The sequence below is a fragment of the Hyaloscypha bicolor genome (assembly GCF_002865645.1).
Source record: "Hyaloscypha bicolor E unplaced genomic scaffold K444scaffold_53, whole genome shotgun sequence".
Classification (NCBI taxonomy): Eukaryota; Fungi; Ascomycota; class Leotiomycetes; order Helotiales; family Hyaloscyphaceae; genus Hyaloscypha; species Hyaloscypha bicolor.
The window spans coordinates 697,256-835,799 of NW_020194555.1; the positions used below are offsets into that span (position 1 = coordinate 697,256).

At 28.7% G+C, this 138,544-nt stretch overlaps 18 protein-coding genes across 18 annotated transcripts; 11 read left to right on the forward strand and 7 right to left on the reverse strand.

The window, feature by feature from the left end:
- Positions 1-31,862: 31,862 nt before the first annotated feature.
- On the forward strand, positions 31,863-32,783 carry K444DRAFT_339152 (uncharacterized protein). Its single transcript, XM_024872008.1, has 3 exons — positions 31,863-32,150; positions 32,242-32,492; positions 32,674-32,783. The coding sequence occupies exons 1-3, from the start codon at positions 31,958-31,960 to the stop codon at positions 32,689-32,691; spliced, it is 462 nt and encodes a 153-aa protein (XP_024739199.1). The 5' UTR covers positions 31,863-31,957; the 3' UTR covers positions 32,692-32,783.
- Positions 32,784-33,227: 444 nt separating this feature from the next.
- On the forward strand, positions 33,228-34,100 carry K444DRAFT_339158 (uncharacterized protein). The gene has a single exon (XM_024872009.1). It carries the CDS (start codon positions 33,467-33,469, stop codon positions 34,016-34,018), a length of 552 nt encoding a protein of 183 aa, XP_024739200.1. The 5' UTR covers positions 33,228-33,466; the 3' UTR covers positions 34,019-34,100.
- Positions 34,101-34,982: 882 nt separating this feature from the next.
- On the forward strand, positions 34,983-35,357 carry K444DRAFT_499369 (ankyrin; the record flags this gene model as incomplete). The annotated part of the gene is made up of 1 exon (XM_024873324.1): positions 34,983-35,357. A coding segment is annotated over one exon (375 nt), but the record flags the coding sequence as incomplete, so codon positions are not given.
- Positions 35,358-35,480: 123 nt separating this feature from the next.
- On the forward strand, positions 35,481-35,705 carry K444DRAFT_487619 (ankyrin; the record flags this gene model as incomplete). The annotated part of the gene is made up of 1 exon (XM_024873145.1): positions 35,481-35,705. A coding segment is annotated over one exon (225 nt), but the record flags the coding sequence as incomplete, so codon positions are not given.
- A 7,727-nt stretch (positions 35,706-43,432) lies between these two features.
- On the forward strand, positions 43,433-43,612 carry K444DRAFT_524900 (uncharacterized protein; the record flags this gene model as incomplete). The annotated part of the gene is made up of 1 exon (XM_024874394.1): positions 43,433-43,612. A coding segment is annotated over one exon (180 nt), but the record flags the coding sequence as incomplete, so codon positions are not given.
- A 12,679-nt stretch (positions 43,613-56,291) lies between these two features.
- On the forward strand, positions 56,292-56,773 carry K444DRAFT_641702 (uncharacterized protein; the record flags this gene model as incomplete). Its single annotated transcript, XM_024884654.1, has 2 exons — positions 56,292-56,536; positions 56,590-56,773. 2 exons carry the CDS (start codon positions 56,292-56,294, stop codon positions 56,771-56,773), a joined length of 429 nt encoding a protein of 142 aa, XP_024739204.1.
- A 241-nt stretch (positions 56,774-57,014) lies between these two features.
- On the reverse strand, positions 57,015-57,293 carry K444DRAFT_512972 (uncharacterized protein; the record flags this gene model as incomplete). Its single annotated transcript, XM_024873501.1, has 1 exon — positions 57,015-57,293. A coding segment is annotated over one exon (279 nt), but the record flags the coding sequence as incomplete, so codon positions are not given.
- Positions 57,294-82,465: 25,172 nt separating this feature from the next.
- K444DRAFT_523891 (HET-domain-containing protein) lies at positions 82,466-84,570 on the reverse strand (the record flags this gene model as incomplete). The annotated part of the gene is made up of 2 exons (XM_024874321.1): positions 82,466-82,804; positions 82,927-84,570. The coding sequence occupies 2 exons, from the start codon at positions 84,568-84,570 to the stop codon at positions 82,466-82,468; spliced, it is 1,983 nt and encodes a 660-aa protein (XP_024739206.1).
- A 1,334-nt stretch (positions 84,571-85,904) lies between these two features.
- On the forward strand, positions 85,905-88,246 carry K444DRAFT_610382 (TPR-like protein). Its single transcript, XM_024879734.1, has 3 exons — positions 85,905-86,162; positions 86,223-86,449; positions 86,506-88,246. The coding sequence occupies exons 1-3, from the start codon at positions 85,966-85,968 to the stop codon at positions 88,224-88,226; spliced, it is 2,145 nt and encodes a 714-aa protein (XP_024739207.1). The 5' UTR covers positions 85,905-85,965; the 3' UTR covers positions 88,227-88,246.
- A 1,297-nt stretch (positions 88,247-89,543) lies between these two features.
- Positions 89,544-90,558, forward strand: K444DRAFT_641703 (uncharacterized protein; the record flags this gene model as incomplete). The annotated part of the gene is made up of 4 exons (XM_024884655.1): positions 89,544-89,772; positions 89,811-89,906; positions 89,972-90,141; positions 90,331-90,558. The coding sequence occupies 4 exons, from the start codon at positions 89,544-89,546 to the stop codon at positions 90,556-90,558; spliced, it is 723 nt and encodes a 240-aa protein (XP_024739208.1).
- On the reverse strand, positions 90,098-92,230 carry K444DRAFT_661509 (uncharacterized protein). The gene is made up of 5 exons (XM_024886600.1): positions 92,094-92,230; positions 91,386-92,045; positions 91,016-91,312; positions 90,674-90,966; positions 90,098-90,615 (listed from the first exon to the last, which is right to left on the reverse strand). Exons 1-5 carry the CDS (start codon positions 92,210-92,212, stop codon positions 90,584-90,586), a joined length of 1,401 nt encoding a protein of 466 aa, XP_024739209.1. The 5' UTR covers positions 92,213-92,230; the 3' UTR covers positions 90,098-90,583.
- Positions 92,231-92,864: 634 nt separating this feature from the next.
- Positions 92,865-94,295, forward strand: K444DRAFT_651472 (putative carbonyl reductase; the record flags this gene model as incomplete). The annotated part of the gene is made up of 3 exons (XM_024885712.1): positions 92,865-93,258; positions 93,336-93,810; positions 93,864-94,295. 3 exons carry the CDS (start codon positions 92,865-92,867, stop codon positions 93,973-93,975), a joined length of 981 nt encoding a protein of 326 aa, XP_024739210.1. The 3' UTR covers positions 93,976-94,295.
- Positions 94,165-96,056, reverse strand: K444DRAFT_585397 (putative pantothenate transporter; the record flags this gene model as incomplete). Its single annotated transcript, XM_024877915.1, has 9 exons — positions 94,165-94,370; positions 94,422-94,527; positions 94,577-94,681; positions 94,736-94,928; positions 94,981-95,335; positions 95,399-95,575; positions 95,634-95,762; positions 95,814-95,866; positions 95,944-96,056. 9 exons carry the CDS (start codon positions 96,054-96,056, stop codon positions 94,165-94,167), a joined length of 1,437 nt encoding a protein of 478 aa, XP_024739211.1.
- A 729-nt stretch (positions 96,057-96,785) lies between these two features.
- Positions 96,786-99,016, reverse strand: K444DRAFT_627262 (cytochrome P450; the record flags this gene model as incomplete). Its single annotated transcript, XM_024882777.1, has 10 exons — positions 96,786-96,834; positions 96,929-97,072; positions 97,123-97,272; position 97,320; positions 97,387-97,443; positions 97,499-97,521; positions 97,571-97,908; positions 97,959-98,077; positions 98,141-98,289; positions 98,343-99,016. 10 exons carry the CDS (start codon positions 99,014-99,016, stop codon positions 96,786-96,788), a joined length of 1,704 nt encoding a protein of 567 aa, XP_024739212.1.
- A 973-nt stretch (positions 99,017-99,989) lies between these two features.
- K444DRAFT_557302 (HET-domain-containing protein) lies at positions 99,990-102,282 on the reverse strand. The gene is made up of 3 exons (XM_024876777.1): positions 101,920-102,282; positions 100,931-101,861; positions 99,990-100,870 (listed from the first exon to the last, which is right to left on the reverse strand). The coding sequence occupies exons 1-3, from the start codon at positions 102,218-102,220 to the stop codon at positions 100,102-100,104; spliced, it is 2,001 nt and encodes a 666-aa protein (XP_024739213.1). The 5' UTR covers positions 102,221-102,282; the 3' UTR covers positions 99,990-100,101.
- A 2,180-nt stretch (positions 102,283-104,462) lies between these two features.
- Positions 104,463-104,615, forward strand: K444DRAFT_472597 (uncharacterized protein; the record flags this gene model as incomplete). Its single annotated transcript, XM_024872894.1, has 1 exon — positions 104,463-104,615. A coding segment is annotated over one exon (153 nt), but the record flags the coding sequence as incomplete, so codon positions are not given.
- Positions 104,616-107,447: 2,832 nt separating this feature from the next.
- On the reverse strand, positions 107,448-109,344 carry K444DRAFT_610387 (uncharacterized protein). Its single transcript, XM_024879735.1, has one exon. It carries the CDS (start codon positions 109,277-109,279, stop codon positions 107,627-107,629), a length of 1,653 nt encoding a protein of 550 aa, XP_024739215.1. The 5' UTR covers positions 109,280-109,344; the 3' UTR covers positions 107,448-107,626.
- Positions 109,345-110,713: 1,369 nt separating this feature from the next.
- On the forward strand, positions 110,714-111,664 carry K444DRAFT_661514 (uncharacterized protein). The gene is made up of 2 exons (XM_024886601.1): positions 110,714-111,578; positions 111,633-111,664. Exon 1 carries the CDS (start codon positions 110,862-110,864, stop codon positions 111,528-111,530), a length of 669 nt encoding a protein of 222 aa, XP_024739216.1. The 5' UTR covers positions 110,714-110,861; the 3' UTR covers positions 111,531-111,578; positions 111,633-111,664.
- The last annotated feature ends 26,880 nt before the right edge of the window (positions 111,665-138,544 follow it).

The window sequence follows — 138,544 nt, forward strand, 5'->3', positions numbered from 1 at the left end:
ACAGAGAGCGGAGGACCGGGTTTCTTGCCTCTTCCATCCGGTGTTTGCAGTTCAGAGGTGACAGCAGATATGGAGGGAGAGCTGGAAAAGAAGATATTCTGCAGAAACAACGCGCGTGCTCGTTATCCTTGTAAATTATTTGAGTAACGAGGTCGGGGTCTAGGTTTCGTGGCTGGCTCCAGGAAGAGCGCTTTTTAACCCTGGACCTCTATTCGCATCTCCCCTGTGTCGTTTCCGTTGATGTTGATGGTTGCTGTAGAGAGTCAGCCACGATCGATCAAGATATATCTATCTACCCTTGGGCAAGGACATCTGCCTCTTGTTTCCAATCCCAGAAGCTCCTCCTTCTAATGCACTTCCTTCTATGCACTCACTGCTTATACCACACTTCTCCTAAAGCAAAACAAACTCCCTGCTCTCGCGAAACGCCTCGAGAGCTTTTCTCGTCCCGGCCCTCGGTAATACAACATCAAAACGGTTACAGAGGGAGAATGCTGAAGGATAACTAGGGAGCAAAGATTTCCTTGACGCGAAATTCCAATGAGCTTATGGATTTAGCGAGTCTTCTCGAAGGGGAGACATTCCCAACAAAGCCCGATACATTCTTTTACACGACATGGGTCGGTGGGAGAGGCGGGCGCGGGGTACTATGGGGATTGACAGCAAAGCTTTTCTTGACAACGAAAGGCCAATGTTATGGGAGATTTCTTATCAAGCAATGTTCATGCTTAAGGTGTCGAACAACTACCTCACGAGACATTCATAGGTGGGCCTTGCAATTGCCAGAGAGCGGTTTCATCACTTTCAATACTAGGGCTCTTATCATTCTCTACTCACGAGCTCGAGCTCACAAAAGTTTAATTCGGAGTTCGATTGCTTGAAGCGATGAGGCTTGGCTGGCTAAGGATATCTATACGGCCTGTGACGGCGCTGGCTGGCATTATGGGGGGTAGGCTATCACCTGACTAGTTTCACCCGTCCAGCTGGCGTTTCAGTGATTTTAGTCGTTTTAGCTAGTACTTCTTCTCCTTTATCCTCCCTCTCCCCTCTCTTCTTCTCTTTAGCTTTGTATTCTACAAGAGTAGGAGATAGAGATCTTTGCGCCTCGTACCATTGCTCTAGCTCCACCGTCACACGGCCTGCCAACCATGCCAACCGCTGTTCCCTTCCTCCAGGCTGTCCGTTCTCCACGTCCTGACATTATCTCAACCTCCCCGTAGATTGAGTGACTGTGCTAGAAGTCTCGGCCTCTTTCCTTCCCTCTCATTAGCCACTTACGTTGATTGGCAGGCCTTGCTAACGGAGACTCCATCGAAGACCTGGCCTATGGCCAACTTCAATCCAGCCATCTATGCAGCCGTAGCCCGGTGAGGGCGGCAATGTTGAATTGGTACACTACCTTAGCTAGCTTACCAGTCCTTCCAGTACCAGGTTCAACCACTAATTTAGGGTTCTCCACTCTCATTTGTCATGCGTCACTCGCTGAGCTTACCAAGCTTACTAGTATATCGTCATTTTGATTACTTTTGATTTATTAGCCGATTTATAATGTATTGGAGAAAGCGGGCTCGGCATTATCGATATCGCCGATAGGTAATGGGGATAAAGACCCTTACTTTGGATACTTTCTCCTCTGTTTCTAGACTTCACTCTCCTGTATTTAGTCATTCTGCAGACTGTCAACCTCCAATATATCGATTTTCCATCAATAAATCGATTACTTTTCAATAGGCAAGAGTGAAATTTTTCTTCTCAACGAGCACACGGAGACCACGGAACAAACCAGTGAACTTGGGGATATGGGGGAGGTGACGGCGAGTGAGTACTTGACAACGGAGCGGAAGTTGACGGAAGTCTCTGGCGGAGAGAAATTCATGCTCAGATCCCTTGCGTGAATTTCAAAACAGTTTAATCTTCCGATAAAACTGTCTTAACTAGATGAGAACAAGTGTTTCGAGATAACAGGCCGACTACTGACTGGTCTGTGTAATTGTCTCGATTGCCTTTCGGACCATATTGAGGACCGCCTTGTTCCAGAGCTTGTTTCCAACATGTCATCTCGACCCATGGATTGGATTTATGACGGACGGCCGTTCCTTGTATACCATGTCATTTAAGCCTTCCGCTATCTCTTCACATGTATGAAATATCGTCACTTGCAAAATCGGCTTCGCCCCTTTTCGCTTAAAAAGAATTTAAAAGATTCTGAGCAGAGACCCACCTCGTCCATTTATGTCGCTGAAACCCCAGATCTTTTGTCATCCCTTGTGCTCTGTAGTACCTAGGTGCCTCCGTTAATGGTTGCTATATACACCAAGCCGCTGGGTCACGTGCACTTAGAATTTGGGGAGCTGACAGGGAGGCAAAACTTCACTAACCTCTCGCATCTCGTATTGCTGACTAACCGACATCCCTGCGAGGCGAGAATCCCTATCATTTTCGACTCTTGGTACTAAATCACAAATATCTCAGCACAAAATAGCACAACTTTATTTACAACGTCACGGTCTCATTTTTAATTATATCTGATTCTCACTTATATATTTTCTTCCAAATAACTTGAGTAGAAGTAAATTAATTATACTTTAATTATTACTTTTCTATATATTATAATTTTAAAGTATATATTTTCTATACTTGTATAATGTTCTTGTAGCGTAAAACTCAAGCATGATTTAGGGAAATAAGTCTAGTAAATTCATAAGATTTCTCTTGAATTTCTATTAAAAGAGAGGAAGCTTTCATGCAAGGGGAGTCGGGCGATCAGTGAGGGTATAAAATACTACTCGGCTATATTTGCTCTTTCAAGATTTAGAGCCTCAGGCATGAAGATTAAGTGTGGCTGGACAGTGAGTACAGACGCAAGCACGTGATGAAGCTGCGAGAACGTGTGCTTTCTGATTATGCTTTTATATGTAATCTAATTACATATATGGAATTATATAAGCTTGTTCGAGCCTATTAAAGGCCCCGAATATACTAGAAATAGAAACATTATATCCTTTTTAACCTTTTCAATTATATATAGTAGTAATGCCTTAAAAAGGCTCAATTTTATTTAAGGCCTTATACTAGAATTCTATTCCGGAATTTCTAGAAAGAGATATTAAACAAGTATTATTAATATACTTCTTATAGCTGTCTTTTATTTTAGAGCAAGCTATTACTGAATTAGAATACTAATTATAATAAAACGAGAATATATTCTAATAAAACGAGAATATATTCTAATAATTATTTTTTTAGAAAAGTTATTTAAGTATTATAGTTATTATAATATATAGTACTAGTAGGAGTTAGACTAGAACCAGAAAGGCATCTGGTATCTAAGTAAGGTATCTGGTATCTGAATATAGTATCTATAGTTACCTAATAGTTATATATAATCCCGAGTTTAAGCTAATATATAAGCCTATATATAGCTTATAATTATTTAGATCCGAGATTCTTTTAAGATTCTTTTCTCTCTTTAGCTTTAAATTATTAAAATAGAAATAGTCTAATTATATCTTCTAAGCCCTAGATCTTATATTTATAATATAATTCAAAGCTTACTTATTTCTTAATCTTATAAAGGATTTAAATAATATTTATTCAATTAGTTTTTAATAAGTATAAATATAATATATTATAGCTATTCCTATACTAGTTAACTAATATAAGAATAAAAGAAAGCTCTAGAATAACTAGGCAAGAAAGCCCTAGACCGGTCAGGTAAATAGATAGGCTAGTAACCTTATTACTAAATAAAGATCTATAAGAAAGCAAGTCCCGGAATAACTAGGCAAATTAGAAGAAGCTATAGTATAAAATATTACTAGTATACTACTAGAAAATAAACCAGAGCCTCTTATTAAGTTTTCTGAGAAATCCGAATATCTTATTAATACTTATAATAAAAGAAATATTTTCTTTTAGAGAGCCAAAAAAGAAAAGAGACCTGCTCTATTAAGAGAAGACTTTTAAGAATTACTCCGGAATTCAGAAGCTTTATATAAAGAAATTATTAAACTAATTCTAAAGATATATAATATTCTTATTTATAATAAGAATTATTATAATTAGCTAAGAGAAACCAAGTAAGTCCTATAAAAAAACGAAGCTATTATTAAAAAACTTATTATATAGCTTATAGAAATAACTAGTTCTTTTACTCTAGAAAATAAATATTTAATTAAATTTCCTAATTTTTCTATCTTTAAAAATATAACTAAAAATAGTATTACCTTTAATAATTAGTTAGTTTAGATTAAGAATAAGCTCTATAGTAATTCTAATATTTACTAAATAGAGAACTTTAAGATTATTTATATTTCCGGCTATAAAGGTAGCTATATTTTTATACTAATCTCTTTTTACCTAAACTAGAATAATTAATATATATATAAAACTATTAGAGAACTATATATCTATCTAGAAAAGCTATATAGTAACCCGAATAAGAAGTATAATACTTAGTAAGCCTTTAAAAAGCTATTTATAAAAAAGGGCTAGATTTTTTAGGAATTCTATATTCTATTCCTGAAATATATAATAAATAGAAATATTAATCTATAAGACCTTAAGAATAACCTAAATAATAAGCTTACCTAGAAGTTCTAAAAGGCTATAGCTATATATTATAATAATTTGGCTATTTATATTCCGGAGTTTATATAATATTATATTATAAATAACTAGTAGATTCGAGCTTACTATAAAAAGAAAAACTAGATATCTAAGAAAACTAATAAAAATATAAATAAGCCAAGCTTAGAAGGCATTCTTTATATAAAGCCTATTCCTAAAACTCTAGTAATAAATAAGCCTATTATCTCGAAGTCCGGATTTTTAGATCTCAAATACTATAACTATAATAGATTTAGTTATATATCTAGAAACTATCTAAAGTTTAAGATAGAATATATAAAACAAGTCTTAGTAGCCAAACTAGTAATACTTATTATAAATAAGCCATTTAAGAATATAAAGTAGGGAAATAAGAACCTCTAAAAGAAGTTTCTTTTTTAGAGCCATATTATATAAATATAATAGAAGTTAATTTGAGCTAGTTATTAGGAAATAAAGTATTTATATTTCCTTATATAATTAGTAATAATAGATTAAATATTAAGACTTCTTCTTTTATTAATACCGGAGTAAATAGATATATTTTTATTAATTCCAAGTTTATAAAAATAATTAAATAATTTCTAGATATTAAGCTTATATTCTTAATTAATAAATGAAAGGTTCTAGTATTTATACTAGTTATAGAATTAAATAAATATAATATAATTTTGGAATAATAATAGTTTATAAATACTAGTATTCTAATTAATTATAAGAATAGAAAATTAATCTAGTTAGATAATTAGCCTAGAAAAAAGAATTAGAATAAGTTTCTAACTATTATATATAAGAATTTGAAATCTGGAAAAAATATAAATAAAAGAAATAAAGCTATAGCTATAAATAAGTTCTAGAAACTTTAGTTTATAAAAAGGAAATTCTCTTATTTTTTTTCTGAGCCGGATTTAGAAAGCTATATATAATAAAAGAATTAAGCTTAATATTATAGAGAAATATAAATAGCTTTAGGAAATATAGAAGTTTTTCTTAAGCCAGAAATAGAAATATTAAAACTATATTATTTAAAGAAAAGCTATAAAATCTAGTTAAGGCCTATAATTAATATTATAAGTATTTTACTAGTTATTTTTTTTAGATAAACCTATAGAAAAAAGAAAATCTTTTCTTTATAATATTATTTTTCGAGATTAATAAAAAGCTAGAATTATAATAAAAAGATAAGTTTATTTCGGGCAAGTAATAGCCAGAAAAGACAGAGCTATAATAGCTAGTAAAAGTCTTACTAGAGGAGTTTAAGAATTTTATAAATATTTTTTTAAAAAAAGTATTAAATATTTTATTTATATATTAATTATATAATTATAAGATTCAGATTAAGAATTTCAAAAGCCTAGAAAGCCTAGAGTATTTCTTACTTTATTAATAATTAATCTATAAGCTATAGGAAGTTAGGTATTTCTTTAAAAAGAACCTCTAATAGGGTTTTATTAAACCAAGCTAGTTTCCTTTTATATCTCTAATTCTTTTTATAAAAAAGACTAATAGAGCTCTTTAATTTTATATTAACTATTATAAGCTAAATAATCTATATAGAAGAATTATTATTTTTCTTTCCTTATTTATAAGACTTTTATATAGCTAGTTTAAGTTAAAGTTTATATAAAACTAGATATTTAATAAGTATTTTATTAAATCCGAATAGATCTAAAATTAGAAGAACTTATAATATTCTATATAAAATATAAGACTTATAAATATAAAGCTCTTTAGAAAGGCCTAACTAATAGCCCTATTATATATTAGAGATATATAAATAATATTCTTTTTAATTATCTTAATATCTTTTATATAGCTTATTTAAATAATATTCTAATTTATTTAAATAATTTCCTAGAATATAAAAACTATATATAAAAGATTCTTTAATAACTATAGAATACTAGCCTCTAAATAAATATTAAGAAATTAGAGTTTAAAATTATTTATATAAAGTATTTAGGCTTTATTATTTTTACTAAAAATATTAAAATAGATTCAAATAAAATAGTAATTATTAAGAACTAGTAATTACTAAAAATAGTTAAAGAAATATAAGGCTTTCTAGATTTTTATAACTTTTATTAGTATTTTATTATAGAATATAGCTATATAATAAAGCCTTTAATAACTCTAATATATAAGAGAGTTTTGTTTAGATAAATAGATTAGTATTAAAAAGGTTTTACTAAGCTAAAATAAGCTATATTTTTAGTACTAATTTTATATTATTATAATTTAATTTTTTTATTATAATTAAAATAGATATATTAAATAGAATTATAACTAGTATTCTTTTATAATAAGAATTTTAAATAGAACTCTAATATCTAGTAATATTCTTTTTTAAGACTATATAATTAATAGAACTAAACTATAATATTTATAATAAAGAAATACTTGCTATTATTTTTTCCTTAACTAAATAATAAGCGAAACTAGAAGATTTATAAAAGGTATTTTTTATAATTTATTTAGATTACTAAACTTTCAAATATTTTATAATTATAAAAAAGCTTTTAGTAAAATAAACTTATTAAATAAAATACTTTTTCTATTACTATTTTAAGCTTATATATTAAATAAATAAGTAAATATCCTAAATAGGAAATATAAAAATATAATTATCTAGAATAAGATAATAATAGTTTATTAAACCCAAATTCTCTTTTTATAATAAAAGATTAATAATAATATTATACGAAATCTTTAATTAGCTCTAATTAAAGTCTTTATAAGCCCGGCTTAGAAAGAAATCTAGTATAATAATATAATATATATAGGGTTATATATAACTTAAGAATATATAATAAATCTCGGATATTATAGGTATTAATTAGGGAAATCAGCGGCTCTTTAATATTATAACTAATTACTATTTATATTATAAGTATTAGGCTTATAAATTACTAATTATATATATATTATCGGGGCCTCCTATTTAGAAGAGGCTTCTCTAAATCTTATAAAAGAAATAAAGATTAGTTCTATACTAAATTTAATACTATAGTTTTATAACTTATTAATTTATTCTAATATCTTATTACTTACTAATAAATATCTTATAAACTAATCTCTTTATCTTTAAAGAAAATAGTTTAATAAGTAATTATATTTCAAAATCTGTAAAATATATAATTTTTTACTAGAGATATTTTTATAAAAGAAATTAACTAGATTAACTCTAATATAGGTAATAATAAAGACTTGTCTAATACTTTTAATAGGGTCTTTTAAAAGCTTTCGAGAGCTAGTAATAATAATAGATATAATTCCGGTAATAATTAAAATACTAAAATTAATACCCAAGTTACTATTATTTAAGCTATAAAATAAAGCTTATATACTAAAATTAAAGCACTTTAATAAAAGCAAGAATTAGTAAATATAATTAACTAATATATTCTATAGTTAGAATAATATAAGAATATTCTTAGGGATATCTTATAGTTTATTATATTTTATAAAAACTCTATTTATAAATCTATTTTATCTTTTTTAGTAATTCTTATTAGAGAACTTTCTAAAATAAAATTAGAACTTATTTCTTTTCCTAATATAATAAGCTTTAAAAGTAATCCTAATACTATTTATTAGGAGCTATTATATAATATTTTAAAGATATATTTAAATTAAGAAAAGCTTTTAAAATTCAAATACCTAATTTATATTATAAAAAATCTTTTAAGAAATAAAGAATATTTATATTATTCTAAAAAGCAGTTTTTAGAACCTAATCTTAGACTTATAATAAATACTTTTTTAAAGTTAACTTTACTATAAATATCTTTAGAAATAAACCTTATAATACTTAGAAGGTTATAATAAAATAAAGCCTACTATTATATAAGATTTATTAGAAATAATTTAAGACTTATTTAGCTAATATATTTCAAGTACTTTAAATTCATTAATAAGATAATTACTAAATTATATACTCGAATAATTAGTCTCAAAGTTAACTAGAACCTATATCCTAAAATAGACCGGATCCGAACTCTTAATACTACTTTATCTAACTATAAGACTTATTAGATATTTGTATTTATTTTCTTAGGAAATAATATAGTATTTATTTCCGAATAGCTTAAAAAAGCTTAGAAAATAAAATATACTACTTATTTTAAATTAAGGAAAGTAAAAGTAAGAAAGTCTAGTAGGAATAATTCTATTTCTAAGAACTCTAACTTAGTAAATTCTAATTTATAAGACTATTAGAAAAAGAAGAATAAGTTCCGAAAATTATATAAGAAACTTTTAAATAGTATTTTGGCTTCTTTAAGGCCTTAATAAAATACTAGTTTTATTTTAGATATAGTTTATTAGACTTATAAATAGAAAGAATACTTCTTAGGAAATATAAAATATTCTAAATATACTAAATAGATTTAGTAAAATTCTAATAAGGCCAAAACTATAAAAGAATTAGGGTATTTAGAGAAGTAGGTTAATACTATTACTATAAAGAAGTATTTTAGGGAAGATCTTTCTAAGAAATAAGGGAGAAAAAAAAGCCAAATTTTAAATATTAATAATTTTAGCTATAATAAAAAAGATATATTATTTTATATAACTATTTAAATAAGATTAATATAGCTAGGAATAAATATTTTAGAAATATATAATAGATTTAATAATACTAGATTAGATTATAACTTCTTTAATAATAATTAGACTTAAAGCTAAGGCTTTATTACTTTAGCTAAATATAACTAAAAATTTATAACTTTTTCTAGAAACCGATTTAAGATTTATTAAGCCTATAATCTTAAGATATTTATTATAAATAATTATAATAAAATATATTCTTTTAAGTTCCGGTTTTATAAATATAAGAATATTAGCTCTTATAGCCTTATTTTTAGTATAGAATTTTATAAAATAACTTTTATATAATATATAAATTATATTAAGAAATAATAAATATATATATCTATATAGCCTAATAATATTAAGATCCTAATACTAAAAAAGTTTAGTAAAGAGCTTAACTAGTATTCTAAACTAGTATTTTAAGTTTTATTCTTAATTAAAAATAAATATAACTATTTTAGATAATAGGCTTTATATATTTATAATAATTACTAGATTTCTATTTTATTATATAGTTCTAGTAATACTAAATAGGAGTTTTTAATATAGTAAATTAATATCTTTTAGAAAAGAACTTTAGAAATATTTATTTATTTCTAAAATAATAAATATAAAAACTTTTTAGAGGTTTTTAATTCTAATAAAGCTTTAGAACTTCCTAATTTTAATAGTATTAAATATTCTATTAATATAGATAATACGGTCCTATATAGGCCTTTATATAATCTATTAGAAATCTAATTAGAAATATTATATTTATATTTATAAAATATATTTTATAAATATTAAATAAGGCCTAATAAAAGCCTAGTAGAAATATTTTTATTTTTTATTTTCAAAAAGAATAAAGAGCTATATCTTTATATTAATTATTATAAACTTAATTAATATTACGAGTATAAGATCTAGGGCCTAAAAGGCATAGTTAGACTATCTCTATTTTAATGATTTAAAGCTAAAGAGAGAAAAGGATCCCGAAAAAGCCTCGGATCTAAATAATTGCAAGCTATATACGGGCTTATATACTAGCTTAAGCTCGGGGTTACGTATAATAATTAGGTAACTATAGATGTCTTACTTAGATACCAGATACCTCTCTAGCTCTAGTCTAATCCCTACTAGTACCGTATATCATAATAATTATAATATTATTTCCTCCTCTCGAAATAAGCTTATTCCCGAGCTTTAAAAGTCCCTATTAAATTTCTAAGTCGCAGGTCACATATTAAAGGCCAGGGCCTTTTATATATAACTTTAAAGGATTTCTGTCCGTATTATATAGTTCTGGTAATATATTATTCTTGGTATAGTCTAACTAATAGAAGAGATTCTGGAGTAGTCCTGGCTATTCAGGGTTCTTATTATGGAAGCTCTAAAAAGCTAGGGTACTATTACTTAATAAGAAAGCGGGATATTACTCCGGATCTGAGTCCTATTCTTTTTACTAGACTCGGTATTTTAGCTTCTTACGAAGTAGTTTTACTACTTATATCTCTTAAACTTCATACTCTATTTCCCTATCTTATAGTTCTAATAGTAGAAGCTCCGGATTTGCTTATCCGGGAAGAAGGTTACCTGGGTCTTTATATAGCTTCTCTATATAAAATACCGGATATATTCTTATTAATTCCGGAAGCTTAAGCCTAAAGAAATATCCTACTTATTCCAGGATTTTATATGGTTCTTCTATTTAGTAAGCTAGCTTATGGCTCGGATAATTATTCTTCTAGTATTTAGTAGTAATTCATACCTTATCTCTTACTCCAAAGTCTACTAGTCGGTAGTACTTATTAGCTTGAGTAATATAGTATTCTTATACTCATATTATATTCTCTTATATCTTTTACTATAATTCATAAAGCCATATTACTAGGGCCTTTGCCTCTTATCTATTTAGCTCTTTCTTTAAAGTACCCGATTATACTTGGGTTTTCTAGTTAAATAATATCTATAGTTTATAGTCTTTTTCTATAAGGAACGGGGATTAGCCTATAGTCTCATAAACTAGAGCTATCTACTAGTAGTTAATTATTATTATTTATTTGTCTTAATTATCCTAGTAATAATTCATATAGGAATATAGCTATTAGTTGAAATACTAGTTAATAATCTTTGTCTGGCTATTAGTTTAGGGATAATTAGTAATTAATAACTTAAGCTTTATACTAATATACTTATAGAATTCGCTCTAGAAATCTGATATAAACTAGGGGCCTTAATTAGATACTATAGTCTCCGGAATACTAACTTGGCGAACTATATAAATAAGAAATAGGGGTACTAATTCTTTAGCTATTACTATATCTCGGACAGGAATTATAATAGGGTACTTGCCTAGGTAATTAATAAAGATTATTACTATATTATATTTATTCTTATTCTCTAGGTATTTTTTGAAATCTACTAATATATATTACTAGGGATAGTTAGGAACTAGTAACGGATATAAGAGCTCTAGCTTCTTGTTTTTAGGAACGTGAAATTATTAGTAAATATAGTAATTATTCCTATATTAATTAATATCTATATCTTGGCCTAGCTAGTAATAGCGGGCCTAAAGAAGCTATTAAAGCTTGGCTTATCCTAGATATCTTATTAGGGGCTATATATATGCCTCCTAAATAAGAGTAATATATAAGGGTATCTCGGGTATTATTATATTATTAGGTATAAATAGTTTACTATATTATAAGAAGAGGCTGTCTTATAGTATTCAAGTACCTTCTTTCTCGTTTCTTGCCTTATCCTATAGCTTTTCTAGCTTTAGTAACTCTCGGTTCTCGCTTAATAGCTTATTTACTAGCTAGATACTATTATACTAGGTTTCTTCCTAAGCCAGGCTTATAAAGGCCTTAATTAGGGCTAACTAGAGATCCCATATAATATTATTATTAATCTTTTATTATAGAAAGAGAATTTGGGTTTAGTAAGCTACTATTACCTTATTCTGGGTAATTATATTCTCGTATTTCTTATTTAGGATATCTATTTATTTATTTAACTTGCCTGCCTAATATATAAGCTTGAAATAGTAATAGGAAAAGTACTTTGCCTAGTAAGCTTGTTTTACTAAGAGCTTTTTTATAGTTATAAAGTACTTAAGGGCTTAATAGTCTAAGTAAATTATAAAAAGTGCCTTTTATAGGCCTTCTAGCTCTGCTTACTATTTAGTTAAAGAGAGAATAATAGTAAGTATCTCTTTATTATAAATATTATAGTTTAGCTCTACTAATTATATAGTCTTAGAAAAGAATACTACCGGGTACTAGAGTCTTATCTGGGGATCTTACTATAAAAAAATACTAGCTATAACTCTATTTAATATATCTGTCTTAATTATAGTAGGAAGATTTAAGTTATAATAGTATAGAATTAGTACCGAGAATATAGCTTGCTTTAGCTTAGTAAAACCTTCTTAATACTAATCTATTTACTTAAATAGAATTCCCTTATATATTAGAGCTATTAGGGGCTTTGCTATATAGCTATATTCTGTAATAAAATACTAATAAAAGTTATAAAAACCTAGAAAGCCTTATATTTCTTTAATTATCTTTAGTAATTACTAGTTCTTAATAACTGCTATCTTATCTGGGTCTACTTTAATATTTTTAGTAAAGATAATAAAGCCTAGGTACTTTATATAAGTAACCTTAAACTCTGATTTCTTAATATTTACTTAAAGGCTAGTATCCTGTAATTACTAAAGGACCTTTTATATATAGTCTTTATATTTTAGGGAATTATTCGAGTAAATTAGGATATTATTTAAGTAAGCTATATAAAAGATATTAAGATAATTAAAGAAAATATTATTTATATACCTTTAATATATAGTAGGGCTATTAGTTAGGCTTTCTTAAAGAACCTTATATTTATAGGCCCTATATCTCGTATGAAATATTGTGAGTTTTTCTAATTCTGGGTTTATTTAAATCTAATAAAATACTTACTAAATATCTAGCTTTATATAGATCTTAGCTTAAGCTAGCTATATAAGGGTCTCGTAAATAAGAGAAAGAGAATAATGGTTTTTTTATATTAAGTTATTTAGCTTGTAATAGTTAATATAGAATTAGAGAGCTCTATTAGTCTTCTTTATAAAGAGAATTAGGGATATAAAAGGAAACTAGCTTGGCTTAATAAAGCCTTATTAGAGGTTCTTTTTAAGGAAACGCTTGATTTCTTATAGCTTATAGGTCGACTATTAATAGAGCAGGAAATACCCTAGGCTTTCTAGGCCTTCGGAATTATTAATCTGAATCTTATAGTTATATAATTAATATGGGAATAAGATATTTAATACTTTTTTTAAGAAGATATTTGCGAAATCCTTAAACTTCTCTAGTAAGACTCTTACTAGCTATTATAACTCTGTCTTTCCTGGCTATTACTTGCCCGGAATAAACTTATTCTCTTACTATAATTCTAGCTCTTTATTAATCTCGAAAAACGATATTATAAAGAAAAGGTTCTTCTTTTTCTATAGATTTATCTGAAAAGCAGCTAGCGAAATACCTATAATATTAACCGAGGGCCTTAACTAGATCTTATGGCTTTTCTTTAGATAATATGGTTTTAATATTTCTATTTCTGACTTAAGAGAAACTTCTATATTTCCTAAGGCTACTTGTATTTCTCCGTAGTATTAAGCTTAATTCTTTTATTATATATGGCTTTCTGAGCCCGGGTTAGGAAAAGAATAAGGGGATTTCCTCTTTATAAGCTAAGGTCTCTAGGACTTATTTATAGCTATAGCTTTATCTCTTCTATTTATATCTTCTTAATACTAGTTGCTTTTTTTAGGTTCCAAGTTCTTATATATAATAATTAGGACCTTATCCTAATTCTTCTTTCTAGGCTAATTATCTGGCTAGATTAATCTTCTATTCTTATAATTAATTAGGATACTAGTATTTATAAATTACTATTATCCCAAAATTATATTATACTTACCTAGTCCTATAACTAATATAAGTACTAGGACTTTCCATTCATTAATTAAGAGTATAAGCTTAATATAGTAAGTAATAGGTATGGTCTACTTACTATTAAACTTCCTTATATTATAGGGTAATACTAATTAAGTAGGCTTAATATCTAGAAATTATTTAATTATTCTTATAAACTTGGAATTAATAAAAGTATATCTATTTACTCTAGTATTAATAAGAAAAGAAGTCTTAATACCTAATTTATTATTACTAATTATATAAGGGAATATAAATACTTTATTTCCTAGTAACTAGCTTAAATTAACTTCTATTATATTTATATAATATGGCCCTAAAAAGAAGACTTCTTTTAGGGGTTCTTATTTCCCTATTCTATATTCTTAAATAGCTTATTTATAGTAAGTACTATTAGCTTGGCCGCCAAAACTTGCTTTATATACTTTATCTTGGGCTCTAGATAATTCCTAGATATATAACTAAATCTATTATAGTTATAGTACTTGAGATCTAAGGATCCGGGCTTTAAAATAATAGGCTTATCTATTACTAGGATCTTGGGAGCAGGCTTTATATAAGGGGCGCCTCCTGGGCTTGGCTTATTTATACCTTTATTAGCTTTCTTAAATATCTATTCTTTCTTTTTATAATAAGCTCGGATCTACTAGTTATTTATAATATAGTATTATATGAATTCCGTAATATAAATAGCCGGGTTATTATAGTATATAACTATAGCCTCTTAGAGCTTCTAGGTAAGCTTATTATTTAGGTTATTTTTAAGGTCTTATAAGTTAATATTTCCGTCTACTATATATTTCAGGAATAGGATATAGAACTCCTAAAAAATCTGGCCCTTCTTTATAGATAGCTTCTTAAATACTTACCAAGTATTATACTTCTTATTTAGGTTATTATATAGCTTCTCTAGATAGATATATAGTTCCCTAATAATCTCATATATATATTAATTATCCTAGTTTAGGTAAAAAGAAATTAGTATAAGGGTATAACTATTTATATAGCCAGATATATAAATAATCTTAAGGTTCTTTATCTAATAAGTATTAGAGTTATTATAGAGCTTATTCTTAATCTAAACTAACTAATTATTAAAAATAATACTATTCTTAGTTATGCCTTCGAAAATAAAAAGGTTAGGGAGTTTAATTAAGTATCTATCTTCTAAAATAGGGAAACCGGTTATTCTAGTAGGCTATATAATAAGCTTCTTAATAATGGCTTTATTCTTTTATAGGGCTTACTTAGTTTCTCTTAGCTAATCCTAATAATTCTTACTATAAGTAAGAATATTATATATCTTTAGAATTAGCTTAATAATCTCTTTATATAAAGCCTCTGGGTTCTAAAGTAATTCTTGGAACTTTGCCTTTAATAAGGCAGGTCTCTCTTCTTTCTTTATTCTCTAGAAAAGAATATCTCTTCTATTATAAATATTAACGGGATACTCGGACTTCTTAGAAGATTTAATAAGAGGCTCTGGTTTACCTTCTAGTAATATACTAGTAATATCTCGTATTATAGCTTCTTCTAACTTGCCTAGTTATTCCGGAACTTGCTTTCTTATAGATCTTTATTTAGTAATAAGGTTACTAGCCTATTTACTTACCTGGCTAGTTTAGGGCTTTCTTGCCTAGTTATTCTAGGGCTTTCTTTTATTCTAATATTAGTTAACTAGTTCGGGAATAATTATAGTATATTATATTTATACTTATTAAAAACTAATTAGATAGGTATTATTTAAATTCTTTATAGGATTAAGAAATAAGTAAGCTTTGAATTATATTACAAATATAAGATCTAGGGCCTAGAAGGCATAGTTAGACTATTTCTATTTTGATGATTTAAAGCTAAAGAGAGAAGAGGATCCCGAAAAAGCCTTAGATCTAAATAATTGCGAGCTATATACGGGCCCATATACTAGCTTAAGCTCGGGGTCACGTATAATAATTAGGTAATTATAAATGCCTTGCTTAGATACCAGATACCTTTCTAGCTCTAGTCTAACTCTTACTAGTACTATATATTATAATAATTATAATAATTAAATTATAATTAAGAATTAATATCTGCTTTCTTTTATTAATAAAACCCTTAACTAGTTTTAAGAAGCTAAGATCTTTATAAAGCTAAATCTTAAAAATATATATTATTAAATAAGAATTTATAAAGAATATAAATAGAAAATGGCTTTTAGGATCTATAATAGCTATTTTAAATATCTTATAATATCTTTTAAGCTAGCTAATATACTAGCTATATTTTAAGTATATATTAATATTATATTTATAAGGCTCCTGAATTATTTTATAGTTATTTATTTAGATAATATTCTTATTTATTCCCGAAATAAAAATAAATACTATAATTATATTTACTAGATATTTACTAGATTATATAAAAATAACCTGTTTTATAAACTTAGTAAATATAAGTTTAATATTAAGGAAATCGAATTTTTAGGCTTTTTTATTAGAATAAAAGATATTTATATAAATCCTAAACAAATCTATAATATTATTAAATAACTAGAACTAGAATTATTTTATAATATTTAAATATTTCTTGAATTTACTAATTTCTATTATAGGTTTATTTACTATTATTTTCAAGTAATTATAGGCTTAATAAACTTCTTAAAAAGAATAGAAAAAAGCCGGAAATTCGGTTTCTTTATATAAATAAATAAAGTAGCTAAAAGCTTTAAGACTTTAAAAAAAGCTTTTATTATAATACCTATCCTAGTCTATTTTAATTCTTCTAAAAAGATTTATATTAAAACTAATATATCGAAATTTATAATTATTAGTACTATTTTATAATAAGTTAATTCTAGTAATAGCCCGAAAAAATACTAGTATTTAGTAATATTCTGGTTCCGGAAACTCTCCGGAACTAAATATAATTATAGTATTTATAATAGAAAGCTATTTATAATTATTAAAGCCTTTAAGTATTAGTATTATTACTTTAAAAAATCCAGGTTTATAATTAAGGTTATTATAAACTATAATAACCTCTAATACTTTATAGAAATAAAATATCTAGAAAGCTATTAAATATATTAAATAATATATTTTATAATATATAATTTTAATATTATTTATTATAGAAGTATCTTAAATCTAATAAATAGATCTAGTAAAAGATCTAATTATAAAGAAAATTTTATTAATATAACTTGGCTTTTAATTTTTTAGAATAAGCTAAAAAGAGCTTTTATAATTATAATTTAAAGGTTCTTATAAATATTTAAAGAGTTCTCTTTTTAAAATAAATATTATTTAATACTTACTATATTTATAATAGCTAAGAAGAAATATATGCTCTAAAATAAATAAATAAATAATTTTATAGATTCCTTAATTATAAAATTAGTTAAAAAGTTAAATATAAAGAAATACCTTAAAGACTCTATTATTATAACTAAAATAATAGAGATATTTATAACTATATTATTTAATAGAACTAAAAACTTTTCGGTTTCCTAAATTTTTGAATTAAATAATTATAAATATCTAATTTCTTATATATAGATATATATAGCTATTAAAAGAGCTATAATACTAGCTTTTCTATCTAAATCTTTTCTGAATATTATCTAAGTAATTTAGAGAAATAATTCTCGATATTAGAATATTATAAAATAGAGACTTAGTAAAAAAGATACTAAAGGAAAAGAAATCTAGAAAAATAATTCGGGCTTATTTAAGTACTATTTAAGAATTATTATATCTAATAATTCTGCTTTATATTAAGAAGTTATAAAACTTTATTATAATAATCTAATAGCCGTATATTATAGAATAGAAAAGACTTTTAAGTTCTTTAAAAGATTCTAGTATTAGAAAAATATAGAAAAAGATATTTATAATTATTATTAAAAATATAATATTTACTAGAGAATTAAGGTAAAGAAATATTTACTATATAGTCTATTTAGTAGTTTATTATAGCCTAAAAAACTCTAAAGTAAGATTTCTATAGATTTTATTATAGGTTTACTATTATATAAGAACTTAATAAAAGGTCCCGATTTTAATATAATTCTTATAATTATTAACTAGTATTCTAAAATAGTAAGATATATTATAAGATTATTAATTTTCCGGAATTTATTAAAATTATATAGAAATATATTTTCTTAATTTTTAGTTCTTCTAATAGAATTATTTCTAATCGAGAAATAGTATTTACTAGCTAGTTCTAGTTTACTTTTTACTTTTATTTAATATATAAATAGTATTTGAATATAGCTTATTATTTTTAGATAAATAATTAAATAGAAAAATAAAACCAGGTCCCAAAATATTATTTAAAATATTATTATAATATTTAAAAGAATAACTAGTTTGAGAAATTATCTTTTATAAAATTTATATATAATAACTTAAAATATTAGGTTTTATAAGATATATTTTTCTATATATATTATAAATACTATTCTTAATTTTTATAGAATTCTAAAAATAGAATTATAGAAAAGATACTAGCTATATATAAAAGACTAGAAACCCTTAAAATAGAATAGAAAAAGCTTAAGAATTTATAATATTATATATAAAATAACTAGAAAACCTATTATAATAGATACTAGTTAGCTAAATACTATTTTAAAGAAATCTAGATAATATTATTAATAAAGAATAGTAAATTTAAAATAGGAAAGCTTAAGCCAAAATTTATAAATCTATTTAGGATTTTTAAATATATTAGTAATTTAGTATATAAATTAGAACTATTAAGTATATATAATTATTTATATCTAACTTTCTATATTTCTTTTTTTAAAGAATATATAGTAAAAAAGAATTAGAAATTATATTTATATTTCTTTAAAGAACTTCCGGAATTAGTAAATAATAATAAAAAATAAAAATAGAAAATAAAGACTATTATTAATTACTAATAAAATAATAGAAATAAGAAGTAATAGTATTTAATTAAATAGAAAGCCTGGCCTAAAGATTATAATATCTAATTATTTATTTTTTCTAATTTTAAAAATTCTAAGAAATTTCTAAAATTATATAACTAAAACTATAGTTTAAAATCCGAAATTATTTTTTAATAATTTCTTAAGATTAAAAAGAATTCTGGACTACTAAAAAAAAGGCTATTTAAAAGAAAGAAAGAACCTAAATAGCTAAGAAAAAGCCCGGAATAATAATAGAAATACTTTTTTTCTAAGTTTTTTTATTTATAAAGATTTTTTAGGATTTTATTAAAGCTTATAAAAATTATATTCAAATTATTAGAAAAAGGTTTAAAATTAAAAAAGGTTTATTATAGGTAAACTAGCTATAGATATCTTAAATAAATAAACTCTAATTCCTATAAATTCCTAAAATAAGAATACTAAATACTAGTTCTATTTAGAACTTAGTAAAGAATTAGCTAATACTTTCCGGAATTCGCTTATTTCTGAATAAGATATAATTATACTATAATAATATTAGTATTAAGAATATTAAGAGAAATAAATAAAGAATTTATAATAGCTATATATATTTTATAGAAAGCCTAAACTTCTGAAATCAGGTTCTAAATAGCTATAAGTATTATATTATTAGTATTTAAAATACTAGTAATAGACTATTTAGTAATCTTAGTAATAAGCTTAGTAATAAGATTAATATTTTAAAAATAAACTTTATAGTATTTTTTTAAGGAATTAGTAAATATCTAAATATATTAGAAAAAACTTACTTTTAAAATACTAATTCAAGTAATATTATTATTTGTCTTATTAAGATAAGAAAAAGAATTCCGAAGTTTATTAGTATTTTTCTAGTTTTTAAAAACCTAATTAATAGTATTATCTTTATTAGTATAATACTATTTAGGATATATTTTAAGAAACTTCTTAAAGATTATAATAATATTTTCCTAGAACTAGTAAGCCTCTAATAAATAGTAAGGAATCTGAAATTATATTAGCTTTAATAAATATTAAAGCTAAAGAACTTACTAATATATAAGACTTAGAACCCTTATTATAATAGTTATAATTCTTTTTACTAGATACTATAATATATAAATAAAAGGTCCCGATTTTAATATAATTCTTATAATTATTAACTAGTATTCTAAAATAGTAAGATATATTATAAGATTATTAATTTTCCGGAATTTATTAAAATTATATAGAAATATATTTTCTTAATTTTTAGTTCTTCTAATAGAATTATTTCTAATCGAGAAATAGTATTTACTAGCTAGTTCTAGTTTACTTTTTACTTTTATTTAATATATAAATAGTATTTGAATATAGCTTATTATTTTTAGATAAATAATTAAATAGAAAAATAAAACCAGGTCCCAAAATATTATTTAAAATATTATTATAATATTTAAAAGAATAACTAGTTTGAGAAATTATCTTTTATAAAATTTATATATAATAACTTAAAATATTAGGTTTTATAAGATATATTTTTCTATATATATTATAAATACTATTCTTAATTTTTATAGAATTCTAAAAATAGAATTATAGAAAAGATACTAGCTATATATAAAAGACTAGAAACCCTTAAAATAGAATAGAAAAAGCTTAAGAATTTATAATATTATATATAAAATAACTAGAAAACCTATTATAATAGATACTAGTTAGCTAAATACTATTTTAAAGAAATCTAGATAATATTATTAATAAAGAATAGTAAATTTAAAATAGGAAAGCTTAAGCCAAAATTTATAAATCTATTTAGGATTTTTAAATATATTAGTAATTTAGTATATAAATTAGAACTATTAAGTATATATAATTATTTATATCTAACTTTCTATATTTCTTTTTTTAAAGAATATATAGTAAAAAAGAATTAGAAATTATATTTATATTTCTTTAAAGAACTTCCGGAATTAGTAAATAATAATAAAAAATAAAAATAGAAAATAAAGACTATTATTAATTACTAATAAAATAATAGAAATAAGAAGTAATAGTATTTAATTAAATAGAAAGCCTGGCCTAAAGATTATAATATCTAATTATTTATTTTTTCTAATTTTAAAAATTCTAAGAAATTTCTAAAATTATATAACTAAAACTATAGTTTAAAATCCGAAATTATTTTTTAATAATTTCTTAAGATTAAAAAGAATTCTGGACTACTAAAAAAAAGGCTATTTAAAAGAAAGAAAGAACCTAAATAGCTAAGAAAAAGCCCGGAATAATAATAGAAATACTTTTTTTCTAAGTTTTTTTATTTATAAAGATTTTTTAGGATTTTATTAAAGCTTATAAAAATTATATTCAAATTATTAGAAAAAGGTTTAAAATTAAAAAAGGTTTATTATAGGTAAACTAGCTATAGATATCTTAAATAAATAAACTCTAATTCCTATAAATTCCTAAAATAAGAATACTAAATACTAGTTCTATTTAGAACTTAGTAAAGAATTAGCTAATACTTTCCGGAATTCGCTTATTTCTGAATAAGATATAATTATACTATAATAATATTAGTATTAAGAATATTAAGAGAAATAAATAAAGAATTTATAATAGCTATATATATTTTATAGAAAGCCTAAACTTCTGAAATCAGGTTCTAAATAGCTATAAGTATTATATTATTAGTATTTAAAATACTAGTAATAGACTATTTAGTAATCTTAGTAATAAGCTTAGTAATAAGATTAATATTTTAAAAATAAACTTTATAGTATTTTTTTAAGGAATTAGTAAATATCTAAATATATTAGAAAAAACTTACTTTTAAAATACTAATTCAAGTAATATTATTATTTGTCTTATTAAGATAAGAAAAAGAATTCCGAAGTTTATTAGTATTTTTCTAGTTTTTAAAAACCTAATTAATAGTATTATCTTTATTAGTATAATACTATTTAGGATATATTTTAAGAAACTTCTTAAAGATTATAATAATATTTTCCTAGAACTAGTAAGCCTCTAATAAATAGTAAGGAATCTGAAATTATATTAGCTTTAATAAATATTAAAGCTAAAGAACTTACTAATATATAAGACTTAGAACCCTTATTATAATAGTTATAATTCTTTTTACTAGATACTATAATATATAAGATAAAGAAATTAATAAGCAAATATTTCAAATATTTCAAATATTTCAAATATTTACTAGTAATAAGAAAGAAAGCTATAAGGTTACTTTTATATTTATTATTATATAAATAAATAATAAAGCTAGAAGAAGATATTATAGAATTAATTAAAAATAATTAAAAAAGATTTAGAAAAGAATAAAAGAAAAAACTAGAAAGTAATAATAGAAAAAGTTATTATATATATAGTTATTAGAAAGAAAAAGAGTATATAGTAATATAAAGAGGTTCTTTTATAGAAATAAAGAACTACCTGAATTAATTACTAGTTTTTATACTAGTTCTAATTAGAAATTAGTATAATTAATTAATATATATTTCCAGAAGTCTATAAATAATCTCTAGAACCTTAGAAATATTTATATAGGTTTCTTATATAAATATTTATTAAATTCTTTTTATATAGCTATTTAGATTATTCTAATATAAAATCTAATAAGTAATATTAATTTTATAGAATAATACTTTAATATTTTAGATTAAGCTAATTAAAATACTTAGATCCTAAACGAAATTATAATTACTAGCTAGTTCCTATATCTGGGATATAATTACTTTTCTTTCTTACTTATTTTGCCCTAATCTAATTAGACGATTTTTATATTTATTATTTAGATTATATTAGTAAAACTATTTCTTAAGATACTAGAAGTTTACTTTAATTAAATAATTAATTAATTAAATATTTACTAGGATAAATTAATAGATCTTGGAAATAAGATTCTAAGAAAGAAATATAATTATAATATATATAGGGTTATATATAACTTAAGAATATATAATAAACCTCGGATATTATAGGTATTAATTAGGGAAATCGGCGGCTCTTTAATATTATAACTAATTACTATTTATATTATAAGTATTAGGCTTATAAATTACTAATTATATATATATTATCGGGGCCTCCTATTTAGAAGAGGCTTCTCTGAATCTTATAAGAAAAATAGAGATTAGTTTTATATTAAATTTAATATTATAGTTTTATAACTTACTAATTTATTCTATTATCTTATTACTTATTAATAAATACCTTATATAAAAAAAGAAATATTAAAAGAAAAAGAAAACCTTATTAGTTTTTATAAATTATAAATTATAATATCTAATTTTATATATAAATATTATAACTTTAAAATTAGTATAATATATTCTTGAAATTTTAGATTATAAAATATATATAATATAAAATATAAGAAATACTAAATTTACTACTATTTTTATAATAATAAAAGAGCCTAAAAATCTAAATAATTAATTATTATATATAAATACTAGTATTATAATTAGTTATTCTTTTATTTATTTAATTTTAGAAAGGCGCTTTTAATATTTTCTAGTAATATATTTTTTAAAAAAGAATAAATAGTTTACTAGATTAGTATTAAAATAAATTATATAATATATATTAAGTAAATAATTATTTATAATCTCTATTATAAATAGTAGCTATATTTTATAATTTATAGACCTATATATAATATATTAGCTATATTTATAAATAATTAGAGCCATATTAATATTATTAAATTCCTCTAATTTAATATACTTTTTTATTAAGGTTTTCTTTTATTATAAATATAAAATCTAGAATCTAAAAAATATAATTAAACTATTTCTATTTTAATAATTCAAAGCTAAAAAGAGAAAAAGATCTCGAAAGAGCCTCGAATCTAAATAATTACAAGCTATATATAGGCCTATATACTAGTTTAAGCTCGGGATTATATATAATTATTAAATAACCCAGATATCTTATTTAGATACTAGATATCTTATTTAGATACTAGATATCTTATTTAGATACTAGATATCTTATTTAGATACTAGATATCTTATTTAGATATTAGATATCTTATTTAGATATTAGATATTTTATTTAGTTCTAGTTTGACTTCTATTAATATTATATATTATAATAATTATAATATTATTCTTTTTCTTAAAATAAGCTTATTTCTGAGCTTTAAAAGTTCTTATTAAATTCTCAAGTTATAGGTTATATATTAAAAACTAGAGGCCTTTTATATATAATTTAAAGAATTTCTATTTATATTATATAGTTCTAATAATCTATTATTCTTAATATAGTCTAACTAATAAAAGAAATTCTAGAATAGTTTTAGTTATTCGAGGTTCTTATTATAGAAGCTCTAAAAAGCTCGGATATTATTATTTAATAAGGATATAGGATATTATTCCGGATCTGAATTCTATTCTTTTTACTAAACTCGGTATTTTAGCTTCCTATAGAATAGCTTTATTACTAGTACTTCTTGAATTTTATATTCTATTTTCTCGTTTTATAGTTCTAATAATAGAAGCTCCGGATTTACTTATCTAAAAAGGAATTACCTGGGTTTTTATATAGCTTTTCTATATAAAATACCGGATATATTCTTATTAATTCTAGTAGCTTAAACCTAAAGAAATACTTTACTTATTTTAGAATCTTATATAGTTCTTTTATTTAGTAGGCTAGCTTATAGCTCGAATAATTATTCTTCTAATATTTAATAATAATTTATATTTTATTTTCTATTCTAAAGTTTATTAGTTAATAGTATTTATTAGTTTAAATAATATAATATTCTTATATTTATATTATATTCTTTTATGTCTTTTATTATAATTTATAGAATTATATTACTAGGGCCTTTACCTCTTATTTATTTAATTCTTTTTTTAGGATATCCGATTATATTTAGGTTTTCTAGTTAAATAATATTTGCGGTTTATAACTCTTTTTTATAAAAAATGGGAACTAGCTTATAGTTTTATAAACTATAATTATTTACTAATAATTAATTATTATTACTTATTTATTTCAATTATTCTAGTAATAATTTATATAAAAATATAGTTATTAGTTAAAATACTAGTTAATAATCTTTATTTAGCTATTAGTTTAGAAATAGTTAGTAATTAATAACTTGAGCTTTATATTAATATATTTATAGAACTTATTCTAGAAATCTAATATAAATTAGAGTTTTTAATTAGATATTATAGTTTCTGGAATACTAATTTAGTAAATTATATAAATAAGAAAAAGAAATATTAATTCTTTAGCTATAATTATATTTCGAACGGAAATTATAATAGAATATTTATTTAGGTAATTAATAAAAATTATTACTATATTATACTTATTTCTATTCTTTAGATATTTTTTAAAATCTACTAATATATATTACTAAAGGCAATTAGAAACTAATAATAGATATAAGAAACCTGGCTTTTTGTTTTTAGAAATATAGAATTATTAATAGATATAATAGTTATTTCTATACTAATTAATATTCGTTTCCTAGTCTAGCTAATAATAGTAGGCCTAAAGAAGCTATTAAAGCTTGGCTCTTTTTGGGTATTTTATTAGAAGCTATATATATATCTTTTAAATAAGAGTAATATATAAGGGTATTTCGGATATTATTATATTATTAGATATAAATAGTTTATTATATTATAAAAAGAGGCTATTTTATAATATTCAAGTACTTTTCTTTTTATTTCTCGCTTTATTTTATAGCTTTTCTAGTTCTAATAACTTTTGGTTTTTATTTAATAGCTTATTTATAAACTAGATACTATTATACTAGATTTCTTTTTAAGCCGGGTTTACTAAAGCCTTAATTAGAGCTAATTAGAGATCTTATATAATAATATTATTAATCTTTTATTATAGAAAGAGAATTTGAGTTTAATAAACTATTATTATTTTATTCTAAATAATTATATTCTTATATTTTCTATTTAGAATATCTATTTATTTATTTAATTTATTTACCTAATATATAAACTTAAAATAGTAATAAAAAAGATATTTTATTTAATAAGCTTATTTTACTAAAAGCTTCTTTATAGTTATAAAGTATTTAAAAGCTTAGTAGTTTAAATAAATTATAAAGAGTATTTTCTATAAGCCTTTTAGCTCCGTTTATTATTTAGTTAAAAAATAATAATAGCAAATATTACTTTATTATAAATATTATAGTTTAGCTTTATTAATTATATAGTTTTAGAAAAGAATATTACCGGATACTAGAGTTTTATCTAAGGATCTTATTATAAGAAAATACCGGCTATAACTCTATTTAATATATTTGTCTTAATTATAATAAAAAGATTTAAGTTATAATAATATAGAATTAGTACCGAAAATATAGTTTATTTTAGCTTAGTAAAGTCTTTTTAATACTAATCTATTTATTTAAACGAAACTCTCTTATATATTAGAGCTATTAGAGGCTTTATTATATAACTATATTCTATAATAAAATACTAATAAAAATTATAAAAGCCTAGAAAGTCTTATATTTCTTTAATTATTATTAATAGATATTAGTTCTTAATAATTACTATCTTATCTGGATCTATTTTAATATCCTTAATAGAAATAATAAAGTCTAGATACTTTATATAAATAATTTTAAACTCTGATTTCTTAATATTTATTTAAAGGCTAGTATTTTATAGCTATTAAAAAATCTTTTATATAGAGTTTTTATATTTCAGGGAATTATTTAAGTAAATTAGAATATTATCTAAATAAGCTATATAAAAAATATTAAGGTAATTAAAAAGAATATTATTTATATATTTCTAATATATAATAGGGCTATTAGTTAGGCTTTTCTAAAGAACTTTATATTTATAAGTTCTATATCTTATATGAAATATTATAAGTTCTTTTAATTCTAGATTTATTTAAATCTAATAAAATACTTATTAAATATCTAGCTTTATATAGATCTTGGCTTAAGCTAGCTATATAAGAGTCTTATAAATAAGAGAAAAAGAATAATAATTGTTTTATATTAAGTTATTTAGCTTATAATAATTAATATAGAATTAGAAAGCTTTATTAGTCTTTTTTATAAAAAGAATTAGGGATATAAAAGAAAACTAGTTTAGCTTAATAAAGCCCTATTAGAAATTCTTTTTAAGGAAATACTTGATTTCTTATAGCTTATAAATTAACTATTAATAAAACAAGAAATACTCTAGGCTTTCCGGGCCTTTAAAATTATTAATCTAAATCTTGTAATTATATAATTAATATAGAAATAAGATATTTAATACTTTTTTTTAAAAAGATATTTATAAAATTCTTAAGCTTTTCTAATAAGACTCTTATTAGCTACTATAGTTCCGTTTCTTCTAGCTATTACTTACCCGAAATAAATTTGTTTTTTTACTATAATTCTAGCTTTTTATTAATCTCGAAAAATAATATTATAAAAAAAGGGTTTTATTTTTCTATAGGTTTATCTAGAAAGCGGCTAGTAAGATATCTATAATATTAATTACAAGCCTTAACTAAATCTTGTAACTTTTCTTTAAATAATATAATTTTAATATTTCTATTTCTAGCTTAAAAAAACTTTTATATTTTTTAAGGCTACTTATATTTCTTTATAAAATCAAGCTTAATTCTTTTACTATATACGGCTTTCTAAGCCTAGTTTAGGAAAAGAATAAAGGAATTTCCTTTTTATAATCTAAGATCTCTAGAACTTATTTATAGCTATAGCTTTATTTCTTTTATTTATATTTTCTTAATATTAGTTACTTTTCCCAGATTTCAAATTCTTATATATAATAATTAGAACCTTATTTTAATTCTGCTTTCTAGGCTAATTATCTAGCTAAATTAATCTTTTATTCTTATAATTAATTAGGTATTATATTAAATGCGGTTGTATTATAATATAATCAGATTCTCAAAGGAAGAGAGGTGTGGTACGGATGGCCAGAGCTAAATACAGTATGTGTAGTCACGTGAGTAACTAGCCTGCAGTTGCTATGCAATATTAGGATACTAGTATTTATAAATTACTATTATCTCAAAATTATATTATATTTACCTAGTTCTATAACTAATATAAATACTAGAATCTTTTATTTATTAATTAAGAATATAAGCTTAATATAATAAATAATAGATATGGCTTATTTATTATTAAATTCTTTTATATTATAGAATAATATTAATTAAATAAGCTTAATATCTAGAAATTATTTAATTATTTTTATAAACTTGGAATTAATAAAAGTATATTTATTTATTTTAATATTAATAAAAAAAATCTTAATACTTAATTTATTATTATTAATTATATAAGGGAATATAAATACTTTATTTTATAGTAATTAGCTCAAATTAACTTCTATTATATTAATATAATATGGCTCTAAAAAGGAAACTTCTTTTAGGAGTTCTCGTTTCTCTATTCTATATTCTTAGACGGCTTATTTATAATAAGTACCGCTAGCTTAGTTATTAAGACTTGCTTTATATATTCTGTTTTAAACTCTAGATAGTTACTAGATATATAACTAAATTAATTATAATTATAATACTTGAAATTAGAAGATCCGGGTTTTAGAATAATTAACTTATTTACTACTAGAGTTTTAGAAGCGGGCTTTATATAAGAAGTATTTCCGGAACTTGGCTTATTTATATTTTTACTAGCTTTCTTAACTACCTGGTTTTTTTATTTATAATAAACTCGAATTTACTAGTTATTTATAATATAATATTATATGAACTTTATAATATAAATAGCAGGATTATTATAGTATATAGCTATAGTTTCTTAGAGCTTCTAGATAAGCTTATTATTTAGGTTATTCTTAAGGTTTTATAAATTAATATTTCTATCTATTATATATTTCAGGAATAGAATATAGAACTGCTAGAAAATCTAATTCTTTTTTATAAATAATTCCTTAAATACTTACCGAGTATTATATTTCTTATTCGGGTTATTATATAGCTTTTCTAGATAGATATATAGTTCTCTAATAGTTTTATATATATATTAACTATTTTAATTCAGGTTAAAAAAGATTAGTATAAGGATATAGCTACTTATATAGCCGGATACATAAATAATTTTAAGGTTTTCTATCTAGTAAATATTAGAGTTACTATAGAGCTTGTTCTTAATCTAAATTAACTAATTATTAAAGGTAATACTATTTTTAGTTATATCTTTAAAAATAGAAGAGTTAGAGAGTTTAATTAAATATCTATTTTCTGAGACAGAAAAACCGGTTATTCTAGTAGGCTATATAATAAGCCTTTTAATAATAGCTTTATTCTTTTATAAGGCTTATTTAGTTTCTCTTAGCTAATTATAATAATTCTCGCTATAGGCAAGAATATTGCGCGTTTTTAGAATTAGTTTAATAACCTTTTTATATAAAACTTCGGGATTCCGGAATAACTTTTAGAACTTTGCTTTTAATAGAGCGGGTTCCTCTTTTTTTTCTATTCTCTAAAAAAGAATATCTCTCTTATTATAAGTATTAACCGGATACTCGGACTCCTTAGGAGACTCAATAAGAGGCTCTAGTTTACCTTCTAGTAGTATACGAGTAGCGTCTTATACTATAGCTTCTTCTCACTTATCTAGTTATTCCGGGACTTGCTTTCTTATATCTTCTTTAGTAGTAGAATTACTAGCCTATTCGCTTGCCTGACCAGTTCAGGGCTTTCTTTCATTCTAATATTAGTTAACTAATACGGAAGTAGCTATAGTATATTATATCTGTACTCGTTAAAAACCGATCGGGTAGATATTATTTAAATCCTCTATAGGATTAGAAAGTAGGAGAGCTTTGAATTATATTACGAGTATAAGATCTAGGGCTTGGAAAGCGTAGTTAGACTGTCTCTATTTCGACGATTCAAAGCTAAAGAGAGAAGAGGATCTCGAAGGAGCCTCGGATCTAAATAATCGCAAGCATATACGGGCCCACGTGCTAGCTTAAGCTCGGGGTTACGTGTAATCATCAGGTGACTATAGATGCCACGCTCAGATACCAGATGCCTCGCTTAGATGCCGGATGCCTTGCTCAGATACCAGATGCCTTGCTCAGTTCTAGTCTAACCCCTACTAGTACCGTATATCGTAATAATCGTAACACCTTTCTCCTATTTATTCCCTCGTTCTTTCGCTTCTTTTTTATACTCTCGTTATTTCATTTGATCTATAGAGTATCCATTATCCTAAGTCTGTTCTAGATCGAGAAGATCTCTCCGGGCCACTTGATACCCTTTAAGGGCAAGACCAAAGCTCGTTTGAGAGCTATTTGTAATTTGGAGCCCGGTATCTCAAAAACTACGGCATGGGAGCGGAGGGCCTAAACCGGTCCTCCTTGAAAGCAAATGGTAGATTTGGATTTAGATTTGGATTTTGTTTATTTACTCCGACCTCTCCCTTTTATGGGATATACAGGGCAGGAGAGTTTCTTGCTTGGAGAGTCAAAAATGCTTGCTGTTTATTAAAGGGAGGACGATTAGAGTTGAAATAATAAAAAGAAAGAAAATATATTGGAATTCTGAATTACTAATAATGGTATAGAAAGTTGAAAGTGTCTGGAAGTTTGTTAATTGCAGGTGCCTGCGTGTTATATATATCAGCACCGGAAGTATAAAGATTCCGAATCGCTCCTTTCGGTCTTCCCGCTATAATTATTTATATGGCTAATTTTCGATCTTTTGGTCTCTAGAATGTCCGTATTATATATAGAGTCAAATCGAACTTCCGTGCATTGCATAACCGCGTAGTTCACCCTACGAAAAAGACATGATCTCGGCTTCTATAGTCACTTACTAGGTCATGCTACCCCAGAAGTCCCCAGAACCGGGAACTGGTCATACTACCTAGGTCATACTACTAGGTAATGCTACCCAGAAGTCCCTAAACTGCATCCCTGATAATATTACCAGGTCCTGCTATAGTAGGATCCGTTTTACTTTACGGGTTTCCCTTTAATGAGCCCTACTATACACGTCTTAACGGAGAGACCAGGGAGGGGAGAGAGAGAGGCGCCCGGGTATGCGAAAAGTTTTGGTGTTCCTATGTGGGGCCCTGATAAGCCCGATAAGAGTCCACTAGACCCAATTAGGCCTCGCTAGACCTAATTAGGCTCGGCTACCATTGGCGAACTGCTGGCGCCAATATTTTGGACATGCTGTGTTGGCCCTGCTGGCGCCATTGGCCGACCGTGGCAAAAAATAGGTTTTCCTGATGAGCGAGTTATAGGTAAAATACAGGAATTAAGGTCAGGTGACTTCGTCTCATAGTCAGTGCCAGCGCATATATGCCTCTAAGCGAATCTCATTGACGTCGCTCTTCCTTCAGCTTTCGTTCTACTCAACTTCATCATCGCCTTTGACATGCGTCGCGACGGGTATCGACCACGAGTCTCAGTCCTCATGCCTGGGAAGCTCTAGTCCGACTCCGAAGTGAGTAGAAGTCTAGTGCTGCGATGGCAGTCCTGAGGCATTCGGAAGACAAGGTAAAGCCTTTGGCTAAGCAGATCGACCTTATTTCGTGCACTAAGGCGCTGACTCCGGAGAGTGAGGGTGGACACAAACATCTTCTGGAACATGCGCTTTGCTAATAATTATGCTATAGAACCACACACCCCGTACACACCCCTCGTGGACCTCGCTGCAAGTCTTCACTGCCTCTCGGGCGCTCACCGGCTGATACTAACTCATGTCCTGCTAGACATTTGCTAAGAACTTACTGTGCATTATATTGCCGTCCAGAGACATATTGGAGTATTTTTTGATAAACTTTGGGCCCCTCCTTGCCTCAAAGTCTTGATTCCTTTAGCAGCTTATCTTCCCTCGTTTTCTCACTCAGCACACCTCGAAAACAATGGCCACTGCTTCTTTTGAGTCTTCCAAGCGGTCCGGTAACAGTGCCATCGGATCCTCACACGATACGAAACCCCCAGAGTCGAAAACGAAGCCTCCGCCGCGTGTAGATCTTTGGAAAAGAGCATACGACAAACTGAGGGCAGATCCAGAGACGAAGGCACTAATGGAAGCCTACAATGAGATTTTGCAAAGTAAGGATATCTGACTTACGCGTGTATCGGGCCGCGGCAGTCCGAAAGTTTCCCTAGGCAAATCATGCACTAATTACTTTTTTGATCTTAGGCATGCCAACAGATACGAAGGCCATTAAGGATCCAGGCAAACAAATGTCAGAAGTTGTTGACACGAAGCTGAAATACTTTAAGTCTGGACAATGGAAGGTCAAGATTCAGGGGAAAGAGATCAATGTACGGGAAAAAATCGCCGGAATTGTGAACATTATCCTGGCGGTCAAGGACTTTGGTTCAACTATTGCTGGCCTGGATCCTGTGCATGCGGGGTTACCGTGGGCAGGTGTTTGCGTGCTTCTTACAGTACGTTATTTTTACTTTTTAATCGTTGGCGATTTGCACCGCGGTGTATAGACCAGGTTCTACTGAATATTCTGGATTTCAGAGTTCACCTTGACCTGCGTGGAGAAACTAAGTGTTGCTCTCTATATGCATGAGGAAAGCTATATTATATCCTTTGGGAATTTCTGATGAGGTTTTTGAGATAACTGACCTAGGATAGGTCATTTCAAACGACTCCAAGCAGCACTCTCAAGCAACCAGCGGGTTAAAGGAAGTGGCAGATATTATTCCGAGATATGCAGCCTTCGAAAATAATCTTGCAAAGGCAACGTATCCACTCGATGCTGTCTCAGAAGTTCACGAGCGGTTAACCACGCTGTATGCGCTGATATTAAGATACCAGGCTACGTCAATTTGCTTCTTTGGCCACAATACTTTCTCAAGATTGATTCGAAGTTTCGTACGTTCATCATTGTGATAGAAGAGACTTGGTTGTTTTACGCTGATACTGCTGCTCGACTATAGGCTCCAAAGGATGACTGGAATGGCATTCTTCAAAAAGTGAAGGCAGCCGCGGCCGAGTGCGAGAAATCCAAGGTGGATCTGAAATGGCAAAGTCTCGAAGAAACACTGAACCAACAAACCAAAAATATCGGTGAAGTTCTCCTAAGGATTCAACAAGGTGACAGCGAGAGAGATAGGATTCTGTCATGGGTTTCGAAAGTGCTAGTCGAAGACGATTATCACCTGGTACGACGAGATTGTAAGGCTATCACGTGGAGAGCTGACTTGTTATGCTCTGATAGGTTCTGGACAAAAAGCTTGGTGAGAGTCACTGGGGCTCCGGAAATTGGTTACTTGATAACCCACAATTCATAAATTGGGAATCGGCCGAGAGCGGTGTCTTCTGGCTGAAAGGAGCTGTTGGCACGGGCAAAAGTTGCTTAACGTCACTCGTCATCAGAAAGCTTGTGTCTCAGGAACCACCCAAAAACATGGCCTTCTTCTACTGTTCGAAGGATACAAACAGGGTTTCTCGCACAAATCCGGACGACATACTCAGGAGCATCGTTGCCCAATTGTCCTACTCAAAAATGGGTATAGTCCGAAATCAATGGATAAACAGAAAATTCGGAAGTACTCTCAGCGAAAAAGACTGCACCCAATTACTCGCTACGCTCATCGACACCGTCGGTTCATCTACAGTTGTAATTGATGCTCTTGATGAGTGTAGCGATCCATATTCCTTGATGGAGGCGTTGAGGATGATCTCTGACGAGCTGACTAAGTGTGCCTCGGCACACTCCTTAAAGATTTTCATCTCAAGTCGTGAAGAAGACCGAGTGACTGCTGATTTTCCAAACGCTATCTGCATATCAATCACGCAAGAGGAAACTCATAAGGATATGGGAAGTTTCATTCAAAACGAGATCAGCCGTCGGCGAGCCAAAATCAATCACCGAACTCAAGGCGAGTCTGAGCAAATGACTAACGATTTGGCGGAGAAGCTCAGATGTATCTTGGAAGGGCGGGCCCAGAGCATGTAGGTCATCTATCTTCTGTCCGGTCACCCAGGACCTATTGTGGCACTTTTCCTTTATTCGATCCAAAGAAAGATTTCAATGCCTGGCTGAACTCAGAACTTTGCTCCCAATCTTTAATGCTTGTGCGCTGACTATTTTGGCATTCAGGTTTCGGTGGGTTGAATTGCAATTAGACCTCTTTCTCAGCCTGGATAACGACCCACTTCATCACGACACTATTGTAGAGCGCTTAGCTGCCCTCGAACGGTCGTCTGCGGTTCCCGAGCTTAATGACGTATATTTTCAAGTATACGAAAGGAATACGGCCGATCAAAACTTCAGAAAGCTTGCAGTCAAAGCACTTCAGTTGATGTTAGCGTCTTTTCGACCTTTCACCATTGATGAGCTTATATCTGCAGTCTCTATTAAGGTCGATTTTACGATGGATACTAGTGTCACCAAGAAGACCTTAGTCAACAGGATTTGCAGCAACTTCATTATGACGGATATGTCAGGGAGCGTTCAATTTACCCATCTTTCCGTGAGGGAATTTCTTAAGGGACCAAAGTTCGACGAGTTCTCTGATCACGAAACTCACACTCAAGCTGCGGTATCTTGTCTAGCAATTCTACAACAACCAAAGCTCGACTTCCATACCGTTCCAAACAAATGGCGCGAAGGCGGCCTTCCAATGTATGCCGCCATATATTGGCCATTTCACTGCGAGGGCGCCAAGGAAAGTAGGGCGGATGGTGATTTGAAAACATTGTTCCACAGCTTCGTGTGCAGAACCAGGTCACCAATAATAGCAAGGTGGCTGAAAGAGCTACCAAGGCTACTCAAACATTTTGACCCACAGGCTCTTCCTCGAAAGAGGCTTGATGTAGCCAGAACAGATCCCGGAGCATTCTTTTTAGCTTGCCACTTTGGCTTTATTGAGGCCCTGGCTAAATTACCTCCCGATCTCAATGTCCGCACTTCTTGCGTTGACTTCCCACACTCCACCGGATTGATTCTCGCTGTCATCAATGGCCACTCAGGCGTCGTGGAGCTGCTCCTCAGAAATGGTGCGGACATCGAGGCTAAAGATGCTAATGGAAGAACGGCGCTGTCGTTGGCGTCTAGTAACAAGCATCCCCGTATAATCTCCTTGCTGTTGAAAAAGAACCCCAAAATTGAGGCAGGGGATTCTTGTGGAAGGACAGCACTATCATGGGCCGCCGAAAATAAACTTGAGGATATTTTCAGGCTCTTACTAGTTGAAGGTGGAGCAGACTTTGCCGTGAAGGACGACAGTGGAAAAACGGTGCTACACCGAGCGGCCGCTTGTGGGAATGAGGAGGTAGTGAAAATACTAACAGAAGAGACTGTCGGCGTTGAGCTAAATTGCAAGGACAAACTTGGGCAGACTCCGCTATGCTGTGCCGTTCAATCTGAAAACGAAACGGTGGTGGCAAAGTTATTCAACAAGCTTGAAGATTTGGATGTCGATACCAAAGACAACTATGGTCAAACACCTTTGTCCTGGGCTTCCATGTACGGGGCTGCGAAGATAGTGCATCAATTGTTAGATATCGACAAAGTGGACATCGATTCCAAGGATAACAGAGGCCGATCGCCGTTATCATGGGCCGCTTGGAGTGGACATAAGAACGTTGTTCAGCTACTAACCACAAATGGTGCGGAATCTGACATGCCTGACGACAAAGGACGAACGGCGCTGGATCGAGCAGATTTAGGCAACCACAAGGAAGTAGTAGAATTGCTAGCGGGCTGTGGGACTAGTCACTCGGAAAAGCCTCCTGGGGCCACTAAGAAGCATGTCAGGGTCGTAGTTATGCTGGGCGACGAGCTTGAGGTGTACTTCGTTGTCCCCTTCGATCTCTGCTCGACATGGAATGTAAGTATTCTTCAAGCTTTAGAATAGTAAGCTTTGTTAACCTTTACATTACTATAGGGTTTACAACTGCTGATTTCTCAACACATTATTCCCTATTGTTCAACGCTTAAGGGCTGCGATGGTACTGAAACGTACGGGCCGATAAGGCTTGATGGCAGTGCCGTGCTGCCTCACGAATGGGAGACAGCGGGTAAACAACAAAACCAACAATTGATTTTAAAGAAGGGAGTAGTCTCGCCACCACAACCGCCAACTCCCGAAGTGAATGTAGGAAATTTGCAGGATCCACTTCCACCTCTGCCAAAGAAAACTATAGTGCAGCATCAGAATGCTCTCCCTGAGATCACTAAATCCGCGACAGAACATCCGTTTCTCCAGGGAAAAAAAATAATCAAGTTTATAGATTGCATTGGGAGAAGATTTATGGTACCGTCAGAAATCTATACAAAATGGACGGTAAGATAACAACGCCCGTACCTCTACTTCCAGTCGATAGATTTCTAATTGCCCCTGTCGTGGTCTTGCAGGACATGGAGTGGTTCATCAAGGAGATATTTCAGCCCCTGGAGGTACTTGGCACCGAAGTTGCGAAGGGACATTATGAACTCAAATGGCGTTCAGCAGGCTATGAGACTATCTTGCCAGGATTGTGGGAGATGCTCGTTGAAGAAGACTTGACATTTTCTATGCATATGTGGTCTATAAGCTAAAAAGACCAGGATAATATCTAGTAGTTATAGTAGGGAAAGTAGTGATTTTATCGAAGATCTGTTTTTCCGGCTCCGGAGCTTCTTTATATATTTAGTTCTAAAAAAAAAAGGGTAAAGTATTACTGTGACGGCGAGATCAATGCAATGGCCAGGGCACAGAGTTCAGAGTATCTCATGTATTGCAAATACTAAGCTAAAGAGCAAAGGAAAGGGAGATGCCTCGACCTTTAATAGCCCTTTGCCGTCCCCTTGCTTGTTTCAGTTAGGTTTCCTATCATGTGATAGTGCGGCAGATTGTATGGTCCTGCCATGCCGTCACAATTACTTAAGTTAATATTTCTTTTTACTTTAATATATAATAAAATTAGTTTTATTATTATTAATACTCCTTATTACTTTTATACAAGATTATTTAAAGTATTTAAAGTATTTAATTTTTTTTAAAGAATATATTATATATTATATTAATTATAAGCTTAATATATAATATTTATTATATAATTAAAATAAGCGTTTTTTATTATATTTAATTAAAAAATATATAATTATTAAAGCTTATAAAAAAGTCATATAATAAAAAAAGCCTTTAATTAATTTTCTTAGATATATTTTTATATATATATAAAAACTTAATATAAATTAATATAATTCTTTTTTATAATAAGCTCTTATAATAAGCTTTTTTTTAATATATTCTTTTATATTATAATTAAAGTATTAATAAATTATTTATTTATTAACTTATAAAAAGCTTTTTAAATTTATATATTATTTAATAATTTAATAAGAATATTATATATAAGAGCTAAAATAAAATAAAAGTATTATATTTATATTATTTATTATTTAAATAAAACTAGCTTTTTAGTTATTTCTTTTTAATATTTACTTTACTTTTAATAACTTATTTAAACTATAATACTTATTAAAAACTTTTTAAGGCTTAAAAATATATTATATATTATAGAATTTTTTATTTTTATTTATTTTCCCTCTCTTTTATTCCTCTTTTCTTTTCTTTATTTAATGCCTTTTATATATCTATATTATATATTTAGAAGCCTAGCTTCTAGTTTAAATCTCACTCTTATATAAGCTTCTCCAGAGCACCTAATTTACACTCTAGAATGCACGTTTTGCGCGGTATTAGGGATAATATTATGGTAGTGGCAGGGATTAGCTCGCTTATAATCGATTGAATTGATACCTTACGATTATGGCATCGATTATAATCGATAACCAAAAACGCCAATCATTGCCAAGCCTGCCTGAGAGGAGTCGAACGAAAGGCTGAACTCCAGACGACAACATTAACCTTTTTCGTCCTTTTTAACCTTTACAGACCGAGCACTGTGAGCATATCAATGCTGCGAGCGACCCGATTTTGATACCACTTGAATAGTTTCAGCTATCTCTAGAAGCTCTAAATAGAGACCGAACGCGGCCGCCTCTTTGCTACTAGCATAAGCACCTTTGCTGAAGCAATAAACAAGCAGGCGGATGCTATTGGAAGCTTGACGGATGCAATACGACAGCTTTCGAATATTATTACCGCTTCTGAATCAAGCCAATTAGCCAAGCCGTTACTTTCGAATTCAGAGCTGCGAAAGTGGTGGTATAGGCCCTGGAGTGACAAGTCATGCGTGAAAATCGACGAGTATGGCAATATTCTCTCTGGGAATCCCAAATGGGTTCTTAGCTCCAAAACGGATACTGTATTATACTTTGCAGAGTTCCATTCGGACGATTGCAACAAAAAGAATATAGCCTTAATATCTACTACCAGTGACCCCATTCGAGCTTTGAAAAAGGCCTTTATGGAGTGGTATAATGGGAACTCTATAATTCGGGACCCAGGGAAAATTTTCATATCTATATTCCATAGTTCCGGGTATTACGATACAAGAGAGTTGGTTGAGATGGCACGAAGGCCTCCACTCTGTTTTCGCTTGAGCAAGGAAACATGCGATTGACTAAATTCGCCTAAACTTGAGTACCTTCACGACTCAGAAGCAGTCTTCTTATATATCATACCAAAAGAAGACTTGGTCATAAATGTTAACCTCCGAGACCTATTTGCTAGAGGACTTGAAGATATACTCCCTGAGCTCTGTAACAAGGATACTACTTGGAACAAATTCCTCTCGCCTAAAGGAATCCGGGCAGCAATCGATTCTAGTAACGAATCGGATTTCAAAAGGATCACCGCCTAACTTAAAAGAATATATTGCATGTTCACCCGGGATGGGCCTGAAAATACATTCAGATCTCTGACAAATACTCAAGAACTTCTCTTGGGGGATCCATTTTCATCGGGGGCCGTAAGGAGGAGGGATTCCGAATCCTTCAGGACGAGATAGAGATGATAGCGAGACCCAAACCAAGAAGAGTTAACCTTAGACTGAAACTCACAATCCCCGACGAGGATCAGTGTAAAGATGAGTCTTGAGCTTTAGAGCTAGATCGTGCGGGAAGGGAGCGAGGTACGAATGTCATCAACGTACCAATTCGTGTACGTATTTTGAACCTTGGGAAAAGGAAAACTTATTCAAGTACTGTAACGTGATTGAACTCTATGCCTCACCATATTTGGTTGGTTAGTGGTCGGGGACTCCAGCGACGAGACAATCCCAATATGGCGTTACAGAACAAGACATCACCACTCATATTGCAAGAACCACACTTACGGTTCCAAGGTAATGATAAAGCTAGCGTCTTTCAACGGGCATAGCGCAGGGCTAGTAGTAAACCGCTCATAAGAAGAAGGAGCGTTGCTAAAGTCATATTCAGTCACTGTTACTACAGGCTATATGTGGAGATATCCCCTGCAGGCTCAGCCTCCAAAACAGTCTGTAATTCATATGGACCATCCTTCCGTCTATATATTGCGGGGTGAATGCCTACCCAGAGCGTCTGTAGATCTAAGCTTTTAAAGTCAGCCGTCTATAGCGGTGGTGGTGGTACTGACAATTTCCAGGCATGCTTGGCAGCCGCTACAAGCAATACTTTCAGGTTTGCCTCGGCAGCTTCTGCGTTCTTGGTATATACGACGAAGGTCGTCTGAACAAAACGAATAAACGGGAGCCTTTTGTTTATCTTATAGTAAATATAATACTGCCATAAACGGGAAGATAGAGGCGAGTTAAAGGGGAGAACGTTCTATCGAAAGAGGTGGCCTTCGATAGTACGGAAGGTGGGAATACTGTAAATGCGATATATTATTACCGGTATTGGCCAGGTATAGTAGTAGGTATATATTTTGCCTTTGGCAAAGACGGTATCCGGGTGGCCGGCTCTGAATATTTGTACGAATTTATAGAGGCTCTCTATAGAAAGAGATAGTTCTGGTAATATTAGATAACTTTAGTAATATATACTCTTATCTATTGGCCCTGTTCCCCCCCCGTTTGTTAATACGAGCGATTAGTTAATCGGGGTCCCTATTGCCTAATCGCGGGCCCCGATTGCTTAATCGCGTGCTTAAGGGAACTCCGGTTTATAAATACGAGGTCGAATACGAGCAAAGTTTTAAAATACTAAAATATTTTAAAACCCATAAATTATTAAAATCCTATTAATATAATGTATTAGAAATAATTTAGTTAATTATATTAATTAAGTAATATTAGCTTTAGTCTTTTATTAGAATTCTAAAACCTTTTTATTATAATTTTAATTTAAAAATATAAAATTATATATATATTTTAATCTTTAATAGAATTTAATATAAGAAAAATTTATTTAAGTCTTTTATAAACATTAATTTTTTTATTTAATTAAATTTTAGCCTTTATTCTTTATTAGAAATTTATATATTATTTTAAAATCGGGCTCTTTTATTAGCAAATCAAGCTCCTTGCTTAGAAGTAATTAATTAATTACTCGTATTAATAAACGGGGGGGAATAGCCCGAGATAGGAGTTAAGGTAAAGATCTTTAAGCCTATTAATATCTTGTAATATAATTAGGCAAGTATATAGTAGCTGGAATGTTTTTAGTAATATAATAAGCCTATAGGATTCTATCTTGGCCAAAATCTTAGCTATAATTCGAAGATCTGATTTTGATTATTTGGGTTTACTATAAAAGAAATTAGGGTCGTTATCTAGTATATTCTATAACCGTATATGGCTGCCCTTATAATAAATATTAGAAATATTTAGGTTTACTATAGAAAAGACTTCCAAGGTAATGGCTTCTAATTACTAGTACTATTAATCTATAGGAAACGAGCTTTGGATAGCTTTATTAAAGATCTCCTATACTAGAAGATTACTTGCAAGCTATATTAGGGTATCTGCTATATTATCTAGGATAGTAAATATGTTCCCTGGATTTCTATTAATAATAATAAACTTGTAGTAGTCTCTGGCTATATTTCTGTTTCTTAGTTTTTGAATTAGTTCTAGATCGGAAATAATATCCTTAAGCGACTATTTAATCTTCTATAAAGTATCCTGCAAATTCTCGCTAACTATAACTAATTATATATATATAATCTATAAATTCTCCTCTAACTTATTAGTTTAAAAGATAATTTCTCTATAATTGTATTTAATTAATTCTATATTATAAATGACTATAATATAATAAGTAACCCAATATACTAGCTCCCTAATAAGGTTCTTGGCTAAAGGCTTATTCTTTATTATTTTCCCTACTAGATAGTAATATAAGTATCTCTCTATTATAGTTCTATTTATAGTAGTAATTAGAGCTATAGATAAATCTGAGTAATCTTTAGTAATACTAATAAAACCTTAAAATATAATAAAGATATATTCTTAGAATATATTATTATTTTTGTCTAGCTATTTAGACTCGCCGTTTCTTGCCTTACTATACCGATATAATATAACTAATCTCTTAATAAAAGACATATCTTCGGATCTAATATAGAATTACCTAATATTATACTATTTTATAATATCTAAAAAGTAGGAGTATAAGATATCCTAATATTTAATAGTTATCTTATATTATTTCTCTTTAGTAGTAATAATCCTACCGAGAATAACTATTAGTAAAGTACCGGAAAAGATAAGATAATTACAAATAGTATTATAGAGGAAGTATAGTATATTTATTCTATTAAATAGCTTAAAGAACTTGATATAGTCCTATAACTCAGATAGGAAGTATTATCTCAGAAAGATATTAATACTCTTTACTTTATTTGCCCTAGCTAAGGTATTATTAGTATTTGCTTTTTAAAGCAAAAACTTCCGAAAAATAAAGCAAATAATACGATTACCTTTATCTAGCTCTCTTCTTGTCTCGTATCCTGGTTATTTGAATATTATAGCGGAATTATTAAGGAATAGGGCAATATTATATAGTCTTATTATAAGTACTTTACTAAAGATAAATACCTCTTGCTTTGCTAATTTGATAATACTATCTACTAGTAAGTAATCTAGAACAGATATAGGTATTTTAGAAGAGAGGAGTAATTAGTAAACTTACTACTCAGGTCTAAGCTCTCGACTATTCGCCTTAGTATTTTCTGGCAGTAGTAGTAACTTACTATAATCGTCTTCCGATTTGAAGCTGCCCTCTAGAACCTTAATCTTATCCTCTAGCTTTAAGATCTACTAAATATATACCTGATTCCCCACTTATTAGCTAAAGAAATAATGATTTACCTGGTTCCTCAGATCTAGGGTCTTCCTATCCTATATAACCTTATCTTGTATTTCCTCTATTTTGAGTCCCCTCTCGGGCCTAACTAGCCGGTTATAGTATTCTTCTGTACTCTTATATTAGCTATAGAGTTCCTTATACTCTTAATAATAAGATAGGCAAAGTTCATAGTTTGGGGCATAGCGGAAGTCTGTAATACTCTGCGCCATCCTGCGACAATGCAATATAGTGACGGCGTGCCTGTAACGGGCCAACCGCATTATTGCCTGTACTCCTTTGTACCGTTCGCCGGCGTTGCGGATTATGGAACTGGTATATTGTGAGGAATACCGAAGTCAGACGATATCGATCCACTGCTTGTCGGCCGGGCTGGACCATTACTAGTGGGGTCACGCCTTTATTACTGCAAAATTTTCAGCCACAGTAGGGCTGCCACGCTTATACTAAAAGCAGCGGAAAAGCAGTTACTCGTTCGGCCGGGCTCACCTGGTTCTCGCTTAGCACGCTTACCAGGTAAGGGAGGGCAATACATAAAAACCAGCAATACGCAAATTTTTCCCCGCCCCCCCACCATCGACTTTTCAACCCACCAAAATGCCACCCAAAGCAGAAGCTATTAAAGAGCGAATTGCTAAGGCCTCTGAGGCTATGGATCGAGATCCTAGGCTCAAAGGAACGAAGGCTACAGCCCATTTTGGGGCCCCGTATAATTAATTAATGGCCCGGCAAAGAGGTCATCCTATAAATAACTCTCGGGGTAGATATAATAAAAAACTCTCAGTATTACAAGATAAGTCTTTAAGAGATTATCTCTTAATACTCTATATCTCCGGGCGAAATCCTAACCTAGAAGCGATTTAAACAGGTGCCTCTAGGCTAGTTTATTATAATACTGGCAATATTGATTTCTCTATATCTCGCAGATAGACAAAAGCCTGGATCGCCCGTAATTACGAATTCCTAAAGTAAATTCGAGAGAAACTAATATCTACAAAACGTCTGAGTATATATATTATAGAGGATATTAAGGAGCATTTTGCTAATTTTGACAAGTATAGGAGAAAATGAAGTATTTATACGGAGGATATATCCAATTTTAATAAGAGTGGCTTCCAAATTAGAGTAGTAACGGGGAATATTATATATATATTACTGGATTGCGAAGTAATATATAATACTGATCTAGATAATCGAGAATTAGTTATAGTTATAGCTATAATTAATTATAGTAGAAGGAAGGTTCCTATATATATTATTTTTAAGAGAGTATACTATTTTCGCGGACATTTTTTACGGATACTTAATGGTGATATCGAATTTATATACTTTCCTACTAGTTTTATAAATAATCGCCTGGGTTTATAATATCTTAAGTACTTTATTAAGTACTATTCTCCTTTATAAACGGGTGCCTATAGGATCTTGATTTTCGATAGATATGGTTCTTATTTATCTGACGAATTTTTATATCTTTACTAGGAGAATTACATTTGACTATTTAGATTACCTATATATATAACTTATCTTCTTTAACTACTTAACGTTATTATCTTCTAATCTTTAAAATACTGGTTTTAAAAGGAGCTTCGTCGAGAGATTTTTAATAGTATAGAGGAGTTTAATAAGATAGACTTTTTTGCGATTTTCCAGAGGTTTTGGGATAGGGTTTTCAAGAGCCGGCGTATTATAATCTTTTTCTTTAAGAAAACTGGATTAATATCCCTTAATCCACTTAGAGTTCTATAGAAAATAAAGAAGTATAAAGAGCTTTTAAAGCGTCTGCAAACTCTAACTTCTTCTCTATAGTACTCTTTACTAATTTTACCTTCTTTTCCTGGTTTTACTATCCCGCTATCCCGTACTCCTACCCACAAAGACTAGGCAGATTGGCCTATGCTATTAATATTATATAGCGAAAACGAGGCGTTAATTATATTAAAAATCGTATAATGTAATTAATGAATAGTATACCTATTACTTCTTTAGTTTTACGTATATAGGAAAAAGTGGAAGCGGTATTAGAGAGGTTAATTTTAGCTAGTACTCTCGCTAGATAAAGGATACTAGATCTGGGCTTTATAGAGAAGGAGTATTTAGCTAGGAAAGAAGGAGCTAGTAAGATTATTCAGAAATATAGGGAGATTACTATGGAGTAAGAAAGAAAGGATATTGAGGCAGATAATAAAAATAAAGCTCGGATAGTTAATATGAGGCATACTAGGCTAAGTAAGCCTTGGAGAAATAAGTATAAAAAAATAATATGAAGATTTGAAGCTAATTACTAGGATATAATTAATTGGAAAATAAAGGCTACTAATTATGATTTATGGGAAAAATAGGGGTTATGGTAGGCTAAAACTTCATAGTTCTATATATATAGGGAAAAATTTGCGTATTACTGGTTTTTACGTATTGCCCTCTCTTACCTAGTAAACGTACTAAGCGAGAACCAGATAAGCCCGGCCAAACGAGTATCTCTTTATTTGTTATAAACTGTCCAGTGCTAGCAAGGGTGCTTTCCGTACTATAGGGAGGGAGGGGGGCTCGCTTGGCTCTCGTAGTATAATAATTATATATCTTTATATATAAATTTATTAGTAATCTATATTACTAGAATAAAATTATAGCTAGTACTTCTTTATCTTATATAGATATATATTATAAAATATATAGCCTCTAGTTAAATGCTTTATCTTCTTTTCTATAGCTTTCCTAAGAACTTTCTAATATCTTTATTTATATAAATATTATATATATATATCTCTAAAATATTATTTCTAATAATATAAATACAGGGCTTTAAGATTAAATACTCTTTTATTTCTTAGCCCTATTTATAAGCTATATAGCTTTACTTTCTCTAAAAACTCTAAAAGCTTATAATAAAGCTTAATTCGAAATTATAAATATATAAAGAAATATTTATTTACTATATATAATTAATATAACTAGTAACTATTTATATAAACTAAATTAATTAACTAGTAAAATAAGGGCTACTAATTCCGGAATATAGGCTTATAGGTTTTATATATTTCTCTAAACTAATTTATAAGATCTATATCTCTTATATACTAATTATAATTATTAATAAAGCAAGAAATTAAAAGCTTCTTTATTAATAAGTTCCTAAATATTGTGAGGTATTTGTTAGTAGGTAATAAGACAATAGAATGAATTAGTGTGTTGTGAAACCACAGTATTAAATTCAGTACAGAACTAATCTCTGTCCCTCCTGTAAGGTCCAGGGAAGCCCCCTCTAAATAGGAGGCTCTAATGGCATACATATAATTAGTAATTTATAAGCCTAATACATATAATATAAACAGTGGTTAGTTGGGATATCGAAGGGCTGCCGAACTCCCTGATCGACACCCGCGATATCCGAGGTTCGTCACATGCCCTTAAGTCACGTACGACCCTGCATATATCACAACTATGCCCCCCTCCTAGGATCTTGTCCCCAAGATCCATTAATCCATCCTGGTAAACATTCAATTGACGTAAACTTCCAGTGTCTTGGGAGGTGGTTTTGCTAATGCGATCTGGACGATGGACGTAAAAATCGTCCAATCAGATCGGGGCTGAGTAAGCGAGAAGGAAGGGTAATTGCACCCCAGGTATAGGGGCTAGCCGGTAATCACGATTTCGTTTGGGATCTGAGCGTTCTAATTGGCTCGATTCAAAGTGCCAAGGCGCTACCCTATGAAACTAATGCTACCTATTAGATCTCGTATTAGAATAATCTGAATAGCTATATGGAAAGTATTTAATAAATATTCGTATAAGAAACCCATGCGAATGTTTCTGAGGTCCTGGAGATTATTTGCGGGCTCTTGGAAGTATACGTTAATTAGTTATACTAGTTTCTAATTAGGACTAGTGCGAAAACTAGTAGTTAATCCAGGTAGTTCTTTACCTCTATAAAAGGACCTCTTTGTATTACTATATACTTTCTTCCTTTCTAATAACTATATATATAACTTTTTCTATTATTACCTTTTAGCCTCTTTTTTTGCCCTTCTCTAAGTCTTCTTTAATTATTTTTAATTAATTCCATAATATCTTCTTCTGGCTTCATTATTTGTCCCTATAATAATAAGTACAAAGGTAACCTCGTAGCCTTCTTTTCTATTACTAGTAGATACTTGAAATATTTTAAGTATTTGCTTATTAATTCCTTTATCTTATATATTATAGTACCTGGCAAGAAGAATTATAACCGTTATAATAAGGGTTCTAAGTCTTATATATTAGTAAGTTCTTTAGCTTTAATATCTATTAAAGCTAATATAATTTCAGATTTCTTATTACTTATTAGAGGCTTACTGGTTCTGGGAAGATACTATTATAACTTTTAAGAAATTTCTTAAAGTATATCCTAAATAGTATTATACTAACGAGAATAATACTATTAATTAGGTTTTTAAAGACTAGAAGAATACTAATAAGCTTTAGAATTCTTCTTCTTATCTTAATAAGGCAGATAATAATATTACTTGGGTTAGTATCCTAAAGATAAGTTTTTTCTAATATACTTAGGTACTTACTAATTCCTTAAAGAAATACTATAATATCTATTTTTAAGATATTAACCTTATTACTAAGCTTATTACCGAGATTACTAAGTAGTTTATTACTAGTACTTTAAGTACTAATAATATAATACTTATGGCTATTCGGGACCTGACTTTAGAAGTTCGGGCCTTTTATAAGATATATATGGCTATTATAAGTTCCTTACTTACTTCTCTTAATATCCTTAATACTAATATTATTATAGTATAACTATATCCCGTTAAGAGATAAGCGGATTCCGGAAAGTATTAGCTAATTCTTTACTAAGTCCTAAATAGAGCCGGTATTTAGTATTCTTACTTTAGGAATTAGAAATTTATAGGAATTAGAGTTTATTTATTTGAGATACCTATAGCTAGTCTACCTATAATAAATCTTTCTTAATCCTAAACCCTTTTTCTAATAATTTAAATATAATTTTCATAAGCCTTAATAAAACCCTAGAAAACCTTTATAAATAAAAAACCTAGGGAAAGAGTATCTCTATTACTATTCCGGACCTTTTCTTAGCTATCTAGGTTCTTTCTTTCTTTTAAGTGGCCTTTTTCTTAGTAGTTCAGAATTCTTTTTAATCTTAAGAGATTATTAAAAGGTAGTTTCGGATTCTAAGTTATAGTTTTGGTTATATGATTTCAGAAATTCCTTAGAATTTTCAAGATTAGGAAAAGTAAGTAACTAGGTATTATAATCTTTAGGCTAGGCTTTCTATTTAATTAAATACTATTATTTCTTGCTTCTATTATCTTATTAGTAATTAATAATAGCTTCTATTTCCTATTCTTATTCTTTATTATTATTTGCTAATTCCGGAAGTTTTCTAGAAAAGTATAAGTATAGCTCCTAACCCTTTTTTACTATATACTTTTTAAGAAGAGAAATATAGAAAGTTAGATATAAATAATTATATATACTTAGTAGTTCTAACTTATATACCGAATTACTAATATATTTAAGGATCCTAAATAAACCTATAAATTTTGGCTTAAGCTTTCCTGCCTTAAGTTTAATATTTCTTATTAATAGTATTACCTAGGCTTCTTTAAAGTAATATTTAGCTAACTAGTACTTATTATAGTAAGTTTCCCGGTTATTTTATATATAATATTATAAATTCTTAAGCTTTCTCTACTCTATTTTAAGGGTTTTTAGCCTTTTATATATAGCTAGTACTTTTTTTATAATCCTGTTTTTAGGATTCTATAAAAGTTAAGGATAGTATTTATAATATATATAGAAAGATATATTTTATAAAACCTAATATTTTGAGTTATTATATATAAATTCCGCAAAAAATAACTTCTTAAACTAGTTATTCTTTTAGGTATTATAATAATATCTTAGGTAATATTTCAGGGCCTGGTTCTGCCTTTCTATCTAATTATTTATCTAAGAATAGTAAGCTATACTCAAATACTATTTATATATTAAGTAGAAGCAGAAAGCGGACTAGAACTAGCTAGTAAATACTATTTCTCGGTCGGAAATAATTCTATTAGGGGAGCTAAAGATTAAGAAAACATATTCCTATATAATCTTAGTAAGCTTCGGAAAATTAATAGTTTTATAATATATAATATATCTTACTATTTTAAAGTACTAGTTAATAATTATAAGAATTATATTAAAATCGGGACCTCTTACCAGGTTCCTATATAGTAATAGACCTATAATAAAATCCATAAAGATCTTACCCTAGGGTCTCTTAGGCTATAATAAACTACTAAGTAAATTATATGGCAAATGCCTCTTTGCCTTAACTTTCTAGTAAATATTATATTCTTAATAATAATTATAAATATCTCTTTCTATATTCTCCTAATACTAGGACCTTCTAAGAAGCTCGAGAGTTTTCTTTACTTTATAGTATCTAGCTATTAGGTTATTATAATAAAGCTTTATGATTTCTTAATATAAAGCGGGATTATTAGGTATAATAATTCTTGAATAGTACCTGAGTAGGCCTAAATTATTTTTCCAGATTTCTTTTCTCTTAGTATCTTTTTTATTAAGCCTCTATTTTATAATATTCTAATATTAAGAATTATTTCTCTGAGCTACCTAAATAATATCTAGAAGAAATTTAGATAAAGAAGCTAGTACTATGGCTCTTTTAGTAGCCATATATATCTATATACGGAGAATTAGGTATTTATAACTATCTAATTTAAAAACTCGAAGAACCGAGAAGTCTTTAGTTCTATTAAGTAATATGGTTATAAATACTTTTATTACCTTAGCTATAATAATAGAGCCTTTAAGGCATTTCCTTATATCTTGCTTCTTAACTAATTTTATAATTAAGGGATTTATAAGATAATCTATTTACTTGTCTTATAGTAAATATTTCTCTTTAGTTACTATGGATATAGTAAGTATTAAATAATGCCTATTTTAAAGAGGGAATTCTTTAGATATTTATAAGAACCTCTAAATTATAACTATAAAAGCTCTCTTTAACTTATTCTAAAAAGTCGGAAGCCAAGTTATATTAATAGGACCTTCTTTATAATTAGGTTTTTTGCTAGGTCTATTTACTGGGTTTAAGGCGCCTCTATAGTAAATAATATTAAAATCATATATTATAAGATATATTACCTAATATGCTTAATAGCTCTCTAGATACTTTATTTCTATAAAGTATTAGAAATTATTATAGTCTATAATAACCTTAATTATAAACCTGAACTCTTTAAGGTAATAGCACTAATACTTAAAGGCTTTAATAATTACAAGTAGCTCCTTATTATAGGTATTATAGTTATATTTAGCTCTAGAGAGTTTCCGGGACTAGAATATTACTAGATACTAGTATTTTTTTGGGCTATTACTAGAATTAACTTATTATAAAATAGTACTAGTAATTACGAATTTCGATATATTAGTTTTAATATAAATCTTCTTAGAAAAGTTAAAATAGACTAGGATAGGTATTATAATAAAAGCTTTTTTTAAAGTCTTAAAGCTTTTAGCTATTTTATTTATTTATATAAAGAGACCGGATTTCTGGCCCTTTTCTATTCTTTTTAAGAAGTCTATTAAGCCTATAGTTACCTGAAAATAATAATAAATAAACCTATAATAGAAATTAGTAAATCCAAGAAATACTTGAATATTATGAAATAATTCTAGTTCTAGCTATTTAATAATACTATGGACTTATTTAGGATCTATATAAATACCTTCTATTCTAATAAGGAAGCCCAAAAATTCGACTTCCTTAATATTAAACTCGTATTTACTAAGTTTATAAAACAGGTTATTTTTATATAGCCTAGTAAGTACCTAGTAAACGTAATTATAGTATTTAGCCTTATTTCGGAAGTAAATAAGGATATTATCTAAATAAATAACTATAAAATAATTTAGGAGCCCTATAAGTATAGTATTAATATATATTTAAAATATGGCTAGTATATTAGCTAGCCTAAAAGGTATTATAAGATATTTAAAATAGCTATAGCGGATTCTAAAAGCCGTCTTTTACTTATATTCTTTATAAATTCTTACCTAATAATATATATTCTTGAGATCTAGCTTTATAAAGATCTTGGCTTCTCGAAGCCGGTTAAGGGTCTTATTAATAAGAGGAAGCGGATACTAATTCTTGATTATAACTTGGTTAAGTCTATAATAATTAATATAAAGATATAGTTCTCTATTCTTTTTAGAAACAAAAAGAATAGGCGCTTTTACTAGGCTTTTACTAGGCCTTATCTAATATTTATAAAGTATATCCTATAAATATAGATATAATACTTCTAGTTAGGTCTCTAATAGATTATATAAAGGCCTATATAGGACTATATTATCTATATTAATAGAGTATTTAATACTGCTAAGATTAGGAAGTTCTAAAGCTTTATTAGGGTTAAAAATCTCTGAGAAGTCTTTATATTTATTATTCCGGAAATAGATAGGTACCTCTAAGGCTCTTTTCCGGAAGATATTAATTTGCTATATTAAAAACTCCTATTTAGTATTACTAGAACTATATAATAAAGTAGAGACCTAGTAACTATTATAAATATATAAAGCCTATTATCTAGGATAGTTATATTTGCCTTTAGTTAAGAATAAGACTTGAGATACTAGCTTAGGGTACTAGTTAAACTCCTTACCGAATTCTTTTAGTATTAGGATCTTAATATTATTAGGCTATATAGGTATATATATCTATTATTTCTTAATATAGTTTATATATTATATAAGGGTTACTTTATAAAATTCCATGCTAAAGACAAGGCTATAAGAGCTAATATTCTTATATTTATAGAACCGGAGCTTAAAAGAACATATCTTACTATAATTATTTATAATAAATATCTTAAGATTATAGGCTTAATAGATCTTAAATTTATTTTTATAAAAGGTTATAAACTCTTAGTTATATTTAGCTAAGGTAGTAAAGCTCCGGCTTTAAGCCTAATTATTATTAAGGAAGTTATAATCTAATCTAGTATTACCGAGTCTACTATATATCTCTAAGATATTTACTTCTGGCTATATTAATCTTGCTTAAATAGTTATATAAAGTAATATATCTTTTTTATTATGGCCAAAATTATTAATATTTAAGATTTGGCTTTCTCTTTTCCCTATTTCTTAGGAAAGTCTTCTCTAGAGTGCTTTTCTATAGTAATAGTATTAACTTGCTTCTATAGACGCCTTGACTTTTCTATGATTTTGGCCTTATTAGAGTTCTGCTAAGCCTATTTGGTATACTTGGAATACTTTATATTTCCTAAGAAGTATTCTTTCTATTTATAAGTCTAATAAACCATACCTAAAGTGGAACTAGTACTCTATTAAGGCCTTAAAGAAGCCAAAGTACTACCTAAGGGTTTCTTACGTGATTTTCGGAACTTATTCTTCCTTTTTTAATAGCCTTATAAATCAGAATTCGCTAAGTTAGAGTTCTTAGGGGCAGAATTACTTTTACTAGACTCCCTTGCCTTTACTTTCCTTAATTTAGGATAAGTAGTATATTCTGCTTTCTAAGCTTTCTTAAGCTATTCGGAAATAGATATTACCTTATCTCCTAAGAGAATAGATATAAGTATCTAATAAGTCTTATAGTTAGATAAAGTAGTATTAAGAGTCCGGACCCGGTCTCTTTTAGGGCATAGGTCCTAGTTAACTTCGAGACTAATTATCTAAGTATATAACTCGGTAATTATCTTACTATTTTTCTAATAAAGATCTCGGAGTTTCTTAAAGGCGTCTTATTAATGGGTTTGAGGTACTTGGAGTATATTAGCTAAGTAGGCCTTGAATTACTCCTAATAGACCTTATATAATAGTAGGCTTTACTTTATTATAGCCTCCCAAGTATTATAAGGTTTATTCCTAAGGGCACTTATAATAAAGTTAACTCTAGAAGAGTATTTATTATAAGTCTAAGGCTAGGTCCTAAAGACTGCCTCCCAGAAGAATATAAATATTCTCTATTTCTTAAGGGACTTTCTATAATATAAGTCAGGTATCCGGACCTTGAGAAGCTTCTCTTGGTTTAAATATATTTTTAGGATATTATATAGTGGCTCCTAATAAATAGTATTAAGATTACTCTTAAAGCTTATTATATTAGGAAAAGAAGTGGGTTCTAATCCTATTTCAGGAAGTTCCCTGGTAGGAATTATTAAGGAAGAGGGAATAGACTCACGAATAGAGTTTCTATAAGATATAGTAAACCGTAAGGTATCCCTGAGGGTACCCTTATATTACTCTAACTATAGAATATGCTAGTTAATTATATTTACTAATTCTTGCTTTCATTAGAGCGCTTTGACTTTAGTATATAAGCCCTATTCCGTAGCTTGGGCAGTAGTAACTCGGGCATTAATCTCGGTATCTTAATTATTACCGGGATTATTTCCGTTATTATTACTGGCTCTCGGAGGCTCCTGAGGGGCCCCGTTAAAAGTATTAGACGAGCCTTTACTATTACTTATATTAGGGTTAATCTAATTAACTTTCTCTATAGGAATAGCTTTGGCGAGAAGTTATATATTTCGCAGATTTCGAGATATAATTACTTATTAAACTATCTTCTTTAAGGATAAAGAGATTAGCTTATAAGGTATTTATTAGTAGGTAATAAGATAATAGAATAAATTAGTATATTATAAAACCATAGTATTAAATTTAGTATAGAACTAATCTCTATCCCTCCTATAAGGTCCAGGGAAGCCCTCTCTAAATAGGAGGCTCCAATAGCATATATATAATTAGTAATTTATAAGCCTAATATATATAATATAAATAGTAGTTAGTTAGGATATTAAAGGGCTACCGAACTCCCTAATTAATACCCGCAATATCCGAGGTTCGTTACATGCCCTTAAGTCACGTGCGACCCTATACACATTACAAATATACTATAAACTAGTTATTTATTTATTAATATTTTTACTAAATATTTCTTTTTTTTTCTTCTAAAGTTCTTTACTTTATTTACTATATAAATATTATTTAATTCCAAAATAATAATATTATTTTATTAAGCTAAATAAAGTATATTATTAATTATTATTATAAGAAAGATATTTTATTTTAGCTTTTTTATAAATTATTTCTTAATTATTAATAATTCTAAAAAGAACTATTTATATAGATATATAATACTTATTATATTGAATTTATAAGCTTATAATTCTATAAATAAGGGAATTAAGGTAAAGTAATATATTATTATAGGAATGAAAATATAAGACTTTATATAAAACAGGTAGTTTTTATAAAGTCTAGAAAATTAAATATATCTCATAAATTCTTTTCTCTTAAGCTTTATATCTAATTATATATATATCTATAATTCGTAATTCTATAGATCTTATATCCTTATTTAATTAATTTCTTTAGTATCTTATAGGTATATAAAAATCTTTAATAATTAGTAAAATAGTAAAAGAAAAAAGAAAAAAAGAGAAATAGATTAGCTAAAAAATATACTATAATCTTATTAATATTTACTTTAGAAAAAAGCAAGTAATATCTCTAAAAAAAGGCTTAAATCTTTAAAGCTAGTAATTCTAGCTTATATTACTAGATCTTATTATAAGATAAATAGTATTTATTTCGTTTATTATTTTTAGGATATGAAATATAATAGTAATACTTAATTTATTTAAATTAAATAAGTGAGATATAGTATATAATTAAATATAAAGAACCTTTATTAAAGTCTGGATTCTAATATATCTTTATATAAGGCTTATAATAAACTCCTATATATATAATAATATTCAGAAATATATAGAGTTCTTTTATAAATAGATTTATTTATTCTTATTCTTGCTTTTCCGGTATATATAGTTTTTATATATTTATATATTAATTATTTAGAAAAGCTTATAGGTAAAAAATAGACTAAAGTAATTAAATAGATATAGTTATAAAAGAAGGAAAGCAGGTAAAATTATTCTTATTATTTACTAGGGCTTATATTTAAAAGATTTATATAAAATACTAGTAATATAGATTACTAATAAATTTATATATAAAGGTATATAATTATTATACTACGGGAGCCAAGCGAGCCCCTCCCTGTAGTGCGGGAAGCACCCTTGCTAGCACTGGACAGTTTGCGACAGACGAAGGGATAGCCGAGAGCCGTTTCTGCGGTCCAGGTCGTCTCCTGCCTCTTGGGAAAATGTAAAACGACCCCCCACCCCCGGGTGTGGATTGGGGGCCAGACTAACCTAAAGTAGAAGCGCTCAGACAGGAATAGCAAAACTCTGGCTTTTTCTTTAATTTAATTCAACTTTATAAGGAATTAATATAATTTAATACTTGTTTTATTCCCTTATAGCGCTTATTAAGTACTATTCAAATATAAACTTTTTATAAAATTTGATTTAGTAATAGCTCTTTAAATTATAAAAGTTCAAAATTTCACATTTTATAGCCTAAAAGCAAGCTTAAGAAAGCCTAGAAATTTAGCGAATAAGTACCTAAAACCAGATATAAGAGCCCTATAAACCTATATTTTATAGGGCCTTATAAGGCTTAAAACCCAGAACTTAATTAATTAGTATATAAACTTCCTTAATGTGACGGCGGGATCAATGCAATGGTCGAAGGCTCAAAGTTCAAAGAATCTCATGTATTGGAAAATACTAAGCTATGGAACAAAGTAGGGAGGATGCCTCGACCTTTAGTATTGTTCCGTCCAAGTAATTCTTGGCTTAGCTTCGTTTTGTGCCTGTTTCCGATATCCTGTCCTTGGCAGATCATGCCCTTACGCCAGCCGTCACACTTAAATTAAAATTCTATCTTAAGGAATCTTTTTATTATAAGTTAGGAATTACGTGATTATAATACTGGGATTATACTTATATTAAAAAATATAACTCAAGATTTTTGAAGAGCTTAGGTAGCCAATTACAACTTTATTAATACCCCTATTCCAATCGACACCCCTAATCGACACCCCGGGGGGGGGGCAGTGTCGTTTTTATATTTTCCCCGCCTCTTAAGTAAAACATTTAGTAAAACGCTTCTAAACTAAGTAAATTACTTTATTGCTTATACTATCAGAAATTCTAGGTATAAGAACATCGTTAAGGTGTCGAAAATTCGTGTGTAGTGTAGTAAGGTCAAAGGTGAAGACAATTAAAATATAATTAATAAACCCCTACAAAAGCTCCCTCGTATCCGTTACGCTGCGGCCAGCCTTGGGTTTTGCTTACGATTTTTCTCTCAACTTCAACTTCAAATACCTTTCCACAAACAAATAACTGGTATAAATGCTCTTATACACTTTTAGAAACCTTTTAAAACTACATATAAAGCAAGTTTTGCTTAAATTTTATTAATATTCTAGAGATTAGGAGGAGTTGGAAAAGTAGGACTTTTGATGTTCCTTTAATTTAAGCGAAACCCAAGGCTGGCCGCAGCGTAACGGATATATATACAGGTATGAATCAAAAATAGGTGAAATTTAGTCCTACTAGGGGGCTACGAGCCCAATAGTGTCAATTTGTGTTGAGATTTTCGTGATGTACCTATACTACGGGACTCTCGCCACGCAGGGATGTCGGTTACTGTACCATTCTGGCGAAGGCGATGGGGTTGAGGTGGGTGCGGAGGAGTTGGCACTGGTGACAGAAAGCATAAAGGTGAAGTCCTACCGAGGTCGCATGTGAAATTGTCGTGCGGATATATCAGAACAGCAGACGGAAATATTCGCGGAGGTCGCTGCGCTTTTTACACGTCCAAATGCGGCAGTTGTCAGACAGATGCTGCCTTGCGCTAGGAGCCATTGGCATTATTAATTGCGGTATGAGTCAAGCCATGGCTACTAGCTACATAAACGTACCCAGTTCAATAGCTACCCGTCAAATAACAAATTGATCAAATGAACCCAACGGCGGCAAGTTCTCCTGGCCAAGGAGCAAGTGATTCCACTTTGCCGGAACTCAGCTCTCTCTCTCACAAAACCCAGAGCGAGGAAGAGCCGGAAAACATGGCTGACGAATCCACTCCCATCCGTTCCAGCTGCCACTGTAGCGCAATCACCGTCATAGTCCCACGACTGCCTGACCACATTAACCACTGCCAATGCACCATTTGTCGCCGCTATGGGGCAGCGTGGGGATACTACCACCCAGACGAAGTCAAAATCGAAACAAAGCCGAATGCAGTTACCAAGCAGTATATCTGGGGAGACAGAGACATCTCATTCAACTTCTGCGACACATGCGGATGCGTGTAAGTCAAACAATTCCCGTCCCATTTGATTGGGAGAGACTTACGCAGTGTAGATTGTATTGGTGGCCGCTTCAACCGCCGCCTACTGATGGAGGAGAGTACAAAATGGGCCTTAACACTAGTAATGTGAATCCGGAGGTTTTGAGGTTTGTCGATCGGAAATATGAGTATTCGTGGGTGAAGCAGCCACTGCGGTCGAAGGAGACGGCGCATCAGGATGACCTGGCCGAGTATTGAGCCTGGTCTCGAAGACTCACGCTGTGTAGATGTAGACCGTCTCCAGCTTCTGTTTCCCTGTGTTTGTTAGAGTGCTACCTGAATGATTGATATCCGGGCTTCTACTCATCCTTATCATCCAAGCAGTACTATGCTATAAAACTAGATCTGTCTTGCAGAATGCGGCCATTGATCAAGCGACAACCATCAAAGATGATGCTCCAGAATCCATTGCGACGCAAAACCTCCGCAGAAAATCTGCGAGCGTCGCCGCCAGATCGTGCATCGTTCTCAAGGTGTCAGGATGGTCCTTGCCGAGGATCTGCTGCCGCTTAGCTAGCACAGCTTGCTTCACCGGTAGCGCTTCTTGCAGCTCTCCTCCACGTCCAAGCGTAACAACCAGGTCGTCCATTGATATTACAGTGTCTGGGTGAGTTTCTCCATACCATGCCTTGTGTTTTATTAAGACGAATCTTCGAACCATCATCTCATTCCTGAAGTCCCCACATATATCCAGAAAGTCAGCTAGCTTGCTGAGCAAGTCAAGCACGACGTTATCTTGAACGGAAACAGAATTGAAACAGTCAATAATACGCTGACAAGCATTCACAAAATGCGGAAGGAATCGTCTTCTCATCATGACTGGGAATGTCTCTTTATCTTGGCTTTGTTTTTTGCATAGGCACTCGGTTACCTCAACCGTACATGATCCACTGTCTGTCCTAGCCTCAAGTCCAGCTGGGAGATGTACGTTCTGGTTCTCCCGGTATCAGACACACGTCACATTCATGTATATCAATCCGGCGCCCGCGGTAAGTGCCACGGGGATTTTATTGATTCAGGCAACACATCACAGATGTATGAACCTCCAAATGCTTCCATTTGATAAAACGTGATCCTTTACACTCCTATTTTTTAGTTCCAACCCACTGATGAAATAAAAGGTGTAGGATTAGCTAAGGGCAAACATGTAGTGGTAATGCTGCATCCAAAGACTTTGTACAATTTTATGCAGATCTCAGTAAGGCAGAATTCTTGTCTCGGTATCAGCCGCCGATAGAATTCTGCCTTGCTAGACCTTAGTTGTGGCAATGCTACTCTATGCCTCTCTCCTACTCAACTGATCCTTCTCGCGTTACCATTTTGAGTTTCAACTGCCGGTGCGGTCTTGCCATACCAGGATCTACATGAATCTTCTCAAAGCCTACTGGCTTTTGAACGCCGCTGTATACCTCTCCCCTAATTGCCTGATCCTTCCTTCACGTTTTGAGTATCAACTGCCAATAGCCACTTTAGATATCAACCGCCAATACGATTCTGCCGTCTGTATGAGTCACTGAAAGCCACTAGATCGTTGTCGGTGTATGGATCTCACGACTGCTAGTATAGCTTGCGTCTCAGCTCCCAGCTCCTCACCAAGAGTCGCTCTCCAGAATCCTAGGACTTTCCAGTTCATGCAGTGTGTCAAAGAACTACTCATGCTACTCATACTACTCATGAATATTCATGAGTAGCGTGCGTAGAATATGAGTAGCGTAATGTTCTAAAAATTTGAGTAGAGTAGAGTATATACTCATGAGTAATATAAATAGTTATGAGTAGCCGTCACGTGACAATAATAAATTAAGGTTTATTTAATAATAATTAAATAATAAAGGCATTAATTAAGTAGCCCTCGCAAAGATAAGTTAGGGCTTATATAAAACTAGCTAAATACTAGTTTTCTGTAATAATAAACTAGTTATTCTTTTTAGAATTTTAATTTCTTCTTAACTTTTAACTTATTTACTAAATACTATTACTATATAATTAGGTAAAGAAATAGTATTAGAATAAAGCTAAACGAGAAGCTTATCTAATTAAGCTAATTTATTATATAAGTATTTACTTATATTACTTATATTATTTATAAATAACTTAAATAAAATATAAGTAAAATATAAATAAAACTTATTACTTTATTTTATTTTACTTATTTAATATATTAAGTTTATATACTTTAAAATTCATTATATTAGTTTTATACTTTTTATTAATTATATAAAAATAATCTATAATATTATAACTTTTATAATATTTAAATTAAAAAAAGAAAAATATATTCTTATATTAGTTTTAAATTATTTAGAAAAATTAAGCGAGTTTTAAAAGTATTCTAAGTAATATTTCTTTTTTAATTTACTTATTTCTATAATTAACTAAATTATATAAAACTATATTAAGGAACCTAAATTAATTCTTTATAAACTTTTAATAATATAATAAAGAAATAAAAACAAATATTATTATAAGAAATAGTTATATAGAATAAATATATATAATAATATATAAATAAATATTAGATATTATATATCTAATTTCTTATTTTAGATAAAGCTTATAATTAGAATTATATGAATTACTTGAAATTATATTTCTTAACTAAATAAAAGGCTTTATATATTTAGCTAAATACTAGGAAATATATAAAGAAATATTTCTAGCTTTAAAAAGAAGTATTAATTAGTTTTTTATTAAAATTGATTCTTGAAATTAGTTATATTTATAAGTATTACTTTATAGTTTAATTATTTTAATTATTTTATTATTATTTTATTATTATATATCTTATATCCTAATTAATTTAATCTTTAAAAAGTAATTTATTATAAAGTAATTAAACTATTAATAAATAAAATTACTAATAATTAAAGTATTAACTAAAAGAAATACTTTTATTATTACTAGAATAATTTAGTTAGATATCTAGAAAAGTATCTAATTAGAAAAAAAAATAAAACTTAAATACCTTTAAAACTAACTAATAGAATAATAATAATGATAGAAAAATTAGTAGCGGCTCGTTATTATATTACTAAATTAAAAGCAAAAATATAATAGAAAGAAAATTAAAAAAAGCTAAAAGCTTAGATTTATTATTTTAAAAATATTCGAATATCTAATATAGAACCCGTTATACTTCTAGTAATACTCTTAATTTAAAAGGCTTCAAAAACCCAAGAATTACTAATTTATAGAAAGAAGAATATTAAAGAAGCCTAGGACTTTTTTTATTAGATAAAACTAAAATAATAGAATTATTTAGGCTATAAATATAATAAAAATAATATATTATATTTCTTGTTTTAAGAATATAGCCAGAAATATCTGGAAATATAAAAAGTAATTAGTAAGTATTAATATTATAAATTAGGAAATCTTTATTAAGTTTATAATAAATTTTATTTTAGATCTAGAAAACTATAATAATAATATTTTACTAAATTTAAGAATATTAAATAGTAGCTAAATTAGAATATTTAAAGCTTTATATTTTATTTAAATAGCTTATTAAATAATTTAAAATATATAAGTATATTATAAGAATAAAATAATTTATTTAATAGCTTAAAATAAAAGATTCGAAATAAGATTAATTATTAAAGAAATATTTTATAAGAAGAAGAAAAGCTTATTTCTATAACTATAAGAATTTAAAATAACTTAAATTTATTTATTTAATAAAAATATAATAATAAGCTAATAGAATAATAAAAGAAAAGAAATAGAAAAAAGGTAAAAGAAAATAATAAAGGAAAACAGAAAAGAAATATATTTCTATTATAAGATTTATAAAACCAGAATAATAAAGATATAATAATAGAATCTAATATAATACCTATATTAGAATTTATAAAATCGAATATAATTTGTTTTATTTATTATAAAAATAATTATTATACTATTACTTACCTAAATCGGAAAAAATCGACTTATTATAACTTTAATAAGTTTAGCTATAAAATATATAAGTATTTAGAACTATAAAATCCAAGAAATAAATATATTCTATAATAATTATATTTATTTATATTATAGAAAATAAAATTCTTAAAACGAGAATAGTAATTAAAATTATTATTATTATAAAACCGGGTTTCTGGGCTTAAAAAGCAGATAGAATAGTTCTTAATCCGAGAATTCTAAACTAAGGAAAGAAGCTTATAAATATAAGATCTTTAGTATTCTAAATACTAGCCAGCCACATGTATTATTGCGGTCACGTGACGCTAAATTTACTAGTAAAGCAATAGAGTATAATATTACTTCTTTCTTTAGAAAAGCTTATTCCGAGTATTAAAAATAAGCTCTTTATAGCTTTTACAAATTATATAATTTTATATATTCTTTATATATCTTATTTCTGATATCTCCTATTTATATATTTTATTAGTTCCTAATATACTAATTTCTTTAAATCTAAACCTGAATTAGAATTAGAACTATAAAGTCTAATTAAGATATTAGAATTATTAATTATATAGATTCTAACTTTTTTATTATTTTTATTTATTATAAATTTTAGTTTTAATAAAGATATCTTTTTCTTATATAATTAAATATTATAGTCTTTTATCTAGTATTTATTACTTTTATAATATATATATTTATTTTGCTTTTAAAATAGCTAGCATTTTATTAAGTTTATAAATTATATTTAATTATTTATATAAAAGAGAAGAAAAGAATTATAAAGGCTTAGTAATTATACTAATAGTATTAATAGTTAATATATTTATAATATTATCTTTATTTAAATAATAAAACTTCTTTCTAGAATTATAATATTTATATATATTTATATATATTAGAATATTTAACTAGTTATTATATTATTTTAATAAATTTAATACAGGTTTAAAAAAGGTTTAATTACTATATTAGCTTATTCTTAATTATAGTATTTAAGTTCTTAATAAAAAGCTATAATTTTATTAATATTATTTTAGTCTTATCTATATCTTATATAGAATTTATTTAAAGAAATATAGTTTGTTTTCTATTTCCTATACTTTATTCGAATTTAATTAAAAATTAAAATATAGAACTAGATTTAATTATTTTCTATTTAAAAGAGCTAAAAAAGAACTCTAACTTAAATATAAGATTCAAGATTTAGATAAATATAATAGAACTAAATAGTAGTATTATTAATAGCCTTATTATTAATTTATAGCTTGGCCTTAATTAAAGAAAGCTAAATATTAAACTTATAAATCTAGCTATTAAATTTTTCGGAATATAGGAAAAAGAATTTCGGCTTTATATTTATAAAAGAATAAGCTTATAAAAAAAAGAGGCTATTTCTCTATTACTAAATAACTTTAGCTTAATATTAAACCTCTATTTATAGCTCGGTAATAATATTTATAATCTATATTAGTATTTCAGAAAAAAGAAAAGAGAGAATTATAAAACTTGAAATAAAAGAAAGCTTAATAAGTTTTTAATTTCTCTAGTAAATATATAGTTTTATAATTATATATATTAATAGTACTATAAAAATTATATTTATATATAAGATATATATAAGAATAGTTTTATTTTCTTTATAGAAATAAAAATAAGTTTAGAATAATATTATAAAACCGGGTTTCTAAATTAAGAAAGCAAAAAAAAAATCTTTTAATTCAAGAATTCTAAACTAAGAAAAAAACCTTATAAATATAGGAGCTTTAGTATTCTAAATACTAGCTAGCTATATATATTATTATAGTTATATAATACTAAGTTTATTAATAAAGTAATAGAATATAATAATTATTAAAATAAAGAAATATAAATATAGAATTAAAATATTAATTAATTCGAATATAAAAACTAATTATATAAAAAGAAAGCTAATTTTAAATATAAGAATTCTATTAATATTAAAAGTAATTCTCTTAATTTTATTAAAAAAAACCAGGATTTATTTATATAGAAATTATATTCTTAAAATAATTACTAAAAATATATTAGAGAATTGAAAGAAAACTAATATATATTTTATATTATATAATTTGAATTTGAATTATATTAATATAATATTTGAATTCCTATAATTTTATTAGATTAATTTTTTAATTTCTTTTAAGAAAGTAATATAAAAATATTAGATTTAATTATAAAAGATTAAAGATCTAAATATTAGAAAATTTATTAAAATAATAAAATATAAAATATATATATTTCTATTAATTATTTATTCTATAATAAATAACTTAAAAATTACTATTATTCTTATAAATAAAATAGTTATATTTCTTAAGAAATATTAGAACTTTTTTCGAATATTTTTTATAAAGGCTATAAATATATTATTTAACTATTATATAATAAAGTATTATATAAATCTAGATTTAGAATTCTAATTATTATATAATTCTATATATATTTTATTAAAAAGAAAATTTGAAGTTCTTTAGAAATATTTTAATACTAGCTTAAAAAAGAAATAAATTTATTATTTTATTAGCCTAACTAATATTTTAATTATATTTATTCTAAAGAAAAAATGCAATTTATATTTATATATTAATTATTAGAATCTAAATAGAATTATTATTAAGAATCGAATACTATTATTATTTATTAATAAAATAATAAATAAACTTTATAAAATAAAAGTATATATAAAACTAGATTTAAAGAATATTTATTATTAATTACAAATTCGGAAAAGTAATAAATAAAAAATACTATTTCAAATATATTATATTATATTCTTTAGACTTTTTAATATTCCGATAATATTTTAATTTATTTCGAAAATTTAGAATAATATATAATAATAGTTTAATATATATTCGAATAATTATAATAATATTAGCTTTTTATAAATTTAATAAAATACGAGTTTAATATAAAAAAAGTTTCTGGAATTTATAATAAGTTTAAATAATATAGAAATAGAAGCTAGCCGGGTTATAGTTATTAGAAAATAGCTAGTCCCGAAAAATAATATCCGGGAAATCTAAATATTTCTGGATTTTATTAACTTTTATTAAAGGTTTATTTATAAATATTTTAGAATAATAAATAAGTTAATTAATTTATTAAAGATTAATAGAAAACTATAATATTATTTTAGCTAAATAAATAAGATAAATAAGGTTTTTGGAAAACTAAAAGTTATATTTATAATAATACTAATTCTTTATTATTTTAATCTAATTTTAAAAATTTATATAAAAACAAATATTTTATAATTTATAATTATAAATATAATTTTCTAGCCTTTTAATAAAAGAATAAAAATCTAATAATACCCTATTATATTTTATTATTATTATTATTAAAACAGATTATAATAATTTGAAATATTTTATAATTAAAAGAAAACTAAATAGTTAATAAATGAAATAAATAAAGAAATTAGTTATTTTTAATTTTATTTTAAAATATTATTCGAAATATAATAATTTTATTAATAAACTATTAAAAAAACTTGATTTTATAATAGATATAAATAAAGATATTTTATTATTTATATTTTATAATAAACTATAAAATATAAAATAGAAAGCCCTATAAATAGTAATAATAAAATATTATACTATTTCTATAATATTATAATATAAGACTTAAAAAAGAAAAAAGAAAAACTTTTTAATTAGTAAAATATTAAGGAATTCTAAAAAGAAAATCCGTTTTAATAATAGAATAATATTAAAAATACTATTATTTAAGTCTATTATTAGTATAACTAGTTATAAATAATATATATTACGAATTCTAGTTATATAAATAACTAGATCTAAAATAGTATATAAGAAAAATAAAGAAAAATTACTCAAATTACTATTATAATACTAAAGGCTTAATTTATTAATATAATATTAATAATATAAATAGTTTTTAAAAAAATTCTTTATTAGAACTATTAAAACTTAGAAATATAATATATTTAAATTATTAAAATATTAGAATACTATTTATATACTAAATAAACTAGCTTTTAAAAAAAATTATTATAAGCTAATTATAATAATTCTATAAATAGATATTCTAATATTAGTAAAATACTAGAAATTTACTAGAAGAAATACTTCTAATAAAATTTTAAAAAAAATATAAGAAACTATATTAGAATTTGTTTTATATATTAATAGACTAAAATAATAAAGATATTTATTATATAATATATTTAGTTTATTTTTTATTTCTTTTAAGCTATAATAAGAATTTATTATAAATTTTATAATAAAATATATAAAAATAATATAATATATTTCGATTATTAAAGAGATTTTAGTTCTTAAACTAGTAAAGCTATATATATATTATATTATTAAAGACTTTAATATATTTATAAATATAATTCTTAATAAAGAATCTGTTTTTATAAATAAATTCTAGTTAAGTTTAATAATAACTAAATATAATATTTTATTTATAAATTAATAAATAAATAAAAAATCTAAACCAAATTTTAAAATAGTATATAAAATATTATACTAGCTATTAATAAAATAATTAGATAATAAAGCTTACTTTTATAGAATTCATATATAATAATTCTATATATTTAATAATAAAAATATTTTTATTTTATATATTATATAAATTATATTTTAGTATTAAACTATATATTAAGAATAATATTTCAGAAAAAGAAATATTAATAATATAAGAAAAAATATAAAGAATTTAAATAAAATAAATAATATTAAAAAAGTAATAATAAAAAATATATTAATATAAAGTTTAGAATATATAATAAAGTTAATAAATAAATATTTCGGTTTTTTTAAAATTATAAATATTATAGAATTATATAAATAAATATATTACTTGAAATTATTATTATTATATTAGATCTATAATATTTTCTATATTTCTTTTTTAAAGCTATAATATTTATAGACTAGTATTATAGTAAAACTAGAACTAGTTAAAATTAAAAATAAAAAATAAAAGAAATATTTTTTTATTAAAAAAGTTATTTATTAATAAATAATATATGGGAATTAATAAATAATCTAGAAAATATAATTTAAGAATTATAAGAATATTTAAAAAAAATTATAATATTATTACCTAAATAAAAGTATAAAAAATAAATATTTTTATTAGGAAATTATTAAAAACTTTAAAAACTTTAATTTCTATATCTTATAACTAGTTTCTATTATTCTTATTATTATTAGAATTCTTTTAAATAAATAATAAAATAGCCTAAAAACTATTAATTATTAATTATTAATAAAAATTAAAAATTAATTTATTAGTAATATATAATACTATTTATATAAGATTAGTAAAATTATTATTATTTAGAAATAGGAAATATAATATTATAATATTAATATATAATTCCTAAATCTACTAAATCTAATAGAATCTAGTTTATTAATCGAGTTATTTATAAAATACGAGATTATATAACTATATCCCGTATCTTATATTTTATTACTTATATCTCGTATCCTATATCCTATAACTATATATATGATTTTTAAAAGAATAGCTATACTAATACTAGAAACTCTCTAAAAATACCCAAAATAATATCTTTTTCTAATTATATATAAATTCCCTAATCTAGTCTAATATTAGATTTTCCCAAATATTTTATATATCTATATTACTTCTAAGGTTTTAGTTATATATTAAAGGCTATAGCCTTTTATATATAATTTTCTCTCTTATAATATTCTCCTATTTTATATATTTATTTCCTGTTCTATTTATATTTAATCTATTTCTCTATATCTAATTATATAGTATTTATATTAATTAAGTATTTGAAAATATTTATTAGCTTTAATTTCGTTATAAAATTAATAGGATTTAATTCTTTCTTGATTTATTTGACTTCTATAATCTCTTATTATTTATATATAGTATAAGAAATAAATAGATTAGATTAGATTAATAGCTATTAATCTAATCTATTTATGAAAAATACCTATTAATTATATTCTATTTACGTATTAATTAGATTAATTATAAATATTCATAAATAATTTAATTAATACGCACGTGACACATGCACGTGATTAGCTAACCTAATTAGGTAGCGCTCCGGGCACTCCCGCCCTAGTACTACCTTACTACCTAATTAGAAAATAGTAATACTTAGTAAGCAAGCCGAACCCTAATAATCAGGCTTAGTAATAATACCTGAGGTATTAATACCGTATTAATACCACCCGGTATTAGTTAGTATTACAGGAATTAATACTGGATTAATTAGTATTAATACTAAGCAAGCTCTCACTGCCTTTCTACCCCGCCATGCCTCACTTCCCTCCTCATATAACGATTTTCTCTAAAGTATATCCTCAAAATGTCTTCTTTACTTGAACTAGACGAGTTCCTTATACTATTACTTATAATAGAGTCAGTTATATCTAATTCAGCCTATAGCAAGAAGTAACTCCCTACTTGGGCCCACTACTAGTAATCCTATTAAGATGAGATTTAGTTCTTTCTTTATTATCTTTACTATATACAAGGTGAAATTCCGCCGCTATATAGTAATATAAGCTCAGGAAATATAGCAAAACATATTAAGAAGTACTACCCTAAGATTATAATAGAAAAGGCTCTAAGTAAAACTCAAGAAATAGTAAAGAAGTAACTTAAATAGCTATATTATTACGAGTCGCTTAGACTAATAAATATATATATAGGAAAATAGCTTTACCATATGAGTAATTAGACTAAAAGATATAATAATAAGGTTAGAAGCCTTATTAGCTATTTTACTATATGAGAGCATAGTATGTATTATATAACTAGCTATATACGTAATATATACTATAACATATATTACTAAGCTAAGATTACTAATAAGGCTAAGGAATTCGATTTAGAGATTCTTGAGGCTTCTCTTAATATAATAGTTCTTATAGAAGCTCTAATTTCTCTAATTATTATATGAAATCTCTTATATACTATAGTTAAATAGCCAGAGTTTCATATCTTTTACTAAATACTAAATCAGGTATATAAGAGTAAGATTACTACCTCTTACTCTAGAGTTTCTAACAAGATTAAGGAGGCTTAGGCAAGATATAAGAATATTATATAAAAGGCTATCTAATTAGTACTTTTATAAATATATATTTCTCTTAATATCTGGATCTCTCTAAACTAATACCTTTTTTAGTAATCTATATTTACTTTATTTCATATAACTCAAAGAAATAAAAGGCTTTTCTTATTCTCAAGTAAGTAGGTAGCTATTTCGAGGAAAACTAATTTATAATTCTTTTTCTAGTTCTTTAGAACTATAGTATTATATAAAAGCTTGGGGCTATTATAGCTAATAATACCTCTTCTAATAATACTCTTTGCCGGGCTATTTAATTTTACTAGAAGTAAGAATTTAGCTTGAAATAGAATATAGTATAAATATAAATTTGCTATATTAGCCATATTATTAATTTAATAGTATAAGCCTTCTTATTTATAAGTATAATAAAATTAGAAGCCCTTAAGTTATATAATAATTAAAAAAAGCAAGAAAAATATATAAATAAGAAAGTAATAAAAGCTAAGTTTAGGCTCTTGGAATTACTTAGTAAAGAATATAATATCGTGGTTTATATTTATAAATTTACTAGTAAAATAGTATAATTTATTAAGCTTATAGGAAGGCTAGTTCCTATAGATAATTATATAAAGTAAAATAGCTAATATAAGATATTTAATATTCTCTTACTCTTAAGGCCCTATATTAAGGCCTATTACTAGGCTTATAAAAAGAAGCTTAAGAATAATATCTTGAGCTTTAAGAAATAGAAAAGGCTTTATATAATTCGAGACTTTCTTTACCTCTTTATATAAGCTATTCTCTTTATTAAGGGAGATTTTATATCTATTAATTATATATTCTTTATAATAAATATATTAATTAAATATATTTAAACCGAGATTATAAGTTATACTTCTTCTTTTCTCTTCTTTTCTCTCTTTCTTTACCTTACTAATATATAATATAATAGGCCAAATATAAAAAGAAAAGAGATTAAAAAAGCCAGGACTTCCTTAGCTAGCTTAATATAATATATACTATTCTTAATAAGTACTATACTAAGACTAATCTCTCTTCTATTTATACTATTACTTTAATCTTAAATTCTAGTAATTATAAGAGATATATTAAAGTTTACTAGCCAAAGAAGTAAGTAAAGCCGATTTTAGTAAGTATAAAGGTACTCTGGGAGAAGTATAAAGAAAAGGTAGCTATATTCTTACTTTCTTATATATTTTTCTCATATAGTAATTCCTCTGAAGATATACTAGAAATAGATCTCTTTAATAAGATTACCTTATCTCTTTATATAATTATTAGGCTAGTAAGTAAGGACAAGTATAAGAACTATAACTTATAAGACTTATATAATTCTAAAAAAAGAAAAGCTCTTATATAGTAGTATTAAGATATATAGAGATAATACTAGCCTAGGCTCTTACTTATAGCTATTAATATTCTCTTAATTCTACTAATAAGTAATAAGCTAGAGAGAGTCTTTTTAAAAAGTTATTATATAATAGCCTGAAATAGAATATAAATAGAAATAGAGACTATTAAAATAAAAAAGTACTTAAAGTACTAGAAAAGAAATAGAATTCTAGATATCTTCTTTAAGACTAGCTAGTTTAAAGAGAGAACTAATGAGAATTATATATTTTAAGGCTCTTATATAATTTTAGATTCTTTTAGAAATTTCCTAAATTTCTAAATTTTCCTAAATTTTTCCTTAGGCTAATTTTAATTATTTAAAAAAGAACTCTTTATCTTTACTTTCTGCCTTTTTCCTTTATTAATATTAATACTAATAACCTAATCTCTTATATAATATTAATACCTTATATAATATTAATACCTTATATAATATTAATACCTTATATAATATTAATACCTTATATAATATTAATACCTTATATAATATTAATACCTTATATAATATTAATACCTTATTATAATATTAATACCTTATATAATATTAATACCTTATATAATTATTAATACCTTATATAATATTAATACCTTATATAATATTAATACCTTATATAATATTAATACCTTATATAATATTAATACCTTATATAATATTAAATAATCCTGTTTCTAGTAGTAATTCCCTTGCCTTATCTACTTCTGGCCCTCTTATACTTACTAATCCAAACTAGTAGTAAGTCTCTTAAGCTTAGCTACTCGTATAACTATTAACCTCTAGACTTATTCCTTTTATTAATCTTATAGGTAATGCCTTTACTCTTGGTATAGGCCAAGCTTTTCCTTAAGGCTAGTAAATAATAGTAATTGCGGGCCAGTAGCTAGTTGGATTTATAAGTAATTCTTCTCGTATAAGAGGGCTTAAGCTAACTAGATTCAAGTATTATAATAACCTCTAGAACCAAGCTCTTGCTCTTCCTAGCCAAAACGTCTTTATTAACCCTAATTATATTATAATTAGTTAAGTTATAACTCAGTACCAGTCATATATTAATGCGATTCTCATTTAGTATAAAGGAGCTAATATAATAGCTACTTCTTGCCATTCTTATACTTATACGGGCCTTAATAATACTATTTTCCCTAAGTACCGCCGGATTATAGGTTAATGAAATAACTACTATAGTAATTACAAGTAGCCGGACTATACTACTACTTATATATAGGGAAAGAATACTGAGAATAAAAGTAATAATAGAAATATTAGTACTAGAGGATATAGAGGACATAGAAAATATAGAGAATATAGAGGAGAATATAGAAAAGCTAGTAGTAATAGTTATGGAAAGGGAGAACGCCTTACTTAATATAATATTATAAGAAAGACTTCTTATAGAACTAGTAAGGCAGCTATATTATATGCAATTATTTAATAAGGGATATTTATAGCCTTACTTATACTTTATAGTAGCCATATAAGGGTTTGTAATCTTTTAGATAGTACCTTTAATATAAATAGTTCTTTTAAAGTATTAAAAATACCAAGTATCTCAAATATACTAGAATTAGCTCGCTTAGGATTAATACTAGTATTAATAGTATTAATACCTTATAATACTAGTATTAATCCGGATTAATACTAGTATTAATAGTATTAATACCTTATAATACTAGTATTAATCCGGATTAATACCCGAAATTAGGTAATATTACCAAGTCTACTAATAATACTTCTAGAACTACCTCGACTTAAGTACTTAATAATAATAGTAATTCTATTAGCAAAAATTAGATATTAAAGTAATAGAATCTTCGAAGTAAGGCAATTTTTTCTAATTAGAAGAATAATTAGGAAGCCCTTAGAATATTAGAACTTTCTATAAAAATATATTACTTTTCTTAATTTTTTATTTCTTACTCTTACTTTACTTATATATAAAAACTCAACTATTATTTTTATTAATATACTTTCTATTACAAATATACTTATTTATATTAAATATACTCGAAAATATCTCAGTAATCCTTAATTAACCTTAACTTAGCTTAAAATCATCCTAATTTTGAGTTAAAGCCTCTTAATAAATAGCCTTCTCTTTTTAAAAGCTACTTAGAAAAGATATTAGATCCTATATAAGAGAATCCCGAAGATATTCGTATATATATTATAAAGTACTTAGTTCGAGGGTATTCGTAAGTTAATCTATTAATATATAATAAACTTTTAACTAATTAATATAATAGTAAAATATAGACAAATTAATAAATATATACTTTATAAGTAATTATTATACTTATTTTCAAAGCTCTTATAAATTTATAAACCTTAAGGCTCTTAAAGAAAGCGAGAATAATAGTAAGTTTTATAATATTAATTAAAAAGCTATATTTACTAATATATATAATAGGTAAAAGCAAAGCTTTAAATCAAGTCTCTTAACTAACTATAAATAGTCTTTTTAATAAGTAATCGGGATAAAGAGAAAAAAGCTTTACTATTAATTACTTTAAGAGATTATTATTAAGCTTTATTATTAATAATAATATCTCTTTTCGAGTAATTACTACTTCAAGTTTTAAATTACTTTTAAATTATTTAAATTAATAAGTCTTTATTATATTACTTTTTAATATTATATATACTAATAATTAATAGTCAAATACCTCTTTTATATTAATAATTACTTATAGATAAGCTTAATTTAAACTATATTAAAAAAAGTTTAAATATTAAAGAAGAATTATAAGAGAATATTAAATCTCAAGAAATCTTCTTTATTACTTCAGATACTTGCACTTTTATAAATTAAAAGGCATTTCTTGGAATTATTATATAAGTTTATATATTCTTATAATTATTAAATAAAACTTATACTAATATATATTTAGATACTTTATAAATAAGGATTTTAAATTAAAATCTTATTTATTAGCTATAAAAGATTTAAGTAATATTTACTCTAGTATTTATATACTTTTTGTCTTATTAGAAGCTTTAAAATAATATAATATTAAATATAATATTACTAGATAAGTAATTTAAAATATTTATTAAATAATTATTAATATATATTATTTAGTATTACTCGATATAATACTAGCTTAAATAATACCTTATTAAAGGATTTTATAAAGTATTAAAATAAGGAGGATATTAAATTTTAAGGAGATATTTCTTATATAGCTTATATATTAAATCTAGTAATTTAAGATATTTTAAAAGCTCTTATTAAGAATAATTATAATACTTCTTATTTTACTAATTTATATAAGTAAGAAATAGAAGAACTTAAAGATAGAGAAAAAGAAGTAGAATAAGTAATAAGTAAGTTTTTTATTTAATTTAATTTATAAGATATTTATTAATAACTTCTAGATTTATTAATTTAGAGAAAGATTAGAAAGACTATTATAGGTCTTAAATATAATTAGGAAAACCAATAGCTATTAGAAGCTTAAATTAAAGCTTTTAATATAGAAAACTATTAATTTTCTTAACTTAGTAAGTAATAAAAGCTCTTTTAAATTATATTAATAATTAATACTAATTATTTATAGATTAAAAAACATACTAGTCTTTGATTTATTATATATTAAAGAACTTTTTATATATATATAAAGCTATTAAAGTAGTTATTAATAGCTCTAAATCTAAGGCTTTTAAAAATAAAAGTCTAATTTTAACTAATATTAAAATTACTTATTTAAATAATATTTTAAATATAATTTTAATATTTGTTAAAGCTATAATAAAGCTACAAGCCGAAAATTATTCTATTATATATTATATTATATCTGAAGTATATAAAATATATAATAGATTAGAGACTTTTAAAAAGGAATTTAAAATAAGTTTTTTCTTGAATTCTTCTTATATTATTAATAATATTATACTAATTCTTAATAGGATAAAGCGTTTACTAATAATATTAATAAGGGTATAGTTAAGCTTAGAAAATATTATCCTAAAATAGGTGTTTTAGATAATAAAAGTAAAGCTTTATATTTAGCTCTTATTCTTAATCCTTAAATTAAATAAGTAGGATTAACTAGTATTAGCTTATCTAGCGGCATATCCTCGGATATATATAATAGACTAAAAACTAATTATAATATATAAGTAATTATTTTTATTATTTTTTAATAAATTAATAACTAATTTTTTAATTTAGATATAAATATAATTATAATTTATCTTAAGCTAAATCCGATTTCTCGGATATTAGTATAACTAATTCCGACTCTAATAACTTGGATATATATATTACTAATTCGTTCTCTAAGATAGAGGACGAATTAATAACTTATTTAGAAGAGAAGAGAGAGGATAAAAAAGTAAGTAAAATTTACTTAAATTATATTAAATAATTATCTGATATTCTCTTAATATTTTTTTATAAATTAGTACTAATATATATATAGACTAAGCCCTTAGATTATTAGAAGTCTAATACTGCTAGGTTCCCTATTTTAGCTTTAATAGCTAGGAAATATTTAGGAATCCCGGTATGACGGCGCTGGCTAGGGGCCAAAGGGAAGTGGCTGTCACATAACTAGTTTCACCTAGCTAGCCGGCGTTTCAGTGGTTTTAGCTAGTATTTCCCTCCTTTACCCCCTTTCCTTCTCTCTCTCTCTCCTTCTTCTCTTTAGCTTAGTATTCTCAATGCATGGGATTTTCCTGGATCTTTGAGCCCTGGCCATTGCCTTAATCCCGCCATTACACCCGGCTTCCTTAGCTACTAGCAAGAGATTTTTTTTCTCAAGGTACTCTTATTATATCTAAATTATATAATAGGCTTAATAAGAGTACTTTTGAAATAATATCTTGCTTAAAAAGCTAGGGGTTATTTAAAGACGAATTAGAAGAGGCTAAAAAAGAAGAGAAAAAGGGAGAGAAAAAGGAGAAAAAACAAGATTCCGAGAAGGATAATTAGTTTATTATTATAGAAAATTAGTATTTAAGTAGCCTTGTATAAGTACTAGCTTAGATTATAGAAGGCTGCTTAATAAGTACCTTAGTTATTTTTTGAAAATTAAATATATGTCAATTTACTAGAATTACGTGACTTTCACGTGATTATTCATGAATATTCATAAATAATTATTCTAATCTAATCAAATTACATAAGCATCCCGTTAATCAAATTCTATTCACGCTATTCATGAATATTCATGAATTATTTAATTAATCTAAATAATTTTTTCGCATACTATTTATATATCTAATAAAGATATATTATATTAACTATTAGATGCTTTTCTCGAATAGTTCCTAATTTAATAAGATATTTATATAACGATTTCAAATTCATATATATTACTAGTAATAGTTTTATTTCTAGTATTTTATTAATTACAAATTTAACTAAAGTACTTATATTAAAGCTATAAGCTATATTATAGAGTTCCGAAACTAGAATACTTCTAATAACTCTCTTATATTTAGTAAAGAACTAGTAAATAATATTAGTATATCTAGTTCTATTTATTAGAACTAGAATATATCTAATTTAGGAAAAGTAATCTCTATTATTTATAAATAAAATATTTATAAAAATAATTAAATATAAGAATTTCTTTACTAGCTTAATAAATCTCAGTTCTCTAGAAGCATTCTTAATTTACTATTAAATATATTTATTAAATGCCTTTATATTAGTTTTCGAGAGTTTAATAGCTTAAATAGTAATTAATAAATTATATAAAGCTTCTAGTTAATAGACTAATATAATATATACTTTTCTAATATATTAAATAATATATTAGTTCTTAATAAAGAAATCTTAACAAATAGTACCTCTATTACTTTTAATAGTAATATTTTTTATAGAAATAATTCGGAGGTTTTTATACTATTATTTCTATATAAGAGTAATTCTAGTAATATTTATATAAATAATACTTTTATTAAACTTGAAATTATAATTAAAAGTAAGGCATTTATATTTCTTAACTAAAAACTTAGCCTCTTAAAGCTTTAGTTATTCTATTTTTATAAAATTATTAGTTTTAATAAATAAAATATTATTAGTTTAAAGGCTAATAATTCCGAAAAGTTATTTATTATAAAAAAGACAAGAATTATAAATTAACTATTTTATAGAAAGCTTATTAGTATAATAGAAATAGTAAGTTTTAAACTAATAGTTTCTAGCTTCTAATATACTATATAGTAGTTTTATAACTTTTAGAATAGAATTATTCTTTAGTAAGTATATAAAATAGGTTAATATAAAAATTATAATTAAATAAGGTTATTAATTAGATATAAGCTTATAAGATATTATATAAATATAATTCCATAATATTTATTATTATAGTAATAATACTAAGAATAATTCTCTAGCTAATATATTAATATTATATATTTCTTACTATTATTATAAGCTTAAATAACTAGTTTCGATTTCTTAAACTTTCTTTCTATATTCTTATTCTTAATCTTATTAATAAACCGGGAATTAAAGATATATATTTCCTTTAGTACCTGAGATCTAGAAGTAATCTTAAATATATTCTTTTTTAAAAAAACTAATAATTTTAACTTAACGGGAGTTCTTATATAGGTTATTATTCTATAGAAATACTATAATATCTAGGGTTTTATAAAAGCATTTTTATTATATTTTAGTAAAATAATAAAAATAGTAAGAGAAATTATATTTATATTACTTTTAGTTTTATTATAGAGTTCTAGAATAGGTTCAGGTTCGGGGCTATTAGTAATAACCTCGATATTTCCTATATAAAAGGGTTTTATAAAAATTAAACAGAAAATAGTATTATTATATAATAGAACTAATATATAGTTCTTTCTATTAATAGCTATTAGTTTATATAGTCTATTCTAATTATTAGATTAACTAATATTTCTTTTATATTATATAAGAATATCCGAATTTAAGGGAAGTTTATAAATATTAATAGTACTAGAACTATTTCGGGTATTTAGGGTATTTATAATCTAGTATTTAACTTGAAGTTTCTGAATTTCTATTATTATTTTCTTAAATATTACTAATTACTATAATATAATTAGTAATAGAATATTATATTTAGTTATTTAAGATAAAGTACTATAAATTAAAAGTATTAGAATAATACTATTAGATTCTATAAAATTATTAATAGCTTTAAAAGCTATTTAAAATATAACATTCTTATTAATTCTATTAATTTCGGCTATAATAATAAAATAGATATATTAAATTAGATAATAATAGTATTTTATAATTCTAACGGAATTATAAGCTTTTATAGAAATAATTTTAACTTTATTTCCTATAGTATTTATAAGTTAAATAAACTTCTTATTAGTAAACTACTTTCCGGTATCTATTATAATCTAATTAGAAGAGCCTAAATAAGTATTAATCTAATATTATTTTAGGATATTTCAAATATATAATATACTAATATTTTAAAGCTATTAGTTGGCTTAATATTAAATACCTTTATTAATAATATAAAATATAAATTTACTAGAAATATAAAAATTTTTAATAATAATAAAATAATTAAAGCTAATATTATTTTAGTAATTATTCGAATTTCTGGTATTATTTATAATATTTTATAAGATATTTAAATGCTTCTATATTAATATTATAGCCTGTTTATTCTAGTATATTTTAAAGTTTATTAATAAATAACTAAAATAATAATATAAATATTATAATTCGATTTCTATAAAAAAGCAGGAGTTATAAATAAAGATTTCGGAAATAAAGCTTTATAATATAATATTTTAAAATAAAAAAAAGTATCTAAAACATTATATTATAAATATAAAATATCTAGTAAAAATAATGAAATAATTAGTAAGATTATTAAAATAAACTCCTAGCTTATTTATATTAGCTAAACTAAATAGAAATAAAGTTTTTATAAATATAATATAAAATTATACTTTCCTAATTAGTATTCTTACTATTATAGATCTAATAAAAAATATAGATCTAATATTAAACTAAATATTAACTTAATTTTTAGTAGTTTTATTTAGTTAGATATTATTATTAGTTAGAACTAGTAAATAAGAATCTAGAAGCTCTAATATTAATTATAATTCTATAAAAATAATAAGTATTATATCTTAATATATTATTAATTATAAATATCTAGATATTTTTTATTTATTTAATAAGTTTTAAGATATAGTTTTTATTTATTATCTAGTATATAAGAGAAAGAGAAATAAGGCTATTTATAAGAATATTAGTTATAGGAATAATAGAAACAGAAATAGTAAAAGTAACTAAAAAGCTTTTAATAAAAATAAAATAGAAATCTAAATAATATTTCTTTCCTTTATTTATTTCTATTAATAAAGCTTTAAAAGTATTATTTACTAGTTCGTTTTTACTATTCTCGTTATTCTTTTTTCTTTTAAATTTAATAATATACTATATATAAATATTATTAAAGCATTTATTAAAATTACAAATATTTCGAGATCTAAATTAGTAAATATTTCTATTCTTAAATCGGATCTTTTTAGTTTCTTATTTCTCTAGTATATGTTTTTATAAGCAGTATTCGGGTTTCTTATATATAAAATATGATTTCAAATTATAATTATTATAATTATAGGACTTGAAATAATTATTACGGGTTCTAAAGTTATAGCTAGGTCTATATTAATAATTTCTAGACGAATAATAGCTTAAAGGGTTTTAAAAACGGTATTATTAATTAATAAAATAAGTTTTAATATTAATTTATTATTTTTTCTTATAAATAGTAATAAATAATTAAAGCTTATTAATAAGCTAGCCGAGTTTATTAGGAGAGTCCGAAACTATATATTAGTATATTAGTAAGCCTTAATAGGAAATAATAATCTTATTATATAAGAATTCGGTATTTTATAAAATAAAAATAAAGCTATATTACAATTTATATAGATTATTAATTAGTATTTAGATAAGCTTAAATATTATTTTTTTAGAATCTTTTACTATTATAGTTATTAAGATAATAGTATTCTATTTATCTAAATTTTAATAATAGAAACCGGGGCCTTTAAAAAAGCTATAAATATTTATATAGGCCTCTTTATATATATAGCTCGAGAGCTAGTTATTATTAGTATAAGTAAGAAATACTTAAGGTATTTATACTACTTATAAATATTTATAAGTAGTCTTAAATAGAATATAAGTAGTATAAAACTCCAAAAATTTGAATAAAGTAGAATATATATTCATGAATATTTATAAATAGGCACTTGAAAGTCACGTGATCTTAATAAATTAATATATATTTATTTAAAAAGAAAGAACTAATATTCCTATTAAGTATCCTTATATAAGCTAAGCTAGTACCTATATAAGGCTACTTAAATAAAGATTTTCTATAATAATAAACTAATTATCCTCCTCAGAATCTTGGGTTTTCTTCTTTTTCCCTTTACTATTAATATTAAGTTCTCAAGTCGAGGTAATTTTAGAAGTATTATTGAGGTTTGGTTCGCTTACCAAGCGCCGCCACTACCTGATTGGGTGGCGAAGTAGCGCTAGAGCGAGAGTGCCCGGAGCTTTACCAAATATAGCTAGCTGGGCACATGTGCGCGTTACGTATACACTACTCAAAGTATTCATGAATATTCATGAATACCTTAATTAGAATATAAGTAGAATATAAGTAGTGGAAATATTTAATGAATAGAATATAAGTAAGGGCTATTACTCTACTTTACTCTATTTATTATTTATACTAGTTATTATAAAAGTAGTCTTATACTAGTTCCTTTAATATAATAGGAAAAGCTCTTACTAATACCTCTTTTAGAAGCTTTATATATTAGTAGATATTTAGAAAAATAGTAAGTTTATAATTAAAACTACTATTAGTTCTATTATATTTCTATATTTTAGAATATATTTTTATTATTTCTCTAATAAGCTTTCTAATAGTAATAGTAAGTATTAATTAATAAAAGTTCGAATTCGGTAGTAATACTAATAATAATAAAAATAAAAGTAATAAATAGCCCTAATTTAGAAAAGATAAATAAATAGCTTAATTTCTTAACTAAAAGTATCTAGTTCTTTTATATCTAATTCTATCTAGAATAAAATAAACTAATATAATAGGTCTCTAAAAAAGATCTATTTTAATTAAACTATTATTAATAATATTAGCTTTATTTTTTATATTTTTTATTTTCTTTCGGGTAAGATTAATAAAGAATTATATAATAGTAAGATTTCTATAATTCTATTTAATATAGATATTATTATAATAAATTTAGATTCGAAGATTTTATATAAATATATAATTAATTAGATTATATATTATAGTATTAAAGTTTTTAAAGTTATTCTAGAATAGATCCTATAGATTATTATTACTCTTTTTATATAAAATATACTAATATATTTTAGTAATTAGATATTTCTAAAGATTAGCCTTTATTATAATTACCGAATTAATACTATTCTTCTATTTCTTAATTAGCTTCTTTCTCTTATTAGTATCTATACTAAACCGAATTCAGGTTCTCTCTAATATATATATATATATATATATATATATATAGTTTATAGTAAAAGGGATTTAAAGATAAGGTAATTCGTAATAGATTTATAGAAAGGGTTTAGTAATAAAAGTATTTAGATACCTGATTCAGATACCAGATACCTAGTTCAGATACCAGATACCTGGTTCAGATACCTGGTTAAAATACCAGATACCTGGTTTAGATATTAGATACCTGGTTCAGATACCAGATACCCAGATACCTAGTAAGGATATTAAAGTAAATATTTTGCCCTTAAATATTTCGTCTATAATAAGAAATTTAGGAAGAAAAATATTATAATTCCGGAAGGATCTAAAACTCGAAGGACTCAATTTAATAGTAAAATCGAAGTAGTAGTTAAAGAGCTTTAAAAATATATATAAGATATATATTTCGGAAAAAAGATTCTATAAATATAGATATTATATAAATAGAAAAGATAGTTTCTAAAAAAAAGTAGTTTTAGGGCCAAAAGAAGTTAGTTTTAAAGAATAATAGAAGTTAAATAGTTAAATAGTTAAATAGCTAATTATTTATTAATTAGTAAAAGCTAGTATCTTTTCTATAGGCTACTAAATACTTTTATAAAGTTAATAAATAGTTTCTTTCTTTAATATAGAATAGACCAGATTTGTTTTAGGCTACCAAATACTTTTAGGACTAGTTTAAAATCTTCTCTAATCTATATATAAATTAATTAATATTAGTTTACTAGTAATATATAGTACTATTATATAAGTATAGAAATACTACTTATATTAATTAATAAAGTTATTACTATTTAGAAATAGGAATTATAATATTATAGTATTAATATATAATTCCTAAATTTACTAAGCCTAAAAGAATCTAGTTTACTAGTCGAGTTACCTATAGAATATAAGGTTATATAACTATATCTTATATCTTATATTTTATTATCTATATCTCGTATCCTATATCTTATAACTATATATATATATTTCCTAAAGAAATAGCTATACTAATAATTATAATTCCAGAAGAATTTAAAGTTTAAAAAACTCGATTTAATAATAAAATCGAAGTTATAATTAAAAAGCTTTAAAAATATATATTTTAGAAAGAAAGTTTTATAAATTCAAATATTATATAAATAGAAAAAATGAAGTTTAAAAAAGTAGTTTTAGAACTAAAAGAAATTAGTTTTAAAGAATAATAGAAGTTAACTAAATAAATAAATAGCTAATTACTTATTAATTAATAAAAACTAAAGTCTTTTCTTTTAGGCTATTAAATACTTTTTTATAAAATTAATAAATAATATTTTTTTAATATAACTATTTTATTTCTAATTTATAAATATTAACTAATTAATATTAGTTAATTAGAAATATAGAATATAATATATAATATATATAAAATATTTAATATATAAATTAATAAAATAGTTTAATATTTAGAATAAAAATTATAGTATTATAATATTAATATATAATTATATCTTATATTCTATATTTTATTATTTATATTTTATTACTTATATCTTATATTTCGAATCCCGTAATTATATATATAACTTCTAAAAAACAGTTATATTAATAGCTATTTAGGGCTTTTATTATAGAATAATTATATATTAATAATTATAATAATATAAATTACTAATATTATTATTAGTATATTAAATAATTAGATTTAATTTAATTAGATATTTCTATTTAATTATATATATAATTCTAGAGTTTTAAAAGCCAAAATAAAGTTAAAATAAGGTCTAGGCCAGCTATATTTAGTATTATTAAAGGCACTCTTTACTAAACTAGGCCTAGTACTAATTAATAAATAAAGCTAAAGATATTAGAACCTTTTTGATTTTTAATAATTCTTTATTATTAATAAAAGAACTATAAATAAACTCTTAGAGTAATTAAAGAAGAAAAAGTTAAAAAATAAAAAAAGAAAAAGAAAAAAGAGAAAGAGATTTCTAAAAAGAAAACTATTAAAATAATATAATATTATAATAATAGTAAAGAGCTTAAATTAAGCTATTTACTAGATTAAAGAAATACTAGTTATATACTAAATTACATATAATAGTACTATATAACTAGTATTATATAATAAAAACTAGTTTATTATTTTAGATTTAGACTAATTTTATACTTTTATATATACTTTATAGATTTTATTTATATCTTATTAATATAGCTATTAATTATTTAATAGTTTTTAAAAATACCTAAAAAAAAAATACTTTTATATTATTATATAATAATTATAATTAATTATAATAAAAATCAAGCTAATTAATTCTAATTAATTAGATTTGATTATTTTTTAATATATTAATTATTATAATAGTAAATATAAAAGTTTTTAATATTACTTTATATAATATATTAATTAATTTAATTAATTATAATTCTTAACTAGTAATTAAATTATAATTATTTAATTATTTAATTAAATTAAATATAATGAGTTATTGAGTCACGTAGTATTAAATATAATTATAATATAAGTATTATAATATAAAATTAAAGCTTATTTTATTTAAAGAAAATAAAGAGAATTTATTACTTATATAACTTTTATATGGGTTTTATATAATAATTAGAAATATTTAATTATATTTAATTATAATTTTTTTTAAAAAAGTTAATAATTAAATTAAATATAATTAATTACTTTAATTCTTTTTAATATACTGGCTTCATATAATCTCAATTTAATATATAAAACTACTAGTTCCGTATTATTTCGTTATTATTAAAGATATATTAATATATAGAAAGCTATATAAATACTTGGTATTACTGAGCGGATATGAGATATTAAAGCTTCTAAAAGCATGTAAAAACACCTACTAAACTCCAGGTGCCCTCTTTTGGCCAATTGTCGTTCAGATATTAAAGAAAACAAAGAAACTATTGAAATCCGACCCTTAATAATAAACGGACACCCATTCTCTTTACTATTATTGCCACAAACAAGCTTGCGCTTTTGCTATACATTATCGCAGAACGACAAACTCGAGCTTCATACCAAATACCAGCGCCTCGCCATCCATAAAACCGTGGACATACGCCTCACCGACAAGTCGATAACATTGATCTCCTCCCTGAATTCCATTACCTACACTATCTCGACGAAGAATAAACGGCATCCGACATCCAGGGAAAATGCAGATTTGATCTCTCTCCTCCGTTCCCAGAGGGACCAGCGCCATAAACCCTTTCTTGGTCACAGCAAACTGCCTCTGCGCGATCCCACGCGCGAGTAGCAGACCCATCCGCGTGGATGTTTCCAGCGATATTATTTGCATCAATAACTGAGTACAATTGTTCACCGCCTGGAGCTGTTCAGCCGAATCAGGGCTATATAGCCCTGATAACAGGTCCTCGGAACTTTCAAGGCCTTCATCATCGTTATCATCGCCTGTATCAACTCGGGACCCGAACTTCTGCCAATCACTTCAACTGCCGCTAAGGCCTCTGGTGATGATATTCTCGTGGTGGCTGTGAAAGCTTCGGCAATTTCTGGCTCTGCAGGTCGAGATGTGGTAGAGGTGTCACATATGAATGTTCGCCACAATGCCTCCGCTCTCGGTTGTCCATTGATATATGGATCCGAGGTCCACTGCTCCGCCATTTGATACGCCTCTTGCCGTCTTGCAGAGTCACGCGAGGTAGCAAAGGCCTTGATGTCTGGTTGGGTCCAGGGAGTATCACTCCCACAGGTGGGCAAATCCGTAGATAAAGGCATTACAGTGGCTACTCGGAACACAGGATCGAGCACTATGGCCTCTATCTTGATCTGACGACGGTCTGGTAATGGACTAATGCATGCCGTTCCGGTTCCCCCTGCTCGGAAGTTGGTGCAAGCAGTGATCTGATCCAGTGGGCGGAGCTGGGAATTGAAAGTCCAATCTGGTACCCAGGACGGCAGTTCACCCAGATCCCCACGTCGCAACATCCCGGCAAATGAGAAGAGAGAGAAAGGTTCTTTAGAGAGTAACGCGTAGCGACCTGCTTCCATATAGACCTCTAGCGTTGTCGAGTCGTAGTTCGGTTCAAGCGCACGTTCATCGACTGCTGTTGTGATTCCTTGAATGGCAAATATACGATCCCTGGCGTTTGTAGCTTCGAAATTCCAGCACTCTACTAACGTTTGTGGAAGAGAGGCTTTGTTGTTTTGCTGGAATTTGTCCCTTATTTTTGCCATTGTGCAGACCTGCTCAACTCTACCACGGGGCATTGCGCCTCCGCTCTCTGAAGTATCCATAATCTGTTCGAGACTACCGGCCTTTTCGGATTCCAGCGCACGCATAACTGTGGCAAAGAGGTCCCAGTCAATGTATCTTCCACCGTAGATAATATGTACCACTTTTGCTACCGCAACCTCTTGAATAACCCAGACTCTGGACCAATATGGGTGGTAGAGCAGCCGTCGTACTGCTGTCCATTTTGGGTTGGGCGCATCGATATCCTTCCGAATTGCCAGATCGCCTTCCTCGGCGATCAGACATAGTAAACGGAAGTACATTTCATACAGGAAATTGACTGCAACCCCAGCATCAGAAGAATCACCCAAGCAAACGACAGTTCTAGATGCTCTTGCATAGATCTGTTGCATAAGAAGTACCTGCGAGGTCTTTTCGGGCGTGTCACCTTGATTGATACAAATCGAGTCGATCCAGAGATTTCGAGTGCGGAATATGGAGGCTCGTTGGCGGAGGATATCGTGTACGCTTGAAGTTATTGGAAGATATTGACCATCTTGCAGTTTGAGATTGAATTTTTTGGCAGGATCGCCCCAGGTGTATGAGATAGCGTCGTACGCAAGAGCGTCATGCAAACGCACTTGAATGATTTCACACTGTATTCCTCCAAGGAAAGTCGGTCTGAGTTGCACCAGCCTAATTTGATCCGGCGCGTTCAGAGCTCCGTATTTATATTCCGGATAGTTCGGGGCCAAGAACCTGTCGACTAGCCATTCTCGATATTTAGATGATAGATCTATGATTCCAACGATATAGAGTATTTCATTCCACAATTGCTTCAAAATTGACCACAGCGTCTTCTTCGGTCCGCTACTGAAGGCGAGCGAGCCCACCATAGGATCAACGGCGGCCAAGTCCAGTAGTGGACATGGAGCCACAACATTTGAAGCGAAACGATTGGCTTGCTGAAGAAAAAAGACACAGGAAGATAAATCAATGTAGATAATCCAAGGCTCCATAAGTCCTTGAGTTCCTCGCTCGGAGGTCCATCTCTTTGAATTTCCTTATAAATTAAACTTGCCAGTTGCGGCAAGTCCGGCTCTACACAAAGAAACATGATTATAAGGGTTTTTACCACGAGAGGATAATTGATGGAAACAAATCGCTTTAGGGTGAAGAAAACCATGGATGCTATAAGGCGAGACATAATGCTATGCATAATTGCTCGAAGAATCCAGTAGAATAATCGGTTAAAGAAAGAAGCCAAGACCGTGACCATATAATTGGAGGACTTCATCTTGAATGAGATTGTAAAGCCGAAATTTTGATAATGTTGAGGAGATATATTATTCAGGGGGTTTCTAGATTTTTATCCTATTCTTACTTTCATTTCTTTTTCTGAGTCAAAATTTTTTCAGCTGCCAAGCGTGACGGTCGCACGGGACACATTTCAACCGCCATTTTTCGCCCGAAGCGCATTGTGTTTCTCGTCATTTCTCTCGGAGAGCACATTGTTGTGAGTAGGGTCAATTCGCAACGCATCTTACCAATCCGACCTGCGATAGGCAGATCGGATCGTTAGGATCTTTCGCAAGATATGTGGATCGCCGGTGATGAGTTCGTTGGGGCCAACTCGCACCAGTTGTCCTGTCACAGGGATCAACGTCGCAATTTGTATTTTGGGGGCTTGTCGCACCGTCTCACACGCTCTAGCTGTATCCATGTGTATCTTTCCACCCTGAGTACTCGCCGTGTTCAATCAAGTGGAGGAACAGGAAATAAGGGCGGGAAGTGGAGGGGTTTCCACGACTTGGCAAGTTGGTAGGGAACCAGGCTTGGAGTTCAGGCATATCATCCCCGCTGCAGCCCCATCTAATGCCAAATTTAAAAACGCAGGGTTTAATAAGACGAGGATGCCGTGGAATCGTTTCATTTTCTGGCCGTTGATAGGACAGGCTGCGCTGTCTACTGCAGACGTTGGCTCTGTTCTGAACCAATGGCAAATACGAACGTTTGCCAAACACGCCACCCCACTGACCAAGCCACAGGGTTCTTTTGTCCACACCCAATCGCTTGAGGACCAATTATCCAAGGAAGCCTGGTCTATTTCTGCTTTACTTCTCTGGCAGCTTGACCAACTCATCTTCATCACTCAACATCATACTTTGGGGACCAGTTGTGTCCCAGTGAATGAAGCGAGACTTTTAATATTCAGAGCTAATAACTCAGTATTTACACCTCTAAACCCCACATTTTTTCCGCAGCCTCGCCAGCGCCCCGTCTCGATCAACATGGCAATGCTATTGGAATGTCCATCTCAGATTGTGCCGAATGAGGGACAAGTGTCTGTAAATCCTGGAATACGAGCAATGCCACGGCAGCAATGGGAGGAATTAAAGCCCCTCATTGAACAAACGTATATCCAGGAGAACAAACCATTTCCCTATCTCGCGGAGGTGCTTCGAAGAGATCATGGTTTTGAGCCAACGTGAGACAAATCCCCTCCATGCCTACTGGTTTCGATGCGAACTACTAATTGAGATATTAGAAAGCGTCAATTCTCTCGAAAGATTATTGAGTGGGGCTTCCGAAAGAATATACCAAGGGGCGAACGGCGTGTAATTTTGCAGAGAATTCTCAAGGGTTCGGAGGAGACGTCCAATGTCAAAGATCACAGATTGAAGCCACAAAAATTGAAGAATTGGCAGAGGAGGTACCGAGATGAAGTTCAAATGGGGCGTTGCTCCTTGAACCGGGTAGGAAGAAGTTCACCGGGTAAGTGCCAATTGTACTGTTCAGAAGTAGAAGGATCAACTGACTTTCATTCTAAGAGTCTCTTTTTATTGGCAGTCGTGAAGCATCCACGGGACTGAAAGAAAAGGCAAAGTCCCATGACAATAACGTTTCCGCGATCAAGAATTCTGATGGGTTGAATGAGATTCGAGAGAAAGACTCAGTTGGCATCTCGTTCCTGGAAATCCGCCAAAATACCTTACCCTTCGACTGGTCAAAGGTAGATGTCCACGGATTGCCTGGACTAGTACCATTGTTCAATGCTTTGCACCTCGAATGTTATGCCCCTGGTCAACCTTTATCTTCGAATCCGACAGAATCTGAAGACTCGCCGTGTTTACTCAACTCCGAGTTGCAAGACATGTCAAGCAACGGATCAATTACGACGATCGACAACATCAACTCATGTTTAATCCTCCAGAGGACGGGTATTCAGGATGGCAAGCATAGAACTGCGTACAAATCTCCGCAATATCCTTGGCGTGACATCGACAATGTCTTTTTGGGGAAGTCAACAAGTCCGTTAACTGAAATATATGTTTTCCCACCTTGCCAAGCACCACTGCGGGCAAAAAAGGCCAATGTGGTGAACCTGTGGGGTTCTCTGACAGCAGAAGCGTCAGAGCTCGAGACGAAGTTCACAAAGCTTGAGGAGCAATTTGGAGACCACAACCCAGCAGTCATGGTCTTGATGGAACAGTTGTCATCTCTCTACTTCAGACTCGAGGATTACCGAAAAGCCGAGCAAATGAAAAAAAGGCTGGCCGATGTTTACTTCCGGGTCCTTGGGCCCAGCAACGGCAGGACACTGCAGGCGGCTCTCCACATGGTTACGTCCCTTCTCGCCCAAGGCCAGTATTTGAAAGCACAGAGCGTGTATCACACTTTGCGATCCTCAGTATTAAACCTTTTCGAAAGGGAACACCCTCTCGCCGTCTTAGCAAACTTTACGCATGCGAAAATCTGTAGTGAGCACAGGAGGACGGAAGAAGCAGAGAAATATTACCGACAACACCTTCAAATAATGCTATCAGCACATGGACCAAGATCAATCCATACCATTCGGGCTATGTTTTCTCTCGGTGGAGAGCTTAATAGAAACTCTCCAAAAGAGGCCGATATTCTCTTACGACTAGCTGCACAGCTTTCTTTTGATTTACCACCGGTCGATGAAGTGCCATGTCGGGCATTGCAATTCGTCGCAAGCAACCTCCACCTACGAGGGGCATATGAAGAGAGTTATCACTTGGTGACGAAGTTAGTGGAAAGATTCTCTCTCCCTTTGGGTGATCAACATCCTACTATTTGGAGAGCCCGAGAAAAACTAGCTTGGAGTATGAGAGCTGTTGGCAGATTACCGGAGAGCATTAAACTATTTCGAGCTGTGATATTTCACCAAGTAGAAAGGGCAGGAGAAATCGATGAGTCCCAAGTGAATCCTTGGTGTGGGCTTGCCAACGCCCTCATTGAAACTGGCGAGATCGAAGAGGCAACGACGTGGAATGAAAGGGCTTTTGAGACAAAAATAGGGTTTTATGGCGGCAGTCATAAAAGCACACTGTCCACAGCGTACTGCTTGGGATATTGCTACTACACGATATGTAAGTACGAGGAAGCTTTAAACCTCTATACCAAAATGGTACGGATACTTCATGAATGTGGAAATTGGGGAAAGGAAATCTGTGCCTTCGAAGCATACATCGGACACATTCAAAGCAAGATTGGAATTTCGAAGTATCAAGCGGTCGATCAACTTTAAAAGGGAGAGGTAAAAAGCGGTTCTTCTCAAATGTTGTAACCTAATGCAATGCCAAAGTAGCCTCTATTGGGCCTTCCTTCCATTGTTCACTGATAATCGAACACGAATTTTGAAATGTTACCCAATTTCCAGATCTCCTCCAAGTATATGTTGAAAGGTGCCAAGCTTAGGGGCCTAAGGCAGCTAGGGGGCTGGGAGTCAAGTGCACTTGCCACTGCACTCCAACCCCCCGTTACAAAACCCTCCAGTAATAATGGATATAAACAGCTCAACGACTATGCCGGCCCTCATTGAGAGTCTTGGAGAATGCAAAACATTGGCTGCTGTTTCGGATGACGCGATGTGGGTATTTGACATACTGGGGTGGGCGGATGGGGGCACTGCCTCTTTGGGCCCACAATCTCAGGCGTATCTTCATTATTCTCAGCCTAAAAGGAAAGGTGAGTCTGGTGACGAGGGAGATATAACCAACTAACGCTCTTGTGGTATCAATGCGGTTCTTGGGGAGAAGAAAAGATCGGGTGCAAGGGTATGACTTAGTCGCCACCCGATTTGAGGCCCATTCTCGCAGCGTTTTCGTGTAAATGCATTTCATACCAAATTTAAGGAGCCATTTGAGAAGCCTTATCAAGCGAATAAATCACTAAATACTTCCAAAGGAACTCGGTTTAAGGACGTCTTTCAAAGAAAAGGGTTTCAAACTCCTAAGCGAGTGGGCCCGAGCGCTAGAAAAGGGGGAGGCCAAAAAGGTGCAGCGTGAGTTGAACCTTTGGATGTTATGCTCTCAGGAGCTGAAGATGCCCAATTCAAAGGAAAGTTTAGTTGGGAGACCAGATAACCTCGTAAGCTGAAACTAGGCAGTATCTCTACAATTTCCCATAGCTAGTCGACCCACGTAAACGGACTTCAGCGGATGTTCCGACTCTCGCCACCCAACAGCAGGCGCCCGCTGCTGTGCTTCAAATACCACACCTGGCTCCGAAAACACCGCCAGGCGGTCACGCCTCGACTGCCGCTTCACACATGCGGCCGTGTGGAGGAGAAGGATGGCGCGACTTGGTGTTTTCATATGGAAAACCTACTCAACCCCGATCCCGAAGTCACTGCAATCTCTGTTGGTGAGCAGGCTCTCAATAAAGTAAGGTTAGTCGACCTATAACTCTAAAATACGAGAGCTATGTCCTTCCTCCATATTGCCGTGGGACTCCCTTCTCGCACTTCCTCGGACTCTTGATCCGTATTCCCACACTCCGAGGCTGTCTCTCTACAAAACCAATTTCATGAAACTGAATTCAATTAGCGAGAATACATCAAAATATGGCTGGGATAGGGCAAAAACGGAGTCAGACGTTCCGCCTGCTTCAAAATTCACGGAGAACAAAAGGGAAAGGCGACGAAGAGATTAAACCTGTCCGAGCAAATGCACCCCCTTCAACCTGCAGATTAGAATTTCTCTTCCTTGACCTTGCAGATCTTTCCACGATTTCAACATTTGCAAAGAACTTTATCCAGAGAGCAGACTGGATGTCAATTGGAACACGCTGGCGTTATGAGACCGCCTGCACGAAGCAAAACAAAAACAAGTAAGCATCTCGTCCGAGCATTCCTCCACTACCCACTTAGGTCAACCTCACGATGACGAACAAAATTACGAAGTTCAACTCGGCACCAATTGTCTGGGTCCGTTTTTCTTCACTCAACTCCTGCGACTAACCTTGGTCAAGAATGCTGCCACATCTCCACAGGCTCGGTCAGGGTATACTGGACCTCTTCACTAATGGCAAAAGCAAGTGTACCAAAAGGTGTGATCAATTTCGACGACATCAATGGAGAGAAGGGAGTTTCGCAGTGTGTTTTATATAGCCATGGTTGGGAATTTGCACGTTGGACCAAGGACGAGGGCTTGATTGGTGTGGTAAGATACAGCACAAGCTTTCTAACACTAGAAACGCACTATGCTGACCTGTCCCCTCCAGACTTTAAACCCCCGAAACCTTCGGTTGCCCTTCCAGCGATATGCGAATTGTCTTGAGAATACATTCAATGTAGGCTTCCAAAACCCAATACAGCTCCTTTACCCTTCATTGAAACTAACTTAAAGAAGGGTATCTTCCTCCACCCGCCGATATTCGGTGCGTCTACAGGGCTCCTCGCCGGGCTCTACCCCGAAATAAACTCTCAGACAAATGGTGGCTACATCGTTCCATGGGGTCGTATCGGGCATCTGGAGAAGAATGTCACTGCAGGCCTCAAAGAGGAAGCGGAAGGAGGTACTGGAATTGCAAAGGAGTTTTATGAATGGTGCGAGAATGAGACGATGCCATATGTGTGATCGCAGAGTCGATCTTTCCCTGATATCAATTTCTAGCAAGAATTGATAAGTATTCACCTGAAATTTGAAGTTATTGGCTGATACAATGCAATCAGATAGTCATGGCATTGCGAACCTGCAATTTTCCATCTCACTCGCTGGTGCTCCAGCATCACCACCAAGAGTTTAGCCCAGTTCTCCAAGTGCGATCTGCCATTCTGTTGAAGATGTCGGATTGAGACCGAAAGCTGATAGATCAGTTGTATTGAGTACTGAGACTGGCAAGGAAAGTTTTGAGGTATGCTCGTCCCTGTGTTGGCTATGATTTTTATCACCGCCTCAATGGCGTCACAAGATTCCAGCCGGTCTTGGGCTGAGAAAGCAGAGTCGGTGGAACCAATACGCCATTGATGTAGGTGAACGAACGCGCTGTGCACATTTTAGCGACGTGTAGAGTTTTTGGCCGTTGCGAGATTACCTGACGCTGATAGCAACCGCTTCACAGCACGTGCCTAGATGCTGTTCAATGAGGGACTTTAGGAACATAAGAAGCCTCTGGTCCAGAGATTGAAAGGTTAGTTGTTTTTTCGAAGAGTGTGTGCTGCCATTGCGGATGAGATCCAAGACCTGGTCTGGAAAATTGGCGGCTCGTGCCTCACAGTAGAATGAAATGGAAATTAGATCGTAATTTTCCAAGCTGGCCGCGACATCAAGGGTATCTACGGTTTCGATATTCAGTGGGCGAATCAACGCTCCGTTCTTCAAACTGATCATTCTAAAAAGAGAAAGTCAGCTTCAAGGGAATATAGTCCTGGTCTGGAAGTGGACATGAGGAACGACTGACAGACCTTTCATGGATTAAACTCGCCCACCATGTCCGCAGACCCTCGTCTCGCGGAGTCCAAATGCCTGGAAATGGGTACTGGATTTGATCATGGCCTGGAGGTGGCTTGCCTAGCCCGCATACTTGGCCCATGCTCAAGCATGTGCAGATGATCATGTATGCTGCATCGCTCGTGCCTTGTCCGTACTCATAGCTGGATAATATTACTCCTGACTGGATCAAAGGTAAGGTCGGTTGAGCTATTGACTCCGGATCCCAAAATAGGCGGCTCAATGCCTTGTGTAGAGAAAGTCTTAGTGGGTCTGGTGTTTCTCCATCCATAAAAGGCCGCGTTATCAAACACATGCTCAATGTTAGAGTAGTAAGTCCCCGGCAAATGTCCGTTCGGGTTGCATTCCTATATTCTCGAAACGATTCCCGGTGCACTATTGGAACCCACTTATGATAGGAATTGAAAAAGGTGACTGTCATGTCCTCAAAGTGCTGCCTGTGCTCTAGAATCAGATTGAGAACCTGCCCATGGTATTCCTGACCACGGGCCGCAATAGAGGCGAACCCCTGGATCAAGGCTTCGTTGCCCTTCAGGGATCCATTGGACCCATTTGAAGAAGGCGGGGGGCTGGGAGGGCTTGCGGGCTTCGGATAATGGCATTTCAAGAGGAGTCTGCCAAATGACATCAGCTGACTATTGAAATGAAGTGAGAGGACCTACCTTTCGCAGCGGGAGCAGCAACGTACTGCTTTATCGCACTTCTGTTTCCGCTCCTTGCAAGACAAGCAAGACATTGAGGCTAACCCCGATTGCGGATTGTTTGTTGCGCCGAAATCCATATGGAGCTGAAGATTGCGAAGAGGGAGGATGTGAATGGGAGTGTGGTTTCGGGAGGAGCTGCTCTTTTGTCACCGAACCCTGCAAGCGTGACCGAACCCTGCTCGGTAGAAGGGTGCACCAGCCAAACGCCCACACCACCCAACTGCTCAAACCCGAATTTGGCCACGACAGCACTTCAATTTCGAAAAACTAACGTTAGAATCGGACTTTCTGGTGCATTTTCGATATTCTAAAAAGTTTTGAGAATTTCCTAAGCGCATTGAAAAATTCATAAATTTTTGGTGTTCTGACAAGGGGTAAAAGTGGGCGGTTGAGTGGTTTGGGTGTTTGGCTGGTGAACCCTTCTAGCAGTTTGCCGCCCCCGATCCCTGTCGCGACCCCTGCGCCGATCCTTCATGAGGCGAAAGGACCCCCAGCAGGCGCACTAGAAGTGCTCCGTCTTTCTCCATACGTGAATCAACCAGTCTATTCGATTGGCTGGAACATATCATTTCCATGAAGGGTGGAGACCGGCTCAATGTCCTGCCGCACCGTGCTCCTTATAATGTTGACTTCCTCCTTCTGTTCCAGTCTTGGATTATTTTGTCTTGTTGTCCTCAGTTTTCCTCGAACTTTCAATCAGTTTTATTATAAATCCTGTCACACGCCACCATGGTAGGTCAACCAAGAATACCTCCAACGCCTGCCAGGACGAGTATGGCAGGTCAAACGGTCATCGTCACGGGTGGAAATTCAGGTTTAGGCTTCGAAACAGCTCGACAATTCCTGACTTTGCAAGCTTCCCGGGTCATAATTGCTGTGCGATCAGAGTCCAAAGGACAAGAAGCAATATCTGCACTCCGTGCCGACCCTGCTGTGAAGGCTGCCAATCCTTCGGCGAAAGTTGAAGCCTTTCTTCTAGATCTTGAAGACTACCAGTCCGGATTACGGTTTGCTCAGAGAGTGAAGAAAGAGGTCCCTGAATTGCATGTTCTGCTGTGCAATGCTGGAATGAATATCTTGAGGTATGAAACCAGCAAGAGCGGCCACGAGATGGTCATGCAAGGCAAGTCTCTCGCCACATTCTATCGCTGTCCTTAGATCTCTATCTCAGGAATTGTTAACTAACATTTAAGAAAACAGTCAACTGCTACACCCATTTCTTCATTGCCCTTGAGTTACTTCCGCTTCTCCTAGCAACCGCGGTCAAGCGAGGAACACCATCCCACCTCTCCTTCATCGGTTCGGATATGCAATCCATGCATACCTTGGCCAACCGTCCGTTCACATCGCCGGAGACTCTACTAGGTCATTTTGACAATTTGAAAGCATATAACATGAAACGCTACGCGGACTCCAAGCTGACTGCAAATGCATTCGCGCGCAAACTTGCAACTGTAGTCTCCTCCAATCATGTTATTGTTAACACTGTTTGTCCTGGAATAGTTGCAACGGACCTCGAAAAAAGCCTTCCTGCCTGGGTTAAGGTCCCATACTTCTTTATCAGGGCGGTTTTAGCTAGGAAGGTGGATGAGGGTAGCCGGACTTTGGTCTATGCTAGTGTGATCGCAGGCCCAGAGACTCATGGAAGATACCTCAATCACAACAAGGTTGAAATGTAAGTCTAAGTATCTTCCCGGTGTTTATGATGGCCTCTAACATGGACACAAGTAATACACCGTTCCTGGATGAGAGTAAGGGCAAGCAATTTATTGAGAAGTTTTGGACGGAGATGGTGGAGGAGGGCAAGTCTCTGGACCCTGAGTTAGAGATCGCTGCTTAGAGGGACCAATTTCCTGATTTCTTCCCTCTGTCGTATCCAATTAGCATGCATAACTATGTTTCCCAATCAATGGCAGATCCCTTGCGCTCGCAACGAAGTGTCTCAGGGAGGTTCAAGTTGGGTGAGCAACAGGGACCAAGTTTCATATTGCGTCTTCATTGGGACCACTGTCCCTTGGCTTGGGGCGTTTCATTTCTCTTGAGTAACAACTTGAGAGTCATCATCGGATCCGATCCGGCCCACGCCACTCTCAACTACGGCATTTGCCTTCTTATCCTGGTCGACAAAATATTTAATCACAAAGATCATCCCAAATTCACACACTCTGAGCACTGACATAACTGTAAAGCCCATCTTGAATTTCGGTGCATATTTGCCAACGTTGAGTATAACAACTATTCAGAATGTTAGTAAGAGAAAGGGAAATGGCGAGAAGCAGTAGATACCTGGCACCCAGGCAATGAAAGCTTGCCCTAGTGTTTGAGCTACTCCGATCACGATGGCACGCTCCTCTGCATCATCGTGGCAGATCTCGTTGACCCAAGCATACAGCTATAAAACAATCAGCGAGACCCAGATGCCTTTGGACAGGGGGATTTACCACAGGCCAAAGGCCCCAAGTAGCAGCATTAATGAGGTACCCGAAGAATGTAGCACCATAACTAGCACCCGAGGCTACTGTTACCATACCGACGAAGTTGCACGTCTAGTTGATGATATGATGTTAGCGCGTTCCATAACTTGATGTGCGGATACCTACAGCAGGCACAATCATAATTTGCCAGCGCTTTCCTCCAAGTCCATCAGATACCCATGCATACGCAAGGGTGGTCACAAGTCCAAGTGCCTGACCTGCTGTTGGGAACAGGTTGATCTGATACACACTGAACCGATTCAGAGACTTTAGCCGGACGGCGAAATAATTTAGAGGCTGAGTGACTAGGCAATGGAATCTGTCGACTCTGTCAGCAGTTCCCGAAACTATCACAGTCTGCAGTGGCTTACATCAACATCAGGGAAATGATGTATATAGGCCAGTGAGTCAAGGTTTTTCTAATTTTTGCCCGGGACAGTGGAGCTGATGCCCGCCGATCTATGTTCTTCATTCGATCGATGTAAAGTTGCTTTGAATCCCCTGGCAGCCATCTTGCTCTGGTAGTGTATGGACTATCGGGAATTGCATATAGACCCCAGATTGAGGTTGGCAAGGAGATGATTCCGCAGAATATGAAGAGCCATCTCCAGCCTGGAAGACCCAGGTGGTCGTCTAGCCCTTTGTATATACCTGCTTGAAGATATCCGCTGAACATGCTTGCTGCATAGCTTGCCGAGTAAAAGATTGCAATACGTTTTGCCAGTTCTGTGGAGTATTAGCCAGAAAGTTTGATTGGGAGAGAAAAGGCTTTGAGGTCATTCGACTTACCCCTGGGTGTGTACCAACTGCCCATCAATGTTATGACGCCAACAGCAAAAGGACTTTCCAACATTCCAATGAGGAAGCGAAGTGCGAAGACTTGTTTTGTTGATTGGACAGCAGCGAAACAAAACGTAATAATTGTCCATAAAAATTCCACAGCTGGAAGGTAGTACGAAGGTCGGACTAGCGGTTCCAGGATTAGCAATCATTGTCACTTTTAAATTGATTTGGGATCTCATACATTTTGTTAACAGCAGTTGAGATGGAATTTGACCGACTAGGTATCCACAAGTGAAGAACGTAGTCAAGAGATTGTACTGGTTGCCATGTATGTTCAAGTCTTCTTTCATCCCGGAGATATACGCATTGGCTATATTGAGAGAGTCAGTAATCGATTTCCGAGCCGCATGGAGATGCGTACTGATATTTCCAGAGTCCAACAGTCGGGTGAAATACCCATATGTTGCCCAAGTCCTGAATTTTTTTTGGAGAATATCAGTGTGATATTCTGTATTCCAAGGGTAAAGGGGAAAGTGAAGGGTGATCCTTACATAAGGAAGATGTCAAGCCGTTGTACAAGTCTCTTCTCTGCTTCTGAGCGAGGGCCATCCCAGATGATTTCTTGGATCCTTGCCCATTTGCTTCTTCGATGTTGATCCCTCATATTGAGGCTAGGGTTTTCGTTCATAATGTCTGAACCGCTCACAATTCCTTCCCAGAATTCATGCTGAATGAAGAGGGGTAGCCAATGTTGTTGTTTGCTTGATCAAAACACCGGGATCCTGTAAAGATCTAAAGGCTATGAGATAGAAATTCTATACCATGTTCAGCTGCTTAGAGAAGCTCGATCGAATAAGCTGAGAACAAGGATATGACGTGCACAACGAGGCGGAGCTTCCCCACTTTTCAGACCTTCATTAAGGCTCGACTGGTTATAAATTAAATCTCGTGACTATTGTGGAAGATGAAATGTGTACAACATTCAGCACTTTGAGTGTCGAGATCAATTTATTTGCCGAGGGAAGAGGAGGATGACATGTCCGATGTAGGAGAAAACTCTATATTGTTAGCGCTTGCGCTAAATCACCTGATTCACCCCTTTCAACCCTACGTTAAAGCGAAGCTCTGACAAAGTGACTCCTCCTCTTAATTCATCATGTAGATTAAGAATCAGGCGAGACTGGCTTACGCACTGTGCACCTGGGAAAGTTTCCTGCTAATTTAATAGTTTTGCGTTCCATAGCTGCGAAGCGTCTCTCGTATGAAGACTTGAATTGGGATTTGACCCACTCGCCAGTCTCGACTCTCCACGAAAGATAAGTCATATTGCCGTCCCAATAAGCCCAAATAGAATTAAAGAAAGGTGTCTGCCTTTTTCAGGACAGTTGATCCTTTACAAGCAGTTTCTGGGTGTGAAGTTGCAAGGGAACGGTACTGGATGACTGGAAACCAATTTTGTTAGCCCTCCTAATATTAATAGCCGCTATGTTGATCATAATAACACAGATGTAGTCCCGAAGAAGCTTTAGATCATACCTAGTAATGCCGGTCGAGAACTCCATTTTGGGCATGATATCTTCCCCATCCTTATCCTTCGCCGGCGTGATATTGAATTTTGCAAGTATCGTTGCAACGACTATCCAGACACTGGCGAATGCGAGATATTGGCCTGGGCAGACTCTTTCCTCTTGTTAACAATCCCTTATTAAACCCATTACAAGAACTCTTACCTTCGACCAAACCCAAAATGACCCACGGGGATTGGCTCACCACCACCACTTTCTGAAACTGGTAGGAAACGATCTGGGTTGAATTTGAAAGGATCTTTGTAAATATCTGGATCGTGGAGCATTGCCCAGGCATTAGCTATCACCATCGAACTACAAACGGTAAGCAAGAAATTCCCATCCACTTGTCAATTACATACCCTAGAAATTAGTTAGCTCATGAATTCACCGTGGCGCGTGTCCTGCCAAACCCCAGGTATAACTTACCCTTTGGAATGTACATGTCACGATATACATCTTCTTTCAAAGTTTTGTGCGGAACCCCTACCCGATTAGTTTGGCAAGTAAGTTCAAGATAAAGGCGGGATACAAGGCTAACCATTTGGAAGAGGGGGGTGTAATCTGTTAAGCTGTCAACTCCTTCCATGAGATTATCTCTAGTCTCACCCACCTCAAAGTCTCGTAGACTATCCTCTCCACAATCGGTAACGTTTTCCAGTCGCTAAAAGTAGGCAGTCGTATCCCTCTAGTCGCAGCATCGATCTCTTTCTGCGCCCGAATCTGCACGTCGGGGGTTAGTACCATTGCCATAACAAATATCGTCTCAGCCGAGTAAGTTGTTTCCTGTCCGGCTGAGTACAACGATCCACCAGTCCCCCTGAGTTCGCCATCTGTGAAGCTCTTAATATCATCTTCTTCCTCCTCCTCCTCCTCCTCCTCGCCCGCGTCGTGCGTTTCTCTTGCCTCGATCAAGCGTCCCAAGAATGACGGCTCCATTGTTCCAGCTTTCTGTAACACATGAGATACACTCTAGCCTGTGATTCACCTGGCCAACTTACGAAACTTCTCATCACTGCGTCGAACGGTCGCTGGTGGAGTTCCTCAATGGCAGGGGTATGATCGTGGACGTACTTAACGGAAGGAATGAACTTCCCCACCCAGCGTGGGATATGCTCGACTGTAGTAACGGGACTCGTTAGCCTGCACTTCTGATCGAAAGCCACAGTGAGATTTTACTTACCCCAGGGCGCGATATCCAAAATAGTGATCCCATTATTTCCCATATTGCCGACAATCCACCCCATCTTATCCGCTAATTTGAAATAAGGATCATCCTCATCTACAACGTCAATGGCAAAAGCTACACTGAAGATTACTCGAGTCGCGAATCTAGGAAAGTGATTAATTGCCTGTGCCACGGAATTTTATTCACGGAACCGCACCTTGAGAGGTAACTTTGCCACTTCTCTGGGCATTTCTCAATTTCGTCTGCCATCTCGCGAGCATGCTTCAGTTGGGCATCTCGATACCCCAAGCTGCTACGTGCGGAGAGAAAACTACCGTATGGTTTCCGGAGCTTGCGGAATTGGGCACCATCACGAATAAGGGCCACGTTATTCTTAAAACCGAGGCTAGAAATACTAATTAGCAGGCTTTTTTGATTTTTGAAAGAGGGGCAGGTATTGCAATACGCTTCCAGCAGGACAAAACGCGGTCTATCACTGTAAATTGCCCCTTTTTTGTCAAGGAGATCAACAGCCGATTTCACGCTGTTTAGGACGATGACTGGTTGTCCGAGGAGATTGACATAGATGATGTCGGACTCTGGATATGCATTAGAAATAACGTGCTTCGCTGCCAAGGCCAAATCTAAGACTTGAACGAACTCACTGAATTCTTTGGACCATTTTGCGAACTGTAAATCCGATCTCTCCGCTGGCACCTGTCGAAGATTGCCAATGATGGGAGATCCTTTAGGTCCTGGTGGGACCGGATACTTCGACCTTGAACCTTGCGAGTACAAACCCACGGCGAGCAATATCACCACACCTCCTGCTACGACGGCCAAAACCCAGCTGCCATTTCGGTTGAGAAGGGCCTCGGCAGATGAGTTCATGACTTTTGTTGTAATTCTTCCTGTTCCTGACTGATCGTTATCTCGAATCGTTGTCGGAGCTCTGCCGCGGTATTTGGAATTATATGCGCATCACTGAGAGTCTGTGTGACATTAGGTACCAATGCATTAGCGATTAAGTAACCCGTGGAGGTTGTACATGTCTCACCGGACGAAGGGATACTCCTGGTAGGGATAAATAAACCCTTGAGCTGTTTCTATCAACTGGCCTCAGCCATGGTAACTGACCAATTATGTACCAGAGATCCTCCCTTTTATGGAGAAGAACCTGCTAGAACCACACTACAGCTCAGGGGTTTATTCATCCCAACCACCAAGTAGCCCGTGCCACACCTAAATAATTCGTCAGAGAATGGTCCTAAACCTAGGAGGGTCTAGTAATACGTCGATCCCACTAAAAACCGCTTAGTGTATGGTGTTGTGCTTACCCCTTAATTCCTCACCCCTTTATTCCTCTCTCCCATTCTCCCTCCTAAACTCCCACCCACACCACCAATTGCTCTTGATATTACGTGCCACAAATTATATACATTGAGAATTAGCTGGGAAATCTGCTAGGAGATTACTTGAATTATCTCAAACTAGCCAATTAAGCTATTACTTGAGGAAATTCTTTGGAAATGGTCTGTTATTAGGTGGTGGTCCTGAACGAAGGGGGGGGGTTTATATACGCCAGATAATACGGTATGGAGGCTCTCAGCTCAACATTGCAACATCTCTTGTTCCTTATTGTAACCATCTCGCCGTCACGCCTCGAACAACGAGCAAGGTCTTCTGTTCAGAATTTAAGCTGAGAATTTGCTGGGACTCAGTGATTTTGCTTGGAAGTCGCATTCTTGATACCTTTGTAACTGTAAGTGAGGGAAGCTCTTTCATATCAGATTGTTACGCCTGAAGCAAATTATTTACCTTCAACTCACCGATTTTCACACTTAAGACCGGTCAGACTAGCCTGGCCTTTTTGATGAGCGTTCAGCAGCCCCTTTATCCAGGCGCGTCCCGGTAGGATATTGCTGAGCTGTTTGCACTTCTATTGGAGATCTAGTAGATGCGGACAAGTACAACGATCAAACCACCCTCACGGTCATTAGCTCACAGCCTTCTTCCCACTCGTCTGTTGTGTACCCGGCGGACCGCAGATATCCTACGCGCTTGTACGAATCACCACATTTCACCAGTACCAACCCCATTGGGGTATCGCGATGAGAGTTCTCTGTCACCGACGAAGTAATCATTAAAAAGCAGTCCTGACGATCGGAAACCTCCGGATGGCCGTCTGTGATATCCGGGTGGAAGGTGTCATATGGACATGCCGTGCGGCCCTTTAATGCCTTCCTGCTCGCAATGATATATGCTGGCTGGTTTTGGTGGTCCACCATGACGACCTTGGAAGGCACCATCAAGCACATGGCGATGAAACTTCCCGAGCCAGGTCCAAACTTATTCTTCGTTGAGGGCTCAACAATAATTTCCAGGATTTTGAAGAAGCGGTCCTGCTCGAAACCGTTCCCTTTGACTTGTTTCTCATACTCGATGGGACCTGTGATGGAAGCCCAAGACCAACTAGGAGCGTATTCTTCTTCACGACGACTGTGAGTAGAGACAGTACCGGAAGACCAGTGCTCGGCGCTTCGCCAGTGGAGATCTCGATGGAATGTCTTCTTCCACAGTCCAAAGATGTAAGCCGGAGTATCTATCTTAGATTCCCAGTAGATCTCCTCCCAATTTGTCCCCGCGAGGCCGGAGAGTGCTGGTAGTCGATCGGACTGCTTTGTGAGTTGAAGTTTAGTGTACTGCTCCACAATCTCCAACCATCGTGGGAGGAGATTCGGTGACCTAAATCGTTGAGCCAAAGCTTAATCATGAAAAAGTGATTGTTTTAGTTGGTTGGCATACCTGAAACCCGTCTTTGTGTCTGCAGCTTCCTCTATGAACTCTCTCTTGAAGTTCGTTGCGTGCGCAGATGTATCCATCCCGACTCTGCATTCACATTGTAGCCCGGCTCTGCATTCGAAGACAAGTTCAGATCCCGTGTAATGCAATGTTCGCTGCGACAGCAACCGTTCTTGAAATACCCACCCTCGCGTACTCAGTCTGCTAGGAAGCGGTTTGACCTTATTCCCCTTCGCGATATGGGCGAGGCCTTCGTCGCGATTTGGTTCTCGGAAGCCCGAAAGACGAACGTGAACGTTGCTTTCCACACCATCCTTATTCGTTCCCCGAATTGAGGAGTACTCGTGTTGCCGACTCGCTCCAGTAACAAAACAGCCTCCATTGGAGTCGCCAGATCCATGGGCAGCAATGGTGAATGCTGCGTTTCTGTAGACGGCGCTCATTTTCCCAGCCTCTGCTTGCCAGTCTTCCTCCGAATCCTGAATTATGCAGAGAGAATCGATCCAGAGATATCTGACATTAAGCGTGCTCGCGATCTTCACAGCATCGCGGAATGTCTTTGGTAAATCTGAGATAATAATGGGACCCCCTTTCAAGTCCTCATAGTTGGCTTTCATCAACCGAGTGGGCACCACTAGTCCCCAACAATGGCTTAGAGCGGCATAGTGGCCTTTCTCGTAGCTCTCAGGTTCACAGAGTGTCGCATATTCATCGTTCAAGAGCTCCAGGACACGAGTTGGGAGAGGAAGGTCTTCGTAGCCCCCACAGCAATTGTGTTTGAAAACGCAGTTGAATAGCCAGTCTTGGGCCAGTTTGAAACATTTTTCTGATGATGAATCCGGCGAGATGTGCCTTGCTCTTCCAATGACAGACCAGGCCGGTGACGCTTTGGGGCTATGGTCCACGAAGCTGTTCTTTTGATCCTCATGTTCGGCTATTTTAGAAGTGTCAGTACCTCAGCTGAACAAGCACCTCCGTTTCGGATTGCTCACGAGCCCAATAGAATTCAAGCTCTTGCTTCAAAACGCCTTCTGTCCAAAGGTTCACGTTCAGGGGCTCGGTTTTGCCAAATGACCACAGCACAACTTTCTCAATTTCTTGGATTTCTTGTTCTCGCGTTAGGATGCCTCTCAGCAGCATGCCACAGGTACTGCATCCTGCTTGTGCGGTTTGTTTGAGGTTGGCGAAAGGGATCTCTCGATGTCCCAAGGTATCACTGACGTAATCAAGAACAAGGTCGCTGCAAGAGCAGCACACCTCCGTGGTCGAGGTTTCCGATGACGCTTCAGCCATGATTACCACCTTGGTAGAGGGGAGAAGGGCGGTGCAGCTCAAAGAAGGTGGACCAAACTGTTGAGAATTTGGGAAGGTGAACCAAAGGTCAATTTTTCGCGTGGCCTCATGACAGAGTTTGGAGACGTAGATTAACTGACTACTCTCGAATAGGAGAGGTGATGCGTGGCGCAAGTTCAGCTGCACTCATTCGGCGTAGCGTGTGAACGTGTTGACCCTAAATAGGGCTGGATTTTAGGCGGTAAAGGACCAAAAACCAAAAAACCAAAATACTCGAGTACCAAACTATCAAATCACTAAAATCACGAATCGCATGCTACTTAAAATTAGGGATAGAATCGCACTAAATTTATACTTATTGCGGTATATAAATAGCTTCTTAAGGGGGGGGGGGGGAGGCAAGGCAGCTTCTTATAAGGTAACTAGAGTACCTCAAATAATTATAAGGCTAAGGTACTTATGGAGCCTTATATAAATTCTCTTGAGATATATTTTACCAAACTAATATTATTTTCTTTCCTCCTATAACTTTTCTCTGGGAGGCAGCTTATTATAATATATATAAAGAGCTCTCTCACTCACAGCTTCTTAGAAATATCTTATTATAATATATAAAGATAAAGAGCTCTCTAGAAAAGAGCTTATTATACTATATATAGAGCTTCTTGGGGGGCAATTCCCTTGGGATAGCTTAATGTAATATATAAAGGGCTTCCTTGAGATAGCTTATTATAATATATAAAGAGCTCTCTAAAGGGCAGCTCTTGGGAGGGGGAGAAGGAAAGAGGAGAGGGAGGGCAGCTTCTTGCGGGGCAGCTTACTGCAATATGTAAAGAGCACCCTATTAACAATAAATACGAGTCTAAGTATAATTTCAGTGCAACTCTATGCCTGAGTTTAAGTAGCATGCAATTCGTGGTTTTGATTTCGCGATTTTCGCGGTTTTGGTGGTTTGGTGCTCGAGTGTTTTGGTTTTTGGCCCTTTATCCGAGATCCCTAGTCAATACACACCCCAAGCGAATGCACACCTTACAAAATATTACCCCTCCATCTTCAAAATTCAATAAAATGGTTAGCGAACAAGATATTAAGAAAGCGATTAATACGCTAGATACGTAATTAATCCCTAATTACAGTCAAGTAGCCAGGGATTTTGGTATTAAGCGTATAACCCTTATGTAAAGGCATAAAGGCATATGTACCTCCAGATAAGAAGCAATCTCCCTCTACCACAAACTCCTTACTAATACTCAAGAAGAGGCTTTAATTAGTCAAATTAATAAGCTTATAGTCCATAGACTTCCTTTTATCTCGCAAATTGTCAGAAACCTTATAGAGAAGATTATTGGCCGTAATATAAGCAAGAATTAAATAGCTGATTTTATTTATTAGTACTTATCTCGCCTAAAGAGCCTTTATTTACGTAATATTAATAATTTGCAAATAAAATCGGAATATGGGCCCTATATCTAGTTCTTCTTTAATTTAGTAGCATTTAATTTAGTAGCATTTAATTTAGTAGCATTTAATTTTAGTATTTTGCCCATATTTTATTTACTTTATAAATAAAATAACTAATATTCCTCTCTCCTACTTAATTAATTAAAGTAATTAAAGATTATAATATTATAGCAGAAAATATATATAATTAGAATAAGAAGGGTTTTTTGATTAGAATTATATATATAATAAAGCGTATAATAATAAAAGAAGTATATAATAGTAGAAAAATCACTAAAGTAAAGTAGGATAGCTTACAAGAGTTTATTAGCTTACTTGCTTCCATTTATACGAATAGTACATAGATTCCACCGGTTCTTATTTATAAAAGAACTCCTGGGGATCTTTAGGATACTTGGTTAGATAATTTAAAAGAGAGGGAATATGCTTGGTTTATATTATAGGAGGGAAACTATAATAAGACAAAAACCCATATAAAGTATACTAGAGTATAAAACGTAACTTGACAGTAAAATAACAAGATCAAAAGCGCAAATAGTAAAGCATAAACAGTATATAGTATGCAAAAGCTCAATTAATTAAATATTAAGGAGGGATTATTCTCTAGGACTATAGAAAAACCAGCTTTCTTATGTAATTCCCGTAAGTCACGTATAAAAGGCCGCAGCCTCTGCCATATAACCAAAACCTCAAAACCGCCAAAATAACATGATTTTTGGAGAGTACGGCTTGCCGTACTATAATATCTAGTACAAATAGGTAGTTATCTAATATCCTGAACCTGGTATACCTTATCCAAGTTTTTAATCCTGCTACTCGTACGAAAGCAGGATATAGAAGGAGGCTTTTGATTATGGATAGATACTCTAGCCATATTAATATAGAGTTTATTCGGACATATAATTGGCTTAAAATTCTACTTCTTATTTTACCCCAATATTTAATATACTATCTTTAATCTTAGATATAGGCTATTTTTTACTATTTTCTACTTGCTATTCTACTGAGATTAATAGGGTTTTAAATACTAGTAAGAATATTATTTGCTTAATAAAAAGGCTATTTTGGTCTATTTTCAAGCCTGCTTGGAACAAAAGTATATCTGAATCAAATATTTTATTCGCTTGGAAGAAGATGGGTATATAGCTCTACTAACTATTAATTATCTTATTAGCTATTGCTTTACTAAGACCGTAAACTTCTCCTAAAGCTTCTTCTAATATAATTTCAATTTCTTATATTATAAAACATATATGGTAATTCCCAAAAATATATGCAAAAAATCCGTCTAAGGTTGCTTTTCTCAAGCTTACTAAAGCGGATAAGACGAATATTACAAAGGCTTTTATTATAGAGTACTATATAAAGAGTTTAAAGGAAGCTTTATAGCTTAAAAAGAAAAAGAGATATTATAGGAAAAAGCTTAATTTAATAGGAGAGCTATTAGGAAAGGCCCAGTTCTTTGGAATAGCTAAAGTACTAGCTATAGTAGCACGTGAGGATACGAGGGTTGTGACGGCAGGAACAAAGCAATGGAACGATGCTCAAAGATCTATGATTCCAATGTCCTACAGAATCTAAAGCTAAGGAGAGAAGGAGTGAGGTGTGGCAGTGGATAAGTAGGTATGGCCAAGACTACTGAAACGCCGAGCTTTGGAAGCGAGCTTGGTTTGAACCATAGCTTGGAACCTTAGCTGAAACCAACCCCTTGGCTGAAACCACGTCCGTATCAACCATGTGACACCAGCCGTCACAAGGGTTACAAAGGTAGAACAAGATAAATTGGATAAGCAAAAGGTAAAGGAGGATGTAAAGATTACTAAGGCTATAGATAATGCCTTGAAAAAGGAGGAGAAAGAGTTAGAGAGGCTAAGGAAGGCGGAGGAAAAAGTAATTACTGATTAAGTAAAGAAGGAGAAGTATAAATTAGAGGTTTTGGAAAGGGCAGTAGCTAGAAAGGCGGCTACTATAGCTAGAAATACTACTAAAAAAGCTAAATCCTCTCGTATAGTAATATTAAGGGTAGGGTCTTCGATTTTATCGATTTTAGGGGTTCAGGAAGCGGTAATAGTGGAGGAGGACGATTCTGAAGCTATAGGGATAGTGGAGACCTCCCAATCGGGAAGGGAGATTATTCTACCACAACGCCTTAGAAAATGAAAAACCCTGATTAGCCAACTTAATGCGCCTAGTTCAATTGCTTTATATTTTCAATTTTAGGCCGATTGATTATGTGGTTATTTAATAATTAATTAATTAAGCTCGAGGTCGGCTGAAAATTTGGGGTGTGCATTCGCTTGGGGTGTGCATTGACTAGGGATCTCGGTTACCGCCTAAAATCCAGCCCTACCCTGAATCGAGTTGCTTTTTGCGCCACAGCTGCAGCAAAGCTGAAAGTTTCAAGCCCGTGGAGTCACCGAAATTCCTTTCCCACCTTCTTTCTTCTTTTTGTAGAAAGAAGATCTCTATGCTTCCAAATGAGTGTCAAGATTCACGTCCGCGACTTCAATGATTCCATGTTTCGCACCTCTAGATTCTCCTCCTAACCTTTCAACAGATCAGATACTCATTCCGGCGAAGCTCCAAATCAATGCTTTCTTCTTCCTCCGTCGCTTCACGGAAATGACCTGGTGTGCCTGGTCATCCTCACCATCTCCCACTGTGGAGGGCCTGCCACTGAGGGTATGTTCGCACTAGCTGCCAAGATAGACAGCGAATCTCCCCACCTCAACCACTAGCAAGACCAGCGCGAGTAGACTCGGGAGTATCTACCTCTTTCTTCTACAGCAGCTTCCTCATCTGGTGCTGTATAATCCTGGGGATGCGGGTCCTCCGTAACCTTCCCGGATTCTCGCGGCCTAACGCTGATATTATAATCCACATATCCCGGATTTCCAGAGCCTTTAGTTGCTTTTGTGCAAGGAGAAGACAGCTTTCCTGAAGGCGGCGGGCTCGATTTTCTTGGGAACTGTGTAGAACAAATCTCCCTTCCAGGTTGGGTTGTGGAGTGGGTAGCGAATGGTGAAGGGGACGTCGGTATCATGGTCTTGCTGATAGGCCTTGATTATAATGTCTAGCTAGGTGGCGTTGAGGTTCCGAGTTGTTGCAGGTGGCTCCATGGCTGTGCGGGTAAGATGTGAGGGAATAACTCTCTTTTGGTGATTTGCGTATTTCTTGGGACGTGGAAAGCTCGCTGAGTGCTTGAATTTTGAGGCAATGTAGGGGAAATGCCCGTTGACAATGATGCGATCCCACGATTTGAGAAGAAAGAAGTATCACTCTTTCTAAGGACATTTCTTGTACAGAAGAGCAACTATTTTCCTTCTACACCAAAAAGAGATGTTGATGGTTGCCTTCTGCTCACCTGTTGAATGTGACGCCACCGCTACTGTAAGGTCAATCAAGCCAAGATCATCGTGCTCGCGCAGCACACCACCTCCTGCCCTGTTCCTCGCCGCAGCATGGTTTACTGTGTCATCTCTTGGTGTTTGGAGTAGAGACGACCGGCTATTCCAAAAACTTTGAGGACTCAGGTGAAGCACATGGAGGGTTCTCCGTACAGTGACTTCATCGCCAGAAATTATGGGACGGAACCTAGAAGAGAAGTGATCTGCTGATATCCGTGCAAGGAACCGTCCCATACTATGAGGAACCAAGATCCCACTTCTGAGAAAGAAATGGTCACGACCACGTCATTGAGGATGATGGCAATGTTCATATGAACTTAATCACGTATCCGAATAGCATTGATAGTCAGGTTGAAGGTGGGTGGTAACATTTGATTCGGGGTTTAGTTGAGGACGCGGCAAAGACCAGTGTTGTATGGACGGAATGGCGGAAAAACCATTGATCTATGTAAAGTATATCTTGACTACAGCCAGAAGCCATTGAAAAATCCTGTCTGACCTCAACGTCAACGAAAATCCCGAAGTGGTGCAATGATCATCAAAGTTCATCAGCTCCTGATCTGGTCTCATTTTCGGTCGGTGGCCTTCTTCCACCTCCCCCCATGTCCCAATATCCTTGTCGCCTCGACAACATCTCGTCCTTCATACAGTTCGGGTGCTTGTGATCTTCCATTGAGCCCCACGGCCATATTGCGACGAAGCAAATTTCATCGTATCCACACTTGCCACACTCTTTCCATGTGGTCCAATCCAAGTAATCAATCACTGACTTGATTGCTGATTTTGACTTCGTCAGGCCTGATTCGGTCTCTTCTTCTAATAGCAGTTGCCCGACGTAGAACAAAGTGCTGCAAATCTTGTTTGCAACGGTCGAAAGTGCCCCATGAATCATGTGATCTGCTGAAGTCTCTAGGACTGCTGCAATCAGGTAATGCACCGTGCATTTCTCGATCGCCATCGGGATGTCGAAGCTTCCATAGTCAATGTAGAGATTAAGCAAAACTGCGAGTTCGCTGAGAATAATCTCTCGAGAAGTATTGTTCCCTGCCATGAGTTGTAGACGATCTGAGTAGCGGGTAATAATCATGTCTGTAATGCCTTGCCAATCATTGCCAACATGACTTCTTGCACTGCTCTCTTCAAAGGCAGCTTTGAAATCGGCTTTCATGTTTCCAAGTCCTTCCAAATCGGAAGCTGGCAGCCTTGGCAGATCCAATCTCTTTGGATCCGGATTCGTGAGATTAAGGTCATACCAGTATGCCGATACCATGCCTGAGTAATCCAGCGTCAGCCTCTGCCCCGTAATGCCTGGATACCTCATCGATGCTCCTCTCAGTACCTCGAGCTGGGGCAGCGTCTCGTAGCTTTGGTTCTTGTCACTTGGTCTCTCACGGGCACTTTCGAGAACCAACCCATCGCTAAACTCGCAGAAAATTATTTCAAACCCCATCTCCATTCTCACAAATCCCTCAATTCCCCACTTCGCTCCAAGATCACAGAGGTCTTGACCGCGTCTAAAATCGCCGAAAGCAGGGCCACCATCGTCGTCCGTCATATTACGCAGAAGAGAGTCTTGTGTATCGAGAGTTCCCATCGTGGTCTTCCCGGCTGACATCCCATCTATATAAACCAGATTCGTAAGAGGTCGGGTCGTCCGGTATATGTGAAGATAACCTCTCGAAAAGTCCGGTTCATCGTCGCCATCATATATATTTCGTATCCCATCCACAGTCTCTGCCCAGGTTAACTCGAAGGGAGGTGGAGAAGGACCCTCTCCAGGTTCGCCAGGACGTCCTGAATGCTCAGGATCCCCAGGTTTTCCAGGCCTCCCCCCAGGTCGTCTTCCTGGGAAAGCTCGAGCGAACATCTCTGCATGTTCGATCTCGAATGCAAGCCAATCCATGCCCTTTACTGCGTTGGGTGTATGTGTTCCATGGTAGAGGTGAGTGTTGTTGGGTATTCTTGCGGGAAAGAGCGACATGCCGTTGTGATTCAAGCTGGATCCCCATTGTCGCATCGAGGAGTGGACAGTATTGAAGATGTGAGGAGCATTTACTCTTGCACTATCTAGACTTAGACCACGGCTGCCTGCAGTCTTTGCAGACGAGAACAGCGGAGCTTGAGTTTGAGGAGGGGCTGCGATGACATGTAGCATGAGAGCTGATGCAGTGAGGATGAAGCGCAGCGCCATCTTCAAAGGTGAAGAGACTTTCAGGGGGTTGGTGATGAAGGAGAGAGCTCTCACAGAGCTTCTTGAAGTCTTACGTGCTGCCTGCGAAGTGTGTGGAGTACGAGCTCGGAAGGCTGACGACGCGTCGGGCTTCTTATCATTATCCCTGTCGTGGATAAGGTGAAAGCTATACAGAGCTTTTAAGGCTCTTTTATTATTTAAAATTAAAAGGAATAAGTATAATATTTTTAAATTATTTCTTATTATAGTAAACTAGCTTATTAATAGTAATAACTTTAATATATTACTAAATCTAATAATTGTTTTATATTTATATAAATCTTAATTAAATTATTAAATTATTTATTTATTTAGGTTATATAATATATAATAAAAATAATTAATAAAAACAAAATATAAAGTTCTTTATTTCTTGTTTTTTAAATTTTAAAACTAAAAAGAAAAATAAAATAAAATATAGTAATAAATAAAGAAAATATAACTAAAATTACTAAAATACTTTTTATTAATTACAAAATAATAGCTATTAATTTAGAAGTAATTATTTTAATAATATTTTATAAAATTATAATAAATATAATATAAAATAATACTTTTTTTTAAAAAAAAATATTAATAAATTATAACTAGCTATTTAAGTACTTTAATAACCTTAAATTAAAGTTTTTATAAATATTTAAGCTAGTATATTATTGTCGGAATAGCTGCACTGCGAATTTCCTGGCCATGTGACTAGTTATGTGAGCTCGCGTCGCATGCATGACTCGACTGGTAGACTAGTCCCCATTAGGCTTAGCAGATTTAGGGATCGCATATTAATACCACGGTCTGTAATCCTTACTTCTGAATATTAACCACTTCACTAACTTATGCAAATAGCATTCCACGACTACGTGACGGTGCTTCGCATTCCTGATAAATCGACAATTATAAAGGTTATATTATAATTATATGCTTTTAATTTATAGAAAAAAAATTCTTAAAATCAAATTTTAATTTAAGAATATTTATATATTAATTAATTAGATTCGAGTTTTTAAGCCTTATAAAGCCCTATAAATTAGGGGTATATAGAGTTCTTATATCTGGTTTTAGGGACTTATTTACTAAATTTCTAGACTTTTAAGTTATAAAATATAAATAATTTAATTTCTTTAATTTAAAGAGCTATTATTAATTAAAGTTATATATAGAAAAATTATATTTAAATAGCCCTTAATTAGTGCTATAAGGAAATAAAGCAAGTATAAAATTTAATTAAATTAAAGAAAAAGCCAGATTCTGGGTGTTCCTGTCCGAGCGCCTCTATTTTGGGTTAGTGGCCAGACAAGCCACTATCGACACCCCTAATCGCCACCCGGGGCAAGGGGGCGGGGTTGGGGGTCGTTTTACATTTTCCCGTGCTTATGGACTCAAGCAAGATAAATATCTCAAGCTTCTTTAGTACCTCTTCATCATCGCCACATATTGCAAGTTAAATCCCGTCTCTACACAAAATTCCAGCAATCAATTCAGTCAAATTTCTCTCGCTCCCACCTTTCACAAAGCAATACATCCTCCACCAACCAAGCCAAACCAAACCATGACCCAAAACTACCTCGAGCTCTTCATAATCGACCCTAAACAAGGAAACACATTCCACTCCCCAACAACTAAGCAAGACTTCCAATGGATCCTCAACCAATGCGCCTCCGGACGAGGCGGCATCTCCTTCTCCTTCCGGCAATCAACCACGAACCCATACCACCTACTCTTCGTCGGTTGCTGGGCCTTAAAAGCAGATCACGATGATCTGGACCTCCGCGGCGTGACGCCGAAAATGCTTCAAAGATTAATGTCTCGAATTACTGTTCCTCCGATTGCTGTTTATTATCTGTTAATGGATGATACGAAGAGGAGGGAGGTGGAGTTTGATGCACAGATTTTGGGTATCACGGCTTGGCATGTTAGGGAGGGGTATAGAGGGGAGTTTGGAAGGGAGGTAGAAAGGAGGGGAATCAGAGGGGCCTGGTATGTGGAGAGAGGGGTCCCGCCTAGGCCGCAACTTATGCCAACGGATGAGATAGAGATGAGGATTATTGAGGAGGGGGAGAAGAGGACAGAGGCGAGGCTGGAGATGCCAACTCCCAATATTTGGGTTTCCTTCTGGACAGATGACAAGGAGAATGAAGCGGAGGAGTTTCGGGGCGCGGTAAAGAGCTTTGCTGAAGAGATGGAGGGTGGGAAGTATGAAAAGTTTCTCTCGGGTTAGGTTGCGAGCACTTGCTACCTGCAGGTCCCTAGAAGTGTGCTATTTTAAGTCAGTATATTCTCATCCTTACTTATTGACCGAGTAGCTAATTAGAGAGTTAAGGTAATCCGATTAAAAGTATTAAGTTTTAATAGCTTATAAAACGAGCTACTAGAATATAAGTGGCCCGAGGAAGTAATTGAGATTATATGCTCTTTTTATACTTTTTTTTTTTAAAAAGAATTCTTGCTTTAAATAAAGCAGGCCTTATTTATTTATTTAGCTAATATATCTCGATATATTTTATATAATCCCGAGAATTTAAAATTAAGATAATAATATAAATTAAATATATATTAGTTATTATATAATAGTTATTAAAAACTTTATATATTACTTTAATTTAATAATAAAAGTTCTTTTTTATTTTTATTTTTTATTTGCTTTATTTTTTAGAATAATTATTAATAAATTATAAGGCAAGTTATTTGAAATAATAAAATAAAAATTATAATTATTATAATAGCTAGTATAATAATATAATTTACTAAAAATAAGATATTAAAAATAGATATAAAATAAAGCTAAACTAAAATACTTGAGTAAAATAATACTAAAAGATCGAGATATTCTTTTTACTTTATTTTATAGTTTAGAATTCCTAATACATGAAATTATTTAAACTTTAAGCCTTTAGCTATTATATTAATTCCGCTATTATATAATTCTAAGCTTACTTAATTTGGCCTATAAAGGTAATATAATATTACTAATAAAAAACTCGTATTTATTCTTGAAAAGTAAAAATAAAATATTATTTTTAATATTTAATAATTTCCTCAAATTATAAAGAACTAGAAAGCTTAGCTAGAAATATAATATTTTCTATAATCTAATTAATTTCGAAATCTGTTTCTTAATTAAAACAAATAATACTCTTTTTTTAATAATTAGTTCTTTATTAACATAAAAGAAAAAAGATACTATTTTTATAATTTATTTAATTTCGGAATTTGACTTTAAACTAAAATAAATAATATTTCCTTAATATTAATAAAAGTAAAAGAACTGGTTTCTTTCTCTAATATAGGAAAAATTAGTTATAATTTACTAATTTAAAACTAGAGAAAATAATAATTAATTTCGGTATATTAATTTAAAATTAGATAAGATAATAATAAGTTATAATTTATTCATATTAAATAAAAAGAACTTATTTAGTATTTATTTCTATAATTAATAGTTCTTCTAAAGCTATTATAAATAGTCCGGAACTAAATATTATTATTATAAATATATTAAATAAAAGGCCCTAGTATAATAAAATAAAAACCCAAACTTTAATATTATAAATTTATATTATTAGGAAATCTATTATAATACTATTTTAAAAAAAGATATTAAGAAATACCTAGCTAGCTTAGAATTTAAAATTAATATAAATGTTCTAAAAATAAATAAAACCTAATAGAAATTACTTATATAAGATAATCTTATTAATAAATATTACTTTATAGCTAATAAATAAATAAAGTATTACTAGAAATTTTATTTATATATTAATTAACTTTATATAAAAACAAACTAGTATAAAAAAAGTTATAAAATAAAGATTTAAATAAGTAAATATTTAAGAATATTATAGGTTATTATTAAAAGAATTATATAAAGGCTAATATTAAAGCTTTCTTTTACTTTTAATCTATAATAATTAATTATAGCTTATTAGAATTAAAGATCTTGTTCTATTTATAAATAAAAATGATTATTAAATTAATAATTAAATATTTAATAGAAAAAATAAACTAATATAGAACTTTTTTAAATTTAATAATAAATTATTAAAAATTACTTATATAATATAACTAGTATCCAGAAATACCCGTAATTCTATTTATAAATAACTAGAACCCAAATAAGTTAAATAAAATTTTAAGATTCTTTAATAAGCTTATAATAAAAATAAATAATAAAAATACTAGGAAATAAAAGAAATATATTAGTATTTAAAATAAAGAAATAAGTTATTTCTAATATTTTAGATAAAGTTTACTTATTTAATAATAAAACTAGAAAGGTTTTTAAATAATTAATATAATAATTTAATAAATAAAATAAATCTCGAGCTTTTTAAAAGATTAAATAATAAAAAGTTTAGATTAATTAAAGAATTTCTATTATTATAGATATAAAAAGCCTAGATATGTAAAAGTATTTATTCTAACTTTAATAAAATTATATTTATTAAAGAGAATTATTTAAAGAAAATTAATAATTTAAAAGCAAATAATAAGAAATATAATATTAATAAATTAAGAAAAGCCTAGCCTTAAATATAAGAATAGCTTTTCTAAAATAAGAGCTTTATTAAAAATATATAGATTTTATTTAAATAATTAGTAAGAACTAGTTTCTTATTAAATATAAAATATATTAAAAAAATAAAATTATAATTTTCTAATATTTAATATATACTAAAACAAATATATATATTCTAATTAATTAAAAGTATATTTGTCTTTTAATAAAAGTAATATAAATGCTTTTATATAAACTTAGAATTCTTATTTTCTTATAAAGCTTTAATAAATAATCTAATAAAGCTATTTAATATTTCTAAACTTAATAATATTTATTTATTATTAATCTCAGCTTTTATAATATAATTTTAAAAAGAAAATAGCTTATAAAATATAATATTTTATTAAACTATTAATAGAACTAATTTTTTTAGCTAGAGAATTATAAGATAAATTAGCTAAATCTTATTTAGAAAACCTAATATTTTAATAAGAAATACTAGAAAAAGAATTATTTAGAAAATACTTTTATTAGAATTCTAAAAAGAAAAATTAAATTATAGAAATAAAAAAAAAATTCTTATTTTATATAAGACTTTTTTATTAAGAAAGCTAAATATTAAATAAAAAAAGAAAGAGCTAGATTTTAATATATTTGAAATAAATAATTTACTAAATTATTTTCTTTATTTTATTAAAATAGCTATTTTATAATTAAGTACTAAAAGTTCTAGTAATTAAATTAAATTAATTATATATTTAAGAAATAAAAATATAAACTAAAGAAATATTTATTATTACTTATAATAATTAAATAACTAATATTATAGTTTATTAAATATTATATTTAAATTAGTAATTTTATATATTTTTTAATTATAAATAAACTAAATACTTTTAGTAATACTTTATTTTTTAATTCTAAAGAACTTTAAAAACTTCAAATATTTTTCTTTATATAATTATATAATATAATTAGAGTATTTTTTTTATTTAAAAAAAGTAATAAATAAGCTTTTTTAGTTTTAATTCTTTAATTATAAGCTCTATTTTAATAAACTAAATCCTTTAATAAAAATAAGCTTTTATAAACTCGAAAAATAAAAGAATATCTTATTAAAAACCTAAAAAAAACCTTTATTAAATTATTTAAATTATTCTTTTTATTAGTTGTTTTATTTATTAAAAAGAAAAATAATATTTTATAATTTTATATTAATTATTACTAATTAAATATTATAATAATAAAGAATTATTATTTCTTATTATTTAATATTAAAATAGTTAACTAATTAGCTAAATTATTAATAATTATAAAATTAGATATTTAATATATTTTTAATTAAATTTATATAAAACTAGCTTTTATAATATAAATAGCTTTTAAAATAAAATATGAGTTTTTTGAACTAGTAATTCTATTTTTTAAATTTTATAATAATTTTTATTTGGCCTATATTAATAATATATATATTTTTTTTTAAGAATAAGAAAAAGTATTAGTAATATATTAGAATAGTTTTATAAAACCTTTAAAATATAAATTTATAAATATAAATTTAAAGTTCTTAAAATATTATTCTTAAAATATATTATTTCGAATTAAAATATATAAATAAATCTTATTAAAACTTTTATTATTCGAAACTAGTATTAATTTATAATAAAACGAGAAATATAGTATTTTTATAAACTTTTATAACTTTTATTATATATTTATTTAAGCTTATTATTAGTTTACTAGGAATATATGGCACCGTTATATAGGCATGGAAGTGCTATTTGCGTAAGGTTAGTAAAGTTATTATTTAGAAGTAAGGATTATAGTATTATAGTATTAATATATAATCCCTAAATCTGCTAAGCCTAATAGGGACTAGCTACCGGTCGAGTTACTAATAGGACGCGGGGTTATATAACTATATCCCGTATCCCATATTCTATTACTCATATCCTATTGCCCATATCCCGTTGCCCATATCCCGTATCCCGTGTCCCGTAACTACGCACGTGACTCCCAAAGGAATAGCTATACTAATACTAGAAATTCTCTAAAAAACGCGAAAAACAGAAAATAGTACTCCCCTCTAATTACATATAAATTCCCTAATCTGGCCTAGTACCAGATCTCCCAAATACTATATATCCATATTACTTTTGAGGTTTTAGTTATATACCAAAGGCCGCGGCCTTTTGCACGTGATTTTCCCTCCTATAATATCCTCCTATCCCATATATTTATTCCCTGCTCTATTCGCATTTAACCTATCCCTTCACGTCTAGTTATATTATATTCGTATTAATAAGGCGCTTGAGGGCATTTAATAGCTTTAATTTCGTTATAGAGTCGGCAGGATTTGATTTTCCCTTAATTTACTTAACTTCTGCGATTTCTTATTATTTATATGCCTGACAGAAGCATATTACGTTAATTATTAGGCGTTTCTCTCGAGTAGTACCTAATTTAATAAGGCATTCGTATAATAACTTCGAATTCGTATAAATGACTAGTAATAGTTCTATTTCTAGTACTCTATTAATTATAGATTTGACTAAAGTACTTATATTAAAACCGTGAGTCATACTATAGAGTTCCGAAGCTAGAATGCTTCTGGTAACTCTCTTATATTTAGTAAAGAACTAGTAGATAATATTAGTACCTCTAGTTCTATTTACTAGAACTAGAATATATCTAATTTGGGAAGAAAAATCTCTATTATTTATAAATAAAGCATTCGTAAAAATAATTAAATATAAGAACTTCTTTACTAGCTTTATGAATTTTAGTTCTCTAGTAATATTCTCAAATTACTATTAAATGCGCTTATTAAGTGCCTTTATATTAGTTTCCGAGAAATTAATAGCTTAAGTAATAATTAATAAGTCATATAAAGCTTCTGGTTAATAGACTAATATAATATATACTCCTCTAGTATATTAGATAATATATTAGTTCTTAATAGAGAGATTTTAATAAATATTATTCTTATTACTTATAATAGTAGTATTTTTCATAGAAATAGTTCGGAGGTTTTTATACTAGTATTTCTATATAAAGGTAATTCTAGTAGTATTCGTATAAATAATATCTTTATTAAACTTGAGATTATAATTAAAAGTAAGGGATTTACGCTCCTTAGCCAAGAACTTAGCCTTATAGAGCTTTAGTTACTCTGCTTTCGCAAAATTATTAGTTCTAATAAATAAAGTATTATTAATTTAAAGGCTAATAATTCCGAAGAATTACTTATTATAGAGGAGGCAAGGTTATAAGTTAATTATTTCATAGAAAGCTCATTAATATAATAGGAATAGTAAGTCTTAAACTAGTAGTTCCTAGCTTCCGGTATGCTATATAGTAATTTTATAATCTTTAGAATAGAATTATTCTTTAGATTTAGCTCTCTAGTAAGCTTATAAAGTGGATTAATATAGAAATTATAATTAAGTAAGGTTATTAATTAGATATAAGCTTGCGAGATATTATATAAATATAATTCCGTAATATTTGTTATTATAGTAGTAATACTAAGAATAATTCTCTAGCTAATATATTAAATAGTAAGTAATTATATTAATATTATATATTTCTTACTATTATTATAGGCTTGGACGACTAGTCTCGATTTCTTAAGTTCTTTTTCCGTATCCTTATTCTTAATCTTATTATTAAACCGGGAGTTAAAGATATATACTTTTTTTGGTACCTGAGATCTAGAAATAACCTTAAATATACCCTTTTCTAAAAGGCTAGTAACCTTAACTTAACGGGGATTCTTATATAATTTATTATCCTATAGGAATACTATAATATCCGGAGTCTTACAAGGGCATTCTTTGCCATACTTTAGTAAAATAGCAGGAATAGCAAGAGGAATTATACCTATATTACTTTTAGCCTTACTATTAGGTTCGGGGTTATTAGTAATAACCTTAATATTTCCTATATAAAAGGGCTTTACGGAAATTAAATAGAAGGTAATATTACCATATAATAGAGCTAGTATATAGTTCTTTCTATTAATAGCTATTAGCTTATATAGTCTATCCTAATTATTAGGTTAACTAATATTCTCTTTATACTAAATAAGAATATCTGAATTTAGGAATAGTTCGTGAATATTAGTAGTACTAGAACTATTTCGGGTATTTAAAGTATTTGTAATTTAATATCTAGCTTAAAGCTTCTGAATTTCTACTATTACCTTCTTAAGTACTACTAATTACTATAATTATAGTAGGTAATAAAGGTATTATATTTTAGTTTATTTAAGATAAAAGTACTATAAAATCAAAAAAGTTAGGATAAATACTATTAGGTTTAGTTCCGCAAAGTGTTTATTTATAAGCCTTTCTATAGAAAGCTATTTAGAGTATAGTGTATTTCTTATTAATTTCGTTAACTTTAGCTATAATAATAAAATAGATGATATATTAAGATCGGGCTTATAATAGTATTTTATAATTTCTAATAGAATTAATAAGCTTTTACGGGGAATAATCTTTAACCCTTAGTTTCTTATAGTATTTATAAGTTAAAGCAAACTCCTTACTAGTAAACTATTTTCTTAATATCTACTATAATCTTAATTAGGAGGGCCTAAATAGTTATTAATCTAGTATTACTTAAATATATCTTCAGGTATATTTATACTAATATTCTGGGGCTATTAGCTAGCTTAAGATCAAGTGCCTTTATTAATAATATAAAGTATAGGCTTACCGGAAATATAGAAAATATTAATAATAATAAAGTAATTAAAGCTAATATTATTTCTTAGGTTAAACTTGAATTATCTAGATAATTATTTATATTTCTAGTATTACTTATAGTACTTTATAAGATACTTAAGGGCTTCTATATTAATATTATAGTCTACTTATTCTAGTATATTTCGGAGCTTACTAATAAATAAATAACTAAAATAATAATATAAATATTATAATTTGATTTCTATAAGAAAGCAGGGATTATAAATAAAGAATTCGGAAATAAAGCTTTATAGTATAGTATTTTAAAACAGGAAAAAGTATTCGAAACATTATATTATAGATATATATTCTCTAGTAAAGGTAATAAGATAATTAGTAAGATTATTAAAATAGATCTCTAGCTTATCTATATTAGCCAAGCTAAGTAAAAATAAAGTCTTTAAAGATATAATATAGAATTATACTTGCCTAATTAGTATACTTACTATTATAAATCTAATAAAAAATATAGATCCAATACTAAACTAGATATTAATTTAACCTTTAGTAGTTTTATTAAGTTTAATACTATTATTAGTTTACTAGAGAGCTTGGAATTAGTTAGAACTAGTAATTGAGTATCTAGAGGCTCTAGTATTAATTACGACTTTATAAAAGTAGTAAGTATTATATCTTAATATACTATTAACTATAAAAGTCTAGGCGTCTTCTATTAAGGATTTAATAGACTCTAATACGTGATTTTTACCTATTATCTAGTATATAAAGGAAAGGGAAGTAAGGTTATTTATAAGAATATTAGCTATAGTTATTAGTAAAGCAGGAATAGTAGAAGCGGCTAAAAAGCTCTTAACTAAAATAAAATAGAAATCTGAATAATATTTCTTTTCTTTATCTATTTCTGCTAATAGAGCCTCAAAAGTATTATTTACTAGTTTGTTCTTATTACCCTTATTACCCTCTTTACCTTTAGCTTTAGTAATATACTATATATAAATACTACTAAAGTATTTATTAAAGTTACAGGTATTTCGGGATCTAAACTAATAGATATTTCTATTCCTAAATCAAGCCTTCTTAGCCTCTTATTTCTCTAATATATGCTTTTATAAGTAGTATTTGAGCTTCTTATATATAAAACATGACTTTGGGGTATAATTATTGTAATTACGGGACTTGAAATAATTATTACGGGTTCCGAAGTTATAGTTAGGTTTATATTAATAATTTCCGGAGAAATAATAGCTTGAAAGGTTCTAAGAGTAATATTATTAATTAGTAAAGAAGGTTTCGGGATTAGCTTATTATTTACTTTTATATATAGTAATAAACGACTAGAGCTTATTAATAAGCTAGCCGAGATTTATAGGAGGGTCTGAGATTACGTATTTATATACCCGGAAGCCTTAGTAAGAAGTAATAATTTTATTATAAAGAAATTCGGTATTTTATAAGTTAGGTATAAGATTATACTATAATTAATATAGTTTATTAATTAGTAATTAAATAGTCTTAAAGGTCATTTTTTCCGGGAATTTAGCTATTATAAAAGCTAATATAATAGCGTTTTATATATCTAAATTTCGATATTCGAATCCAGGGCTTTTAAAGAAGTTACGAATATTAATACAAGCCTCTTTATATATATATTAAAAGAGCTAGTTATTATAGAAATAGTCTTAAGCTAGTTTCTTTAGTATAATAAGAAAAGCTCGTATTAGTACCTCTTATAAAAGCTCTATATATTAGTAAATATTAAGGAAAATAGTAAATTTATAATTAAAATTATTATTAGATCTATTATACTTTTACTCTTTAATATAAATCTTAATAATTTCCCTAATAAGTCTTATAATTAAAGGAAATTAGGGGTTATTCGAATATAGTTACGGTAGTAATAATAGGACTAGTAGAAGTATACTATTTATTTCTAGAGCTTTTATACTAGTATATAAATCTAGTAGAAATATAGGATATAGTAATAAAAAAAGTAATAAAGGAAATAATAATATAGGAATATTAAAAATAATAAGTTCTAGGTATTTATTCTTTATAAGAGTAATAAAGCCTAATAGAATTAGTTCCTTAATAAGGTCTAGTCTAGCTACTAATATATCCTTATTTAATTATATATACTATATATCCTCTTTTATAATAGTATTAGTATTACTATTCTATTATATAAATATATTACTATACTAAAGGGTTTTATATAGGTATAGTATTTCCGGGAGTTCAAATTTATTAAAGTTCCCTTAATAAGTGAAATCCTTAAAATTATATCTAAATAGCTCCTAAAAGTTATTATTAATTATTTTATAGAGAATATATTAAAATAGCTTAGTATTTAAGAACTTAGTTATTTTATTTATTCTAATAAAGTTTAGGTTAATTTCATATCTTTACTTTCTTACTAATTTCTTATAATTATTATTATATATAAAGTAATTAGATTAGATAGATCTAATAAAGGAATTATTTACTATAGTATATTTTACTATTATATATTCTATAGGCTCGTATCTAGTTCGAAATATAGTAGTTTATAAGGAAAGTAGATTTATAAAAAGAAGAATAGTTTATAAGATAGGTGATTTATAGAAAATATTATATTCGAGGTAAAAATTTTATTTATAATAAGAAATTTAGGAAGTGAAATTTAAGAAATAAAATATCGAGATTCCGGGAGAACTTAATAGTTCTAAAGCTTAAGAGTTCCAGGAATTTAAAAGAAGATAGTTTTTAAGAGAGTTTTATAGGAGTTAAATAGAAATAGAATAGGATAATTAAATAGCTAACTATTTTAGTACTTGGCAAGATTAAATACCCTTCTTATCTATATAATTAAATTATAGGTAATAGAACTAATAAATATTTCTTTCTTTAATATAATATAATCGGACCTTAGTAAGATTAAATATCTTTCTTGCTTATATAATTGAATTATAGGTAATAGAATTAATAGTTATTTTCTTTTTAACTAAAATAATGGCTTTGTCCCTAAATAACCGAATCTTAGGCAAGTATAGTATAAGAGGGAAACTATAATAAAACAAAAACCTATATAAAGTATACTAGAATACAAAATATAACTTAATAGCAAAATAATAAATTAAAAGTATAAATAGTAAAGTATAAATAGTATATAGTATATAAAAGCTCAATTAATTAAATATTTATAAAGAATTATTCTCTAAGTCTATAGAAAAACCAGCTTTCTTATATGATTTCTGTAAGTTATATATAAAAGGCTATAGCCTTTACTATATAATCTAAATCTCAAAACCGCTAAAATAATATGATTTTTAATAAGTACGGCCTGCTATATTATATCCGACCCCCTATTTATTTATACTTATTTCCTAAATACTAAAAATAATAGAAAAATCCTATTTAGAATCTGAAATAATAAAATATTTAGGATCCTCTTCTATTAGTTAATCCAATTTCTCCTCTATATATCTAAAATAAAACTTATTACCTTTAAATAGTCTCATTTCGTATTCCCAAACTTATTTAAAGATAATCCAAACCCATTTAGCTATATTTTTATATTAAATCTAATATAGTTCTCTATATTAATTAGTATCTACTTTTAATTATTACTTAATTTCTGCCTTTATTATAGGGTATTAAGGAGACTTATTATAGTAAATTATATTATAAATTATACTAATATATTCCAAATAAATAGCTCTTTTGAATTTTATATTATTTACTATATTCTTAAATTAATCTTTAATAAAAAGAGAAAGCTCTAGATAAGAGGCTTTAATAACCTTATAAAAGACTTCATTTTTATATATTCTATTCTTAATAATAACTAGACTTATAGGAACTATAATAAAAGGCCTATTAAATAGCAAATTATTATTAAGTTATCTTTTAACTTATATATTATCCGAGAATTAATACTTTCTTATAATTCCAGACTTATAAATTACCTAGCTAAAGGTATTTATTTGTCTAGTTAAATAGATTATACTCGGAGTCTTTCTTTCTATTACTTTTAGTAAATACTTGCCTATTTCCTTAGCTACTTCCGGCTTAAATTTATTAGAAATAGAGAAGTAATTAATATCTTTAAAGAACTTCTTACCAAAAATAATAGCCTTTTTATAGTCTATAAGGAAAATATAGCTAATATTCTAATATTTTTTACCAAGATAGAATTTGCTATTTAAAGCTTTAGTAATAGCTAGATCTTTAGTATTGCCTTTATACTAATTATAATTAATATTTCCAGAAATAAAGTATTAGGCTAGCTAAGGATAAATAACTAGGTAAATAGGATACTTGCTTAATATCTTATAAAATCCGAGCTATATTAATAGATCTATTATTAAAAGTTAAAAGGCTAAAATAAAATAGCTATTACTAAGATCTCTATATATTAATATATTATTTTTGCAAAATAGAACTATAATATTTCTATTTCTTTTATTAAGAGCTCTCGAATATTAAGCTTTTTAATCTATTTTAGGTAATTCTTCTTATAAATATAGTTATTTATACCTAAATTAGTAGTACCAGACTTAGGAATAGGGACTATAGTATTAAATTAAAGCTATAGATTAGAGTGAAATTAATCGGAAATACGGTATTTATATTTATACTTCTTAATTTCCTAATTCTTAAAAAAGAAATCTTATATCTCCTTATTTATTTAAGTAATAGAAATATACTTCTTGCCTTTAATAACTTTATAGATCTTAGTAACTAGCTTTAGAGTATTCTTAATCTCTTATATATTAATAGAAAGAGTATTAGCAAGTTACTAAATATATATTATATAGGAAGCTTTAAGGAATTTATTATTAATTCTATAGTATTCTCGCTTATAAATAGATCCTATAATACTATTATATATTTCCTTAAAAGTATACTTATCCTACCAAGCAAGTATTAACTTCTATTTAGCTAGTATCTTATAGGTATACTAGATATCTTTATTAAGTTCTCCGGATTCAATATTCCTAGTTTTCTGCTTTTTAGTTCTAGGTATAGTTAAGGGAATCTTTTTAGATAATATCTTTTCCTTTAGTATAAAGGGCTCCTCCTTACTTTCTGCCATTTTACTAACTTTATACTTAGTCTAGTACTCAGATTTCTGCTATTTATTAGAAGTTTTAGGCTCAGCTTACTCTCTATTCTTACCAGGTTCTTCTTATCTAGTTATACTAGTCCCGCTAGCTCTACTAGTAGTCTTCTTACCAGGCTCTACCAAATTAGCTCTATTTTTCTTAGCTAGATCCGGTTAAGTTAAGGCTAAAATTATAATAGGAGCCTATTCTTTAGGCTTATCTTAAAAAGCAGGAAAAGGCTTATTACTATAAACTCCCTTAATCAGGATTCCGGAAGCATTAAAGATATATTATCTAGCTTTAAGGTTATTAGCTAATAATAGCTTAAACTCTAATTTTCTATATTCCGAAATAGCTTTAGTATATTTAAATACTTTAGTAATATCTAATTTAGTAAATATACTAGTATTCCAATATTTCTTGTCCTTAATATACTCTAAAATAGCTTTATTAATTAACTAAATAGCTTCATATACTAAAGCTTTTATCTTAAAGAGAAAGTATAACTTCTTATAGATATTCTTACTAAGATTATTACAAATATTATTAATATATTAGCTAAAAGCTTTACTATATAATATAATTCTATTCTGACCTTTAGTATTAAGACTATTTACTATAGTCTTAATCTTATTAAGCTTCTCTTATCTATCTTTAGAAATACCTTTAATAATATTCTCGAATTCCCTATTATTAGCTTAATAGTCCTTTAGCTCCTTTTTAGTTAATCCTAGTCTAGTTCCGTCTCTAATAAAGGTTTTCTATTTTAAGAGCTTATTATATATACTACTTAGCTTATCTAGGATATTTATATTAAATTCGGTAATTATAGCTATCTTTTCTGGTATTAGCAGGCCTTTTATAATTACTCAAGCTCCTTTAATACTCTAAACTTTAATACTATTAATCTATAGGCTTTTAATAATACTATAGCTTATAAGAACTAGCTACTATACTTTACTAACTTAAGAAATCTATTCTTTAGCCATTTTGTTATTCTTAATAGGTTATAAAGATATTATTAGTATAATAGTTATAGGTTATAGAATTAAAGGTTCTTAAGATTATAAGAATTTCTTTTAAGTATATTTCAAAATAAAGAGTAAATTAGAATAGTCTTAGATTATATAAATATATTATATATATTCGAGTTTTTTCTTTTTTCTAGTAAAAAAATAAAGCTAAAATAGTAATATATATAATAGAGAAAGTAGATATAATAATTAGATATATTTAAGGTAATATAGTTATAAATTAGGAATAATTATAAAAGATAAAATATAAAATTAGACTTCTATTATAGAAAAGAATATAAATATATATATCTAAGGGAATATAATTAAGGAAATAATTAAGGCAGGTTAAACTAAATAATAATAATAGAGAAATAAAAAAGTAATATAATAGAAATATAGATATAGTAATAGTATCTAAAATATTAGAATATAGAAGGAAATAACGAAAATTTTATAATATAGGTGTATTCCGACTTCCTATTTATTTCGAAACGTCTCTATTAACTCAAAAAATAGTATAAAAGAAAGGAAATAATATAGGAAATATATAAAAGATAAAGTATATAAATATATTAAATATATTAAAGATATTAGGGAAAATATAAAGTAAGTATTAATAGAAAAGAAGTTAGAATAATAGAATTAAGGAATAATTTAAAATAAGGTATTACTTCTTCCGAAACTAATTTATATCTCTTCTAAAAGCTAATTACATTTATTTAATATTTATTAGAATCGACTTTAAATAGTATAAAACTATTTAGTTATTTAGAACTTTAAAATAATATTTATATTAATGAAAATAATACTAAAAGTATTAGAGTATATAGAAAAAAGAACTATAAGATAATATAAATAGGGTTTATAATATTATTATTGAGTTTGAAATAGTTAATATTAAAGTTAATATAGAATATAGAAAAATCAGATATTTCGAATTAGTATTAAGGATATAGGAATTATTTAGATAATATTTAATAGTAAGAAATAGATTAATAATAAGAATTAGTAAATTATATTAGCTTTTTAAAGAAGTAATCGGTTTCCGGTAATAAAATAGTATCTTAATTAGGAAATAAGTTCTATATAGAAGAAGTTCTCTTTATATAGAAATAGAAATATATAATATACTAATTAAGCCTTAGTATAAGTTTTAAAAGTAGCTATAATTATATTAAAAAGAAAGTGAATTTTCTAATATAAGATAGGCTTTAAATAAATAGATCCAGTTTATCTAATATCTAATAGATTCCCAGAATTATATATTATTAAATATTTTCAGAAATAACTATTAGGTTTAATAAGGTTTTCCTTTCCTCTTATAAGGCTTCTAGTTTAGCTATTCCGTCTATATATAACTTATAATTAGGAAGTTTATTTAAATATTATAAAGAAACTTGTAATAGTAATTCAAGTTAAAATCGAGATTTATAAATATTATAGTCAAGCTTTAAATTAGTATAAGCCGTAAGAATAACTAGTTAAAAAGGCAAATAAAGCCTTTAAAAGATTTCTAGTTTAGTAAAACATATATAAAAGATTCTTTTTCTTTTTCTTTTCTTTTCTTTTCCTAATTCCAAATATAATTACTATTTATTATTATAGTTCGGAATTAAGAGTCTATAAAATAATCTCTTAATTCTTTATTTATTTTTATACTAAAAGAAATTCTTTATATTTAATTCCTAAGATTTAATAATAGAATTTCATATATTAAGAATACTATCTAATAGTAATAATCAGATAATAATAAGAAATAAATAATAGTAAAGCTCGTCCGATTTCTAGAATAATAGTCTAATAATAATATTCTTTAAAGGTTATAAATATTAGTTAGAAGGAAAAAATAAAAGATATATAAAAAATTAAAGATAATAAGCTTTATTTTAGGTTAAGAAAAGTTCCTATTATTAAATACTTCTTTCTAGTCTTCTATAAAGAAAATATATTTTACTTTTTCTAATTCTAGTAACTCTAGAATATATATAATAATACTAGTAGCTTTCTCGATCTTCTAAATATTATTTTGCTTATAGTATTTTATAACTGCTTCCCTTTCTAGTTCTATATCTGTTTTAAAATATTTATTTATAAATATATATTTATTATTAACTTTATTTTTAGAGAAATACCAGAATTTATCTTTTTTAATAAACTATTTGAGTTAATTCCCGATATATATTCTTTGGAATATAGTACTATTAAGTTCTTCTAGTATATAGTATTCTTTTAGTTAATTTATATACCTTACTTTATATAGACTAAACCAGTAATATAATAGCTTTATATTCCTTAACTTATTTTAATTTATTAATTTAATATTATATATAAGAATTAGATCCTTTTTGGAAATAGGCTTTAAATAAATCTAGTAAATAGTATTAAATTATTTCTTTTTTTCTCGGTATCTTTTATTCTTCTTTATTCTGGCTTCTTTAATATCTTTATCTCTTATCTATATTTATTTTATATATATCTCTAAAAGTATTTCTCTATTATAGACTTTATCTTATTTAAGTATTCTCTAAATTAGAAAGTATATTTCTATAGGTAGTACTATTTCCCTATTATAGACTATATAAAAGAAAGTAAATCTAGTTAGTTTATATATAATAACTTAGTTAGTAAATAAAATATATAGTAGTAAATCTATTTAAAGCTTCTTTTTACCTATTATAAATACTTAAATAATTAGTTAATATTCTCTTTTAATTATACTATTTCCTTTGAAATTATAGGCTAAAATAATAATTCTATTAATTCCTAGTTTATTAAATTCCTGAATTATTATTCTTTTAAATTCCGATTTATTATCTATTTTAAACTATCTAAATAAACTATACTTATAAATAATTTCTTCCTAAATAAACTTAGTAACCTTCTTACTAGTTAGGTTTTTTAAAGATCTAGCTTTAACTTATTCTGAGAAGTTATCTCTAGTAATAACTAATAAGTTATATCCTTTATAGTCTAGTAATTTAACTATATTAATTCTAAAATAATAGAAAAGAGATATAGCTTTTATTAGATATAGAACTTCTTTTTATCTTTTTTTACTCTTATACTAATAGACTTTATAAGTATTAATATACTTCTATATATAGTTATAGTAATCTTTCTAGTAATAGTAGCTAGCTACTAAATAAAAAGTACTTTCTTTTCCGGTATATCTAATCTTATTATATAACTCTTTAATAATAATTTCCTTTTATTTTTAATTATTAATAATAAGTCAAGATAGATATATTTTAGATATAATTCTCTATAATAATTAATCTCTTATACTATAATTCAAAGCTTCCTTACTTAACTTTCGAAACTCGGTTCTAGATATTCTTTCTAGTCTAGAGAGTATTATAAGATATTATATAATATTCTAGTATTATTCAAAATAGCTATTATCTAAGGAATCTAGTAAAATAGTCAGGTTATTAAATAAAGTATAGAAGTTAGTATTATTATTTACTATTTTACTAGAGGTTATATATAAAAGACTATAGTCTTTACTATATAACTTCCGGATTTTATTATTTTTTAATATTACTAATTTGCTTCCAGATATAATAAGGCTTTAATTATTAATTTCTAGTAACTAGATACTATTATTTAAATATCTAGTAAAGATCTTAGGAATTAGATTTCTTAAAATAATATTATATAACTAAACCGGAACTACTTTCTTTATCCGAATTTTCCGCCTAATAAATACTATTCTAATAATATTAAGCTTTATTACTAACTATTTATTAATATCCTTATTATCTTTAGTATTGCCTTCTTACTATAGGTATCTCAATAATCCGTTAATAGTAGTATACTTGATTCCTTTAATATACTTGATTTTAAAATCGAATAGTTAAATCCATATTAGCTAATAAGTAACTAGAGCCCTAGAAAGATCTATAGCCGCTTTACTTAGCTATATAATAAATGTATTAGTATCTAGTTTAAGGATAAAGTAAATTCTATATAGCTAGAATTATACTTTCTATAGATATTTTACTAGCCCTTAGTATTTTCTTTTAGTAGTATTATATTTCTATTTAGTATTATTCCAGATTTCAGACTTATATTATATAACTCTCTTTTTCTCTTTTTCTCTTTATTATTATATTAACTAAAAGTTCTGCCCTATTTATTTAGGCTAGTATCTATTACTAATATAATTATTCCCTAATCTTCTAATAGATTATAGTATAACTTATAAAGTATTAGAATAGTAGTAAGCTTTTCTTAAAGAATTTATATAACTTGCTTTTATTTATTGTCTTAGTTTTATATTATATCTTTTCTTATTAAGTAGTAAATAGGTTTAGTAATAATTATAAAGCCTTTAATTCAAATATAATAGTAAATAATAATTCTAATAAATGCCTTATCTTTAGTTATATTATTATAATACTCTTATTTTAAGATCTTAATAATTCCTGAACTTAAAAGGCTTCTTTTAAGTATTCTATAAATAAAGCTAATAATAACTATACTATTATAATAGAACTATGATTTTTCTCTTATACTAGCTCTGGCTTATTTAATTCTATCTAGAGTTATATCCAGGTTTTAAAAGTATTTAAATATAAAATACCGAATTCCGGGTAAAATAAGCTACCTATTATATTCTATATAAGGTCTCTTAACTCTAATATTATTAATAAATAATATAGTAATTTTGGGAAACAGATTCTTTAGAATAGTTATAATAATTCATATAAACTATATAACGGAATTAGTAGCTTCCTAAGATAATATAGTTATTCTTAATAGTTCCAGAGGTATTATAAATATAGTTAAATCTCTATTATAAGTATCTAGTATAAGTTAATTATATCTAGAAAAGAAATTAATTAGAGAAATATAAATATATCTAGTAAATTCTTTTGAGATCTTATTAGTAAATAGGAATAAGTTAGTATCTTATAAAATTACTAAATTCATTTTTATAATAGTATTAATTAGTCTATAAGTTCTAGTAATCTTTTTTATAACTAAAAACTATAAATTCCGGTAAGGTCTATTATATTTTTTAAGAATTTTATAATCTAGATATTCTAATAGTATTTTTATTACTATTAATATTAGAGCTTTAGAATATAGAAAATTCTTTTCTTACTAGGCTTTATATTTAATAGTCTTAATTAAAATAGATAAGCTAATATTTTTATAGACTTTTCTTACTTTTTTCTAATTAAATATAATTATACTTTCTTAATTAATTATTAATTCTTGAAATATAGCTAGTTTTTTTTTCTAGAGCCAATTACTAATATTTAATTATTTAAAACATTTCGGAATAAGTTATAAATCTCTTAAAATAGCTAATATCCTTAATAAAAGATAGTTTTTATATTTCCTAGTATATTTCTATAAGTATTCTCTAGCTTTAGATTTCTTAAACTAGTCCGGATATTTACTAGAGCCTTTTCTAGTTCTATTATTAGTATTTACTAGTTAAATCTTCTTGTCTTTTATTTTATATATTCCTATAACTAAGAATAAACTATAGTTATTATTTTTTTCTTTAAAAGCTATAGCTATTTTCTCTAATACTTTTTTTTATTTAATCTCCGGAATTTATAACCTTCTTATTTAGCTTCTTTCTAGTTAGATATAGAGAGTACCTTTTTATCTAGTATTTTAATATATCTTCCTTAAGCTCCTATATATTCCAGAATTCTTTCTAGTTTTAAGTTTAATATTTCTTAGCTTCGGAAATATATTTCTTTATTATTAGGAGATATTACTTTACCTTTTCTTTAGAAATATCTTTACTTAATATTCTTTTTATTTCTTTTTCTATTAATTCCGGAACTACTTTTAATAATACTTTAATTAGAGCCTTTTCTATTTTAGTTTCTCTAAAAATATTATTAATTTCCTAAACTTCTAAACCCAAAATAAAAGAATCTATAGGAAATTCCGGTATCTTTCTATTTCTTCTAATATTACTACTAGTTATAATACTAGATTCTATTTTTCCTCTTTATTTTTAGTTTCCTATTCTATATTACTTAATTTCTTAATTCTAGAAGCTTAGTATTTTTAAACTATTACTTTCTTTTACTTTCCAGTATTCTTTAAAGATAGAATAATTATAATAGTATAGGTATTCTGGTTATTTTTAGGGTTAGTAAATCTTCTATCTTATAAATTATTACTTTTATATATAATATTTATCTTTATTTTTACTAAGAATAGTTAACTAAATAGGATCTTTAAAGCTCTTTTAACTAGAAAAAACATATTTTTATATTCTATTCTATTTATAACTTTAGCTTTAAGCTTTACTATTTCTATAAATCCAAATTCTATTCTAGTAATAATAGATATTTAATAATCTATAGTATTATATACTATTCTACTAATATTTCTAGAGATCTTTTTAGAGAAAATATTAATTTTAGCTCTAGTATTAATTATTTCTTTATATTTAATATTTCCTTAAGGTTCTTAAAGTATAAATCAGAGATATAAAGCTTATATAATATATTTATAAGCTAGTAATATTCGAATATTAATATTATTGCCTTTAAATTAAATAATTCTATTAGTATTAGGTATCTAAGCTAGTATTTCTAATTTTTTAAATATTCTATTTATTATATAAATTATAGCTACTAGTTCTATAGATCTTCTAATATATCTAATTATACTTAATATAATAGTATTTCCTATTTATAAAATAGTAAAATAAGAAGTATTATTCTTAATTTATTAGTTCTGAAATATAGTAATTAGATCTGGTATTTTTAAGGCATTAATAAGTATTCTTGTTTCTTTCTAAGTCTTTGGAAATAGAATAGTTGCTTTTTTAGTAGTCTTATTAGAATATTATTAACTTTAGGAATTCTATATTTATTATAATTAAAAGTATATTAGGTCTCTAATTTATTCTATTTATTTCCGGAAGTATTAATATCTATATTCTTAGTTAGGCCATTTTCTTATCTATTACTTTTTAGAATAGTATTCTTCTGGCTTCTTATATAAAGTAGCTTTTCTTCTACTTTAGCTTGTCTTTGGAAAACTTCTTTAGCTATTTCTACTTTTTTTTTCTTTCTTTTTAATAAGGAACCCGTTATAATATTAATAGAAATACTATTTATAGCTAAATCTTAATACTATTTATTAATTCCGGAACCTAAAGTATTAGTAATTCTAATATAATTTCCTTTAAGGCAAAGTAGCTATTTAGATTCTCTAGATATAACTTGCTTGCTTCTATATATAGATCCTGATTAGCTAGTTCTTCTTTCTCTTTCTTATCTAGTAAACTAGGTATCTTTTATTAATCTCTGGATATTTTTGAATTAAGTATTTAAGTTATAGTTAAATTCTCTTTTTCGGACTTGGGAAACGATTTAGTTAAACTACTAGTACTTATTAGTAAGGAAAAAGGAAATATTTTCTTATTTAGGCTTAAATAGTTCTTTATATTATTTTCTATTAAATTAGTAAATATATCTATAGTTTATAAGTTCTTTTATTAATAGGTAATAGAACTAAGAGATATAGATATATTCTGGATTAATATTATTATTCTTATTTCTATTATAGTACCTATAGTAAATTCGTTCTTTTAGTTCTAGGTCTATACTATAGGCTATATTAACTTGAATAATGTTTTCTAATTATATTTAAGACTAACTTTTTTTAGAATATAATTATTTAGACCCTTTACTTATTCTAGCTCAATTATTATAGCTACTATAATATTCTCTATAACCTCTATTATAAATTCTAATATATTCTTTCTAAAGACTCGAATTATATTTACTAGGCTATTAATACTATTATACTTACTATAATTAGCTAGGTTATATAAGCAGGCTATAAATATCCTCCCGAATTATAATAGCAGCTATATTAAGTTATCTTTATAGGTTTTCTTGAGTTATAGTAATAATAAATAATTTTTCCAGACTTCTTACTAGCTAGTTAATATTATTTCTCTTAGGTTTACTACTTTTAGTAAGTTTTATATAATTAGCTATAGGCTGGGTTCTTCTCTTACTTATATCTATAATAGTTTTAGGAAATATAATAGGAGAAACCGGTAAGAAATAATTATTTTCTGGTTTGGAAATTATATTATAAACTATTATATTTAAGTATTCTTATCTAAGTCTAAATATATCTGGATTATTAGTAATATTAAAATAATATTTCTTCTTTTTATATTAATAGGATATTATTATTTTCTTATATATCTTATTATATTTATAGGTAAAAATGTTTATAGGCTTAAAGTTTATATTCTTAAGAATATAATCTCTTATTAGAATAAATAATTCCTTTATAAATTCTTGATACTAAGTAATTTCATCTATTTCTTTCCTCTTTAGTAACTTCTTTAATACTTTATTAAATATATTAATATAAGACTTAGATAAGATTCCTCTATTCTAGGTTTATATAATAATCTAATTAAGAAAGTTATAGCTAATTTTAAGTATTTCCCAGTTATATTCTCGGAATTCCTTTAGTAAGGCTTTAAAGAACTTGGTTTCCTAGTAATCTCCCGGATTATTAGTATAGTATTCTAATATAGCCTTAATCTAATTCTTATAAATAGGAGAGATATAATAGATAATTCTCTCTTTTTTAGTATTATCGGAAATATAATAGTTCTTATATATATCTATATACTATTTCAAGAATATAGAGATATTACTTTCCTGAAACTATAATACTTCAGGAGCTTCTATAAGTAGTAAATTCAAACCTAGTACTAGTATATACTTGTTCTTAGCTATATTAATCTCAATAATTTCTTCTATAACTAATTATAGAGTTTCCGTACCTAAGACTTCTATTAATAATATTTCTAAAGGGCTAATTTCCCGTTTAAGTATATCTTTTAATTTAGGAACCAGAATTAGAGAGAAACTAGTTAATAATAATAAATATAGTCGAGATTCGAGTTTTGGTATTAATAGTAATAAAATAATAGCTTTTCTAGTCTTATTTCTATTATTTATACTCTCTTTTTTACTTTGTTAGCTTAATACCTATAGTATTTTCCCTTAATTTCACTAAACTAGGTATATCTATTAATACTATTAAAGGTAATAAAAATAATAAATATGATTTTACTAATTTTTCTGACTTTTCTGAATTCTCTTTTCTTTCTCTACTTAATATCTATTTCTTTCTCTAGAAGCTTTTCTAGTTTATTTATATAATTTCTTATTTCCGATTTCTTTTTAATTCTTATTTCTAATTCCAGTTTACTATTCTACTTAAATTTAAAAATATTTCCTCCTTTAGGTATCTTTTTCGGACTTAGAAGTAAGCTTTACTACTAAGATTAAAGCTATTTTAATTCCGGCTTTTACTATAACTAAAAATAATATATAAATTAATAGTATAACTTTATTTCCGAGTACTAAAGTCTAATTCTAACTAAGATCTAATTTATATTATCTTAGTATAATATTTCTTATTTTATTTCCTTTGCTTCTTTTCCTTTTATAATTAGTCTCTATTTCTACTATTCCTATATACTATACTAGTAACTATATCTTATAATTAACCTGTATTCAAGTTACTAGATATATTAGAAATTAATATAAAATACTAAAATTAATACTTATATATCCTTAATATTTTGGCCTTAGGCTTAAAGTATTATAATAGCCTTTTTCTTCTCTAACTTACTAAGCTAATAATCCGCCTTATAAATACCCCTTAGAACTTTATAAGAGTATTACCTTAATTATAAAGTTTCTATCTTCCCTATATTACTTACTATAAAATATATAAAAGGGAAACTATAATAAGACAAAAACCCATATAAAGTATACCAGAGTATAAAACATAACTTAATAGCAAAATAATAAATCAAAAGTATAAATAGTAAAATATAAATAATATATAGTATATAAAAGCTCAATTAATTAAATACTTATAAAGAATTATTCTCTAAGTCTATAGAAAAACCAGCTTTCTTATATGATTTCCGCAAGTTATATATAAAAGGCCGCGGCCTTTATTATATAACCTAAACCTCAAAACCGCCAAAACAATGCAATTTTCGACAAGTATGGCCTGCTATATTATAATAGCTTAATTCTTTTCTAATCTATAAGTACTAACTAATTAGTATTAGTTTACTAGAAATATATAGTATTATTATATAGGTATAAAAGTACTATTTATATAAGATTAGTAAAGTTATTATTTAGAAGTAAGGATTATAGTATTATAATATTAATATATAATCCCTAAATCTGCTAAGCCTAATAAGAACTAGCTACCGGTCAAGTTACTAATAGAATACGGGGTTATATAACTATATTCCGTATCCCATATCCTATTACTTATATTCTATTACCTATATCCCGTTGCCTATATCCCGTGTCCCATATCCCGTAATTATATATATAACTCCTAAAGAAGTAGCTATACTAATACTTATAAATATATTTCCTATTTCCTAAATTATTTAACTAAAAAGAATACTTTACTAAAATTTATATTTAATAAAAGTTAGCTAGATATTTTTAATTAGCTTAAGAAATTACTTTTTTATTCTAATATTTTTTTATTTTAAATATAATTAGGAAATTTATTTAGAAATTTATTACTTAGATCTAGTTATTATAAATATATTTTCTTAAAAAAGCTAAAAGAATAAATAATAGTATTTTATTATATTTTATTTTAAAGCTTTTTAAAAAACTAAAAGCTATTATAAAATCTATAATAAAAAACTTCTTATTATTATTTAAGAATTTTGGGAATAATAAATAAAACTAAGTAATTTATCTAATTTTCTAATTATTACTAATTATAAGGCTCTCGAGTATTTTAATATTAAAAGGCGTTTAAATAAATAATATAACTAATAAATAAGTTTTCTATTATAGTTTTATTATTAAATTACTTATTAATTATATAAAAATATTATTATTATTAATATATTATTTAAAAAAAACCTTTAAGTTTATACTAATCTAAAAATAAGCTAAAAAAGCTAAAAGAACTAGACTAGTTATTTTACTAGATCTAATTCTCGCTTTTATTAAAATAAAAGAATAAATAAATTATTAGTTATAATTAAAGTTTTATAAACTAATTAAATAAATCTAGTTCTTAAAAATAAAAATAAAAAAAGCCCGGGAAAATACGAATTTATAAGAAATAATAAATAGCTATTTACTTTATAATAAAAGACTTATTATATTAGATAAATATAATAATCTATAAACTAGGCTCTTATAATAAATCCATAATATTATAACTATTATTTATTTTAAATAAAATAAAATAAAAATTCTAATTTAGAGATTTTATTAATAATTTACTTTTCTAATAAATATTAATTACTTTATAATAAATTATTATAAATATTAAAGGTTTTATAAACCAAGAAATAAAATATTAGACCTATTATATTTCTTATTAGTTTTATTAAAAATATGAATTTATTTATTTATTAACTTTTATATTTCTAGCTTTATTAATAAGAAATATAATAATATATTTATTATAATTAATTAATTTACTAATAACTAAAAATACTATAACTAGAATTATTACTAGCCTATTTTATTATTATATTTAGTAATTTCGAAGTTCTTTTTTTATTATTATTAATAATTAAGAATTCTAGTTTATTTCGAATTTTATAAATAAATTATTAAATTTAATTAGAATTAAGCTAAAGCTCTTAATTATAAAATATATATAAACTAATAAATAAACGGAAATTATTAATTAGATTATTAATATTTAATTTTATTTCTTTATTAACTACTTTTAAAATAATTTATCTTTCATATTTAATACTATAAATATTATTTATTTATATGAATTAACTAACTTATTTTCTTTAATAATTAATTATAAATATAAGTTTAGGCTAAATTTTAATTATATATTATTAATAATAAAATTTAAAATACTAAAAAAGAAACTTAATTAAGAAAAATTATAATAGTAAACTAAAAGAATTAATATTACTATTAATTATACGCGAGAATATATAATAATAGCTTAGGAATATTAAATTAAATAAGCTAATAAAAAGTAATAAAAACTAGATTTTAATTTAGGAAATATAATTTATATAATTAAAAAAATATATAAAAAAAATTATTTTCTTATTAAACTCTTTAAAATTAATAAAATAATAGGCTATTTATATTAATTAGATCTTTTCTCTTTTATAGGATTTAGTCAATCTTTTATATAAATAGATTTTATAAGAATCTTATTAATTTATTACTTAATTAAACTAATAAAAAGTCTAATTTTATTAAAATTAAGTAAATTCGAATAAGAAATCGAGAAAATTCTTTCTTTAAAAAATTCTTTATAATAAGCTTTATTATAAAATTAAATAAAAGAAATAAAATATAAATAATAAATAATATTTTATATTAAATTTTAAGAATTTAAATTAGAATTATAAAAATTTTATAAATAGAATTCTAATAAAAAAAGATCTTTTATTTAATTAAATAATTAACTTTAATAATAAGGCTTTTATAATTAAAAAAAAAAGAAAAAACCTAGACATTTCTCGGGTTTTATTTAAATTTTAATATATTTTCTTTATTTTATTTTATTAATTTCTATTTCTTTTTTTTAGAAATCTAAATAAAACTTTTTTTTATTCTATTATATTTTTATTATTTAGATATTATAATTTCTAGATATCTGGCCAGATATCTAGATATTTTCTAGATATATAATATAGCTACTTTATTAGAAAAATATATTTGAAATATACTAGAGATATTTAGAAAGCTATTATAGATATAATATTTAGGGCTTGGAAAGTAAGGTAAAAGGTCTCTTATAAAAACGATTTAAAGCTAAGGAAGAGAAAACTAGAATATAGGAGGCTATAAGGAAGTATATATATTCTATAATATACTAGTTTTAAAAAAGCTTAGTTTTCTAAATATCTCTAGTATATTTCAAGTATACTTTCCTAGTAAAGTAGCTATATTATATATATCTAGAAGGCATCTAATATCTAGTAAGATATCTCAGATACTAGATATCTGGAAATTATAATAAAAGCTAAGTTTCTTTAAAACTAATATATTATAGAATATATATATTTTCTTATAATTTCTTATATTCTAGTTTTCCTTTCCTTAACTTTAAATTATCTTTATAAAGAATCTTCTATTTTGCTTTTTAAGCCTTAAATACTATATTTATAATAGTATTTAAAGCTACTTTTCTTTAATTCTATAAAGAATTTTAAATAAATTAATTTAGTACTATTAGAAATATAAGTTCTACTAAAATAATAGAACCTTAGAAATATAAGTAATAGATTTTAGAATAATAAAAGCAAAAAGCTTTAGAATTTTTAGAGAAATTAGGTATTTATATTTTTATAAATATATACTAATAATATATTAGAAATTTTTCTAAAAAAAAACCCGAAAATTAAAAAACCTTATATAAAGGCTATTCTTTAACTAAATTCTAGAATAATAAATACCTATAGGCAAGTAATCTAATTACTATCCTTAAATACTATTCTATAACTTTATAGGCCCTATATATATACTAGTAATAAAATTATTAGAAAAAATATAATAAAGGAAAAATATAATAAAGGAAAAATATAATAAAGGAAAAATATAATAAAGAAAAATATAATAAAGGAAAAATATAATAAAGGAAAAATATAATAAAGGAAAAATATAATAAATTAATTTTTTAAAATATTATATAATTTAAAATAATATTAATTTCTTTTAAAACTCTTATTAGTTTAGGTTATTTTATTAGTAATTCTTTTTGAATTAAATACTTTATTAATATTTCTAGAAGGGTTTTAAATAAATTTATAAAAGAAAAAGCTTTTTCTTTTATTAAAAAGCTCTTATATATTAATTAGCTTATTATTACTAAAGAATTATATAAATAGTTTAAGGAAGCTAATTACTTATTTT

Excerpts from the sequence above, each read along its gene's own strand:
- K444DRAFT_339152 (XM_024872008.1), top strand. The coding sequence starts at position 31,958 with ATGGCCACTGCTTCTTTTGAGTCTTCCAAGCGGTCCGGTAACAGTGCC. Across the intron at positions 32,151-32,241 it reads CTACAATGAGATTTTGCAAA|GCATGCCAACAGATACGAAG; the intron begins GTAAGGATATCT and ends TTTTGATCTTAG.
- K444DRAFT_339158 (XM_024872009.1), top strand. The coding sequence starts at position 33,467 with ATGGCCTTCTTCTACTGTTCGAAGGATACAAACAGGGTTTCTCGCACA.
- K444DRAFT_610382 (XM_024879734.1), top strand. The coding sequence starts at position 85,966 with ATGGCAATGCTATTGGAATGTCCATCTCAGATTGTGCCGAATGAGGGA. Across the intron at positions 86,163-86,222 it reads GATCATGGTTTTGAGCCAAC|AAAGCGTCAATTCTCTCGAA; the intron begins GTGAGACAAATC and ends TTGAGATATTAG. Across the intron at positions 86,450-86,505 it reads GGTAGGAAGAAGTTCACCGG|AGTCTCTTTTTATTGGCAGT; the intron begins GTAAGTGCCAAT and ends TTTCATTCTAAG.
- K444DRAFT_661509 (XM_024886600.1), bottom strand. The coding sequence starts at position 92,212 with ATGGATTTCGGCGCAACAAACAATCCGCAATCGGGGTTAGCCTCAATG. Across the intron at positions 91,313-91,385 it reads GCGAGTTTAATCCATGAAAG|AATGATCAGTTTGAAGAACG; the intron begins GTCTGTCAGTCG and ends TTCTCTTTTTAG. Across the intron at positions 90,967-91,015 it reads GCGGTTGCTATCAGCGTCAG|CGCGTTCGTTCACCTACATC; the intron begins GTAATCTCGCAA and ends AAATGTGCACAG.
- K444DRAFT_557302 (XM_024876777.1), bottom strand. The coding sequence starts at position 102,220 with ATGGCTGAAGCGTCATCGGAAACCTCGACCACGGAGGTGTGCTGCTCT. Across the intron at positions 101,862-101,919 it reads GCTTGAATTCTATTGGGCTC|CCGAACATGAGGATCAAAAG; the intron begins GTGAGCAATCCG and ends CTTCTAAAATAG. Across the intron at positions 100,871-100,930 it reads GACACAAAGACGGGTTTCAG|GTCACCGAATCTCCTCCCAC; the intron begins GTATGCCAACCA and ends TCAACGATTTAG.
- K444DRAFT_610387 (XM_024879735.1), bottom strand. The coding sequence starts at position 109,279 with ATGGCGCTGCGCTTCATCCTCACTGCATCAGCTCTCATGCTACATGTC.
- K444DRAFT_661514 (XM_024886601.1), top strand. The coding sequence starts at position 110,862 with ATGACCCAAAACTACCTCGAGCTCTTCATAATCGACCCTAAACAAGGA.